This window comes from Prionailurus bengalensis, chromosome B2, assembly GCF_016509475.1.
Source record: "Prionailurus bengalensis isolate Pbe53 chromosome B2, Fcat_Pben_1.1_paternal_pri, whole genome shotgun sequence".
In the NCBI taxonomy this organism is placed as follows: Eukaryota; Metazoa; Chordata; class Mammalia; order Carnivora; family Felidae; genus Prionailurus; species Prionailurus bengalensis.
The window spans coordinates 1,632,366-1,747,964 of record NC_057349.1 but is presented as its reverse complement, the minus strand read 5'-3'; the positions used below and the strand labels follow the sequence as shown (position 1 = coordinate 1,747,964).

Here is a 115,599-nt window from a genome sequence, read left to right as displayed (position 1 = left end):
CTCCCCCAGGAAGCCTTCCTAATTTCGCGGTCCACGGCTACCGGGTTCCGGGGTCCCAAGGTCTCGGAGTCGGGGTTTCCCGGATCTCTGCTAGATTTTCAGTCCGGGGAGCTTCTCAGTAGTAAATCTTTCTGTGCGGCCCCGCGGGGCTACGACTCTCGGTGGCCTAAGGCAGAGAGCGTCCCCCGGGCGCCCGCGGGTCCGGCTGTGGCCGCGCCGCCCGCACGGGCCCTCACGTCAACCCCGCGCCCTGGACCCCGCTCCCCGCGCCTGGCTCCCCGAGCCCCGCGCCGTGCTCCCGGTTCCCCGCGCCCCGGCCCCACGCCCCGCTCCCCCGCGCCCTCTCCCTGCGCCCCGCGCCCGGCTCCCCGATGGAACGGAAACGCTTTCTCGACGGATCAGTGGGACCCGGCGCCAGCCGACCGCCGCAGAAAGACCCTTGAAGCAGGAACAGCGAACCCCAGGCTCCAAAACCAGCTTCAAGCAGCCGTTCTTGTTTTCCAGAAATTCCTAACCCCCCGGTCCAGCGCTCAGGGCTCCGTCACTTCAGCGTCACCATTCTGCCTTCCCCTTACAGGTGGAAACCCGGTTCGTGACGCCAGCTCTCCGCGGACGCGGCCATCGCCCGCAGGTGGTGTTTCTTACCCGGTTCAAGTCCATCGCGTTCCAGGACTGCCAGAAACGTAGTCGTCCCCCCCCCCCCGCCCCGTTTCCGTTAGTGGATGAAGATTTTCGGTCTTCTCTTCCCATCTGGACCCAGACTTCCAGAGACAACTGAGTTTTTCCCTTTGTACCCTTTCTTGCGCGTTTTCTAGCAGGCCTGTGGGGGCCGGGAGCAGTGGGGCGTCAGGGACCCCGCTATGACGGCGTGGAAACACGCGGAACCACGGAGGTTGAGCCCGCGGGGACTGACAGACCTGGAGGGCCATCTGCGTCTCGTGGCCTGGCCGTGTGGGCGGGGGCCCCAGCTGTCAGCCATTTCCCCAAAAGCGCGCCCAGCACGTGGATTCCCTCGGAGACGACACTGGCGGGGTCCCAGCGCTGCAGGCGCTCTCGCGGCTCTGCCCCGGTGCCCAGCCTGAGGCCCTATAGAGCCTTCCTACTTCACCCCGGGAGGTTACGAAGAGTCACGGGAAGCACCTAGGTGCTCCCGGAAGGGAAAACACCGAGTGGCAGCTCTCGTCTCTGCCAAGAATCACCAGAAGGAAAATTGAAGACAACAGCCAGGTCACTTGAAAAGGAATCTGAGAGCAGCCCTCGCGCCCTGACACAGACGCGGCGTCCGAAGAGTGTTTCTGAGCTGGGAGGGTCTGGGCGCCTGGGACGCCTGTGCTCTAGGCGGTGCCAGCTGCTGGACACACAACAGGGCCCCCTGAGCCCGTGTCTGTTCCATTTGCCTGGGAGCGGCCCAGCCTCACCCCTCCTGGCCCCGTAGCCTGGGAGAGGGGAGATTTTGTTTGTACTCAGGGGACAGCAAAGCTTGTTTTGAGACTCGGGTTTTGCAGAATTCCTACCCTGTGATACACCGACTAGCACCCGAAAGAAAATGAAAATGTAACGCATTGTGATACATCCACCCAACGTAGAATCATGTTTAGAAATGAAGGAGTTCTGTAATTGTTACCCACGCCCTGTTTGTTTCAGGAAACACGGGGAACTTACACATCTATCTATTCCCACCCTTCCCTCCGTGTGCCCACAACCACTCTTACACACACACACACACACACACACACACACACACTGCCCCTCTGGGCTTCATCTCTCTCTCCGATCCTTGCTGGGACCTTAACACGTGTGTTCCCTTTTATGACTTTCCTTAGCGTTCTAGAAACAAGTGCCAGAAACGGTTGAAGAAGCCGGTTGAGGTGATGCAAACTTACTGAATCCGTCACGAGTGCGCGGTGACCTTCCAGAAGACCGCCAAGTGGGGCAGAAGGCAGGAGACTTCCAGGACAGCAACAGGCGGAAACTCTCGGATGGGCTGGGGACGCGGGGACTTGGTTTGGGGCGGGAGGACAGGGACCGCGGTTCGGGTCAAGCAGGTCACCCCGACAGGGACTCGCACCCGAGGAGCGAGAACCCCGTGCGCGGGTGGAGGCGGCGTGGAAGGGCTGCTCGTGGACACGCGAGGATTTTATGCCAGCTGCGCGCGTGCGCAGTTCGGGGGTTTCCGGCGCGAGGCCCAAGGAACCCCCCGCCCGGGGCCGAGACCCGAGGGAACCCCACCCCCCGGACGAGGCCTGAGGAAATCCGCCCCCCATTCCTAAGTGGGGCTTCTCCCGAGTCCGCGGCCCCCAGCGCAGCGGTTGGGTCGCGGGGTGTTTTCCGGGTCGCCCCCCAGCAGATTTGGGCTCCGGCCCCCGCACCCCAGCCATGCGGTGACGGGCGGTGGTCGCGCGGGGCACGCAGAGGCCTGGGGTCGCGGTGTGGGGTCAGACCCCCTGCTGTCACAGAACAGGACCTGAACGCGGGTTCAGGTTTCGTCTTCCCTGTCCTGTGCGCGTCCTGCCCTTTCCGGACGCCGTCCGTAATTAGACCGCGGAGGAGGTCGCGTGGTGGGCGGGGTTCCTTCTTTCACCTGCTGCGGCGCGGGGCGGGCGTGGTGCGTGACAATAAAAACAAGCCTGCAGATTCCCTGATCCCGGAGAAAACTCGGGCTGGAGGTGCCGGGGATTGAACCCGGGGCCTCGTACATGCGAAGCACGCGCTCTACCGCTGAGCTACACCCCCCGGCCTGCGCCCCTGTCTCCTGCTTCATAAAATAGCACTTTTATTTTTCCTTTTTTTTTTTTTACCATCTAAGAACCGGCCGGCAGAGTCTACTGGGCTAAACTTCGCTGCTTCCAAACTCGCCAAACTGGAGAGCATTTAGCGGCTTGGTCGGAATAGCGCCCCTGCCGACCCGAGAGCCGCCCACCCCCACCCGGGTACCTGCTCCGGGCCCGCTCCTCAGGGCAGGGTCTGCGTGGCCTCCGCCGGGAAAGCTCGCGTCTCCCACCCGGACCGCAGCGCAGACGTTCAGACGGACGCGCCCCGCGCCGCTGTCCCTGTGGGTCCCCCTCCCGAGGGTCAGGTCCACAAGGGGTTGTACGAACAACAGCCTCAGAACTGCCTCCACTTTAACTGAAGTGACTTCGTCCCGCACTGGAGGGAAGAACCGGGGCGCAGGGCAGGCAGGGGGCAGCCGAGCAAAGTTGGGGCACCGAGCGAAGCCGGCAAAGTCCTTCCCTGGGACACCCGCTGACCCAGCGGAAAGCCTGCTGTGGGTGCAGATATTCGAAAGAACAAAATCAAGGAACGCGGGGAGACCTCCAAGTGGTGCCCTGGGTTCTTGGGGGTGGGGGTGGGATCCTGGACCCCGAAGAGCAAGCGGGAGTGGTCTGTCCGCGAAAGACCGAGGAAGAGGCTGTTCGCTCGGAGGCCTGCTTACCGACTTGAGCCCCGTGGAGTGCTGACGGATGTCCTTCGGGTGGATCTGCGTTTAAAGACCCGAGGACGTTAAGTGTAATTGAAGGGCCCCGCCCCCCCCCCCCCCCCCTTGATTCTCTGCAAGATTTACCGGAGACACGAGCGCGTCTGGATGTTTGCAATCAGGTGACACGTAAGGAGACACCTGGCCTTCCAAATGGGAGATCTCGGACTTTTAGACCTTCATTCCCGGGCTCTCCCGGGGTATTTCGGCCACACCTCCACCTTCATGGACACTGATAGTTTCCGTGTTCAGAACAGTTCAGCAAGCACTGCGTTCCTCGAGAAATCCTTCCCTTGCTCCCTCTCTCAGAAGTTGGAGTCCATACCCTGTCACGTTTGGTGATTGATCTGGACTAAGGAAAAGGAGGGGACGATCGATCAGTGGGCACGTCTTCTGCGCCTCAACCTTCACACAAGTGCAACTGAGAACCCAGAAGGAAATTTAACAAACATTGTGCGAGGGCCGTCCTCTTCTTTGGTCTTTGTTTTTCTCTCCGGTTCGTTGGTGAGCTGCGCCATGGGCAGGGGCATGAGCCTCTTTGTGGGGGCGATGGCATCCTTATTCCTCTCCTTTCCAGAGACCCCCGAGTGAGCGTGGTCTTTCTTCCTGCTCACTCCTTCTGGCCTTCCTTGTGCTGATGCTGCTTGGACGTGCACAACCTTGAAGGGGAAAGAGGGAAGCTGTGTTGAAGGAATCCAGGAACACACCCAGCCTCTCCTGCAGGTGAGCCTGAGCTGGGCACCTGGGTACACCCCACACTCCAGCAAACCCTCTACAATGGATGGTTGCCCTGCCTACCAGGTTATCCTAGGATCTCACAGTTGGTAGAACAAGGTTTGCTGTATTTAGCTTCACTAGTTCACAAAATCTTGGCCTGAATCTTTTTTGCGCCTCTGCAGTGAGAAGGGTATCTGAATGCTAGACCAAAGATCCCGCGGCTAAGATCCCCTGAGTGCAACCGACTCCAAGGTCAGCTCAAGTACCAGGGGGAGTCCCAGGTGGAATATTCACCTCTGTCTCCAGTTCCCTTTTCTTTCAACTTCTGTTGTGACTTCTAAGCAAGGAAGACCCTGTTAAAATTAAATACAAAATAGAGACCAGACTTGAAAATTGCCTGAGCAGACAGGACCACATAAGCCACATAAGCCAAGGTAAATGCAGCCTATCTCATGAACACAAGCGTAATGTGGGTTGTCCCTTGTAAATGCCTGAAAAGAACCAAGTCATCTGCTTAAAAATGGTGTAATATAATCACTTCTAACCAATCCCTGCCATCTGGAAATCACTGCAATACCCAATCCCTATAAAAATTAAACAGCTTCATCGGGGCACCTGAGCGGCTCAGTCGGCTAAGCGTCAGTCTTCGGCTCAGGTCATGATCTCACCATTAGTGAGTTCAAGCCCTGCTCAGGCTCTGTGCTGACAGCTTGGAGCCTGGAGCCTGCTTCGGATTCTGTGTCTGCCCCTCCCTCTGTCTCTCTTTCTCAAGAATAAATAAGCATTTTAAAAAATTAAAGGGCTGGGGCGCCTGGATGGCGCAGTCAGTTAAGCGTCCGACTTCAGCCAGGTCACGATCTCGCGGTCCGTGAGTTCAAGCCCCGCGTCAGGCTCTGGGCTGATGGCTCAGAGCCTGGAGCCTGTTTCCGATTCTGTGTCTCCCTCTCTCTCTGCCCCTCCCCTATTCATGCTCTGTCTCTCTCTGTCCCAAAAATAAATAAATGTTGAAAAAAAATTTAAAAAAAAATTAAAGGGCTTCCCCACTTTCACGTTATAAGCCGTCCTGTGATGTCATGCCTTGAGCTTTGTATCAGCTTTACATCTGAAAGCTCCCAGTTCACGAGCTGTTATGTATGTACAATAAACTCGTACTAAATGTGATTTTATCGATTTGGTGGTTTTTAATTTAATTTTAATTTTCTGGTTTTTGATAACCGGGAAGATAGTGCAGAGGGGCAGATAGAAGATCAGCAGTGTGTCACCTCGGGGAAATTACATCCAGGTTGGAGAAAAGATACAAGTGGAATAAAGTACGAACCTTGGAGAGAGACAAAGCATGGCGAGATGCGTGAGGTAAACACAGATCTCAAAATCTAGGCTACTGTGGGGGAGATGAGACAGAAGAGGACTGAATTGGTCACAAAACTTGGTCCTAGGTGGAGAACAGTGTGTTTCACAGTCACTGCTCTAGTAATCCCTGGTGTAGACCCAGTTAGTGGATGCTTCAGCTCTAGTTCAGGAGACCCCCATACAAAGACGAAGGAAGAGGAAAGGAAGAAAAGGCTACAATTTATCGCAGAGCCTTGTTTGGACAGATTCTCGCCTAAATAAAGAAAGCACAGAGAGGCAAATACGTGAGCTGGGACACTAGGTTTTACAAAACCTTCGCAAAATCTAAGACCTTGGAAAACCTCCAGAGGCCTAGAGAAGTCTTCAGCTTCATCACATAGGACGCAGAGCCCTGGGTTGTGGAAGAAGTGCTGGACACCGTTGAGGAAACCCATCAGTAGTTTCCGTGACTTTGAAGTCTCCCCAGTGATTCTGGTAATCGGCCAGTTCGGGAACCATTAGCCTGGAAGGTCAAGCACCCAGAAATTGCATTCAGTTAACTTACTGGAAAAGCGCCATCATCCAAAAGGAGACGTATCTACAGGTGGCCCACCGCATCCTTCTCCCCATCTTCTGAATACAAAACAATGGGCGATGTCTCCGGGAAAGAGAAGGTGATGACGACATTTGTCCCACAGGAAGACCTGACTTGTAGAGTCCAGAGCTGTCGTGGCTTGGGCAGTGCCAGGCTGCTCGTGCTGCTGCTGGAGAACACTGTGAGCATGCGCGGGCTGGTGGGGGGGACCTCCTTGCAGGAGCCTCTGCTACTGGTAGCTCCTGCAAGAACCACATGAAGCCAGCTTTCCTGAAACCCCATGTGTCCCTGCGTGGGGAGCGTGTTGACTGCGGCATTCAGGCTTGAACGTCTCTGGTATAAGTGGGGCAAAATCCACATGAAAACCTGGAATAAAGAAAAAGTACAAGGCAAAAATCCACTTGACTAGACATCAATGATCTCTTTGCCTAGGGAGTGGTATGGCTCTGTTGGTGAAGGTTTAGTCTTTGGTGCGAGACTTCAGGATTTCAGGCCCTGGTCAAGCTACTCTTTCCTTTCCCCTACACATTTCTAAGTCTTAGAAGAAGCTAATTGAAACCTGGCTTTCTCTTAGGAAACTCACTATGGTGTTGATAGTGTGGGCATCTCTGTGCATACAGCCTCATCTCTTCTCAACTGGTTTCTGAAGTCAAGACTTTGAGGGGGCAAAGCCAGAGTTGCAATAGAATGAGAACACCATTGTTCCAATGTAGGCAACCCACTAATCCTCTTTAGAGACTTACAAGATTTAGATGGGTGAACAAAAGAGTGGATGTAGGCATGAAAATGGAAAGACAGATTTGAGAACAAGGAAGAGTGTAGACTGACACAGGATTTGCAGCCATGTTGGATTTGGGGAGTGAGGGATTCACTTAAAAGACCTCTAGGTGGCTTGACCAGACTTACAGTAAAACCTGGGTTTCTGAGCATAGGTCGTCCTGGAAACATGCTTGTAATCCAAAGCACTTGTATATCAAAGCGCATTTCCCCATAAGAAATAATGGAAACTCAGATGATTCGTTCCACAACCCAAAGATATTCATATAAAAATGATTACGGTGTTTAATGACAATACTGTAATATAATACAAAATAATAAAGAAAATACAAAATATAAAGAAAAACAAATTGACCTGCACTTACCTTTGAAAATCTTGGTGGCTGGTGTGAGGGAGACAAGAGAGGAGGATTATTGCATAGGACGACTTTCACTATCAGTAATGGAATCACTGCTATCTTTTGGTTCAACGGAACCTTTTCCTGCACGGGGGCCATTGTATATGCTTGCACGGATGTTGACTACAGCACAGTATTAATAATATAATACTTAAATTTAAATAATTAAAATACTCGTCACAGACTGTATTTAATGTAACTGGCGACGAGGCAGCAGAGGAAAGGGTCTACATCTGCAAGCAGCCTGACCTAGAATGAAGCAAAGGATTCCTAAGCTCACTTTTCTGGAAAAGCAAAGGACTGTCCACAGGTGCTTGGAAGTAACAAAAAATACACTAGTGCCAGTTACGGGCACCTTCCAACGTGCTGAAAAATCACTGATTTCTGCCAAACACAGCAGCCCGAGACCCAGCATCTGAGCATGGGAGATGATCACCCACAATCCCAGAGAGAGAGAGAGAGAGAGAGAGAGAGAGAGCCATTGGCTCAGTTGTGATCACGTGATATTTGGTGTCACAGACGACTCATACTCTGGGACATCGCTTGTTTATCAAGTTAAAACATATTAGAAATGTTTGCTTACCTTGCAGAACATTCACAGAACAAGTTACTCGCAATCCAAGGTTTTACTCTGTATTATGCTAGTAAGTACAGAGGCATGAACAGGATTTCTTCCAGGTTTTTGTTGTTTTTAGGGTAATTTGTTTCTGCATTAGAAGCAAGAAACAGAAAATTCTTGACACCGTTATGTGGCTTTGGGCTTTGTGTTAGCATCGAGAAACTTGGGCATGAATTAACAATGTAGCTTAATGGATAAAATGTTTAATTCCAACTAGAAAATTAAGAGCTCACAATTGAAATTGGATCAATACCCTTATCTTCTGATACCAATGGATAATTTTGAGCCCTTCTTACCACCTAGTCTCCAAGGGCCCTCCTTTTCATGGAGGGCCTTAGGATCCTTAGGATCCTCATCCTTAGGATAAGAGATATCTACAGAGTTCCCGACTCAGAGATTAGAGCCTTCTGAAACCTCTATAAATTGTTACTTAGATGTAGTAGGCTCTACAGTGAAAAGAAGCGTCATGCTTCCTGCCAGTAATGCCCACCTAAGTCACTAATATGGATGACCAACTCAGGGTCGAGATGTCTGACCCCAGCGATCAAGTCTGCAATGAAGTTTGTATAGATTAAAATAGTAACAGCAAGGGGGCACCTGGGTGGCTCAGTCGGCTTCAGCCCCACGTCAGGCTCCGTGCTGACAGCTTGGAGCCTGGAGCCTGCTTCAGATTCTGTGTCTCCCTCTCTCTTTCCCCCCCTCACTCGTGCCCTGTCTCTCTCTCAAAAATAAATAAAAATGTAAAAAAAAAAATTTAAATAGTAACAGCAAGGACCCGCAGGGAGTTCAGAAGTTCTTTTTCCTCTCTCAGGAAAGTTCTATGTTCCTTTCTCTTCAGCAATATTGCAAAATGGTAGCTCTGATTGGAAAAGCTGATTAATCTGGTGGCTACTTGTGGCTTTACACTCATTTCTTTCTTATGTTGTGCCTATCACCCTGTGTAGGAACAACCCACTGGATCTTGTGACAAGACAGGGGGAGGAAGGAGACAATTCCCCATTTCCAGAGTCAGGCGAAGACAGAGCCGCCCTAGATCCATCAGGAACCGAAGCCAGAACTTTCACAGATGCCAGAAACACAGCCTCCCATTGAACCATCTTTGACAGTGGCAGGTTTTTTTGTAGCATCCTGCAAAATATATGTATATTTCACTTATTTTCTGTGGTTCTTCGAAACCCTCACTTTTTAAACCAAAAGCCCATTCCGTTGGGGCATCTGGCTGGCTCGGCTGGTAGAGCATGTGACTCTTGATCTTGGGGTCATGAGTTCAAGCCCCGTGTTTGGATATAGAGCTTACTTAAAAAAAAATAAAAAATCAACTGGATTTAGTAAGACTTTAACAAAAAGATGTTATTTTTTTAAGTCCGTTGTGTTAAACCCACTATATCTATAACCTCAACCTAGATCCATAAAGAAAGGATAATAAATTCTAGACTGTATGATACCATTCTGCTCTTACAACCTTACGTAAGGTTGTAAGTCACTGGCTTACAGGTCACTGGCCTAAAACCTCTTTTTATATTATTTTCAAGCCACACCCACGAAACTCCCAAGATGGAACTTTCTCTTCCTCTCCGCAGTTTCTTTCTCTCGTGCTACAAACCAGTTCCAATCCAGTCTCTCTTGACCATCTTGTCCACACCCATGTTCAAGTGTCATCTGTCTACAGTTGACTTGTGGCTTTATTTTCTATACCATGCCTGCCTTCTCCACCTGCAATCAATAAAGCCCAGGAAATACCTCCTGGGAAAGAAGAACTTCAGCACCACCATATACGAAACAAAAATGTCTCCTATTTCCAGTGGTCTCTTCTCTCAACTTTGTAGTTATGAAATGGCTTCACACTACAGCTGGTAAGACTGGAGAGTAGGTTACCAAGGATTCTTGTGGGTTTTGATGTAATTGCCTTGTAATCTTTTGTACTCCCAACCCCTTGAGGTCAGAGACTACTTCATTCACACTTTACGTCAAGTGATTAACCCAATAATTGTTTCAATATAAGTAGCAGATACAAGACTTTGATTGAATTGTTGCGGCGTGTACTGGGGAGCCCCCTGGTCCTGGGGCCTCCAGCCAGCCCAACCTGAAGGAGTCCTCAAAGGTTCCGAGCCTTGTCAGGGGAATGAATTCAAGGACAGACATGCATCATGGTCAACAAGCCACACAGATGGGAAAGTTTATTAAAGCAAAAGGTACACTCTGGAGATAGGTGAGCTAGTGAGAGCCCAAGCACCCCGGGGTTGGAGTTTCTATCTGTTATTGACAGTTGTTAACAAGCAGGAGGAATATTCATTACCTGGGGGTGGGGATTTCTTGGAAGCAGGATTGTGTGCCTTCTCCTCCATACTTGCTCAGGGGCTTCCTGTCCTGGCTCCGCCATCTGGGGCCCGTCTGGTGTGCTGGGGCTTCTGGGGAGTGTGGCAGGACAGGCCTCTGACCCTCCCCATGACTGGGCACAGCCTCCTCCGTGCTGGCCTCCAGGCTTCCTCTTAGAACCTAATTAACTGCCCACTCTAACACAATGAGTGGAAGTTAATGGGTGCACAGCTGCTGTTTTTTGTTCTTCTTGGAGGGACACAATGAGTGCATAATATATTTTTTTCAAAATTCCACTAATCACCAATTTCTCTGGTCTGGGTTTATAATTCTCCTTTAGGGGCTGAGGAATGATGGCTTCAGACCTCGAACGTGCTGCGATAATTTAAGTACTGTCGAAGCCTCCACCACTAGAGCTTAAGCAGCACAATGCGGCTTCTTCTAAATCTAGTGTTGCCATTCCTTCTCTCGGTGCTAAAAAATCACCATTTGGATTAGAAGTTCTCCCTTTCCTTCCTCTTCCATTTGCTTCTCCTTTTCCTCTTTCTTCTCTCTTTTTTAACTCCTGCTCCTCGTGAAGCCGCCTCAGCTCCTCCAGCCAACCAAATCGTCTTTAACTTTGAGCAAGTAGCCTTAGCCCATGTCATTGATGAACTTAAACCTTTCCTTGTATCTTGATCAAGATCATGAATTCTTTCCTAAAAAGAACGGAGCCTCCTACCCATCACCAGGCTCTCCTGCACCACCCTGGGCACCAAGGAAGCAAACCCTCTTGCACAACCTTGAGCCCTGAGATAATGTCTGTAGCTGTCGCCATCAAAACTGTGCACAATCAAGAATTGCCACAGATCACTGCATCCCTTAACTGATTAACTAAGTCTCCTTAAAAACCCCATCCCTGGGCCAGGCAGAAACCTTGGAGGTGGCTTTTGGACAAGAGTCCGCCTTCTCCCCAGGTTGCTGGGCTCCTGAATAAAGGTCATATTCCTTTCCAGTCAAATCTTGTCTCTTAAGTATTAGCTTTTCAAACCAGGGGCAGATGAACTTGGGGTTCAGTGACACATTCTCTCCAAACTAAAAAAGGTTTCTTTGTTTGGGTTTTGTTTTGTTTCGTTTTAATATTGGGTGAGTTTTGATGAAGGGAAGCCCTGTTTCTTAAACAATGTCGAAGCTTACCTGGCACCCTCACACACCTCTTTAAACCATATTTAACTTCCACATGAAGAAAACACAAAATCCCAGTCAGCCATCTTTTGGTGATGTTTCTATGTGTCCTAACAAATACTCCCTGATATCCTGTTACTCAAATTCTGGGTCATAAAGATAACTACAGTGACTAGTCTTATGTTATGGGGTAGTTGTACTCAGTTGAAAGTTCCTCTTCCTCCAAATTCATGGGCGTCCTGGGACCTCAGAATGTCACTTCATTTGGAAATAGGGTCTTTGCAGATGTAATCAGGTGCAGATGAGGCCATTAGGTGGGTGCTAACCCAATAGGACTGGTGTCCTCATAGGAAGAGGGAAATTTGAACACGGAACCCCAGAGACAGAGACTTGGACGGATAAGGCTGCAAATCCAGGAAGGCCAGGAGAGAGGGGTGCTTCTGGCCCTTCTAGTCCTTGTGTCTGCCGAGTATTGGTCATCATAGCCGTCCGCTCCACCTCTATTCCATATTTCCTTCCCATCAACAAGCACTCCAGCTGGCCGAGTGAGGCTCATCCACACTGCCAAAAGTTTGGCCACATTAGCAGTGCTCCCTATATCAGGTTATTACAGTTTTCGTTGACTTTTTAATCACAGTGCATGAGGTCATTGACAGGTACCCCTGGGAAATCTCCTTGAGCTCTACACACATTCCCTATGTAACCCCATTGTATAGAAGTGCAACCTCTCCTCTCTAGTGCGTCTGAAACAGCAGGGTTGTATGCAGTAGGTCCGGAATTGTCAGCTTAAATCTTGGCGCAACTGCAGATAATATGTGCCACCAGTATGGTGAACACCATAGCACTATACCAGGAGGGGGTGTAGCTCAGTGGTAGAGCGCGCGCTTAGCATGCGCGAAGCCCTGGGTTCAATCCCCAGCACCTCCACATCCCCATCCGGGAGGGTAAGCTTTTTGAACGAACTCCATGGGTTTGACTCCGGAAGGAGTTCCAACCTGACATCTCACTCTTTCTTTCCCTGGTGGCATTTTCATGCCGGGCACAGTGTGGAAGGATAGGGAAGAGCAGGGAATAGGAAAAAAGGGAAAGTTTCTTCTCTGTGTATTCACTTGAGGATAGTGAGAAAAAGAGAAGAAATTTGGTGCAATTTGTCCCCGGACTCTTACTCTTTTCTATCTTTCCTTTGCATGGTTGATAATTTAATACTTAGTCATTTCAATTCCTAAGGGCTTGATTCCTCCAAACTGACTGCTTCAACACTGCAGTAATTATACCTGCACTAGGTAAATACAACACGGCTGAATCTTATGTCAGTGGTATGCCTGTCCTGGCATTCAGATCAGTGTGGAGTTCGGTCAAAAGTGAACCTGCAGGAAGGAAGCATGGAGGTGCTGGGGATCGAACCCAGGGCCTCGTGCATGCTAAGCACGCGCTCTACCACTGAGCTACACCCCCTCCTGGTGGAATCCTGTGGTGTCCACCATACTGGTGGCCCCTATTATCTGCAGGTGCACCAAGATTTAAGCTGACAACTCAGGACCCACTGCATACAACCCTGCTGTTTCAGACGCACTCGAGAGAGGACACATTGCATTCCAACCTGCACAGCCCTTAACACAATTAGCCTCATAACTGTCCGACCCTCAGAGGACTGCGGGCAGCCGTCTTCCTGAGTGAAAGTTCCTTTCCACCACCAAGGAGAGTTTCAGGATGGAACATTCTCTTGGTTCTTCAGTTTCCTTCCCTCCTATCTGCAGAGCTCTCAGAAGAAAAGTGGTGCGGGGGATATACAAAAACAGTACCTGTATAGGATCAAGCGCTAAAAACAAACAAAACACAACAGAACAGAACAGAACAAAAGAAAAGAAAAAAAGGACAAACCAGTAAGGTGAGGCCACTCAGGAAAGTGAGGTCCAGGTCGGGAGACAAGGTGGAGTAAGTACGTCACAATATTGGTGTGAAATGAGGAGAAAAGTGTGTCTGTCACTTCTTCCCTAAACTGCTGTGCCAAACATCTGTGTCTAGGGAGGTGGGGTCCTCACTCTGTCTAGACGCTGCATCTCGTTCTGAGAGCCGGAAGGACAGAAGACAGGAAAGTAGACTAGAAAACACACTCCTGTGTACACAGAGCCTCTTTCAGAAGAAAATGCTCTCCAGGGGAACTTGAAGGAAGGAAAGAAATGAATTTGCTCTTTATAAGCCCCTTCTTACAGAACACACCAAAACTCATAGTGAAGTTGTTCAAGCCCAGAGTGTAGGTGGGTCGTCACTTGAACTCAGGGCCACGTCCATTGAAGACACATGAGGATCCGCGGTTCCACACGTAGGAACGCACAAACCATTATAAAGAAAGCTTTCTCTTATCTCTCTTTCTTACCAGTATGGACTCAGGTTTTCTTATTGTATCCATTAGATTACATTCCTTCATTGTTCATTTTCCATTTTAATACTCAGGGTTTCCAACATTTCTCTAGAGGCCCCGTGTCCTTTTGAGCCTACCGTCATCTTTTGAGCACTTTCTTACATTCTGGCACAGAGACACGGTCTAGGGTCCTCTTGTGATTCCCCTGCCCCAGCCCTGGGGTGACAGCAACTTCCTCCAGCAGCCTTGGCTCCTGCTAGTGGGGATCTGTATCAAGAAATTAAGATAGAGCCAAATTATGGAAAGAGCCTGAATGTCCATGGACTGATGAATGGATAAAGACACGCATAAAGATGATATGTATACATATAAATAAGTCAGAGAAAGACAAATATCATATGATTTCACCCGTGGAATTGAAGAAATACAACAGACGAACATAGGGAAAGGGAAGGAAAAATAAGATAAAAACAGAGAAGGAGACAAACCATAAGACTCTTAAAGATAGAGAACAAACTGAGGGATGAGGGAGGGAGGTGGGTGGGGGATGGGCCAGATGGAGATGGGCATTGAGGAGGGCGCTTGTTGGGACCAGCACTGGGTGCTGTGTGTGAGTGATGAATTCTTGGGTTCCATTCCTGAAGCCAAGACTACACCGTATGTTAACTTACTTGAATTCAAATAAATAAATCTTCAAAAAAGAGAAATTAAGAGAGGAGACTAGCCCTCCTCGTTGTCACTAGGGCAGCACTGTTTCTGTGCTTCTGTGCTGGCAGACCTATGACCCGGCTCCTCATTGCCGTCTTCTCATGAAGCTTTGAGGGGCCCCAAGGTCAGGGCGGGCTGAGGAGCATGAGCGGGTCTCGGGAAGCACCATCACCTTCATCCTCACGCGGCTGCACAAGAGACGCCGTCTAGGCGGTTCCGAAATAAGGAGTCGTGTGTAAGGATGTCGGCGCTCAAAGCTTCGTGTCCTTAGGATGCCCAGCGGGTAGATGGCTGTGACGAAAATGCTTCTGAAAAAGTGTGCCCACACTGGGGGTGTAGCTCAGCGGTAGAGCGCGTGCTTAGCATGCACGAGGCCCCGGGTTCAATCCCCGGCACCTCCATTCCCCAGGCTCCTACATCTCCTCGAGGAGGGATCTTTTGCTCCTGGAGTGAAAAAAATCCAGGTTTCTGTCTGCAAGTCTCCATCCTCCCAGGAGGAGGATGCTATCTTGGCGACCTTCTAGCCACTTTGGAACACAAGCTAGAAATTCGTGCTCGTTCAAAGTCAGCCTTTTCATCCTCCACCCACCCTCGGCAACCAGCGCTGCACTCTCCAAGGTCTTCACTCCGCCATCACTAAGCTGGGAAAGTCAGAGTTCCAAAAGCAGGAAACCCTCTGACCGGAAAGGGCATCTGCTAAGACAGTGAAACCATACCCACCTAGTCTTTCCTGCACCTCGAACATCAGGAGCCAAGTCAACAGGGTTTTCCTGGATTTGAGGGAAAGTTTAAAATTAAAGGCCTAGAAAATCTGAAAAAGTCAACCTGCTTCGGTACCTTCAGAGGAAGGTTTCTGCTCTGCAACAGCGAACACGGGATTGCCCAGTGATGGAAGGTGGCCCGGCTGGCTGCATAAGCTGCTGGGCCCTGGTCAGGGACTGCGGCTGGCCCTGATGACATGTCGGGTGACAGACCGGGGGGAGGCCAGCCTAGGCCGCTCCTTCCCTGAAAGACCGAGAGCGAGATGTTCAAGGACACCGAAGGTAGCCACTCATGGCAAGCACTTGGTGCTCTCCCTGCCCTGTTTGGTTTCCAAAACAAGAGAAGGGGGCATAGGGGGGGAAACATCCCCCGCGCACTGGTCCTGAGCTCAGACTCCGCGTAGCTGGCAGAGCACGGCCTCCTGGGAAGGCTGTAAGAGAAGACGGACGGCAGGTGCCATGAGCACTTACAGGAGAATCAGAGAAGCCACTCACCTTCTCCCCCGATTTAGGGCAATTGCTTTTGCTTGTGGGGCGACGGGACCTTTCTCCACAATTTTTCAATCCACGGTCCTGATGACATAGTAACTTTGGTGAATCCATATGAATTCAATCATACAACCCAGTTTATAAAGTAGAATAGTCTTTATGCCTGACCTAAACCAGGAGAAAATATTGCACGGAGAGACTTGAATGCGAAGCAAGAGATTTGAGGGAAAGAGCAGCTAACTTAGTTTTGAAGTTATCTCTACGCCCAAGGTGGGGATTCAACTTACGACCTGGGGATCAAGCAGCCCAGGCTGTACCGACTGAGCCAGGCAGGTGGCCCAAGAGCTTCTATCGTTGATCACGAAAGAGGTGATTGGTTTGCTGTGCGCCAATTCAGTGTTTGTCGCAGATAATGAGCCACTCTCAGGAAACCAAACCACTGTATGAATCGAGAGGTGCTATGAAGGCTCTTCTTCAAGACTGTGGGAACCTTGTATCTCTTGCCCCGCCCCCCGGGGCCCCGTAAGTTCGGGTGACATTGGAGAGTCACGCAAAATCACCAGTTTTCTGTGTACTAACTCACATCGGCTCTAGTGGACATGTTCCACCCAAAGTAAACGCTCCTTTTCTGCAAGAAGGGCCCCCAAGCAATCCCATGCCTCCGGGTTGCACACAACATCCTCAACATCCAAGCCGCAGAAGACGTGCTGTCCACTCTTCCTGAGACCTGAGGCCCGCTGAGTCCACCCATCCCGCACACCCGGCGATTCAGCCAAACATAGGTCTTAAGATCACGTGCATTTATTGTTTCCTCCAAATGTCTTCATTAATTTTAATTCTGTACATATTATAAATGTGTAGTTATTCATAAGACAGAAATGTTTTTATGCCACACTACAGTCTGTAAATGCTGTGGGTTTCTCAAATTGTTATAAATAATCGAAGGAATACTAAAGAAAATTCTAAATGACCTATATGTTTGTATCTATTGTGGAGTCCTGAGAAGATAATTTCCTTATGACAATGATTCTTAAACTTTAGCAAGACCACGTTCTTGAAATCTACAGTATAAATGAATTGTATGAAAGACTTTGTTTTCTTCTGATGGAGACGTCAGTTGCCGCTTGCACATTCTTCCTGGAACATTCCTCCTGTGATCCTCACGTCTTCCTAATATCCTATCCCTGTCTCTCTCCCCTGTTCCTCTCATCTCTCAGGTCATTGTCTCCACCTTCATGGCAGAAGTTGGTCTCTGGCTCAGGTTTCTCCACTCCAGATGCTTGAATACACACACACACACAATCATGAGAGTGCCATCAAAATCGGCTTGTCTCCCAGACTTTGTGATACATCCCCCTTTCTAATAAAGAGCTTGTTACCAAAACTTGGTGATCCAAATGGGACCATCATACATCCTTGCACTGTGCCATGTTGCCTGATCTATTCTGATTGTGATTTCATTTAGAAATTAAAAAATAAAAATCTAAAGTGTAATTGGAAAAATCTCAAGAAGTGTGTGTGGGGGGATTCCAGTATGCTACTCAGCAACACCCTTTTTCATTCATTCCTACCTTGAATGTTATGTGCGTGTGCATGTGGGGTGATGGCCAATCATAGGCACAGTGAAAAGACCCAGAAGAATCTCTATAGTGTGTGTGTGTGTGTGTGTGTGTGTGTGTGTGTGTGTATGTGTCACTGTGGTGTGCATGTTGTTATGAGAAACTGCTTGGCATTAGGCCATCTTGGTTTCACTGGTGACATGGGGAAAATTGTTGAACATCACTGGCCATTTGCACAATGAACTGAGCCTTTTAATTCTTCCTCCTGCCAAACAGTCTTGCAGCGAACCTACCATTACTGGTAGAGTTTTGTCCCTGTCTGGAATGTCTACCTTTTCAGGGCTCCAGGAAAAGAACAGTATGAAGCATTCTTAAATGAAGGATACGTTCACTACTGAGATTAGAATACTAAAAACGTTGACTAGAATTTAAATAAAAATTTGAGGAAATAATCAATAACTTAAAAATAAAAATGGAAAGCAGATGACAACCAAGGTCATAAAGATTCAGATCTGAAAACCAATTTCATTCACTGACATCAATAACTTCCTTCTTGGTATTCCTTATTATGGATACTAAATCAGTTTATTTTATTTTGCCATGTATTCATTCGACATTTCTAGGTCAATATCTTTGATGCAACATTTCGCTAATGTCTTGGCAATTACAGTTTTTAATAAGGTAGCATTTTATAAAAGTAGCCTGGATCACTAACGTTCTTATGTAAAATATTGAACATCTGCTCCCATAGCTTTTTAATTCAGTCTTCTTTTCAAAGAGCTCTTTTTATTTTGAATTTATTTTATGTTTTGGTGTTAACATAACTTAAGTTCTAATGGCTTTGTTCCTTGATTAGCCAACACGTTTCTGCAAATAACCCCATTAGAACCTCACCATCAATGAAAACTACAAAACCAAACTTAACCTATGAAAGATCACATGTCCACCTAAAACCAGAAGGACCAATTTTGGTCTGCATTTTTTGCAATCATTTCTATCCTCATCATATTGAGATACTACCACTTTTTTGACAAAAAAAAAAAAGAAAAAGAAAAAGAAAACCATCAAATGAACCTAATTTAGTCTTCAATAAATTAAATTTTAAAAAATATATAATTTGGAGCCTGCTTCGAATTCTGTGTCTCCCTCTCTCTCTGCCCCTCCCCCATTCACACACTGTCTCTCTCTCCCTCAAAAGTAAACATTAAAAAATTTTAAACGTATGTACGTATAATTTTAAAATTCCAATTAGCTACTAATGTTAAACTGTAAAATTTTTAAAGTTTTTAAAAAATGTTTAATTATGGGGCGCCTGGGTGGCTTGGTCGGTTAAGCGTCCGACTTCGGCTCAGGTCATGATCTCACGGTCCGTGGGTTCGGGCCCCGCGTCGGGCTCTGTGCTGAGAGCTCAGAGCCTGGAGCCTGTTTCAGATTCTGTGTCTCCCTCTCTCTGTGACCCTCCCCCATTCATGCTCTGTCTCTCTCTGTCTCAAAAATAAATAAACGTTAAAAAAATGTTTAATTATTATTTTTGAGAGAGAGGGGGAGAGAAAACCCAAGCGAGGGAGGGGGCAGAGAATCCCAAGCAGGTGCTGCACTGTCAGTGCAGAGCTCAATGTGGGGCTCAAACCATGAACCGTGAGATCATGACCTGAGCCAAAGTCAGATGCTCAACCAACTGAGCCACCCAGACTGCCCTAAACTATAAATTTTTTAAAATAGACCTAAACACTTAAATATAACAAGATATGAAAAAAACATAATTTCTCAGGTTTTCATATGCTTTTGGGTTAGTTGACAGGTTAACCCTAAAATATCATGTGCCACAATATGGTCCCACTACACGTGACTAGTGAAGTAAACCAAAATATATCACCTAAAATATGCCACTTTGACATAAAAATTACTTTGACCAGAAGGCAGTTAAGAAGCAGCAAACACAAGAAAATCTCTCTCTACCCTTCCCCTTCCTGCCTGAAGTCAGGATCTAAAGTCTCTGTTTACAGGAGACGGACATGTACCAGCCTGGAGAGGCACCAGACGAAGCTGCAAACAGACCTTTTCCCCATTAGTTTCCTGCCATGTCTTTACTTTCCGCCTTGCTGCCCTTATCGCCTAAAACTGTCTTCCTCAGTCCCGTTGGTCCTGTTGTTTCTCTGAAAATTTCCTGCTCTTTGTAGAAGATGCTAAGAAGTTCTAAGCTGATGTTTTCAGCAACTGTTTGTTGAGGTTAATCCCACACGATATATACTTCACACGTTAATAAACTCTGTTTTTCTCTTATTCATCTACCTTTTGGTTAGAGTCCCAGTTGAGAACCTCGGATGGGTAGAGGTGAAGTTTTGCTCCCCTGTACTAGTCTGTTTCCCTCTCTTTGTTCTATTCACTGAGCAGGCGGACAGCCCCCATTAGACCCACACACTGTTAGGTGAGCCAGGTCCTCTGGGTATGCACGTGGGGGTCAAAGCCATCAAAAGATTCCCCAACATTTTTAAGTCCTTATTTCCACATCTACACTCATTTCACGGGGAACCAGTAACAACTAATGGAAGTCAGCGGAGACAGGTATGTCTCTGAACTTCTCGGATTATGAGGCAGTGTAGTTCAGCGGTCGAGTGCATTCCTGCCCTTCCCCTTCCGTCTCTTAAACCACACACGGACAGCCTTTCCTCACTTTCCTCTCATTGAATTAATTTACTCACTTTGCCCTGTTTACATCAGAGTTCGGTTCATACCCTGCATGGGCTGCCTTTGCTCCTGACCCATCTCAACGCCACGGGCCTCGTCGTTACTGATGATGTCTGTCTTCCCAAGGAACATTTGATTGAAGGAAACAAAAGAGAAAGATCTGGAACTGGGGACGACAGAGTCACATCAAGCCTGAGGACTCGATTCCACTGGCAAGATCTTGCAGAGGCATGAAAGAGAAAACAGAAAGAGAAAGAAAATGTAACAGATGAGATTCTCAGTCAGTTATCTCTTAAAGGGCATTATTTTTTCAACTGTGCCTGGGTCAATGTACTAGCTGCAGGCCAAGGAGAAACAAACCTTCCCGGTGACAGTCCCTTCCCCCTCCGTCCCCACCCTTCTGTCTTCAGCTAGAAATTATCCTGTACAGTCACCAGGAGGAGCAAGCAACGGGTCGTGACGCTTTCTAAACAAGTAAAGTGGGGTCCTCCACAGAAGAGAACTAATCACTCAGTGCTTCCAAAGGTGAGAAACGTGGGGGTGGGAGTCAGGGGGTTGGTGAATCCACAGTGTTCTGGTGCAACCGAAATAGGTCTCTCCTCCTTACTAGATGCAGGAAAAGTACTGTTTTTGTCCGAAAACATTCTCATCCCTCCTCTCTTTGTACACAACTTAACAGACCACGTCCTCCTTCACCGGTTCCTGAGGTGAATTCTTCACAGCTCTGACACAGGGAACTTAGCGATTTCATGCCGTCAGGTTCTCCTCTGCATCCCTCACTAACCGCCCACCCCCACTGTTTTTAACTCTCTAAATAAGGTCATGCCTGTTATACAGAAGTTCCGATCACATAGAGAGCACTGGAAAAACACGTAAAGGCTCTGGACTCAGAATGAAGGTCGTCAATGGCATAGACAGGAAGCAAAATGGTCCCTTGGCCATTAGCCATAAGAGCAAACGGACTGAGTCCCCATCTCCTCTCCCTGACTCCTGCAACCACGAATCCCGATGAGAGAGAGAGACAGTGCTACGTACTGGTTCAGAGCACCTAGCATGTCCTGGATGTCATTACCTCAGCTCTCAGAAAACTGTTGTCTCCTAGCCCGCACCATAACCAAGTACTTGGGAGGGCAGTCCACCACTCCGGTAGGCCAGCTGCTTCAGAGAGATGGCGAGCTCCACGTTAGCCCACCGCCATACTCCATCTGCTCCTGGTTTCTTATCTCAGAAGGAATGCTTTGCAATCACAGGACACTCAGCAAATTCGTGGATGGTGGTTTGGCCAGAGCATTGTGAGAGGCAAAGGCAAATCTCCACCCAGGGGCAGTTTCTATTCCGGTGACAACATACGCCGACCCTGTAGTGTGAACTTGGTCAGGTGTAACGAACCCGACGCGAGGTGGGTAACTGGTTCCTCCGTGGAATGATAACATGTGAAGACTCAGGGTTTGTGATGTTGTGAGTTTGGTCACTCAGAAGAGGCTCGAAGCAGATCTATTTTGCTGAGCCCGTAGTGACCTCCCAGCTCCTTGAACAAGGACAGTGGTGGCAAGGACAGGAGAAGCTTACAGACTTAGCAGAATGGGTCATCTTGTCCACCTGCCCATTCAGATTCCCCTCTGAGGACAGTGCTCTTTGGAGAGCATTCACTTGGGGAAGAAATGCCCTTAGACTTTGTACTTTTGGAGAAATCTAACCCTCGGCCTCCTCCCCAGACCTCTTTGTCACCACGTCCCCAATAATTTTCCCTCCAAGCCTCTCTGTAATCATCCAGCCAAACTGTGAGCTGCTCTCAGTAATTAGCGCGGACTCTATATCACCTCTGTCCTTGCAGGCAGAGCCGGCAGGTGCCTGGGTGAAGCAACGCTCCCTGGGAAGATCCGCCTTCCCCACTGGCCATCAAGTACGCTGGAACCTGCTGGCTTTCGTGTGGTGCAGCAGAACCACCTGGAAGCCCGGCCGGTCTCTTCCCTTCTTCAGTTGTGGGAAACACCCCATGAGGCTGAGGGTGTGGGCTGAAAACGTAGAGAAAATGTCCCAAGTGTAAGAGCCAAGGGAACATAGCTGCTTTCTCTGCCTGTGGTCCGTGGTTGTCGACCCTGCTCAGATACTCTGCTTCTACTTGTGATGAACTGATGCTGTCCATGCCCAGTGTTACGGCTGTGTGGACTAGAGAGACCTCCGTCATGACTGGAAGCCCCCCGGTCCCACTGTAACTTGGTGACTTGTGCTCGAGAATCCAAGCTCTCCTGGACCCAGTAGCAAGCTACAAACTATTTTATTAAAGAGGATAACAATTTTCAGAGGATGCCATAGTCTTTCCTCTAAATCCCAAAGGTGTGTCCTGTGACTCACTTGTAGAAAAATGCATAAACTCCAAATACCATCTGCGTCTTCCACAGACACTCTGCTTTGCTGGGTCACAGAGGTCAGCTGTCACTGTGGCCTTCATACAGCCTGGAGCTGCTACAGACTTCCTTTGTTCCGGGCTTCACACAAAATAGGTAGCTTTTCTAGACACAGAGAGGGGGCTGGTAGTTGCCAGAAGCAGGGGTGGGGGGCGAAATGGGTGAAAGGTGTGATTCCCATTCATAAAATAAATACGTCCTAGGGATGTAAGGCACAGCACGGTGACTATGGTTGGTAATACCTTACTGCATATTTGAAAGTTGCTAAGAGGTTACATCTTCTCATCATAAGAAAAAAAAAAAAACATTTTGTAACAGTATACAACATGAGCAACTGTGCTGGTCATTTTACAAAGCATACAGTACCCATTATGCTGTACATCTGAAACTGATAGAATGTCATATGCCAATTATACCTCAATTTAAAAACAACTGGTTTAAAAAAAAAACAAACAAATCTGGTAGCTTTTCAAGTACAAATGACTGTATTGTCTCCGAAATTTAAGGAGGCTCACTGGACATATTACTTCTTTTCTAGTGGGACGAGCCAGAAGCAACAGCTTGTTGGTCACCCCTGAAGGGTTATGTCAACATGGTCGATAGATAGGTCACAGAGATGACAGGCTCCTGAACTCTTGTGGGCTGGGCTTTCACACTGCAGCCTGCACATATTAACCAAGGAGTCTACACTGGCGGCTGCTTGTAATCAAAGACTCAAAACCAGGTCCAATAAGCATGTTATTATCAATATAACGGACCAGCGCGATACCCTGCACAATGGAGAGGTGAGCGGTGTCCCAGGACTCGATCGTTAAAGGCTAGGCCTGCCCTGTGCTTCTAGGCGAGACTGGAAATATCTCACCGGCCCTGCCCGTCGGAGGCGAACCATGCCTGATGGCTGTGTTACTCTGCCAGGGCTGCCGAAGCAAAACACCAGAGATTCAGTGGCTTCCACAACAGAAATTCATTTCCTCACAGTTCTGGAGGCTACATGTCCAATGTCAGGGCGTCAGCAGGTTTGGTTTCTTCTGACGCCTCTCTCCTGGAAGCAGCCCTCTCACCACGTCCTCACGTCTCTCCTCGGTGTGCATGCTGTCTGCGTCCTCGTCTCCTCTTCTTGGAAGGACACGGTCCTTACCTGAGTCATACCGGATTAGCCCGCACTCATATGACCTATCTTACCTTAATTGTCTCTAAGTACAGTCACAGTCTGAGGTTGGGACTCAGTGGGTTGGGGCTTCAACACAGAATTTTGGAGAGACAGAAGTCAGCGCGGAGCAGTGGTCAGTTTCCATCGACGCGAAGAGTGAAATATTTTCTGCGGCAGCAGGTGCACACGAAGTACGAGTGGCCGCGACATTTGCTCCAGGAGGGAAATCCTACCGGACGTGGAAGCGACCACTTCATTCGGCTCACGATACTATGCTGCCACTTCTCACCATGACTCTGCTCTCTGCGCAGGCCAGACAGGCAGCGGGACGGCCAAGTGCTAAGAATCACCGCCCTCTGCATCTTTCAAGTCCTTGCCGGTGGTTCTCGTATTTGGAATTCTTCCAGGACCGCAGTATCCTTCGCAAATATTATTTCCGCAAGTGGAGAGAACTCTGATGGCTCCCGACTGGCGTTTCCTAACTTAACATCTCACACGTCCGGAACCCGACCCAGATCTCCTCGAACCGAGAGGAGGCTGGCCCCACTTGAGCAGGGAACTTGGCACACAGCTAAAAATGTACACGATAAGTATTACTTTTCTAGTCTTCCCCAAAGGAAGTCCACTCACCGAGGCAATTGTAAGAATGTTTGCAGATGACTGAACATGATTCTGAGCTGACATTAGGTATTGGAACACATTAAAATGTCGCTGTGGTCTATGGTTGGGGGGGGGTGCTTATAGAGGTCATGTGGACAGTAGAATCAGGTCTATTTTACTGCAGGCCTATATGGATCCCTGAGTCTGCCCCATAGGTATTTCCAGACCCAGGATGCCTTGCTGCAGTAGACACAGCCACTCCTGTATCCCATCATCACAACTGGGTCCGGGAGCCATTGCAATTGTAGCGTCCATCTGTCCCTCCGGGCCTGCAGAGAGTAGCCCCTGCAGACACTTTTACGAAGGATGCTGTTTTTCTCCTCACCAACACATTCCTCAAGGACTCAGAGAAGAGAGTCCTCTAGACCAGGAGTTGGCAAACTTTGTGTAGATGGCCAAAAAGTAGATATTGTAGAATTTGCAGGTCACGTGGCAAAATCAAGGCTATAGATACGTATATAATGACTTTTAAGCATGACACTAAAGTGTAGTAATATTTGAGTACAGTTATTATTACTACCAACAAAGAATGGAATTATCTTTGGGGGTGACATTCTGTTTAACTGGAGTTCCAAGTTAGTGTTCCTGATCACAGAAATTTCTCAGCGTTCTTGGAGATAATGAAACAACGGAAAGAAGAGAAAAATGAGAGACAAGATGTATTTCCCTCGGTTTCGTTTATTCTCTGAGTGGTGCCTGGGACACTTCACAGGGCACGGGGGGGGGGGGAGGCCTCCAGGGTTTCCCTCATCCCCACCCCGTCCTGTCCCCTCCTCACTGACCACCCCGCCGGGACAAAGATAGTGGGCAACTGGACAGTCGCACTTAGGGAATCCAAAAACACCCAAAGACACCCAAAAACTTGAAAACAGTCCAAGTACTGGCGAAAAAAAAGACAAGAAAACACTCCCAATAAGGAGCCGAAGTAGCTCAGCTGGGAGAGCGTTAGACTGAAGATCTAAAGGTCCCTGGTTCGATCCCGGGTTTCGGCAGGTGCTGTTTTGGTTCCCGTGAGTGGGCCACGTGGGTGTGTTCTGGTAACACGTCACACGTGGACGCGGGGATCCGAATTTCTCACACGTGCCACGTGTCACCAAGCGCTGTTTTACCTTTCCGCCTCTTACGACAGTAGCGGGTGCTCGCTGGGGTCGCACCTGCCCGCGGTGCGCGTTGTCCACTGCGTGAGCCGGGCTGGGGAGCCCTCCCTTCGCTCCCCTCTGCTCCCCTCGGCTGGGTTCTCATCCCCTCCGTTCCCCTCCCCTCTGCTCGCCTCCGCTCCCTCCTCTCTGCTCCCAGCCGCTCTCCTCCCCTCCCCTCCCCTCCTTACATCACAGTGACAGCAACACGTCTTCCCCAACTTTGTCAGGGTCCCGCGTCCCTGTTCCTTCCTGCAACCAAGGTTCGCACAGCTGTGGGAACAACAAAAGTGGGCTGCGATCGCGACCCTGTTCCTGAGTGACAGCACAGCCTCTGTGCAATCGGCCCTTTTCAGTAGCTCAGTCGTCTGCATGAACACCTTGTGCAATCGGCCCTTTCAAGTAGCTCAGTCGTCTGCATGAACACCTTGTTCACGGGAACCAAAACAGCACCTGCCGAAACCCAGGATCGAACCAGGGACCTCCAGATCTTCAGCCTAACGCTCTCCCAGCTGAGCTATTCCGGCTCCTTAAGAGAGGCCTTTCCCCCCGCCCCCCCCCCATACTTAGACTGTTGAACTTTCGGTTTTGGGGGGCTGTTTTTAGATTCCTTAAGTGCGACTGTGCAGTTGCCCAATATCTTTGTCCACCCAGAAAGGCTCGGAGTCTGCGGTCTTCCTCCGTGCACGGTGCTCGGACTCTTGGCAGGGTGGTCGGTGAGGAGGGAACAGGAGGAGGGGAGCCCCAGCCCGGCTCACGCAGTGGACAACGCGCACCGCGTGCAGGTGCGACCCCAGCGAGCACCCGCTACTGTCGTAAGAGGCGGAAAGGCAAAAGGACAACAGCGCTTGGTGACACGTGGCACGTGTGAGAAATTCGGATCCCCGCGTCCACGTGTGACGTGTTACCAGAACACACCCACGTGGCTCACTCACGGGAACCAAAACCACACCTGCCGAAACCCGGGATCGAACCAGGGACCTTTAGATCTTCAGTCTAACGCTCTCCCAGCTGAGCTACTTCGGCTCCTTATTGGGAGTGTTTTCTTGTCTTTTTTTTCGCCAGTACTTGGACTGTTTTCAAGTTTTGGGGTGTCTTTGGGTGTTTTTGGTTCCCCAAGTGCGACTGTCCAGTTGCCCACTATCTTTGTCCCGGCGGGGTGGTCAGTGAGGAGGGGACAGGAGGGGCGTGGAGGCCGAGGAGGAGGCCGAGGAGGACAAGCCGGCGCCCACCTCCCCGCGCTCCTCACTTGGTGACAGCCCCTGCTCACAGACTGCCGAGTCGGAGGGGAGGGTCTGCCCTGGGGTGGAGGCCCCGCTTCCGGCATCCTCCCGCCTCGCCCCCGCCCAGCCGGGCTCCGTGCCTGGGTGCCTGGAGGTCCCCGCCTCCCCCACGTGCCTGATCCCGGGGCCTCTCCGCGCACCGGGTCCCTGCAGCCCCGCCGAGCGCAGGTCAGGTGGCCGCGGCCGGGATCCCAGGAGCAGAGCAGGGATCCGCGGCCTGGGGGACGCCTGGTGCGCAGGCACGCGGGGGGCCTGGGGACTGGGCGCCCACTCCCCCGAGGGGCTGAGACACCCCCGGGGCAGAGGCAGAGGGACAGGGAGAGGGTGTGAGGCCCCGATGCGGCGTCGCGGGCCTGGTCCCCTGATAAAACGGGCGCACTGGGACCCGCGCCCCCCCCCACGGCCTCCCCTCCAGGGTCCCCGTGCTGCGAGAGGACATCCACGCGGAGCCCCTCCCGCCCCCTGCCCCAGTCCCTTGCTGACCTTCAGCGCTGAGCTGACCGCAGGCCCCTGCCCCAGTCCCCTGCTGACCCTCAGCGGTGAGCTGACCAGCACAAGGCAGCAGGAAGACCGACGAGCCCGTGTGCGGGTTCAGGTGGTCCGGGTGGCTCTGAGTGGGTCAAAGGCCGAGGGGACGCAAGCCCAGGAAGGGGTGAGGCCCGCCCTGGACACCTGCTGGGCAAAACCCTATTGGTGAGAGACCCAGGCTGGCCGGCAGCGGGGCCCCGTGGCTTAGCTGGTCAAAGCGCCTGTCTAGTAAACAGGAGATCCTGGGTTCGAGTCCCAGCGGGGCCTGGAGTGTCTGTGGGTTTGCCCCTTCCGCTGAGGGGTGCTGGCCCTTTCCCTTACACTGCGATTTCTGCAGCTTTTTTTTTCTACCATAGGCCCCCCCGCCCCCCACACTTCCCGACCGTCTCCCCGCCGCCCCAGACTTTGGACAAGGAGAATCCCAAGACTTCGGAAACAAAATGGAACAGACTTCAGAAACAGCCACACAACGCAGGCGTGTAAGAAAGCAAAGAGCTGTGTGACGATCTTAGCCTGTTTTCTCGGGGTGCCTTTTCGTGAATGCAAGCACCATGCAGTGTATTCCAACCCTGATTTCCTATAAAGAGCTGTGCACGGATTAGCCGAAATCCGGGGAGGGAATGCAGACTGCGGGCATGAGTCTTAATGTGGTGGTGGCCAGTGCCCTTGAGGTTATAATTCAACTGTGCTATAATTATAACATATTTATAGTCTACTATATAACTATGTTATAATTATATTTATAGTCTATTATATAACCATGTCATAATTATAACTATAACTGTATTATAATTCAACCCCTGGGGACCCTGGGGTGGCCCTGGAGGTGGGTGTACTGAGTCCAAGACGTGTGTGAAAGCGTGCTGTGAGTGTCGATTGAATGTCGGGCCCAGTGCAAGGTGACAACGGACAGGAAGCCCATCCTCGCTGCCAGCCTGGCCCTGAGCGTCTCTTCTCCACCTGCTGTCCTCCAGCCATCAGAATTGCCCCCAACCTCGGCGGGCATCAAATCAGGGCTCGTATCTGCTGTGCTCTAACAGAACTCCAGAATCTCTTCTGCTGTGCAGAGGCCGCGCCTTCGTGCTTTTGAGATAAGAGTCTGGAGTATAATATGTGGTCATCCCAGGGGCAATAGTTTGTGGCTTTCTCCCCGACATGGATTCTTCCTCTTGACTGTACCCATCGTTCAGAAAATAAATAGATAAATAAATAAATACATTTTTTTAAGGAGAGGGAAAATACCATTAAAAGTGGTAATAAAGTATAAACTTTTTTCCTTTCTTCCTTCTCTCTCCACCTGTCAATGTATTTTTCCCTTGCTTTCTTAATGTCATTCTAATTAAGTAGAATTAACATTGTGAATTATCAGCATGAATTTTGTTGTTCAACTTTCTTTCCTACATCAGTTAACAAAATATAAGTTTTAAGGTGTCATTATTATGGAGTTTCAAGATGGCCAAGGTGGATCTCGGGGTCACCGGAGTCGTCTGTGTTAGGATCAACAAAAGGCTCCACCTGCCGAAACCCGGGGTCGAACCAGGGACCTTTAGATCTTCAGTCTAACGCTCTCCCAGCTGAGCTATTTCGGCTGCCTAGAGGAGGGCTTCCTAATAATTGGTTTTGCAATACTTAGATTGTCTTCTACTTCCAATTTAGGAGATTTAAGATTCTTCAAGTGTTGCAAACTAATCGTCCAATACATGTACCTATCCAGAAATCTGGGGGATCTCTTGTCTTCCGCCTGTATTAATATTGCATCCAATTCCTGGCAGGTGGGAAGGTGGGTGCAGGAGGAAGACAGAAAAGAGGCGTAGGGTTTCCTCCGAAAACCTTTCTGCTCTTCTGCAACTTGGCTAATCCAGACACATCTCAGAAAATTAAGGAAACCAAAGAAAACATTTCGTGAGGTCCCTTACATAGGAGAAAGTCTTTGTGACCCTGGGTCAGACAAATATTTTGTAGATACAGCAGCAAAAGCATAAAAGTTTGATAAATTTAACCTCATCAAAAAACTTTAAATCCTGCTCTGTGCAAAACTGTTTAAGAGAACAGCAAGGCCAGTCACAGACTGGGAGACAACCTTTGCAAACCACGTTTGCACCTTTATATCTTATAAAGGATTTGCATCTAGAATGTGTAAAGCGCTCTAAACAGCCAGCAAAAAGAAAACACGATTTTAAAACAGACAAATATTTAAGCAGATGCTTCTCCAAAGGAGCAATAAGGATTGCAAATAAACAAAAGGTGTTCCACATCGGTCATTAAGCAAAACATGAATTAAAACCATAATGATATACCATTGCACTTATGACTTGCTAAAATTTAAAAATGCCAAGCATACCGAATGTTTGCAAGAATGCGGAGGAAATGAAACTCTCGTATCCTGTTAGTGGCAAAGGAAAACAGCACTACTTTGAGACACTCTGTCAGTTTCTTAAAAAGTCGAAGATATACCTTCCCCGGAATGCAGCCACTCACATCCTAAGTATGTATCCAAAAGAAAAAAATAAAACTATTATGTCCATACAAATTCTGGGACACAAGTATTCATATGCTTGTAAGAGCCAATAATGGGAGAGAACCCAAATGCCTTTCCATGGGTGAACTGATAAACAAACTGTGGTCTATTCATACCATGGAATATTCCTCGGCATAAAGTGGAATAAACTATTGATATGTACAACATGGATGAATCTCAGAATAATTATGATGAGTGAAAGAAAATCAAAAAAGTAAATATGTGATTCAATTTGTGTAAACCTTTAGAAGCAAACTAATGTATAGTGACAGGATTAGATGACCGGTTTCTTGGGGTTGGAGAGGCAGGCAGGAGTGTGACAGAAGGTGAACCCATAAACGTTTTCTTCCTCTCTCTCTCCCCTTCCCAGCCTCCCTCTCTCCTCCCTCCCTCCCTCTTTCCTTCTCTTTTCTGGACTTGCCAGACAGCCGTGGGGTTAAGACCATTTCTCAAGATACGGAATGGAGGGAAGCAGCAGGATTGGAAATAAGTGATAATGATTTTCATTTTGCACGTAGGGTGTCAAAGTGCTTCCTTGATTTTGCAGAGCATGAAATCCCGGTCTTGAAAATGGCTGGTGAGAAAGGTAAGGTTCCATGTAGAGGGTGAGGGAGGAGAATGAGTACAGACCCTTGAAGAGGTGGGTGGGTGCAGACAAGATGGTCAGTGAAGATTAGGTACAATGATCTATGGAGGAGGAAAAAAACGTGGAGAAAAAGAGAATGAAGTCAAGTGAAACTTCCAACTGGAGACTTTCTGTGGCAGTGGTTCTCAAAAACAAAACAAAATACAGGCATTAGGACGGTAAGATCTTAGAGAAGACTGACCCTGACAGGGAAGAACTTAGGAGCAGGAATAGTATCAATTTGGATTTAGAATTTACTATTCTTGAGTCTAGACAAAAAAAAAAATTCCGATTTAGAAATACAATTAGTGGAGTTAACAGAATGCATTTTCTGGTGTGCGCGCGCGCATACACACACACACACACACACACACACACACACACACACAGCCTTGCCCAAGAATACAGAAAATAGCTGTATTTCCTAATATATCACAAAACAAGCAGCTCCTGCCTGGGGGTGTAGCTCAGCGGTAGAGCGCATGCTTTGCATGTATGAGGTCCTGGGTTCGATGCCCAGCACCTCCAGGGGCACCTCCCTTTTTCCTATCCCCAGTCGCCAACCAAATCTGCTTTTCTGCCTTTTGTTACTTTCTTTTCTTCTGCTCTCACGGAAAGTAAACATGATTGGCGCAACATCAGAAGGAAGAAAGGGGGAATAAGGAGACTTATTCAACAACCCCGAATGCAGCCAACATAACCAGCTTTGTCACACAGAGTATCATTTTACAAAAGGAGGTAAGAAAGAGGAAGAGAGGGGGAGAGAGAAGGGAAGAGAGGAGGAGAGAAGGGGAGAGAGTGGGGGGGGTGAGGAAGAGGAGAGGGAGAGGGAGAGAGAGAGGAACCCAATTTCGTTAGCCTGAACAGCTAATCCTAAAGACCGGGGCATGGGAAAAATTAGGGTGACGCAAGCAGGATTCCAACTGTCTCTGGAAAAGTACTTTGGCCGGCAAACCAAAGCCTTGGACAAACCACTATTGGTGAACCTTCATCACATACCAGGAATAGAACACATGAATCCCAACAAGGACTTTTGTTTGTTTCTTCAGTAAGAGCCTGAAAAATGACAGAGTAAGGAAAATCCCAACTCGACCTGCGTTCATTTTGGAGACAAAGTAATGTTCATCCTCTGCAGCAGAGAATGCTTCGCTTTCCGATAAATCCGGGGAATGGAGAGCTCTCGTCTTCTAAGAAGTCAACCATGCCCTTGGGTCCTTTCCATCTTCCCATCCCACTGCGTCCAAAGAAGGTGGAGGAGCCCTAGGTGTGCTGTGGAGGCAGGAGACCCTCCCTGTCAATAAACCGGCCCTGTGGACAGTATTTCTACTCAAAGAGTGTCCTTTGGGGACTGGTGGAACTGATGGCCTAAGTGACCTACACGTTCTGTGATTGCTTCTCTCAAAGTGGCCACTCCGGGAAGCCGACCTGCGAGGCGTCCACGAAGGATCACCGTGCTATGAGGGAGCCCAAGCTAGAACCGTAAAGAGAGAAGGGAACAGAAAACCGCACAGGGTGGTGCCCCCTGGCACCTGTGAGGCCAGCCTTGCTACAAGCTCTGTGAAGAGCAGAGAATACCCCAGCTGGCTATTCCTCTGGGCCAGAGGAAGGCCCAGCCAAAATTTCTGACCCAGGGAATTGTGAGCAAATGTGATAGATAGGTGTTTAAAGTCACTCTATTTTGAGGAGTTTGATACACAACATTGTATAACTAAAATCGTCCCAGACTGGCAATGATAGGCAAAGAAGACATCACCACCTTATCCGGAAGCTGATAGCAGGAGTGGGACTTTTACTGGTGTTCTCAGGAAAATGTAAGGCCATGATGAGAAGTATAAATGTTTTACAGATGAGATCAGTCTAGGAGCAATCTCTTTTTTTTTTCCACAAATACCAGTAAGTTCTTTACTAGTCTTTTTAAAACGTTTTAAGTTTATTTATTTATTTATTTTTAATTTTTTTTTCAACGTTTTATTTATTTTTGGGACAGAGAGAGACAGAGCATGAACAGGGGAGGGGCAGAGAGAGAGGGAGACACAGAATCGGAAACAGGCTCCAGGCTCTGAGCCATCAGCCCAGAGCCTGACGCGGGGCTCGAACTCCCGGACCGCGAGATCGTGACCTGGCTGAAGTCGGACGCTTAACCGACTGTGCCACCCAGGCGCCCCAAGTTTATTTATTTAGAGAGGGGGCAGAGGGAGAGAGAGAGAGAGACAGAGAGAGAGAGAGAGAGAGAGAGAGAGAGAGGGAGGGAGGATTCCAAGCAGGCCCTGTGCTATCAGTGCAGAACTCAACTTGGGACTTGATTCCACGACCCTGATCATGGCTCGAGCTGAAATCAAGAGTCGATGCTCAACCCACTGAGCCACCCAGGTGCCCAGGTGCCCCCTTTATCTTCTGGTCTTAATGGACAACTTTAAGTCCTTGCTCTACCCACTCCTAACCGGCACTCTCCTCCCAGACACATGAATGTCCGAAATTCAGGGTCAGAGATGTCTCGAGAATTCCAGACTCCGCTTGTAATGTGTTTAAGAGACAGCCTCAAGGGGCTATCCTGTAGATACTTGAAATATGCCTATCCAAACTCAAACTATTCGTTTCCCCCTTACTGCTCCACATACGCGCCCAAAGCAAAAGCAAATCAACAGACCAGTCACAACAAGGACAAAAAGAACAGAACTGTCTCCCCTCCTTCTATAGTTACTATTTTGTGCAGAAGGCGTCACTATCTGCACAATTCAAGCTGCAGGTCTCCCTAGGTGTAAGTATTTGCTCTAGGAAGAGCCCGAGCCCTGTGATTGGACCTGGTTCCTCGTTCCAGATTTCTCCCTTGCCTTTCATCCTTAAATTCTTGTTCAACTCGTCTGGATCCTCGAAGGAACCTCGGAAGTTGCGTGCCTAGATGAGGACAGAGTAGAAGTCCCTGGATTGTACACGTCAGGGCTGTATCTTGCTCTCGCCCCCTCAGCGCCCTGCTTCTCAGAAGCCAGCTGAGCCCTCAGGCGGTGACAAGAGGAGGGACACGCTGGCGGGCGTTAGGCGGCGCCCTTTCCGCACAGAAGCTGGAAATAATGCATTGGAAACAAGAAACAACTCCAGAGGCCGGAACTCCGACCCTCATTGAGAAGCGGAGACCCCACTGAGCTGCAGACCTCGTTACAGCAGGTGCAGCCTGAACTCGCCGAGCTGGGCGCGTCTACTTTCTCCGACGGAAATACAACGTGAGCCGCGGACGCGGTTTTCACTTTACAGGTGATACCGCCCCCTGCGGCGGGGGGTGTAGCTCAGTGGTAGAGCGCGTGCTTCGCATGTACGAGGCCCCGGGTTCGACCCCCGGCTCCTCCACCCGTGCTTTTTTCCTCCACTATTACGTCGTTCCCGCTTCGTGGGATTTGGTGCCGCCCGGGTCGCGGGCGTTCTCAAAGAAACGCGGGAGAAGGAGGCACGGCCGCAAGGCCGCCTGAAGCCCCACGGGGCAGCCACATCCACGGGGACGTCTGCCGCGGGTCTCACCCGGCAGAACCCCTGAAGAGCAGGGCAGGAAAGGGAAAGAATGCATCTGTGACGTTTCCTAGGTTTGAGGAGCACCTTGCGGTCCAAGGCGGGGGGGGCGGGGCCGGGCTCCTCTGCTTCCCCCCCGCGCCCAGGGTGCCCCCCACCGCGCCCCCGCTTCCGGGGACGCCAGGACCGCGCTGGTGCGAACCCCGCCAGGCTCCCGCGGGGTGGGCAGTGGGTGCCTACCAGCCCTGCGGGAGTTTAAGCCGTAATTTGGGAGCCGGGGCGGGACGGTAAGGGACAGGCCCTGGGGTTGGCGGCTCGGTTATTTTATGTTTTATTCCGAATCGGCGCGACTCTCGCAAGTGTACCCAGAACACACCCTCGAAGACCCCAACTAACCCCACCACCCCCTCAACCAAAGCGCCGCCGGGAGCTAAGTCTCGGGAACCCGGACATTTTGCTCTTAAATCTTTAGGTGGATTAACACCTCTCGGAGCACCACACCCAGAGTCCCGCGGAGACGGGGCCGCCGGGGTCTTGGTGGGATGGGGCGGGTGTACCAAGGTCCTGTGTTCACACAGACCAACACTTGTTGCAGAGACGGCGCGGACAGCGCAACCGGGAGCATCTCTGCGAGGCGCCCGTTTCCCGCGCGAGCCCCGTGGGTGAGCGCACCAGCCTTCGCCTGCTCCTTTTGTGTTTTCGACCGGGGCGTCGAGAAATCTGAAAGACGGTGCCTAAATCCCCTCCTTTGGAAGAATTAAAAGCACGTTCCTCATCGCTCCTCCAGGATCACGAGAGGGAGCAGGGACCCATCCCCCCCCCCCCCCAGCTGGGTTTCCTCCTGGGCTCGCGCCGCAGACGGACCCTGTACCAGCGAGGCCACAGAACTTCCTGCCAGGGCCATCGCTGGGCTGCGGCCATCCAGGCGTGTTGGCGACACGCTGCTGGTGGAATTACCTGAGCAAAGGCTGAGCGAGCGAGCGTCCCTTGTGATTCTTCCTCCTGACTCCCGACTGGGCGCAGGAACCAGCAAGGGAAACCGCTGGGACCACCTTCCTCCACTTTGCCTCGCGCGGGTTCTCCGGGCACGATCCTGCTCCTGCTCTTTATGGCCTTGGCCTCGCTGTGATTGGTGTGGAGCCCTGGAACGGCCTCAGGGAAGCTCTCCAGCAGCTGCTAAATAAAAGGCAAGACAGACAGTAAGTCCCCCTCGGGCCATGTAATTCTGGAGGGCATCCCTATTTGGGATACACTTTTTCCAGGGGGAGGGAGTAGCTGACCCCAGAACCTAGAAGCCGCAGACCCGGACATGCATGGCCCACCTCAACTCAGGTTGGAACCCCAAACGTGCAGCTCCTCCTCGGGGCAGCCTGGCTGTATCACAGATTTCCCGCATCAGTACCCCAGGGCCTTTGCACCGCCAAAGCTTCTCGCTGTCACCCGGGCAGGAAATGCTACAAGAAGGGCACAAAAGGGCAGAACCCGAATCGTTGCCTCAGGGAACTTAGACCCAGATGGAAAGAGGGTACAGATCCCACATAAAAACCAGTATGTGTATGCTGTCACATCGGGTCAGAACCCGGGCCTGGGCCTCACCTTCCGGAGACCCACAGCGAGGCACCAGGGAGGCGCTCTGGACGCAGAGCAAGGACCTCTTCTCGGCAGGTTCACAGTCACAACAGTCCCCCCCGCCCCCGGGGGTTGTGGACAAATATTCCAACCTCGATCACCACAGCGGCTTCCCTGCTGTTGTTGGAAGGGATCCCGGATGGTCGGTTCTCCTGTCACTTTCCATCGGGCTCTCTTGTCCCCGTGCGGAAACTGTACCTTCCTGACTCTCTCCTTTGACCGCGTGTCGCTCTCCGGTTCACCCCTGCGCTCCTCTGCCCGGAATCGCCCGGCGAGGCTCCGTCGTCGCTGGGAAGTGGCCGGAGCGCGCGCCCAGAGGGAGACGACCTTGAGGAGGAAGGCGGTGAATAACCCCGTCGCCCCGAGGTGACCTGTGGATCGGAGACAAGATGTTGGAGCAGGACTCAGCGGCTGCCAACCCCCTGGGGACCGTGCGGGGGGACTTGGCGAAGGCGCGCGTCCCTTTGTCCCCGGACGGCTCCGGCGCGCTCTGAGCCCCCACCCCCCACCCCCACGGGCGGCGGGTGTAGGGAGGCGTCCATAGTATCGAAGCGCCTCCCCAGACCTCTTTGTCCACCGCGAAGGTTCCAGAACCGCCAGCCGGGAAAGCGCGGCCGCGGGAGCTGAAGGGAGCGGAGCTGCCCGAGGAGGCAGCACCGGGGCGAGTGCGGAAAGGAGGAGGGGGCGGCGGCGGAGGACTCGGAGAGGAAACAAGGGGCAGAGGGGCCGCGGGGTGGGTCTCTGCACCCGCATCTCCACCAGAGCGCAGGCTGCGGTGCGGGGGGGGGGGGGGGGGGCGGGGGCGCCTCGTCTCTGTTCCCACCCGCAGGTTCCCGTCCTCCTGCGAGAAGTGGGCTCAACCCCGGGTGCCCCACGGGAACGCGTAGCCCCATTTGCCCCTGCTGTCAGGGCTCTGGGGGCGGCTCGCTACCTCTGGGGGTAACGTTCCCGCTGCGGGTTCAGGGCGCCTCCCAGGCACCCGAGGCGCCCTCCCCTGGACGCAAGCCTAAACACAGGAACGAGCTGGGGTCCCAGCGCCCGGGGCTGCTGACCGGCCGACCTTTTGCTGCCCAATCAAGATTCTGGGGGGTGGGCGGGGGTGCAGGGGCGAGTGGGGACCGGACGACCGGCAGGACAGGTGTCTCCTGGGCCAGCAGTGTGTCCACTGAGGCAAGCACAGCTGAGGGAAACGGGGGGGGGGGGGGGGGTGTCTGAGATAGTTTCTCCAAAGGCCTCCTCGTCTTTCTTCTTCCCACTTCTTAGTAATAATTACGAATAAATCTTACTAATAACGAAAGCGGTCCCGTGCTCTCCCTTCGGGTGGATTCTGTACTGTGCGAAGCAGTCTGGTCGGGAGATCAAGGGACAACTGAAGTGCGCACTTTGCGGAGATGGAAAAGTACCGGGCCGAGCTACCCGGCTCCGAACGCTTGGAGGTGCCGGGGATCGAACCCGGGGCCTCGTGCACGCTAAGCACGCGCTCTCCCGCTGAGCTACACCCCCTCGGGGGCAAGGGTTTCGGGAATGGCCACTGCACCGTCTGGATCGGTTGGCAGGTCCTTCCACCTCCGAAATCTTCGGACTGAATCCTGCCTCGCAGCTGCGCCCGGGGAGAAACGCGTCCGGAACCGAAGGCCCCCACCTTCCTCCCAAGGCGGCCTGCTGAACCTTCAGATCCCCCTTCTCAGAAAACGTCCTTCTCTGCCCACGAAGCCACCAGACAGACAAAAGGTAGCGCGGGGACACAAGGACGCGCCCCGTGGGCACCCTGGAGACGATCGGCTCCGGTGTGGACTTGGGACAAGAGGGAATTCATTCACAGCACGCGACCCGCCACACGCGACAAGGGTGTGTGTTGGCCACGTTCAGCACCGCCTTTGGAGACGCGACAGCGCCTCTGTTCGGGCGCCGCGGTGGCTCTGGTTTTGAGGACAACACACGAGAGGACACGGCCCTGCCCCGACCGTGTCCGCTGCACAAGCTTTCTGCGCACCGAGGGGAGCCTGGGGACGCTGGGAGCAAACTGCGACACAAACGCGCCCTCTGTGACCCCTCCCGAGGCCCGCGCGTCCCCGACTGTCCTCAGTCCCCGAGGCGCGGAGTCGTCACTTCCCACCTTTACGCAAAATTCGGTGCAAATGTTAACGCAGATGCGAGTTTTGGAGAAAATCCTAAACCCTCTGGCCGGAGAGGGGACGGGGAGGAGCGGACAGGTGCCCGCAGAGGTCACGTTGTTACCGCCCTGGAGAGGCCCAGGGCTTCGACCTGGACCGAGCTGAGGAGCGGACCCGCGGAGGGCTGGAGCAGGGCGAGCGCAGGGGAGATGATGGAGGAGAGAAGAGGCCGCGAAGAGGAGGAGGAGGAAGAGGGGGAGGAGGGAGAGGAGGGGGAGGAGGAGGAGGAGGAGGGAGGAGGAAGGAGAGGAGGAAGGGGAGGCTGGGAGAGGAGGGGGAGGGGAGCGGGAGGAAGAGGAGGGGAGGAGGAGGGGAAGGAGGAAGATGGGGGGAGGAGGGGGAGGAGAAGGGGGAAGACTGAGGAGGGGTGGTTGGGGGATAGGCCTGGGGGTGGAGGGAGACCGGGAGCATGTGCAGGTAGAAAGTGACCGAGGCCCGGTCCCGCCACGCGGTCTCCAGGCCCCGAGGAGGGAGGTTCGGAGAAGGGAAGTCCCTTCGCTGGTTTTGCGGAAGGTCCTGGGACCCTGAGAGTGTCCCGCGGCCTGTGTCGCAGCGCACGGAGGCCGCGCATTTCCAGGGCGCAGCGGGTCGAGGATCCGCTCCAGGAGCCGGGGTCCTGGGATTTGGGGGCGCCACGATGTACGCACCCTACGTGGAAGCAGCGCCGAGTCTAGCAACGCGTTGTAACCCGGTTTTCTGCTCGCGCATCTCACTGGCAGCGACGGGTTTTTAGCGCGTTTGGGTTTCAAGCACAAGGACGAACGGGGGTGGGGGCGGGGTTCAGCAGTGAGTAAACGGTACGGTTGGAACGAAGACTAGACACCGCCGCGCTCCCGAGCGTTGCCAGGTGCGCGCAGGCCCTGAGCTGATCCACTGCTAGCCTTGTGCGCATTCTTTCACTTCCCACGACCTCTCGACCCCCGGAACTCGTGTAGGCCGCGGGCTGAGCCCAGGGGCGGGGCGTTCTGGCACTTCCCCCCCCCCCCCCACAATTGCCGTTTTGTTTTACCCCGCGCTGGATGGAAGGACACCTGCACAGAAATCAGGGGCACCCGCGCCCCAAGTCACCCTCGTGTCAGTGTGGGCGCCGAGGGGGACACAGCTCGGTTACGCGCGAGCATTCACCCTGCGGAGGAATCTTTGCTCTAAACCCTTTTAAACACTCTCTTCTCTTGTATGTCCCGACAGAAGTCATTTTTATTTTGTAAATGGCGTTTAATTTTAGAACAGTAATAGATTTTCAAGAAAAAACCCTTGAGAATGTTAGAGATTTCTTCTATCCCAGCATCCAGTGTCTCTTATGATTCTCTAACATTAAGATGATATATTTGCTAAATTAATAAACCAATTGATACATTTTATTAAATGAATTCCGTAGTCTATTCAGATTTCCTTAGTTTTTAGCCTAATAGCCTTTGTCCGATCCACAATACACATTACATTTACTTGTATGTGTCTTCAGGGTTGTTGTTGTTGTTGTTGTTTTTCTGCGACAGTTTCTTAGATTTTTCTTGGTTTTGATGACTGTATTAATCAGGGCTTTCCAGAGAAACAAAGCCAGTAGGATACATAGAGATTGTCAAAAATCCAGAAACAGTAAAAATCAAAGCCAAGCAGTGAAATCGTGTTTAGTAAGGGTTTACTGTGCACCAGAAACAGTTCCGGAACTCAGTCTTCAGTTCCAACACTGATAAGAAGCTCAGGGGCATGGCATCACAAGATGGCTTATAGAGTGAAAATGAGGACGCTGTTTAACCTTTAAAATGACCGGTTATTACATTGGGGGGGGGGGCCAAGACAGCAGGAGATGGTTAAAAGTGATGATCTTACACCATTTTAGGAAGATGACAAGCTTCTTTTACGATTATTAGAGACATTTACAGCAAATAACCTCCATTAAGTTTTACTTGTATTCATGAAATAAGCTAGATTTGGGTTCACTTATGTGGTTTGCAGGGTTTTGTTTGCTTGGGGGATTTTTGAGGGTATTCTCATTTTATTTTACTGTAACAAGACATATGTCAGAAGAGATTTCGTGTGGGAATTGACTCATGTAGTTGTGGAGGCTGAGAAGTCCTATAATCTGCCATCTACATGCTGGAGAGTCAGAAAACCCAGTGGCATCATCAGTCCCAGTTGGAAAGCCTTCCAACCAGGAGCTCAGGATGTCTGAAAATGTAGATTTTCAACATGTAGATTGAAATGTAGATTTCCCAGCTCAAGCGAGAGACAGTCTCCTCTCCTTTGCCCTTTTGTTCCTCTTGGGCCCTCATTGGTGGGGGCAGGTCTGTTCACTCAGTCTACTGAATCAAATGCTAACCTCTCCCGGAAACACTCTCAGACACACCCAGAAATAATGTTTTAGCACTTCTCCCCGAATCCCTTAGCCGGTTCAAGTGGACACACAAGATTGGCCATCACAATGACTTTGATACTTTAGAGGAACTCTGGTGAGGTATTCGGTAAGATGCTCTCTGCTGGAATTGTCTGCTCTTTTGGTCATGATTAGGCTGGGGCGCTGAGTTCTGGGGAGGAAGACCACAAAGTATAAATATTCATGTATTCATAGATCTATCTATATATATTTTTCATCACATATTAAGGGTATGTATGACCAGCATGACTTATCATTGTTGATGTTAAAGGAGAACTTTTAAGGGTGGCTCAGGTCATGATCTCACTGTTCACGAGTTCAAGCCCTGCCTCGGGGTCTGTGCTGACAGCTGGGCTCCTAGAGCCTGTTTCGGATTCTGTGTCTCCCTCTCTCTCTGCCCCTCTCCTGTTCTTGCTCTCTCTGTCTCTCAAAAATAAATATGTTTAAAAAGAGAGAACTTTTAAAAAATATTGTCTTTGGCATCTTCGAAGCAACTGCTGGACTACACCAAATATTTTTCCAACACTTTGTAGAGAAAAATCCCAAAAGTAATGAGGTGTATTTGTTGTGTCCCACATCACTAGTTAGCAGAAAAATAATTGTGATGCTTTCTGTTACAAATTCCTTAGTTCAAAAGAGAACAAAAACCCAACTAAGTTAATTATATAAATAATTGTATATAATTATTACATATAATGGGTAAATGCTTTTTAATTTAAATACACTTTTTCTCGTAGGCTCCATGCCCAATGCAGGGCTTGAACTCACAACCCCAAGATCGTGAGTTGCATTCCCCACCCACTGGGCGAGCCAGCCCTCCCTAGGTGTTTTAATGTAAATATATTTGAGCTACTGTGTACAAATCTCAGATTGGAGTGGGAAGTTTCTTGAATCAGAAATGCCAGAGAGGCTCTAGCTTAATGATTTCAAAATTAGTGAACTTTCTCTTGCCAATTGTTAGGTTTTTCAAAACTGCCCCCAAACGACACTGATGCTTTATGAAGGATGTCTGGCACAGGCTGATTTCTCTGGGCTTCAGTACCGACATACGACCCCAGTATCTCCATATGTGTTCTCTGCCATGTAACCAAACCTTTCTTGTACTTTTTCACTCATGTTCTCATGACTCCCCTGCTCACCTCACAAGAAAAGCAATGATCTAATGTTCCTTGTCTTTGCAGCCGCCTGGTCCCAGGTCCTACTCTGTAGTCTTTGCTACCACACAGACGGCTGTTTTGCTAAAAGGAAGACAAGATAAGACAGAAAAAAGGGGCGGGGGGAGAACTCACCGTATTTCCATCAAGAAGCAAACACCTACCCAACACTTACAAGTTCACCTTGAGTTCTATTTTTCAGTAACATTGAAGAACGGAACAGAGAGGGAAAGATGAAAGGAGAGGAAAAATAAAGCACCTAACAGACATAGTTATTGAGTCTAATTTTGAGTCACGAAACAGACACTAAGCAGAGAAGCAGAGATGTTCCAACGGAGCTCCCCTACCTCTCTCTTTTCTTCTGGCTCCCTCCCCCACCCTTCCATTCAGCACCACCAAAACCTGGATCCCAAATCTTTCTGGGTGAGTGGTAAGTGCGTGAGTGGGTGGTGGAAAACGACAATGCTTAAGGGATAGGAAGTCGTCCAAAAGTGAAAGTTACAAATCATGTGAACAGTTGAAGAAGCAGTTGAAATATTGATCCCTCTGAGATTAGATCAGAAGGGACAGCCTGGGGCTGACTTGATCCCTGGTTCAGAACCAAGTTTTGGTAAGATGACGCTGGTTTGGGTCAACATCAAGTCCGGTCCTTCACACCTTTTCCCACAAATCACGTGATGGAACATACCAACACTGTGCGCTTGTAATAAAGACAAATAATGGAAAGATTAGAGAATAATTGACTTACTGGCTTTGACTAAATTCTCAGGGAAAGTTGGATCCCTGAGCCCGGATAGTTCAGTCTGAGAAGTAACAGACAGACACTCACTATGAGTGTTCAGATTTCAAGGGCCTCTTCTGGGCTCGGTATCCCCGGCCCCTGGTATTTCTTACTCTTGCATAGAAGCCCTTTGAAACCCGGCTTTCCAGAGAAGCATTAACAGTTGGCTTTTCCACCCCTCGCCTCCTTTTCTGGGCCATTATCAGCCAGTTCTAGGGAGGGGCTTTAAGCCGGGAGATCCAGGGCGCGACAATGTTGGTGACTATTCACTCACTAGTGCTTTACTGCTATCTTTGCTGATTAGAGGCCACTAGCAAAATGCAGGCTGTTGGTGACTCACTGGCACACAGGCTTGCCAGTTTCCAAAAGACTTCTTTAGGTTTCCGAAGACTTTACAAAAAGCTTATAAAGACTAACTTTAGGTTTCTGAAGAAACTTTAGGTTTCTGAAGACTTTACAAAAAGCTTATAAAGACTAACTTTAACTTCTCAGGGGTCCGTTCCATTGCGAGTCAAATGAAAGAGTTACCGTTTCTTGTCCAGCAAGAAAGCAGCGACCACGAAGGGACTCGAACCCTCAATCTTCTGATCCGGAATCAGACGCCTTATCCATTAGGCCACGCGGCCAGCCCATGGGGGGAGGGTTTCCAAATCCACAAGCTGAGATATCTCCCTTCTAAGATTTAATTTTATAGCTGAAGGAGGATTTAATTATCAGCCTTCAACCCCCCCCCCAAAAGGAACAAAACCCCATTCGGGATCCCTAACAACCATTACTTAGAACAGGTGCAGGAGGGGGACAGAGTGACGTGATTCCTCCAAGGTCTCTGCCTCAGTCGCTGGCAAAGACCACGCGTGGGGAGGGGGGATTTGCGGGGGGAGAAATAAGAGCCCCAGGGTCGCTGACCCCAGGGTGGGGGAGCGCCCGGGTTTGGTCGGCCCTGCCCTTCGGGCTTCCTCCGGGGAAAGGCGGCCGCCGCGTCCTGCTTTCGCGCGCTGGAGACACTTTACCACAACTCATTCGGCAGCGGCGGCGGCGTTAACAACCTGACCCTGCACCCTCAAGGGCAGGGGTCGCCCCCAGTGGGGAGGGGTGCTGGTCCCTGATCTTCGTCGGAGGCTGGCTCAGGTGCCTTGTGCTGACTCCCGAAGTGCTCCAAGGTGGGGAGGGGGTAGGGCGCAAACCGCGTGCACGGGCGTCGGCCTCCTGGACTCTAACGGCCCAAGGGCTGCCCCGTTCCCGGCACCCCCGCGCATCGACCCCCCGGAACCACCGGGGGCCACCTCGTGTGAAATGTGCGCGGCCCAGTTGTCGGGGTAGGACGGGTCAGAACCCCCCACAGCCACCACCACCCCCCAAAGTAAAGCACTGACAGATCCTCCCCGTCCCTTATCCTCTGGGTTTCTGGAAGAGTCCAGACAGGCCACACTGCTCTTTCTTTTCCTGTGCCCAGCACCGTCTTTCCTCCACTAGTCCTCTCGCCTCTGCACCTGCCGGTCAGTTGCTGGATCCCCTGGGCAGGCAGGGTTAGGTCACGCTGAAGAACCCCTTTAGGCCATGCTCGGGATGGGATGTTCTGTCTTACCGAACTTGCCAGGATGAGTCGCCATTTCTGAGACCAGAGGAGGCTAAGCGTTAAGGCCTGGCCCCGGTGGGTCTGGTTGGACCAAGGAGATGCTTCCAGATGTTTCCTATGCATCTGACTCAGTTGAACGCCTTTCTTTCTGGAGATGGGTTCAGTGAGAAGACTGCATGACGGTCCCTTGGATCCCCTTTTGGGGAGGCTCCGGGCACCGGCAGAAGGAACGGAACCACGCACCTGTCAGAAGGAGGCCCGCACCAAAGTTCCTGAACTCAAGCTCCTTCACAGGCTGGGAAGGGTCTCGGCTGCTGTTCCTCTAATTCTTCCTTGTGGATTTTGTGCTCAAGGAATAGCAGACAGACAGAGACCTCAAAACGCCACCAAACTTTTAAAAACTGGAATTTTTTGTTGTTCAGTTTGGGGGAGGAACAAATTCACGGTCCGCATAAGCAGCAGAGTAAGGCTGGTGCACTGGGCAAAACCGTCCACATTTCTTTCTTGCGGAGAAGGCGGCGACGTCAGGACACGAAGTCTGGCACAGATGTTTTAAAAATGACACTAAACAGCACGTAGGTAGCGTTTGAAAAACATAAACTTTTCTTTCTAGGGATGATACAATTTCCCCCCAAAGCCATTCAGTGCTTCTTTCTCTGAGAGTTTTATCCGATGTGCTCCAGGCAGCATTTCTCTAAAAATCTTAAATATTTTCCATGAACCATTTTGTGAGGAATCCAAGGAGGCCTGGAGAGTGTGGAAGTCCTATTCTTGCTGCATCTGTCTGGATATTTTACTCGAGGACGTGGGTGGGAGAGGGTGTCCCTAGTCAGAAGAGGCTTCTGTAGTTTTGGAAAAGGGTTCTTCCTTCCTCTTTATTTTTATTTTTACTAAATCAGAGGGCCTGCCAAACCCTGGATCAAATATGAATTCACACCTTTAGAGCAAGAGTCTCCCAATTTGGTCATGTCAGCCACTTAATTTAGGGCCTATTCTTAAGTTCTGAATTCGGAAAGCGCAGCATGTCCCGTGAGTTGTGATTCGAACCATACGTTTGCTCGCTCCCGCAGGAATAACGTCTGTAGCCCTGGAGATCTGGGCACTGACCCCACGTGCTGTGTGCGCAGCGGCCGACCATGAAGGAAAAGGTAAAGAAATGTCAGGTTTTCTATGCTACCTGCCACCTGCTTGCTCGCTGGTGCAGACACAGCTGGGGAAACAGGGAGAGGAAGTCGCCTGTGGCTACCTTTTCTGAACCTTTCTCTTTTCTCTTTCTCTTTTTCTGATGCCTTTTCTCTTTCCGCCTTGCTCTTTAATAAGGCTGAGACTGGAACCAAAGGTACAAGTGCTGGTTTACGTGGAGCTGGCTTGTTATTGCCTCCTGCTGGAGGGATCCTGAGTAAGCTGTATCTCTGTCCTCTCCTCAATCCAGTACTCCCTGTGCTGGCTTCACCACAGTCCAGGGGTCCCAAGGCCCTTGGATACACCTTTACTTTCAATAGGAGCAGCAGACAGTGAGAGAAGACTGAAGCAGGAAGAGATGGTGAATTTGGAGGGAGGAGAGGAGGAGGAGGAGGAAGAAGAGGGGGAGGAGTGAGGAGGAGGGGGAGGGAGGGAGAAGGAGAGGAGGGAGGAGGACAGAGGGGGAGGAGGAGGAGAGGGAGGAGGGGGAGGAAAGAGGAAGGAGAGGAGGGGAGGACAGGAGGGAGGAGGAGAGGAGGAAAAGGGCAGGAGGAGGGGGAGGGAGGAGGGGGAGGGGGAGGGGGAGGGGAAGGGAGGAGAAGGGGGAGGGAGGGAGAAGGAGGAGGAGGGGGAGGGAGGAGGAGGAGGGGGAGGGAGGAGGAGGAGGGGGAGGGAGGAGGGGGAGGGAGGAGGGGGAGGGGAGGGGGAGGGGAAAGGAGGAGAAGGGGGAGGGAGGGAGAAGGAGGAGGGGGAGGGAGGAGGAGGAGGGGGAGGGAGGAGGAGGAGGGGGAGGGAGGAGGGGGAGGGAGGAGGGGGAGGGGAGGGGGAGGGAGGGAGAAGGAGGAGGAGGGGGAGGGGGGAGGAGGAGGGAGGAGGGGGAGGGGAGGAGGGGGAGGGAGGAGGGGGAGGGGAGGGAGGGAGAAGGAGGAAGAAGGGGGAGGGAGGAAGAAGGAGGAAGAGGGGGAGGGAGGAGGAGGAGGGGGAGGGAGGAGGGGGAGGGGAAGGGAGGAGGAGGAGGGAGGGGGAGGGAGGAGGGGGAGGGGGAAGGGGGGAGGGAGGAGGGGGAGGGAGGGAGAAGGAGGAGGAGGGGGAGGGAGGGAGAAGGAGGAGGAGGGGGAGGGAGGGGGAAGAGGAGGGGGAGGAGAGAGGAAGGGGAGGAGGGGGAGGACCGGAGGGAGGAGGAGACAGGGAAAAGTGGACGAGGAGGAGGGGGAGGGAAGGAGGGGGAGGAGGAGGAAGGGGAAAATCACAGGAACGACAGGAAGGAGGACTTTGGTCCTGAAGGAAGGCCCCAGGTGCAGAGGATGACGCCCAGGCCCCCTGCTTGCTGAGACCCCCCCCCGCCCCCACTCAGGTGCACCGTCGCAGACACTCGGCGTCTGAGCGCGTGTCGGGACTGATTACCGCCCTTGTCTGTGGGTGTTTGGGGGAGGAACGAGGCAGGACGAGGTCGCTCTGTCAGCACTACTATTTCTGAAATCTTTGGGCCGCGAGCACCCCAGGGAGGAGGCGCTGCCTTCAGGGCGACCCCGACAGCGCTCCGCGGCTGTCCCCGCTCTCTCAGCCCTGGGACTGCTCGCGCTGCCCGGGGACGGCGGTCCCGCCCAACAGCAGAGGGAGGGGTCCCTTGTGGAACATTGTCGTGCGCCTTCAAGCTCTTCCTCCTTCATGGTCGGCCCCTCCGACGTGTAAGGGGGCAAACATGGGCCGTGTGAGCAGCGTGCGTGCAAATGGGAAACATTCAGGTGCCGGTGCTTGGCTAGAACCCAGAGCCTCCGTTCTGAAAACCTGTCGGCTTCCTGGAGGAGAGGGTGCATCTTTGGTTCTGAACAACTGGGGGGTGGGGGACAGAGAGGAGAGAAAAAGAGGAAAGGGTCCCGGAGACTGTAACGTGTCTCTAAGGGCACTTTTTCCCAGTGAGGAGAATTCAAAGGATGTTATTTGAGAACCAGGACACGAAACGATAGGAAGTGCCCCAATGTGCAAACCAATATTAGATACGCACAGTGAGGGAGCAGTGTGTGAGCCTGGATAGCTCAGCTGGCAGAGCATCAGACTTTTAATCTGAGGGTCCAGGGTTCAAGTCCCTGTTCAGGCGTAATCACTCTTGTTTTGTGCTGAGCACCCAAAGGGTGTAAGAGAGAAGGGTTCCGCTTGCACATTGACTGGAACTTTGTCTACTCTTTGATTTGTAGGCGCCACCTCTATGGAGATTGCTGGCCTGGAGATTCACACTTTTATGGGGTTTTTGGAGAAGAGTCATCAGGTGACTGGAAAGAAGAGCAACCAACACTTCTGAACTCTAAAAACAAGAAAAAAAAAATGGAAACAAAAATAATTTGAATGACAGTGGCAATTTCATCAGAAACCATAGAGGCCAGAAAGAGTGGCATATATATATTTTTTAATTTTAGAGACAGAGTATGCAACGGAGTGTGCAAGCAGGGGAGGGTCAGAGAGAGAGGAGAGAGAGAGTGTCCAGCAGGCTCCCCGCTTAGTGCAGATCTTGATGTGGGGCTTGATCCCACAACCCTGGGATCATGACCTGAGCTGAAAAAAAAAGAGTTAGACACACTCAACCGACAGGCCACAGGCATCCCAAGATGGCACTTTTTCTTTTTTTTAATTTTTTTTTTCAACGTTAATTTATTTTTGGGACAGAGAGAGACAGAGCATGAACGGGGGAGGGGCAGAGAGAGAGGGAGACACAGAATCGGAAACAGGCTCCAGGCTCCGAGCCATCAGCCCAGAGCCCGACGCGGGCTCGAACTCACGCGAGATCACTCGAGATCTCGCGAGATCGTGAACTCCCGGACCGCGAGATGGTGACCTGGCTGAAGTCGGACGCTTCACCGACTGCGCCACCCAGGTGCCCCCCAAGATGGCACTTTTTCAAGCGCTGAAAGAAAAGGAGTGTCAAACCGAAATACTATATCCAGAGAAAATATCCTTCAGGAATGAAGGGGAAACAAGATACTCCAGATCAAGGAAAACTAAGATGATTGCTCGCAGCAGAACTACCCTAAAACAGTGGCTCCGGTAAGCTCTCCAAGCAGACAGAAAATGATAAAGAAAGCAATGTTGGGCATCAGGAAGGAAGAAAATACATTGTAAGCAAGAAACAAGGCAAATATAATAAATTTTCATCATCAGCTTTCTAAGTTAGTGTTTGACAGTTTGAAGGAACAGGTGTAACATTGCCTGGCATGGTTCTAATGTACATAAAAGAAATTGCTAAGACAAGGACATTGCAAATGAGGAAGGGTAGAGTGACAAGAAGGGAGGGGACGGTTACTACGGTTTAGGCAAAACGGTGACACGAGGTGTCTGTGGGAAGGCAAATCCACATGATGTACGTCCTGGAGCAGCTGCTGAGAATCTATGTGAAGGCAGACAGTCCAAAATGCTATACAAAAAGGAATATGGAATCTGAAAGATGTACAAGTAGTCCATAAAAAAGCACCAAAAAAAGGAACAAAAAGCGAAAATCACAGAACCAAGCAGAAGCAAAAAAATAAAATGCCAGACTTAAGCCCTAATGTATCAATAATTGCATTAGATATAAACAGTCTAGGTACACCAGTCAAAATACAGATATTAAGAGGGTGGATTAGAAAACATGACCCTGCTGTCTGCAGGAAGCTCACGACAAATATAAATACAGAGGCAGGCTGAAATTACGAGGGGAAAACAGATATGTCACGAGGGACAGCCGGAGTAACTATGTCATCAGTAAAGTAAGCCTCAGGACAAAGATCATTAACAGAGACAAAAAAGGACACGATATAACGGTAAAAATTGTACATTTCCAAGATGGCAGAGTCATCCCTGATACGCACGCACCAAACCACAGAGCTGTGAAATATGCGAAGAAAAAACTAAGAACTGCTAGAATTGAAAAGAAAAATAGAGGGGCGCCTGCGTGGCTCAGTCTGTTGAGCTTCCGACTTCCGCTCAGGTCATGATCTAATGGACTGTGAGTTCGAGCCCCGCATCGGGATCTGTGCTGACAGCTCAGAGCCTGGAGCCTGCTTCAGATTCTGTGTCTCCCTCTCTCTCTGACCCTCCCCTGTTCATGCCCTGTCTCTCTCTGTATCAAAAATAAATAAACATTAAAAAAAATTTTTTAAAGAAAAGAAAAATAGACAAATCCACAATTATAGTTGAAAACTTCAAAACCTCTCTCGGAATAATTGATACAACTGAACAGGAAATGATCAAGCATAAAGAAGAACGCAAAAATACTATTGGCCAACAGAATCCAGTTTTCTTTTTTCTCATTTTTTTAAATGCTTATTTATTTTTAAGAGACAGAGCGTGAGTGGGGGAGGAGCAGAGAGAGAGGGAGACACAGAATCCAAAGCAGGCTCCGGTTCCGAGCTGTCGGCACAGAGACCAATGCAGGGCCTGAACCCAGGAACTGTGAGATCAGGACCTGAGCCGAAGTCAGACACACAACCAACTGAGCCACCCAGGCACTCCCAAAACCCAGTTTTCTTATCCAGTTTTATTGAGATGTACGTGACATAGAGCACTGTATACGTTTAACGCATACAGCGTAACAACTTGAGTTACATGTATTGTGAAACGATTATCACAATGACTTTAGTTAACATTCATCATGTCATAGATACAAAAAAAATATGTGTTTCTCTTTGTGATAAGAACTCTTAGGATTTATACTCTTAATGACTTTTTTAAATATGAAATTTATAGTCAAATTGATTTCCAAACAACACCCAGTGCTCATCCCAACAGGTGCCCTCCTCAATACCCATCACCTCTTAATGACTTTCGAAAATACCATACAGCAGAGTTGACTATAAATGACTTATTATATCCCAGTACTTATTTTTTAGTAACTGGAAGTTTTTACCTTTTTTTAAAAAAAGGGTTTTTTTTAAAATATTTATTGGTTTTTGAGAGAGATAGAGAGCCTGTGAGGTGGAGGAGTAAAGAGGGAGCGAGACAGAATCTGAAGCAGGCTCCAGGCTCCGAGCTGTCAGCACAGAGCCCAACATGGGGCTCGGGCCCAGGAACTGTGACATCATGTCCTGAGCCTAAGTTGGCTGCTCAACTGACTGAGCCACCTAGGCACTGAAGAAGATTTTACCTCTTGACCACATTCATCAAATTCCCCCATTCTCCACCCCCCACTCCCTGCCTCGGGTGCCATAAGTCTGATCTCTTTCTGTTAGTGTCTTGGGTGCTTTACTTTTTATTCCACATATAAGTAACACCATACAGTATATGTCTTTCTCTGACTTATTTAATTTAACACAATGCCTGCAAGGTCCATCCATGTTATCACAAATGGCAGGATTTCCTTTTTTATGGCCGAATAATATTCCTGTGTGTGTACCACAGATATATATATATATATATATATATATATATATATATATATATATAATTTGAGGGGGGAGGGGCAGGAGAGAGAGAATCTTAAGCAGGCTCCATGCTCAGTGCAGAGCCTGACACCGGGCTCCGCCCCACGACCCCGGGATCATGACCTGAGCTGAAATCAAGAGTTGGAGGCTCAGCTTACTGAGCATATTTGTAAAAATACTATTGAGTCTATTTTGAAAATGACAGAAACTGATTCGTCTGGCAGAAATTCCCTTATCTGACTTACAGAGCTGGTAGAACAGGATGATAAGAAAGAAGGGATGGACTTCACTGAGGAAGAATCTAGAAAAGTATCAAACACAAAGATCTTCGAGTTCTGACGTGTGAGTGTGTGTGCATGTGTGTAAAATGCTGGTGGTGGCAGGACAAGAAATGTACTGAGCTCTCTGGTCACATAAAAGCACAGTTAGGAAAGTCTCCAGAATTACTGAATGATGTTTCTTTGCATTACACCAGGAAGAATCTGGATATTGGTTGGATTCACGATATTTATATTAAGGACGTGGGCTTTGTTTTTCCCATTTGCCCCATGAACACCATAGGAACTGTTTATTGAATATCTATTACAGTAGCTGGACTGTGTACGCACAGTGCTATTGGAATGCCCGTGTTTGTAGAGGTATTGGACAGTTTCTCAATGGAGGATCTTTTAAAGATCTAAACATTGTGTTCAAGACAAACAGCACACTCATGCCCTGTTATATGTAATTCAGGAAGCCTACAGGTAACAAGACTGTATTGCACATATGAAACTTACTAACAGTAGATCCTAAAAATCCTCACCACAAGAAAAAAACTGTAACTATGTGTGGCGAGGGATATAATAACTAGACTTCCTGCGATGATCATTTTGCAGTGCATACCAATATCAGATCATTATGTTGTGCACCTGAAACTAATATAGTTTTATAGGTCAATTATATATCAATTTAAAAAGAAATAAATGTGAAAGAATAGATTTAAACAATAGGTCTAAAGCGTCACCATTGTGCCACCATCATGGTAATGATTGATTACCATAGAAAATTTATCCATCTATTTTTTTAACATTTATTTATTTTTGAGACAGAGAGAGACAGAGCATGAACAGGAGAGGGGCAGCGAGAGAGGGAGACACAGAATCCGAGGCAGGCTCCAGGCTCTGAGCTGTCAGCACAGAGCCCGACGTGGGGCTCGAACTCACGGACCGTGAGATCATGACCTGAGCCGAAGTTGGACACTTAACCGGCTGAGCCACCCAGGCGCCCCTATCCATCTATTTTGAAACTGTGGGTAAAAGGGGGCACCTGGGTGGCTCAGTGGGTTCAGTGTCTGACTTCACCTCAGGTCACGATCTCACAGCTCTTGGTTCAAGCCCTGTGTTGGGCTCTGTGCTGACAGCTCAGAGCCTGGAGCTGCTTCGGATTCTGTGTCTCCCTCTCTCTCTGCCTCTCTCCCGCTCACACTCTGTCTCTCTCTTTCTTTCTCTCTCTCTCAAAAATAAGTAAATATTTTTTTAAAGTGATGGATAAAATTTTGGTGAGGAATGAAGTACTTGTTTGACCTCAAATATTTCTGTCCATTTTACAAACTAACTGAATGAAGGGAAACATTACATTCAGTTAACCCCACTAATAAATGAAAAACCCTTATGTGATACACTGAGAAAGAACGTCGTTCGTATTTTTGCCAAAGTGTGTAACCCGAACCCAATCATGAAGAAACACCAGATAAGCCCAAACTGAAGGGTCGACTCGACGACTGGCTTGAGTTCCTCACAACCGCCAGCGTCAGGAAAGGAAGGAAGGGTTGAGGAGCCATCCCAGATTGGAGGGCGCAGAGAACAAGAAAGCCACCTGCCGCGCATGATCCTGAACCGGGCGGGGAAAGTCGCTCGGAAGGACCTTTTTTTAATGATCGGTGGAATTCAAGTACAGCTGGGTGTTACGTCGTAGTACGCTATTAATGCTAACATTTCAGAATTTCAACTGTTAGAAACAAGACCTGACAATATGCAAGTTATTCTGAAATCAGAAAAAAATAGTAATTTGTGTGTTTCCATTTGGGGGGAAGAGAAAAAACAAATGTGCAAAACGATTGAAGTGGAGAAATCCGGGTTCGGTGGTGGTCGCTCCTGGCCCAGGAAGCCGCGTCTGTGTCTGCAAAGCCCCGACCCACCGACCACGGAGGTCGCGACCCGCGGGAGCGCTCCGCACGAGGGGCCCCGCGGGAAGTGGGAAGAAGGGAGTCACCGCTCCCGGCGCTGCCCGCGGACCGCAGGGGGGTCACCGGCCGTCCGGCCGCCGTCGCGGGTCGGGTCCCGGGTTCGCGCCGTCGCGGGTCCCGCCCGGGTTCGGGTTCGTGTAGGGGGCGCGACTCCGAGACGCGCGGAGGGCGAGACGGAGGGAGGGCGCCGGAGGGGGGCGGGGGGAGACCCGGGCGGCCGCACCTGCTTCGCGAACCCGAGCCAAGGGCGCGCGCCCTTCCCGCCTCGCCCACAATGCGGTGCGACAGTCACTGGGTTTGTGGGGATCCCGGGTCCTGTGGGGTCGGGGGGTCGGGGACCCACACTGTTTAAAAGCCGCAGCTGATTCTGAGAACCAGAGGGTGTGTCAGGCCGAGGCCTGGAGACGCCGCCGCGGACTGAGGCCGGGCTGGGGGGGCGGGGAAGTAGGCGGGCGGGGCGGGGGTGACAAAGGCGAGCGGAGGGTCGCGTGAGTGGGCGCGAGAGGCCGGGGGGGGGGGTGCGGGGGGAGAAGATCGGTTCCCGGTCCCGAAGGGAGCTGAGCGCGCGTTTTCCCCGGACGGTCGCGGCGTCGCACCGGAGCGGAGGCGCGCGGCGGAGTCGGCGGGGTCAGTCGCCCGGTGCGGTCGGCGGGTCCGCGCAGTCGGCGCGGTGGGTGCGCCCGGCGGGGTCCGCGGGGTCGGTGGGGTCGGCGCGGTCGGTGCGCCCGGCGGGGTCAGCGGGGTCGGCGCGGTCGGTGCGCCCGGCCGGGCGGGCGGGTCGGCCGGGTCTGATGCCTGCGCGGTGACGGCCCGAGAGGAGCTGCAGGTGGGAGCGGGGTCTGCCGGCGTCCGCACGTCGGGCAGCTGGAGGAAAGAGTGTTTCCTGGACGTTGAGTGTTGAGGTAGAAGCCGTGGCACGGTCCCTAAGGCAGTAACTGGTGCCAGGACGGCGGGCACCTTGTGTGAACAGGTGCAGGGTGTCGGCTGGGTCCAAGGGCCGACGGCTCGGGACTGTACGTGAGCGGTGACATCTGTCATGTAAGCAAGCCTCCGGAATCCAGGTGTCTGTCTCAGAATCTCACCCCCGCTTCTGCAGGGGCCCCGGCGTTGCCCGTGTCCGATTCTTGGGGGCACAGGGAGAGGGACCTGTCACGGCCCCCTCGTAATAGAAGCCCTTGTACGAGTTAAGGGCGACAAGCAGAGACTTAGGCTTAGTGGACAAGGTACCGACGTGAGGGCAGCAGGGGGAGGAGGAGGCGCGGGATTTCTTCCATGGAGGGAGGAGTGGCCTGCGAGCCAACAAGTCTCACCCGCTGCAGAAGCAGCCATACCGGAAGGAGATATTTTAATCACTATTCACTCATAGTATCGTTTTTAGCAATTTGATCCCAGACGAGAGAACTGGCCAAATTAGTTGGGACGCAGAGGACATTTCGGTGTTTGCCATAGGGCTAGAAGTCCTCCAAGTTTGGCTTTCTGAGACCCCCAAATAGTTTGATGGAACCCCTGGCATTTTGGTAGATCAGGTCTCCCCGCGCCCACTGGAGCTCATCCACAGAAAACTCAGGGGCTGTGGGATGGGACCCACAAAGTCACCTAAATTATTGTCCGGGGGATTGGACCTGGAATCTGGAAGTCTGCTCAACAGCACCCTAATTCCACATGCCCTCTCCAGGTCCTTTCTCACTAACACCCCACACTCCATGTGCTTAAATGCTAGAGAAAGCACTCAGATTAAAGAGAATGCATGGAATGACCACATTACCCCCCTCAAAAACAGCATCCTGGAACAAGTAATTGGCCCCAGGGAGCACCACCAATCAGCAGCCAGGCAGACTCCAGGCAGTCCCCCTCGGGAGTGCCCGCTGTAGATTTTGTCACTGGAGAAGGGAATCTGGAAATAAGGACATCCCAGCCTGGCGGAAAGTTAGACTTACAGACTGGAAACAAATTTAATTCCCTCCCAAAGACAAATGATCCAGCAGGAAATAAATCCACAGAGAGCAGCAGTTTTGAAACCATCCTGCATCGGAATTCTTGAAAAGGTGCCGTTAGGGACTGAATTGTGTGTCCCCCCTCCCCGTCTCCAAATCCATATGATGTCCTAACCGCACAGTGCAACTGTATCTGAAGATGAGTCTTTAGGGAGGTAATAAAGGTTCAGTGAGATAAGGGTGCCTCTCATAGGAAGAGGAAGAGACACAAGGCGTGTGCACACGAAGGAAAAGCCACACGATGGGACAGCAAATGGAGAGGGCCGCTGTCTGCTGCCTCCTGAAAAGGGCTCACCAGAGACCAGCCCTGCAGCACCTTGATCTTGGCCCCCAGAACTGTGAGAAAAGAAATTTCTGTTGCTCGAGTCTGTGGTATTCTGTTACGGTGACCCTAGCGACTAATGCAGGTGCCACCAGTGGGTCAGGAACTCCTAGGTGTTCCCTGGCCACACAGAGCAGAGGCGAAAGTTCAGAGGAAGTGGCTGCCCTTCACCCGCAGAAGCGGCCGACACCCCTGTGTTCTTGTCACCTTTGCATCTCTTTCCCATTGTGACAGAAAAGCCTTTCCTACTTCCTCACGTGAGGGCCTTCTTTTGATGTTAACGGAGGCCTCCAGGCAATGTTTTGTTTCAAGATTTAAAACAACGGTGAAAACGGGGTGAGTGAAGAAATGTAGGGAAGCAGATATTATGGAATATCGATTGAGAATGCGTTGATCCACGTTTATTTCTTTCATGTTTGGAAGGCCCCTATTGAGGTCCCTGGCCATCTCCCCCCCCCCCCAGTCGTCCAGCATCCTTCGGCTTGCTCACCCCGGAGGGCTTGGGGTCCTCAAGTGCTGCGGGTCTGTAGAGCAGCCAGAGGAGTAATGCTGCTCTCATTCTGCGTTTGGCCCAGAAAACAGAAAGAGCCAAAGAAAATGTAGGTAGGGCGATGCTGTTTCTTCTCCGTTGTTGTATTTCCCTCTCTTTAATAATAGTACATGGTGGGAACCACGGTGAACCGCTACCTCGTGTGCACGCTTTTGTTCGGGTTCAAGGGATGTTGTTAGGGTCCCGTCCCCCTGGGTGGTGTGGGGGCTCACAGCAAGAGATGAGGGAGAATTCAAGACAACCCATTAGGTTTTTCCCTCCATATGTGCAGGAACGGAACAAAAAGTTAGGAGTGCTAGATCAGCATTTCTTGAAGAATTAAAAAAAAAAAAAAAAAAAAAAGGCTGTAGCTTGGAGGTGCCGGGGATCGAACCCGGGGCCTCATACATGCAAAGCATGCGCTCTACCACTGAGCTACACCCCCCTCCGGGAAGCCTCGTTGCTAACGGTTATCTGGAGATAAGTTTTGTTTTCTGAGGCCCTTGATTCCTGCCTGTTGTGGTGGTTCAGTGTTAATGGGGCTCCCGCGGCTGCTTTGAGCAGGAGACCTTCAGGAACCAAAGAGAGGCACTGATTCTTCAGAGTGTAGAACTTGAGATGGAAAGGAAGACACTGGAAACGTGTCCGGTGATAGCCAAGAAGTGTCTCCTGTGGCTTCAACACGTGTTTACAGTTTCCTTCTCCCATTCCTGCCAAGGAAGTAATCAAGCCCCAGTTTTCAGCTCTTTCGCTTTCCTTCAGATATGTCTTACCCTGAGACACAAGGCTTTGGAAAGTCAGCATTTTCCGGCCTAAAATGGTTCATAATATTTCTTGTTTGCTCCATTGGAATATTAAGTATCAGATTTAATAGGGAAAAGGCATCACGACCCTAAAAGGAAACCCTAGAGTGATGCATTCAGCATTTCACTTAAAGGGTCGTTTCTCTTCAAACTTAGGAGGCCCTGCCAATTGTCCAAAATCTCTTTTTCAAAAGGCAGTCATTAGGCATGAAGGAAACAGCTTTGGGGATGGAGAGAAATGTTGGATTGTGAGAGTGAGACCAAAGGTAAAGAGACACAAGATTTAAGGGTCAAGGGAAAAATCATCTATTTATTTATAGGAAACATCATGCCATTATCAAACAGAAGAAGTGCAGAAAACAGGTTATAAAAATTCTTTTGGAGATGGAGGGAGGGGGGAGGATGGGAACATGAGGAACATGAGCTAGCTTTGCACACATTAAATTCGAGATACATGCAGCGCACTTGTGAGGATGCTACACGGCCAACTCAGGATCACCGGGGCTTCAAGCCTTGGGTTTGTGAGTCACTGGGAGACCCAAGAATGAAAAGCCAGATAAAGACCAAAGAGTGTGCTCATTAGCGTTCACTCCTGGACATTTCTTGAACCCTGGGACTTATCCTGGTTAAGACTGTGTTCTTTGAACTACATGAGAAGATGCTGAGAAAACCCATTTCCTGGTACCGGATTTCTAGTGGTTAAGTGTTTCGCATTCTGGTTTCCTCATATATGAGCTTTTGCCAATATTCCTAAAATGACAGTGAGTCCTTTCTGAAATTGGAGGAATAAGATTTGTCTGGCAGGCTAGTTCTCCCACTTGGCTCATGGAACTTTTATTTCCTTTATTTTCTTTTATTTCCAGTATGGTTGATAATGCAGTGTTAAATCAGTTTCGGGGGTACAATATAGGGATATGGCAGTTCTATGCATTACTCACTGCTCATCAGGACAGCGGTGCTCTTAATCCCCTTCACCTATTCTACCCGGCCCCCCACCCACCTCCCCTCTGGTGACCATCAAGTTCTTCTCTGTAGTTAAGAGTCTGTTTCTTGGTTTGTCTTCCCCCCCCCCCCACTTTGTTCATTTGTTTTGTTTTCTTATATTCCACACTTGCGTGAAATCATATGGTATTTGTCTCTCTCCAACTGACTTTGCCGTGCAATTCCTGGGTCGTAGGGTAGTTTTATTTTTGATTTTTTGAGGAGTCTCCATACTGTTTTCCGGAGTGGCCGCACCAGTTTGCTCTCCCACCAGCAGTGCGAGAGGGTTCCTCTTTCTCCACATCCTCGCCGCATCTGTTGTTGCCTGAGTTGTTAATGTTAGCCATTCTCATAGGGGTAAGGGGGTATCTCATTGTGGTTTTGATTTGCATTTCCCTGATGACGAGTGATGTTGAGCATTTTTTCATGTGTCGGTTGGCCATCTGGATGTCTTCCTTGGAGAAGTGTCTCTTCATGTCTTCTGCCCATTTTTTAATTGGATTATTTGGTTTTTCGGTGTTGCGTTGTATAAGTTCTTTATGCACACATATATCCACATAATAATGGATACTCTCGTTTTCTGGTTGCAGAATTGTCCTTGCACGTACACGAGCACACACCACACACATTCTACTACAACACTGCAGTGGTTCTTTCTCTGCAGATTCCCCCCTGCAATTGTTGTGTGGATTAAAAACATCACACACACACCCATCAAGACAGAAATGAGTTGTAAGGGTAATGGCATGTAACATATTGGAATTTCTTAGGTTGTAAAACTTTAAATGAAATATTCGCTATGTCGGTTAACGTTTCATCCAAGACCTCAGTGAATAGGAACCAAGAGAGTGTGACAAAAACGCGCCCCCGCCCTCCCCCACGTGCCTGGGCAAAAGCCAAGCTGCCGAAACCGGGGTCGAACCAGGGACCTTTAGATCTTCAGTCTAACGCTCTCCCAGCTGAGCTATTTCGGCTGCTGGAAGGCTTCTTCTTTGGTCATTCTCCAATTGGTAAAGTCTGCATCGTGGGGCCAGAGTACCCCCCCACACCCAACGTGTCCGCTCCCACTTTGCTCGCAGGCATCCGCTTCCCCGAGAGTTGGGGGCGGGGGGGGGGGGGAAGGGCTCCCAGAAACCCTGCGCGAGGAGAAGGCCTTCGGAGGTAGCGGGTGAGCTGGAGGAGGAGGGGCGGGTAGAAACGGGTCAGCAGGTGCTCCCTGCGTGGTCGCCTGGGGTTCCCCACGACGCGAACGCCGCTCGGGGATGCAGGGAATTCAACACGGAATTACCGAGTCTTCTCCGGTCCTTTCTCTGTCTTGCTCCTCAGGGGCCGAGCAGCAGGAACAGGGCTAGTGGGCACGTGGGGGTGGTGACTGGCTTCTTGCTCGGGGTTCAGGAAATCCGGACGAGCCGGTGTTTCCTCCCTGGCTTCCCGGAGCGGACACTGCGGGCGGCCGAGGGGAGACCCCAGGCGGGGACTCAGGTAGAGACGTTGGGCGGGGACCCAAGGGGAGACCTTGGGCAGACACCTTGGGGGGAGACCCAGGGAGAGACCCTGGGCGGAGACCCCGGGCGGAAACCCGGGGCAGAGACCCAGGGAGAGACCCCGGGCGCGTACCCAGGGCGCAGGCTGAGGCTGATGAGGCCCTCCCTTTCCCCACAGCCTGCAAGACGAGTTGTTCAAAGGAGACCGAGTACTGGATTGCGGGAGACAGACAGGTAGAGGTGAGAGCGTGGGTACGAACCCGCTCACTAGGAAAGGGCGGAGCCCCCCTGAGCCACACCTCTCACCGCAGAAATGCCCTCACCCTCCGGAAACATGAGCCACATTTCTGAGGAGTCTTCAAGGACAGAAAATCCACCGTGTCACACGCCGCCGTGCCCTAAACCTCTGGACCCCGTGCTGGAAGTGTAAGAGGAAGACAGGCCAGATAACGGCGCTTCTGCTCGAGGACCACTCTCCCCATCAGTCCCTCCCAAGGCCCCCGCCCCGCCAAAGGCCCAGGGCATTTTTCCTGCACGGAAAAACCACAGAGATCTCCGGATGGAACTCTCTCCTGTGTCCTCAACCTCTCTCCCCTTCGTTTCTTCTTTCCCCTTCTTCGAAAGTTTGTCAAGCCCTCTCCGCGTTAGGAAGAGATGAGCCACAGTCTCAGAAGGCATTTCAGTACTTACGAATTACAAATACTCGTACCTGGCATGTGTGAAGCACTTCTACAAAACGCTAAGAAAAAGACTAAAATCTCGAAAAGAAAGAGCAAATTCAGACGCACTTCACAAAAGAGGATCCCCATATAGCCAGTAGGCGATTTAAAAGGTGCTCAACGTCTTTTGCTAGCAGGGAGATTCAAATTTAAAAACAGTGAAATACTCCTCCTCACCAGCATCAGGTTCTGCTGAGGGTGCGAAGCAGCTACAAGTCTCAGGCATCTCTGACCAGGCTTTCCAGCCACCCGCACACCTGCGCTGGGATTTTATTTCTTATCTCTACACCCAAAGTGGGGCCCAAGGTCACAACCCTGAGATCAAGAGTCGTGTGCTTCACCAACTGAGCCAGCCAGGCGCCCCCAGAAATATTGGCTGGAACTAAATATGCATATGACCTGTGGCCCCGAGACCACACCTGTGCGTGTGCCCAAGAGAAATGCATGAGTATTTCCCTTGTGGAGGGGTGCAGAACTGCCACCCCGAAATCTGTCACATTGGCATCTTGATTACTTTGAACTAAAGGGACTTGAGAAACAGCTGGTGTGAGGACACTCTGATTCTCCTTGGTCCCTGAAAGCAGATGAGTGTCCCCTGTACCAAGAGGGCACAAAGCATCTCAGCACCAGAGACAGGGGATTTAGGGCAGAGAAAGTCAGATAAATGAACCTCGTTACTTCTCCACTGTTTACTACCCCAAGCCCAAACCCCTTTGTCTTGTCACTCCTTCGAGTTTCATGTTTCTATGGGGCTCTCATATATAAAGAATTAAATTTGTTTTTCCCTGTAATTTGTCTTACATTAATTTATGTTGTTAAGTGCTGTTGCGTTTGCTCATGAACGCTAAAACTACATTTTTCTGTCATTTTCTGTCAGTGCACGACTCACATGTCCCACACCTGTTTTAAATCACAGAACATTAGCATAAACCCAGTTATTTGAGAAACTGAGACAAAAACTTGAATTAAGAGTACAAATGTAGAATTTAGAAGCATTCCTAATTAGCTTAGAAGTCTTACGTTAATTACTGGACCAGCAAAGAATCCAGAAGGGGAAAAGGGACAATTTTTCACCTACACTAGAATGACAGGAACATGGACAGGAGTGCTTGTGGCCACATTAGACGTTCAGCCAACACCCGGCGCCCTCCAAATGTGCTCCAGCAGTGAAGGGAATCAATACCTTGTGGTGTTATCTCGTGATGTACAGTTTCCATCCGAAGGAACGCCTAGGGGGCAACGAAAACTTCCACAACCATCACTATGGATGAATCTAATTGTTTTAAAACTGGAGTGAAATACTCAAATGAGTACATATCATATGATTCTGTTTCTATTTCAGAACAGGAGAAAAACACATCTCTGGTGGTGGAGGTCAGAAAACAGAGCGGATCATGGTAAGAGGGGGAAGCTCCGGGAGCCTAAGAGTCTTGGGTCTTTGCCGGGGTGCTGGTTACTGTGGTGCTGGTTACCACGGTGCTGGTTACCGGGGGTGCTGGTTACCGGAGCGCTGGTTATCGGGGTGCTGGTTACCGGGGGTGCTGGTTACCGGGACGTCTGCATAGTCGCAGCCCATCAAGCTCGTTCATTAAGGTTTATGCATCTTACTTTATAATTAAGCCTCGATTTATGTAACAAGAGAAGAAGAAAGAAGGAAAGATGTCCTTGCGAACCTCCTTGCCTCCATTACCTCCTGTCTCCCCAGTGCTTTTCAACCTGCGGGCTCCGGGCTGCTGCCCTCTGTAAGCACTAGAAGCTCCCGCAACAACTCACAGAGCCAGAACCCGCACTCCTGTCAACAGTCTCCGCGGTTTTCAGAATTTCGGGAACAGTTTTCTCTGGAACCAGGAAATACAGTGAAGGAGTGAATTTCAATAAAACCCTACATGTCTGCATGGGTCCTCAAACCCCAGTCTCCACGTCCAGGCTTTTTTTTTTTTTTTTTTTTTTTTTTTTTGTCTTTAGCCAAGAGTTGGTAGGAGTGTAAAATTTGGATGTAAGGTTTGGGATGATAATCTCCCAAACTATTTTGGTTCTTTTACCAAACCTGGGATTGCTTCTCCCCAGCACAGAAAACATGACCTACTCAGGGTTTACCCGCAGCCCCACACGTCGCCCCAACCAGTCCCGGGCTCGGTCTGAACTGGGAGCACAGGGAAGGAAGAAAAGTACAAAGTGATGTGGACGGGAGTCAGCACAGAGACTGAAGAGGGCGGGTAGGGACGCGGGGATGCGCTGGACTGCAGGGAAGGCTTGGAGTGCACACCGCCGGGGCGGAGGGTTGAGGCAGGGAGGGGCCGGGCGCTGGGCAGGGCCGAAGGGGAGGAGCGCAGGGAAAAGCATCCTGGGAAGGAACAGCATCTGCGGGCAGGTGCAGCGGCTAGTGGACTCCCGCATCTCTCCGCAGCTTCCTGCCGGTGTGAGGCCGCAGAGGCGCGCCTTCTCTCTCAAGGGACGCGGGCTTGTCCCAGAGGGGATGTGGCCCATTTTGCCTCGGACCTTGGTGGCTTCGGAGCCTCACCTCTCCTTGGGCCTCTGGCCGGACAGGTTGCGCGCTCTGAGGCCGCGCGAGGCTGACGTGTGCTCGCAGTTCGGGAGCTGCGGGGAGTCCGGGAGTACGTGGACGCGGTGGGGGCAGGTCCTGCCCGCGCCCCTGGGATCGGCACAGCCAAGACGCTGCAAACGTGGTGCTTTGTAAGGTTTTGCCTGACATGCAAAAGGTAAGAATGTTCTCGTTTGCTGGCCCGCTTATTTCCAACTCTCAGAAGCGTATTGGAACCCGACTTTCTCCTGAAGTCCCGGGGCCCCAACAGGGCTGATGCTCGCGGCCGCCACCCCGTCCTTGGGCCAGCACGCGGGCAGTGCGGGTGAGTCAGCTGAAGGTTGGTGACCACCCCGTGTAGACAGGTAGGAAAAGGTGAGGGAATTTTCTGGAAGATCCCTGGTCTCTTGGCTTCTCTAGAGGGAGAAGGAGGCTGCCTTTCTGCTCTCTGGATGCTTGGAACCTCGACTGCTTTTCCCTTCGGTGACTGATTTTCTTTCTTTCTTTCTTTTTTAAAATTTTTTAACATTTATTTATTTTTGAGAGAGGGAGAGACAGAGCATGAACAGGGGAGGGTCAGAGAGAGAGGGAGACACAGAATCTGAAGCAGGCTCCAACCTGTCAGCACAGAGCCCGACGCGGGGCTCGAACTCACGGACCGCAAGATCATGACCTGAGCCGAAGTTGGATGCTTAACCGAATGAGCCACCCAGGCGCCCCAGGTGACTGATTTTCTAAGACGGGATGGCGTGTCCTCCTGTGGGCTTCTGTTGAGGCGCCTTGACATCAGAATCCGGAACTCTGGAAAGTTCCAGAGACAGAGGGTGGCCCTGGAGACTCAGGAGATTGAGGCCGAAAAAGATGTATGGTGTTGCGGTGGGGAGAAGAGCTCCTAACTTCTGGGGGAACAAAGAACTGAGCGTCCCCTGACTGGTCCTGGCCCCAGGACCTCGGTGTCTGCCTTTTCAGACGGAAACGCCCCGGGGCGCCCCGATTTCAGCACAGGGGACCACTGTCGTGTCCACACTTATCATCCTTTGCAGTTTAACGGCTTTTCTGTCACTAAGCCCCAGACTGTGAGAGTCTCTGACAGAAGCGGTGGCCACCTGCACATCAGCCATCAACCGCTGGCCGTGAACCTAGGAAGGTTTGCGTGCAAGTTTCCAAGCCGTGTAGACTTGGCTTGAATAAGTCATCCGGGTTGGGGAGGAGGTAGGACTGTAAACCCACAGGACAGCGTGAGTGCTTAACTCTGATCCAGACCCACATGGCTCTTCCCTTGGGCCTCACAGACCCCATGCCGAGTGCTTCCAGGTCCCACAACCAGACGCCGTGCAGTTGGAAGGACTGCTGTTGTTAGACGAGGTTATTTAGGCCCTAAGAAGCCTGGAGGCCAGCCTGGAGGAGGACATGGCTAGCCGTGGGGAGGGTCAGAGGCCTGTCCGGCCTCACTCCAGAGAAGCCCCATCACAGGTGGCAGAGCCAGGACAGAAAGGCCCTGGTCAAATAAGGAAGGGAGCCCCCAAACCCTACTTCTAAGAATCCCCGCCCCAACTAGTGGGTTCTCCACCCCCTTGTTAACAACTGTCAGTAACAGAAACCCCGACCCCTTGGGCTCACACGCTCTCACATCTCAAGACTGTACTCACCTCAATAAACGTTCCTGCTCGTGCCCCTCATCTACTGTGGTGTCTCCCCTTGAATGCGACATCTTTTCCATGGCTGGGTCAGGGCTCAGGGCCTGGGGTCTCCCAGGCTCACCTGACAACACTACCCTCTGGCTCCTGTAGCGCATTGATGGGGCCCGGGTGCTGGTGATCGCTGAGAGTGCTTGCAGATTGGGTAATAACAGAATCAACAACAAATAACCTCAGTGAATGAGCTCGGCCACCTCCCTGCTTCCCAAAGGGGTTAAAAATGAGCGGCGGCCGCAAGTCGAGTTTCACGGAGATATTTGGAGCAGCGGAAGAGGTTAGAAGTACGGGTGGAACAAAACTGGAGGTGCTGGGGATTGAACCCAGGACCTCGTGCATGCTAAGCACGCGCTCTACCACTGAGCTACACCCCCTTGCTCCTGCTTAGGCCCTGAAGCCCTTTCATGACCCCACTGTAACTGCAGTTGCCTGAGTCTCAGGGTTAATCATCCAAGCCTTTGTGTTTAGTTCCGTCCTTTCTATACTCCATACACTACATCCCCTCTGAGGGGTTGGCTGCCCCGGAAAAAAGGCGTTTCAGTTCCTTGTTCACGGTCAGCTCATGAGCAGCCCTTCCCAGAGTCCACTCCCCCTGGGATCCCACTGCCCGCAGGCTCTTCCAGTCCACCACCTGGGTGCATCCTGGGACACGACGTTCTCTTGCGGGGTTTCCCAGTATTACTTTCGGTGGCCTTTGACTCTTGGATACATCAATGCCTTATACAGTAAAAAAAAAAAAAAAAAAAAAAAAAAAAAAAATTAAACTCTCTCAAGTGTGTGTTCGAAGACTCTAAAGCTGAATACAAACAGAAACAAATTGAACATAGCATAACCACATAGAGGAAGAACAGATCCAAGTAAATGTTTTACACAGTATTTTGTTTTAATTGTAAAGACAGAAAAAGCGAATCTTAACTGTTCTGTAGCAGGGTTATCATTATTATTTTTTGTAGTGTGTAAGAGTATAGCAATTGTGATATTTTTGTGTGAATTTTATTTATTTTTATTTGTGTGTGTGAATTTGTGTGATTGGAAAAGTGAATACATATTTGGTGTTGGAAATCAAGGCTCTCTCGTTAGAGAAGGAAGAAAGGAAGGCATAGTCCTGTTGACTCTGGACAGGAATTAGAGCCATCAGTATGAAACTGTATATAAATCTGTCATTTCCCCCCAGATCTGTCTGCTAACAGGGCCTAGAAGACATGATACTTCTGTAACAAAAAGCAATGCTAGCCCACTATCTTGCTTTTTAAATACCATTCCCCACTCAAAGGAACCAGATACTTTTAGAAATCACTGACTCTAGGACTGGACCAGGGAAAGTACAAGATGAACCTGAGATATCTTTCTGTGCTATAATGTAGGTGCTTAAAAATGAAGGGGGCAGTTCAAAAGGATCCAGAGGCCAACTTGAAGGGCCTCTCACTGGTCAAATCAGAGACACTTCCAGCATGAATAATGACAAGTGATTATAATTCTTGGATGCTTAAATCAATATGGAAGAAGGGAAAGTTTTCCTTACAGTGGGGTGTGAGCTAATAATAGAAGTAATAACAAAATCACCACTTTGCCACCATCAGAACAATAATAGAGTCAGGCAAAATTCATAAGTCAGTTAAAAGCATAGGTAAATTTTTGATGATGATCAGAATATTTATATAGTCTCAGAGTATTTCCTTACAGGTTTATTAATTATAAGGGGGGGCGGGGAATGATCATCTTAAGGGGAAGAAACCTGGTAAACACAACCTTAACAAAGTGATCAAAGCAAACATGACTAATGAGCCTGGTGTGATGCAGGGAGACATCATTCCTGTGACATTCCCCCCAAATATTCACAACCCAAATCTAGTCTAATCACAACATTAACTGGGGAACATGTTGATCTCATGAAAAACAAGAAGTGTGAGAAACCATTCCAGATTTTAAAAAGACTAAAGGGTAAATTCATACATGATGCTGTAATGGACCCAATTTGGGGACAGAAATTTCTATAAAGGAATTTATTAGCAAAATTAAAGCTAATAAGACTGCATATTAGACAATACTATTTAACCAGTGTTAAATTTCCTGACTTCAAAATTTGTGCTGTGGTAAGGAAATGTCCTTGCTCTGAAGAAATACATGCTGAAGTGTACAATAAAAGGATTATGACGGAGGTTTACGATAAAAGGATTGTGGATAAAAAGACACAGTATCCAAAAATGGTTTTGAAATAGTTTAGAAAAGAATAATCTTTCTCCCTTTGTCTCTCAATAGGATGGATAGATGATAGATAGATAGTTAGATAGATAGATAGATAGATACATGATAGGTAGGTAGAAAGATAGATAGATACATGATAGGTAGGTAGAAAGATAGATAGATAGATAGATAGATAGATAGATAGATAGATAGGGATTTATTGGTTGTTGAGGGACAGGCAACACGGTGCTCTGAAATAATCCCAACATTTGGACAGTACGTGCTTCTCAGGTGGTTCCCATCGTATTGAAAAGACTGCTAAGCAGAGACAAAGTTGTGAATTTGCCAACTTAGAATGTTAGAATTTAGCAGGTGTTTTGCTCTGTTTCGCTTTCACACTTCTTGCTTGTGACTTACTCATCTAAGGACATCTGAAAGGGATGAATTTCTTTCTCCAGAGCTGGGAATCGAGCAGGGCCTGCCTGGCTGGGAAGAGAGAGTGAGGCTGTGAGACCCAACACTCCTCCCTCTATTATTCAGCGGCAGTGATGGGAGCGGGTAGTTTGGGGTTGAAACCATAACAGCCCTTTGGTGGGGCCATCAGTGGACTAGAAACTTTGAGCAGTGCCTGGGAAACGCAGAGAAGTTTGGACAAGAAGCAGTAGAAGAAATGGCTGCTCTTTCGCAGCAGCGAGAATGCCTTAGACACCTGCCAACTATGTGTTCTTGTTTTGGCTAATGATTTTGACACAAACAAAAAGTTTTTTTCTGCCACCTCTTCATAGTAGCATGGTGGGTGTTAACTGACATTTCTGGGTATACTTTTATGTAGAGATTTTACTTTATTATTTTTTATTTTATTTATTTTGAGAGAAACAGAGCGAGTGGGGGAGGGGCAGAGAGAGAGAGGGAGAGGGAGAAAACCCCAAGCAGGCTCCGTGCTGTCTGATGCGGGGCCTGAACCCATGAACCGTGAGATCATGACCTGAGCCCAAGCCAAAAGTCGAGCATTTAACCAACTAGGCCACCCAGGTGTCCATAAGCAGGGATTTTAAAAGAAGGGACTGAGTGGAGGGAAGGAAATCGGACGGTTTGAGCCAGCAGTCGGGCCCATGCAGGCTACTGAGTCATTTAAAGCAGATTTTTTTTTTTTTTTTAATGTTTGGCAGGACTCTGGCCTCTTTGTGCTGTCCTGTGGCGGCAGCGGCCACCCACTTAGCACCTGCGTCAAACTTCGGGTGATGGAGACAGAACAGAAGTGGAGGAGTGGGAGAGAAGACTTGTGGTTCCTCCTAAAAACTTCACACAAACAAAGGAACTACTTTGCCTCAGGCCTCTGGTTTTCTTCTCCTTTTTCCGTTTGCCCTGCTCTCAACAGTGGTGGGAATAGGGGCGAACTGACAACGTTGTTACTATGGGGGCAGGCTTCTTGGGTCGAGCGGAGGGGTCGTAGGCGGAACACCAGGTCCCAGCGAGCCCAGGCGTCATCCCCGCGGAGGGAAGCAAAGTCTTTGCCGGTGTGAGGACAGAAGGGTCTTGAAACGCGGAACTTGCCCGGGATTGTGCGGTAGGCCCAGCCGATCACAGGGGTCCTTACAGGAGGGAGGCGGAGGGGGGAGGCCAGCGGGACCTGGGGGCAGGGGTGGGGAGATGCGGCCGCAGGGTGAGCCGCGGGGCCGCTGCCACAGCCGGATGCGCCCCCCCACACACACACCCCTGCCCCGGGCCGCACACCTGTGCGTTCAGCCTGTGCGTGCGCAGTGACGCGTTACACCTGCCGGAGGGAACCGACTGCGCGCCTCTTCTGCCCGCAGCCTCTGGTGGCTTTGAGGCTCGTGGGGTCTAAACAGAGTAAAAATCAACGTCTTGGGTCACGTGTTGGTTTTCTGGTGAGCATTCTGCCAGGGAGTAAAGAAGCAGAAGGTAGGCTAGTGCAACCTGCACCTCCTAAGGATGGGGGGGGGGGGGCGGCTGGAGGTGCCGGGGGTCGAACCCGGGGCCTCGTGCATGCGAAACACGCGCTCTCCCACTGAGCTACACCCCCCGGCCGCCGCAGGCCCCCGCACCTGTCTGCATGGGGTGGAGGAGCCGCGGGTGTGGGGGGACGGGGGCGAGGGGGCTGGGGGCGGAGGGACTAGCCTTTTAGCAAACAGAGCTCGAAAGGGGGCACAGAATATTGGAAGCGCTTGTCAGAAAACTGGCCGGCTCTTCCCTGGCTTGAACACGTCTTGCTGTTTGCTGTCCGCTCCACGGGAAGGGCAGGGCAGGGCATGATTTTCTTGGGGAAACCCGGGTGGGAATCCATACCACAGGCCTCTCGGAGTTTCAGAGTCGGATTTATCACAGCCTGAGGGCAACTGAGCAGGCCGGAGGCGTCCAGGGTACTAACGCTTCGGTGGCCGCACAGGGATAGGGACCTACTGGGTTTACAGAGCGAGACCCAGATGGAGACGCGCGAAGGGACCCGTCTTTCAACCCAGAGATTTGTGGTCCTTGATCTTCCGGAGAATGGGGGGTGCGGCGTGGAGAGGAAGGGGTGGGTGTGGTTCGGGGCACGTGGAAGGTAAGGGATCCGTCTCTAAGGTCGGCCGGGGGGTGCAGCACGGCGAACCCCGCCCAGTGCCCAGACCTGACTGTGGGGGTGGGTGGGCGTGAGCAGAACAAGTATAATGGCAGAACGAGAGCTGAGTGTCCTGGGAGATGTGGACTCAGGACCTCGTTTACTGATGGTTCTGGGGGCGGGATTCTGAGGGGGAGACTTCTTCCCAGACTGACCCTGAACCCTACAATTCACACTGGTTAGCCCTGCGACTTTGAAACTTCCATGGGAGACCCAGAAAGACTCATTTCCTGGCACCAGGCTCCTAGTTGGTATTCTCTCTTCTTCGTTTTAGATCTTTTTAAGTGAGTGTGTCACTGAGCCTCTTGAAATTGAAAGGACATTATTGGTTTGGCAGAATTTCTCTCTTGGCTGGCTCATGGGGCTGCTAGAATAGACAGAAGGAAACACAAGTGGCAGGTTGCACTGGACTCGAGTGCTTGAGAAGTGCCCCCCACCGAACTCTGCAAGCTCTGGAACGTGGTTGTATGTGCGTGTGTGTGTGTGTGTGTGTGTGTGTGTGTGTGTAAGAGGATGGCTGGAATATTATCTAGGCTGTTCGATGCTGTGGAAACACAATTGTGAAAACTCCCAGGATCATCCAGTAATTATCCCTTAAATCGCTCCTGGAGAAATCTACATATCAGCAGGAGTACTACAAGTGATTCACAAAGAGGTTGGGGTTCTTTTTTCTGTTTGCCCCAAGGTACCCTGAACAGCAGAATTGTTAATCAATGTTCTTTGACAACATTCAGACTCTCCATCCACCGCATGATTGAAAATATCTATTCCCGGGGAGGTAGTAGGATGAGTTTCAAACATGATTCTTCTAGTGAAATAACCATTTATCTCATAAAGTAGAACTCAGACCCTGAAGACACATGAAGCCTATTTCCAGTGCATCTAGGACAGGTGGAAACATTGTAACTGGTTGGGTGCCATTTTTAAAAAGGTGGCAGGCCAGCAGGAGTGGGATTTTTATGTGGGGAGCTTTTGTGCTCCAGAATTCCAATCCACACTTAGGATCCCTGTGTGTTTACAATGTCTCACCTTGGTAACATGGACAAGGAAGATTAGTTATACTGCTCTAATAAGTCTCCTACCTTGACTGAATGCGAAGAAACTTTCTACACTAGGCAGTAAATGATTAACTCATCCTTTTTCTCCAATTAAATGTGCCTGTGAAAAAAATAAAGCACTGCCTTTTCAGTTAGAGTGTCTACATGGCCTAAGGGATCATGTCTGCTCCCACATTCCTGTGCAGCCCATGGTCCTACCCAACTGCTGCCTCCTGCACATTCACAGATGGTCCCACACATGGCCACGTCGCCTTTCCTCTAAGAGTTTCTGAATCTGTAATTTCTCCCTGAGAAAGCTAAACAAAAGATAAGTTTGTTGAGATAGAACACCCAAATAAAACAAGGTTGAAGTTCCAAAATTCATCTACAGTGTACTTTAAAATGAGTCAGTCTTATTCTGAGTCAAAGTTAGACACAACTTGCTCTCAAAGAAGTACCTCAGACAGCTCAGGCAGCACGTTATTTGTTTTTATTGTTTTATTTTTATAATGTTTTATTATTTTATTTATTTTTATAATTTAAAAATTTTCCATCCAATATTTTCTAAAGCGTTCTCATACTAAGCTCTTGACCTTTTCACTATATTCTCTTCTCCTTTAAATCACAGAGGTGGGTTTCCGTGGAGAAGTCTATGGTTGCATTATTTTCCCTTTTCCTTTTTTCCCCCCCTTCCCCCCGCCCCCACATTTGGGCTGAGCCCTAACATAATACAGAAAGGCAGTCGTGATAATTCAAGATATTCTTTCTCATGTTTTGTCTTGTTTCTTTTTGTGACTCCATGAATTCCTATAGTCTCCTGACATGGTGGGTACAAGTGGCAGAAAGACACTGTAAAATTGTACCTTGAAAACAAGAGGAGGGAAAACATGACAGCAGAACAGAAAGAGAATGATCGTTCGCTTCAAGAAAGTCTGGCTCCTGAGCACTACTTCGGAATCTTTTATGGAGACGTAAATCCCAAAGCCAAGACATCTTAACTTGAGAAAGAATTGTCCTTGGAACTTATTTCTCCTTTGAAAATTCCCTAATCGCAAAAATTAAAGTAATGAAACAGAAAAAGAAAAAATTTCCTCGTCACTTCACAGGGAAACTTTTGACATTATGTTTGTTCGGGGAACCAGGATTCCCAATACCTGAGCAGTCCCTCAGCCGGCACTTCCATTGTGGTAGCTAAGGGTTAGGATCTTCAAAATCTATCACAGGGCTTAGTACACGAAAGGGGACTTTGGTATTAGCCAAATTATTGATTTTGGTATTAATACCAAAGCACTTAAAGATTTGATGAGGACGAGGCAGCGCTGAGTATGGAAATGATTACAAGATACTATGCTATTTTAAATGTTGCTGAGCACAAAGACAGACACAAAGTTCCCAGTACATATTGGAAGTTAGCACAGTGTTGATTGCAAAACTTGCGAATGTTTATTAAAAGGAATTCAGTTATGTATGTTGATTCAGAAAATATTAATATTATATTACCATGGGAGAGAACAAGGTCCATTATCAGGCCGCACAAATGGTTCGACAATAGAAGTACATTTTTGCAACTGTATCTCCTACATTGGAATGGGAAATTGGGAAAAGATTAGAATACAGGCATGCACTTAAAATGTATACCCTCCTGAGCCACGTCCCAGCACCCAACCCGGCGCTTCCCAAAGCTTCCCAAATCACCCAACCCGGCGATTCCCAAAGGAATCGGGTTGGGGATCCAGGTCGTGGTTGAGCGGGTCTGCGCGGGGGCGGACGTTCTGCGTTTCTCATCAGCTCGCAGGGGCCACCACGGTGGGTGCGAGGACCGCACTGATGGGGGCGCACCTGCCTCTGGCCGGGTCGCTAGGGGTGCAGACGGAACTCGGCTGGCACCCGTGTTGGGGCGCGGGGACCCTGCGCGGACGCCTGCGGGCGGCGCTGCACCCGCGCCGAGGGCTGTGGGCGCGGCCACTGCGGCCGGAAGCAGGGGAGCTAGGAAGACCGTGTGAGAGCCCGCGTCCTTCCCCCAGTCGGCTTCTCCGTCCTCGCCTCTCCTTTCCCGCGCGGTTAATACAGCTGCAAAATGGAGGCGGGACCCCCGCGCCCACCGTATCGGTGAGGAGGGACCCGGAGCAAAAGTGGAGGTGCCGGGGATTGAACCCGGGGCCTCGTGCATGCTAAGCACGCGCTCTACCACTGAGCTACACCCCCGCAGGAAAGGTGTTCTCCCGGGAGGCTATTCAAGGGCAGCGCAGGCGCCGGCGACGGGCTACCGGAAGCTGCCTGGGCCGGGTCCGCGGCGCCTGATGCGGCGGCTCGGCAACCTCGCGGCCGGGTCGGAGGCTCGCTCCGCGGAGAGACGAGCGAAGCGCGCTGCGGGCCAGAGCCCGTGGGAGCCCCGGATCCGCCCCGCGAGGCCGCGGCGAAGGCGTTCTCTCGGGCCTCCGCGCTCTCGTTTTCCCGCTCTCCCGGCTGCCGGAAGTCGTGCGCAGGGAGGCGACCGAGGAGGACAGGTGCAAAAGGCGGGGGGCGCGCAGACGCCGCCCCGGGGCCGGTCCTCCCGGGAGACCGCGCGGGCGGTGCACCTGCCGCCCTCCCCCGCCTCACCACCACCCCGGGCCCGGGCGGCAGGCGCCGCGCCCCTCCCTCCAGCCCCAGGAGTGCACCTGCGAGGCTGACGGTGCGGACGTGGCTCTTTGGGTAGAGACGGTGTGGTTCTCCAGCCTCTCCGATTAGAGGCTAGAAGGACGCTGGCAACAGTGAAAAGGCCACCCAAGTCTCGGCTCAAGACGTTAGAAGACGAACAGCGTGATAAACCAGAAGACTCGGAATAAACTGAAAGAAGGGAGCGCTGAGAAAGACGAATGCAGAAAATAACGAGTTTTAAAAAGTGGAACTAATAAAGAACCTAGATAGTTGAAGAGGCAACAGAAGAGTCAACCTTCCAGCTCACCTAATTAGGAAAAGAGAAAATCAGGACCGCAGCCAAGTCCCCACCGTAACAAGAGGGTTTTTAAAGGCGTGAGAAGCATCGTAGCACAGTTCAGCGAATGATTTAAAAACTTAGATGAAGTGGATTTTGTAAATATCATATCCAAGTCAATCTTTGTACAGACGGGAGGCAAGCAGGCTATTACTCTAGAAAAACAGAGAAAGTAGTTGAACAGGCACGCCCCCAAAAGGGCTTCAGGCGAAAATACATTCACAAGCGAATTCTACCAAACTGTTAAAAATATCAGAAAGTCATGATGCTACTTAGATTATTCAAAGCATAGAAAAAGAAGAAAAACTTCCTATTCGGTGCATAAAGTGAGTAGACTATTAACCACGTTTTTCAGTTTGCACCAAAGATTAAAACTATAAGCCTATTTCACATAATGCAGGATGTCCAACTGGGGGCTATTCCAGAAATGCACAGAGCACTCATTATTAAGAAAGACACCGGCAAAGATTCCCTTCTCCACACAAGTCTATGCAGGGCCCCCTGTGCTCCTTTTCAACTAGGCTTTGGCTTTGGGTCTTTGATTTTCATCTCTGTGTTGTCCAGTTTCTGTGAGAGTCCTTAGTTGGGTTAGCTAGGTGTCCCCCATCCTCCGTATCCGATCACCTTCCATGTCTAATTGGGCCCCTTATCCTCCGCCATCCCCCAGGTGACATAGGGTCACCGTGCCCCACTTCCAGCAAGAATCCTGTTAGGGCCATTCATTCTTAATCCCTCCTTACCCCTGATGTTTCCTCTTGGGAACTTCCTAACCACTGATGAACCCCCACCCCACTCTTGGCTATAAATTCCCACTTGCCAAACACTGTATTTGGAATTGATAGTTCTATACTGAGGCCTCTTCCCCCCTGTTACAATATTCCTGAATAAAGTCTGTTTTTCCTGCTATTATAGCTACTAATCAGCTCTGGCTTATCTTTAACAACATTAATACAGACCATCATGTTGATAGAGAAAAGGAGGGAAAAAACATACATGATTATCTCTATAGGTTCAGAAAAAAGCATTTGACAAAAGACAACGTATGTTTAATAATTTACTGGAGGATTTAGTGTCCTCCAAAAGTTCGTGTCCATTTGGAACCTGAAAATGTGACCTTATTTAGAAATAGCGTCTTTGTAGATGCATTTAGTTAGGAGGAGATCATATTGAAATATGATGAGCCCTAAATCCGGTGACTCATGTCCTTCTAGGAAGAGGAAAACATGTCAGAGACAGAGACACACAGAGAAAAGGAGGCCGTGCCACGATGCAGGCAGAGATTGGAAGTGGAGGGGTACCGGGAGCTGCCGGAAAGGAAGATGAGGCAAAGAAGGAGGCTCAGAGGGAGCATAACCCAGCTGACACTTGATTTTGTACTTCCAGCCTAGATAACTGTGAGAGAATAAATTCCTGTTGTTTTAAGCTACCAAGTTTGTGGTAATTTGTTACAGCAGCCCTAATAGACTAATACAAATAGGGTGCCTGGGTGGCTCAGTTGGTTAAGTGTCTGACTTTGGCTCAGGTCACGATCTCTCAGCGAGTGGGTTCAAGTCCCGTGTCAGGCTCTGTACTGACAGCTCAGAGCCTGGAGCCTGCTTTAGATTCTGTGCCTCTGTCTCCCTATCAGCCCCTCCCCAACTCATGCTCTGGCTCTCTCTCTCTCTCAAAAATAAATAAGCTTTAAGAAAAAAACTAATACAAATATACTAAAAGCACTCAGTAAGAGAAGAATTGACAGACACTTCTCAGCATAATATTTCTTGTCCCATTTTTTGGTGTCACAATCCTCCTGTATTCTAAAGCGCCCCTCCCATTCCGCTTTACTTTGATTCTCTTGGCTGTAGGGGACTCTGGAGTTATGAGAAATGAAGTCGTGATATGGAACAAGTAAGACTTTGATAATATGGAGGACAGAAATCCGGGGCCTGTTTCTCTGGGCATTTACTGAAAATCAGGAATGAGAGTAGAGGGTGAAATAGTTTGAGAAAGAGCAAATCATTGATTCTATATAGTTTACTTGGTTCTATGCAGCTGTTTTAACCAAAAAGTCAAAAAAAAAATCACAGATGACAAGAGTTCTGTTGCCTTTCAATTTTCCTGTAAACCAGTACGAGCAGATTCTGATTTAAATCCCAGCTGGTCCTCTAGGCTTGTGGCCTGAGGCATGGTTCAAAGGAGGCAAGGAATGGCCTTGCTGCACAAGGTTCAGTTGGTGGGGCAGAAGACTCTTGGTCTCGGGGTGGTGAGCTTGAGTCCCACGTTAGGGGAAAGCTAATTGTTGGTCTCCCGCTGGTGCATTTGCTGGTCTCCTCAGTTGTCCTCTGGGCTGCAGCCCCCGGGCTCCATGGCGAGGATGGTGTACTTGGTGGCTGTCCCAGGGGAAAGCTTAGAACTAAACACAGTTCAGAGGAGAGGGGGAAGGACGCACTGAGAGAAAAAACCTTCCTCTGATTCACCAGTGTCTGTAAGCTACGAAAACGTGGATCGTATGAGCAAGAATATACAAAAGTGGAAGTTCTGACATAGAATCCTATTAGGACCCATGCCAAGGGGGCTGTCGACGGTGCTGACGGCCAAAGCTTTTCAGAGGCGAAAGGTCTAGTGAGGTCAGGCATGAGTGTATTTACAAGCTGGTGAAGGAGACTGAGGTGACCAGAATTATCTAATAGGAGTCTACTAAGGAGCCTCACTGATCTCTTTGCCAGACAGAGAAAGGGGGATATGTCCTGACCGCCGTGTGCTGATAGCCCCCGTGCACAACTGTGATTCATATCCTTAAAGGTTCAAGGTGTACTTTGTGCTGGATGTGCTGTAACTTTTTCAACCTGGGTAAAAGAAGCTACCTACCCCTTTGCCCAACATCCACTCAGATGACTGGACTAATGTTCTAACCTGCTAAAGGTTTAAGAGTTCACATCTATCCTGACAGTACATGTGACTTCAGACTGTGATTTTGAAATACTATGATATGGAAACATATGTTTTTTTTTTTAGGTTGATGTATGCTTTGCACACACTGTTATGTTAGTTTCAGGTGCACAACAAATAATTCGACAACTCTGTACATTATGCTATGCTCACCACTATAGAAACACAGAGATTTTTAACTGTCTTGGGAAACTTAATTAAAAATTGGAAAATGTTAATGATTTATTAGAGGAAAATGCACATCTGAAAAAAAGCTCAATTATGATTGTTGAAGCATATTGGGGAGTTAGACTTTTGAAGCTAGAGGAAATGCCCTAGAAAACTACTATCCAGGGGCCCCTGGGTGGCTCAGTCGGGTAAGCTTCCAACTTCGGCTCAGGTCATGATCTCACGGTTTGTGAATTCAAGTCCCGCGTCGGGCTCTGTGCTGACAGCTCAGAGCCTGGAGCCTGTTTCAGATTCTGTGTCTCCTTCTCTCTCTGACCCTCCCCCGTTCATGCTCTGTCTCTCTCTGTCTCAAAAATAAACGTTAAAAAAAAAGAAAACTACTATCCACATTGTAAAAACGGTTTCTTGATGTGATTTTGAGAATCCAGAAGGACATAATCAAAAACCACAATCTACCATTAAAGAAAGCTATTGCCATCTGAGAACTCTCATGCACAGCAAAGGACTCTGATGTTCCCAAGATGGCCATTTGGTGGTGCCCACGCCATTCTCCAGAACATGGATGTGCACATTACCTGAAAGTGCTCACAAGGTCAAGGACAGATTCCTCCAAGCTCTTCACTTTATTTTTAGAAAAGTACACCCAAGAAGCTCCTTGGGTGGCCGAATCTTTTCTATGTCTATTTATCATAAGCTCCTTCCCCAAACAACAACAATGCTAAAGCTCTGATGAATCTTAAGTCTCTCCCATTAAAACGTACATTTCATTGTCCTCATTCTCCAGCCTAAGAAAGCAGTACAAATGAAATTCATGTTTTTTTTTAAATCAACATTTTCAGAAGAGCTTTCTTTACCCTAAAATTCTACCTATTAAAAGATAAACTGAGGCATATGAAAATTTTTTAGTTTATTTGAGCAAAAATCAACTCGGATCTGCTAGGGGCAAGCTTGTGGTGGTTAGAGATGCCCATCTGACAGGACAGCAGGTATAAACACAGAGCAGAAGACAAGAAAGGAAGTCATTCGACTGGCTAGAGCTTAAAGCCTCGTTGGCTGTTTGTGATTTGTTGTCCTTATTGTTTCTATTTCTGAACCTTCGAGCATATACAGGCTTAGTTTTAATCTGCTTAAGCAGGCATTAGAGCCCCCTCGTCTACTGGCCTCTCTGTTTAATTGATTTAACGGTCCTAAGGTAATACAACCTATGCCACAAAATCCTCACAAACCTTTACTGTATAACATCACTGGAGAACTCTATAAAGTTTAGATTATTTCTTCCCTGACAAATTCTATCCTATTACCGATGGAGTTCAGGACATGCTACTCCAACATATGGCACTTCGGCATATTACATATTTTAAGCTGAAGGGATCTGAGAAAACATCAAAAGGTCACTCTGGCCTCCCTCTATTGCCATTCTTCCCTGAAACAGGTCATAAAAGGTGACCTGTGAGAGATGCCCGCCCTGTGACTGAAAGAAGCATCCTTATTTCCAAAGACAAAGGGACACCCCTGAAAAACAACCTTGCTAAGTTTCCCCCAATTTGCCAGATTACCTCAGCCTCCTTAACCTATCACATCCCTCCACGGGTGACCACTGTGCACCCAACCCAACCCAAACATACTCACATCTGTTTCCTTGGGTCATCCTTTCCTTAGGAAGGCTCTCGTGTCACGGTGTCATGTAAAACTTATGTTAAGTAAATTTGTATGTTTTTCTCCTGTTAATCTGCCTTTGTCTTTTTAATGTTCAGACCCAGCCAGGGACCCTGAGAGGGTTGAGGAAATCTTTTGCGTCCCCTACATAACCTTCTAATCTTGCAGGTATTATCACAATCTAATGTTAAGCACACGGTTCTGTGGTTCAGGTACAAGTTGTATTTTCAAAAGAGACGCTACAGGACACACACATACATGAGTCAGGAAACTGGTTAATTTGGAAAAGATAGCCTGTAACGTTAACCTTAGACCTACATTGGAAAAGTCTGATTAAACACAAATATCCCCTTAAACTCTGGGGCATCCACTCGGTTTCATGTTTAACCATGGGCAAGAGATGAGTATGTCCTGGGGCCCCTCCTGGCCATGTCTCTTCCTGTGGATATTGGGTCCACACTCTATGTATGGGGGCTCCCAGAATTCTCTATCAAAACAGCCCAGACCCTCCCCTCTTCCAGGGCCTGAGCAGACGTCACCCACCCCCCCACCCCCCCTTTCGGAGGCCATCCTTCTGAGGGCAGACCATGCCATTAGCATGCATGCTTCTAGGCCTAGGAGGTGGCCCTGGACTGGCTCTTTGCCAAGTGGAGTGTTTGAAGCTTAGAAGTGTGTGCTGAGGTGTTCACACGTTGAATGTACAAAGCCCTTCAGAATGTGGGATGGAACCGGGGGTGCTAAGAAAGGGGATGGGGCTGTCTCTTTATTTTCTGATTCCCCTCTTAACTCATCTATCAGTATTAGCCAAGCAGGTGCTTCTTCAAGTCAGTCAGATAAGAAGGATAGAGTTTATTTAACACAATAAAGAATTTCTGTCTAGATGATAAGTTTACGTAATATTTGAGAAGTTTCTTCAAAGTCAGGAACGACTTTAAAGGTGTAACAGCAGAGAGAGGGGATGGGAGGAGAGGGCGGAAGGAGGAAGGAGGGCTGTGACCGGGAGCGGGTGCTGGGAATGCACAATTTCGTCCGCCCCGCCCCAGCAGCTCGGCGAAGGAGGGCATCGAAGGACAGGGTCCAGTGCGCTGCGCCTCCGTGCGTCTTGCTCTCCGACGGTACCGCGAGGTGAAGCCGCTGCAGGTGCGCCGGGTCGTCGCTGCTGCGGTGGTTCTCGGGTGGAGAACCCGCCAGCAGGTGGCTGCGGACTCGGCCACGCCCAGTCCCAGAGCAGAGACGCGCGCGCACCGCAAACAGAGTGGGGTTGGGTGATTCTCGTTGTTTTTCATGTGAGTTCGGAGGACTGCAAGAAAACAAAGAGACAAGAGAGAGGCGCAGACACGTTTTAGTAAACGGTGAGGCGGCCAGAGAGCTGTTGGAGTAAAACCTGCGTCTTCAAAAGTGGAGGTGCCGGGGATTGAACCCGGGGCCTCGTGCATGCTAAGCACGCGCTCTACCACTGAGCTACACCCCCTCGCACACAGAGAGGCCCGGAAATGCGCCTATGAATGTTCGCTGCGGGTTTCGGTGGCGGCTCACAACCCTTCGCGGCGCTGAGGCGAGTGCACCGGCCCAGTACCAGACTGCCCCGAGGACGCGCTGGGAGGAGAACCCGGGCCGCACCGCGGTCCCGTGTGGGACCTCACTGCGCGCCCAGGCGGAGGTCCGGGAGGAGCCGTGTGTCCGGAGAGGCGGCCGAGGGCCGAGGGGGAGGAGCAATGAGGGGACCAGGACCCCCCAGGACCCGAGGGGCCCGGAGATGCGCCGGGGACGCGGGCAGAGCGGGCGGAGCGCAGCGCCCTGTCGGGCCGAGCCGCACCGACTGCGAGGAGCGCGGGGCCGGCGTGTCCAGGTGGCTCGGTCTGCAAACCCGGCTCCCTGAATCGGCCCTTGGACCGGCGGTGTGCACGCTCCCGCCGTGTGGGTCCCGGTGCGCCGCCCCGCGGGTGGATTATTTCCCGCTGGGGACGCTCGAGGCGCTGCCGACTCTGGGGGCTCTTGACCTTCCCGGTCACGAGCTGCACGAAGGGTTTGGACGGGGGCCCCTACCGCGAAGAGCGCTGCCACTCTTGGTAAGAAAGACGTCTCTGCACAGCCCGGCGAACGTGTTCGCCGAGCGTGCCTGTCCCTATGTTTGGTGAATTTGCTTCCCCTCCAAGTCCTCTAAGTCTGCGCTTCCGGAGAACGGCTCCTCCCCACCTCCCCTGCACTTGCTTGCTCGGTCACCACACGTGGGCGTCTTTCCCGAGAGAGGCAGGGAAGCCAACCGTGTGTCTGCGCTGCCGCGCTGTGGGTCCTGGGGTGGGGGTGCACCTGCCTCGGCCCGGGCCGCTGGGGCAGCGGGGAATACCGACCCCGGGAGCTCGCGTGTCTTCAGCGTGTTGAGCTGGGGACCTGGGGCAGAGGATGAGGAGAGACAAGTGTAGATAAGTGCGTATGCTTTACAGGGTTCTCAGGAAACAAAACAAAACAAAACAAAACAAAACAAAACACGAAGTTTCTGAATGTAAGCATCTAAGCATATTTTATTGCAGGAGCCGAGATTCAGGTTCTATCCGTGGACATGCAAATTATCTTTCTCCTCCAGGCGTAAAGCTACGAAATCGGGCTTGGCCCTGGAGACTCTACATTGGTGGCTGGCCCGGGGTACTCGCACCTGCCGGCTAACAACAGATCCGAACAGCAGAACTGGGGGGACGAGGGAGAGCCACGGTTGCCGTTCAACCCTGCTCTGGCCTGCTGTGCAGAAGGAGGTTGTCCGGCGGTTATCGGGCGGAGCAGTGTTCAAGGCCTAAACCAGCAGAGGCGAGGGATGGGAAGGATGGGACCTTTTGACAAGGAGAGTGAATGGACAGGAATTAGAACCTTGGTGGGCTTGAGAAGATAGCGTGCACTTAGAAACACACACACATAGCTTGACTGATGTGGGCGTCTTTGTCCACATCAAAAGAAAAAGAATTCTGTCCAAAGAAAAAAATATTTCTTTGATAATTTTCTCCCTTTTGTTCTTCCTTCTTCTTTTCTTCTTTTTTCTCATTCCCTTTCTTCTCTTGTTTAGAATTCCTATTAGTTGGCTGTTGAACTACCTGGAATCATCTCTGAATTTATTCGCTTTCCATTTCTGTGTCTTTTTGTTTTACTGTAAGAGAAATTTCCTCAGCTTGAGAGAGCCAACCCCACGTAGACGTTGCTCATGGAAAGGTCCTTGCAAAGGCTGGAAGGAGGAAACTAGGCTGAAATGATTACCCATACCTGTGCCTCCATTACTCCAGCTCCATGTTAAGGGAAGAGAGAAGGGAATTCTTACCAATCCCTGTCCAGACAATTAGGTATTTTTAGTTCTTTTTAAAAATTTATTTATTTATTTTTTAAATTTACATCCAAGTTAGTTAGCATGTAGTGCAATTCTGATTTCAGGAGTAGAACCCAGTGATTCATCCCCTGCATGTAATACCCGGTGCTCATCCCAACAAGTGTCCTTCTTAATGCCCCTTGCCCATTTAGCCCATCCCCCCACAGGTATTTTTATTCCTGATTTTATTTATTTGGACTCTTTTTCTGCATCTCTACAAGTATCAGCAATTATTGAAGGTACTGAGGGGATTCAGGTCATCCTGGAATTCTTCCAAGTAACTTCTCTATTATTTCCTTCTTACATAAACACTTGTTGAAATAGTTTTCCAGGCCCATGTTGGAGCCACTCCTGCTGGTGGGGGGCTGGGGGGAGGTACATCTGTAAACGTCTGCAAAATATAGGTAACTTCCGTGTCCCTGTGAATGATCTGCTTGACCAGAACCGCAGAGTATCCAGTCTGCCACTCCCCAGCGCCCAGTCAACTGGGCCTTCTCTCTCCAGACAAGGTCCATGCGGCCCCAGCCAATCAGAAATGTTTTGTTTTCTCTTCCTTGTTCTTTATTCTTTATGCTATAAAAGCTTCCTCTACCTTTAACCCCATTTTGCAGTTCTCTGAAAGGAGACTGTCCACTTCATGAAGCACTGAAGTTTGTTTGTATCACCTAACTCGTCTTCTTTAATCATTTTTTAAACACCAGAAAAGCCAGGATGAGCCATGACCTCGAAGCAGCAAGAGTTGGAGGTCTTGGCTGACAGGCTCCTGGGAGCTTCTGGTACCCCAGCCCTAACTCACCAAGGACTTCCCTCTCTTCCCATGCTGCGTGGGAGAGTGGGAAGGGCAGTTCATTGTGAAAAAGCTTCAAGGACTTCCCAATGTGAACAACAATTCAACAAATAAGTATGCTTGGCCTTGCTAACAATCAGTTGTGAGGCTGAAAACATCCTTTTCCAAATTATGTCTTACAAAATAATCCAGCCATGTTAGAGGAAAGGCTGAGTTATCTACTTCCACCTATAGAAAATAATATGACACAATTGTTGTTATATGAAAGGTAATAAAAATAATGCAGCGAAGCCGTGTAGGAGAAACATATTATAGAGGTATATCAGTAAGCTATCTCTGTGATTGTGGAATCCATCAGTTTTTTAAAGTTTGTAATCTGCTTCTGTTTATGCTCTTATTCTAAATAAATATTTACTTTCACCGTTGACTTTGTATTCGTCGTTTTGAATACAAATTTTTTTTTCTTAAAGGTGATCCCTGATATTATATATGAGCTTTAGGTCTCATAACACATGGATCTGCCCCTACCAATGAATTTTAAAAATCACACCTGTTTACCTAAAACATTGTGATGTTGAAGCAAAATGTTATGATTGATACAGATACATAAGGAATTGAGACATCGGATGCTGTGATGACCACATGGCTAAGGTGTTGGGCTCGGACCCGGCTGGGGCTTCCTTCTACAAGCTCCAGTCCTGCTCACAACACCTTTGCCTTCTAACCTAGCCTGCTATTAAGAGTTATTTGTGGCCGAGATACACTAATTGTTAGACTGTGTTAGAGAAGACAGTATTAGGACCACACCCCTTCCTGGTGCCCAGTACTGCTTAGCAAGATAAGGTCCTGAGGCCAGTTTGAATGTCAGCATCCTGACCTCAGTTGTGACTTTCTTTTCCTGCTAGAGATGGACTTTCTCAAAGCTGAGGTAGTCCAACATGAAACAATTTCTTATTGGACAATTCTGTAACCCAGAAAGAAAATAAGTTTGAAATTGCGTGTTTTCAGGGAAACTGAGCTGATCCTAAATATCCCCAGCTCATTCTGGCAGGAGCCTCAGACAGCTCCAAATCCTGCACAGAACCCCAGACATATTCAGGACATACTAACAGTTTTCAGAAATCCTTGAGGAGCTGGTGAAGGAAAAGCAATGTGGTCACCTAAAACGAGGGCAGGCTTTGGAACAATGTTATGCACACTTCTAATACCGTTTAAGCTTTTTTGCAGTGTACTAAAAAAAATGCAAGAAAAAGAAATGTAAGGTTTTCAATTCATTTACGGTAGCTAGGGTAACCCTTGCTCCAAAACTTTCCAAAGCTGAATGAAAAGGAAATCAAAGACCAATCTCATTCATGTGTATTGTTGCAAAAATTATGAATAAAATACAGGCATGTTAACACAAACACCATGTTGACCCAAACAAATTATTTTTCCAGGAACACAAGAATGATTTATCATCAGGGGAAAAAGAAAACAATTACTAAGGTGAATTAATAGCTTGAAGGAGAAAAAAAATGACATGATCTCAATAGGTAACAAAAGGAATTTGGAAAAATTCAAAACCCACATTAGTGCAGCTACTCTGGAAAGCCGTATGGAGGTTCCTCAAAATATTAAAAATAGAACTACCCTGTGATCCAGCAATTCCACTTCTGGGTATGTGTCCAAGAAAGCACAAACACTAATAGAAAAGATATCTGCGCCCCCTAAGTTTACTGCAGCAATATTTACAATAATACAAGATATGGAAAAAACCTATGTGTCCATCAATGGATGAATGGATAAAGAAAATGTGATACACACACACACACACACACACACACAGAATGCAGTATTGCTCAGCCATAAAGAGAGAATAAAATCCTGCCATTGTGACAACACGGATGGACCTCGAGGGCATTATGCTACGTAGAGTAAGTCAGACACAGCGACACAAATACCGTATGATCTCATCTACATGTAGAATCTAAAACAAAACAAAACAAATGAAAAACCTCATACATGCAGAGAACAGATCAGTAGTTGCCAGAATGGGAGCCAAATGGGTGAAGGGAGAGAAAGATATAAACTTCCAGTTATAAGATCAGTAAGTCCTGGCATGTGATGTGCAGCACTGTGACTAAAATGGAAAAAAAAAAAAATCAGAAATCTAAAGCTATCCCAGGCAGGTTGGAGAAGATTGCTTCTATGCTTCTACTGTATCCTGAAACTAAACAGCAAATGTTTTCTTAATGGAAACAAGATCATCCATATGCATCCAAAGCCAACATCATATTTAAGGAAAACTGTGGTCAGTCTAGTCTAACCAAGTACAAGAATAATGGAAGGAAGAAGGAAATAAAAAATACAAAATTGGGGAAGGGATGATGTATGTCATGATGTCTAGATAAAAATCCAGACGAATCCCCTGAAGAGTTTAGACTTCTGAAATGTAATGTTATCTCCTCTGGACGGCGACCACCTGTTTCCAAAGAGTGCTACCTAATTGTCATGCAAAACTTATTTCCAGCTGGGATCTGCAGTCCACCTTCAAATTTGTAAATTTGTTTGCCAGGGATGGTAAGATTCCTTCGGTCTGTATTCTCACTCTTTGACCCAAACATTTTTACTAGAATCATGAATTCTAGCACGTCCTTGGTCATAGAATATTGTGTCAGATGGCTTCGTCTCTGCCATTTGGGCCATAACAGAACTGGCAGGGCTATAGTCTGTCCCCAACCTGCCCCCCCACCATCACCCCTTCAGACTAAAGCTCTGACTTGAAACCAGGTTTCTGTTTTGGTGGAAAGCAGCATTCCCCTGCCTACCTAAGGACTAATGGGTACGTCATGGCCAAAAAAAAGCCGGAAATTTGTGCAGCCATGTGACTTATCAAATTGGGATCAGACAGAAAGAAAGATACTATAGATGTAAATACTATTATGTAGGAATGTTTTCCCTTTTTTTTTTTCTCTTTTCGTTCCTCCTTTTCCCCCTCTGTAGAGTGTAAACACCAAGGCCCTGCAAATACGTTGATTTCTAATTATGGATGGGGGATGAGAAATTTGTTAACGAGGCAAAGGAGGGGAAAGGAAGAGAGACAGAAGTTAGGGTCCAGTAGATTTAGAGAGAACGTGTGAAGATTTTTTTCAGGGAGGTTTGTGGCAAATGGGCCCAACTACTACTTCGGCCTATGAAAACAAAGGATGCATTCATTCTTCTCGGTCTATGCGGCCTTCCCCAGGGCTCGGCCAGCTTTCCCTGATCATGACTAGCCCACTCGGAAGCCCATCGACACAAAGATCACCTTACTTGCGCAAAGCGTCCACACGATGTTCTTAGTAACTGAAGCAGTTCAGTTGGCAGAGCACTGGACTGGTTTGGAGTTCTGTGGTTAGGTCTTGAGAGTCGCGGAAATTATTTTCTTGTGGCCCTGCTCCCAGAGTAACTGGCTGAGGGCCCCCACCCCTTGCGGAAATACATACTTTCGAGTGACAATGCTTGGTGAACAGGAACTATAACTCTTTCACACCATGGGGTTCAGGGCCTTACCCCAAAACGAGGCATCCTGGCATGTTGGGTATCTTCAGCTGAAGGAGTTTGAGAAAATGGCAGAAGCAGGAAGGTCACTCTGACCCCCACCCTCCAAGCAGGTAAAGACCCCATCAAGTGAGAGGCGCCTTCTCTGTGCTGACAGGAGCGCCCTCACCCGAGGAGACAGAGGGACTCAGGAAGGAGGCGAACCAGCGGGCCTGGCTGAGTTTCCCCAACTTGCCGCTCTGACCTCCTGCCTTCTGCCTGTCCCAGCCCACCTCGCCCCCTTCTCGTCGAACCCGGCATAGAGACACTCAGGTTTCGCGGTTTCCTCCTCTCCCTGGGAAGGCTCCCAGGTGACCCCAAACTGACACGAAAGACATGTGTGTCCCTCCTGTCCACCTACTGGTCCGGTCCGTGTCCAGACTGAGGCCCGAAGGGGGTCACGTTTCCGTCCCCTCACCCCCTTCCTGAAATGAACGAGGTGTGGTGTCTGCGTTTCTACAGCGCCGCGTGCTAGTGACAGCGAGGGGCCCGAGCCCCCTCGGGCCATCGCCCCCCCCCACCTCCGCCCCGCCGCGCACCTGCCGCGGGTCGCGTCCCCAGGTCCGGCCCCCACAGTGGGCGCGCCGAAGATGGAGACTGAAGGCCTGGGCGACCAGGGGCACCGCGCCCACCTGCAGGGGAGACGCGGCGGAGAAACCGGAGACCCGGGAGACGCCGGCGGGAGACCCTCCCCCCCTTCCCTCCCGGTGACCGCGAGCTTCCTCCCGAGCCCTGACCGTGGATGAGGCCGCAGACGGAGCGGGGACATCGCGCGTCCAGGACCAGCCACACGCGCCAGTCCCCGAGGCCCGCTCCTTTCTCCGGAGCGCGCGGAAACCCAGCGGCCGGCCTTCCTGGGGGCCCCCAGGCCGCGCCCCCGGCGAGTCCCGGCAGGTGACGGCCGCACCCTTCTGCGCCATCAAGCCGCCCGCATCCCCGCGGTCCCCGCGGTCAGGTGTGCGCCCTGGGGTCGTACGCTCCCCGCCCCCCCCCGCAGCATCCTCAGAGCTCGCGTCCGCAAGGACCCCTCCCCACCGCGCCACTTACTCTTTGTGTCGAACGTGGCGGGGGCGACCTGTCAGCTGGCCGCGTGGCCTAATGGATAAGGCGTCTGATTCCGGATCAGAAGATTGAGGGTTCGAGTCCCTTCGTGGTCGCTGTTTTCCTCCGCGGGTGATGCTTCAAGCCCGGCGGGCAGACTTTTCCTCCTCATTTAACCGGCGGGTGTCCGCGGGGTGACAGGGCAGTGCCCTCTGGGGTGACAGTTGCAGATGTTTGCTGGGTGACAGGTGCCTCAGAAAGAACCTGGCGGAGGTAGCAGGTGCGTCCTCGGAGCTTTCTTTCCAGTAGACCCGACACGTGGCATCAGGTGAACAGAAACACAGTGACCACAACTACTTGCAAGCCCTGGGAAGGGATGAGCGTCAGGCTGAGATAAGAGTAGGGACGGGGCTTCCTCAGGCGGGATGTTCCTGGAGGGACCTGGTCTTCCCCAAGCTGACATTACTGGACACTTTTGTTGGGGGAGGAGGAGGGGTTCACTAAAGTATCAATGAAAAGGGGTAAGGTTGAGTTGCACTTCTGGGAACAAGATCTCTGACTAGGGTTCCCTATGACCGTGGCTCCAAACGTGGTTTGAAATCGGGGTTCTCCAGATTGTCATTAGCTGCCAGGCACATAACTCCACCATCTCCCAAACAATGATCTCAGAGAGAAGCCACCAAAGGCTTTTATCCCAGACCCAACTGTCCTCCAGATCAACTCCTGCTAGTGTAGCCGAGATAATTTCAGTTTCAACAGGTGAACAAATGCCACAAATGGGTCTGAACAGCCCGGAGTTTCCTCAAAACACTTAAAAACAGAAGCATTAAAAATATGATCCAGCAATTCCAGTCCTGGGTATATATCCAGGAGGAGTGAACGCAGGGTGTCAAAGAGATGTTTGCACTATTCACAACAGCCAAGAGGTGAAAGAAACCCAAGTGTCCTTGGAAGGATAAATGAATAAACAGAACGTGATACTTACAGTGGAGTATCACCTAGTCTTAGGAAGGGAATCCTGTCACAGGCTAGACATACATCAGCCTTGAGGATGCTTTGTTAAGCGAAATAAGCTAGTCACCAAAAAAAGACAAATGTGGTATCATTCCACTTACATAAAGTATTTAAAATAGTCAAATTCAGGGGGCACCTGGGTGGCTCAGTCGATTGAGCGTCTGACTCTTGATTTTGGCTCAGGTCATGAGATTGGTGAGTTTGAGCCCCAGGTTGGGCTCAGCGCTGACAGCATGGAGCCTGCTTGGGATTCTCTCTCTCTGCCTCTTTATTTGTCTGCCCCTCCTATGCTCTCTCTGTCTCTCTCAAAATAAATAAATAAACGTAAAAAAATAAATAAGATAGTCAAATTCATAGAAACAGAAACTAGAATGGCAGTTACCATTCTGTGGTGGAAAGAGGAGTTGTTTAATGGTTGTAGAATTTCAATTTTGCAAGATAAAAAGAGTTCCGGTGATCTGTTCCACAACAATATGGGAATACTTAACTCTACTGAACAGCAGTAACGGTTAAGATGGTAAATTTTATGGGCTTTAAATTCACAATTGAAAAAATAATGGGTGCCTGGGTGGCTCAGTAGGTTAAGTGTCAGACTTCGGCTCACGGTTCATGAGTTTGAGCCCTGCGTTGGGCTATGTGCTGAGAGCTCAGAGCCCGGGGCCTGCTTTGGATTTTGTGTCTCCCTCTCTCTCTGCTCCTCCCCACTCACATTCTCTCTCTCAAAACTAAATAAACATTTAAATATATACATATGTAAGTATTCATCCTAAAAAAATCATTTGGCCATAAACCTAGAGGTTGGATCCTGGACTCTCAGTTCTTTTTTTTTTTTTTTAATGTTTATTTTTGAGAGAGAGGCGGGGTGGGGGGTGAAGCACAAGCGGGGAGGGGCAGAGCAGGGGAGGCGCAAACCGTGAGATCATGACCTGAGCCGAAGTCGGACGCTCAACCGACTGAGCCACCTAGGTGCCCCTAGACTCTCAGTTCTTTTTCAATTAACATTTTTATTTTAATTGCAGCATAGTTAACATGTAGTGTTACATTAGTTTCAGGTCTACAGCTTAGCGATTCAACAATTCTATATATACTCAGTGCCCATCATAAGTGTACTCTTGATCGCCATCACCCACGTCCCCTCTGGTAACCATCAGTTTGTTCTCTATATTAAGAGTCTGTTTCTTGGTTTCTCTCTCTCTCTCCCTCTTTTTTGCCTTTGTTCATTTGTTTTATTTCTTAAATTCCACATATGAGTAAAATCATATGCTATTTTTCACTTAGTGTAATACATTGTAGCTCCATCCAGGTCCTTGCAAATGGCAAGATTTCATTGTTTTTGATGGCTGAGTAATATTCCATTGTACATACATATGACATATCCTCTATCCATTCATCTATCGGCAAACACTTGGGCTGCTTCCATACTTTGGCTATAATAATGCTGCAACAAATATAGGGGTGCAAATATCCCTTTGATTTAGGGGTTTTGTATTTTTTTGGTAGATACCCAATAGTGTGATTACTGGATCCTAGGGTAGTTCTATTTCTAACTTTTTGAGGAACCTCCATACTGTTTTCCAGAGTGGCTGCACCAGCTTTCATTCCCACCAACAATGCAAAAGAGATCCTGTTTCTCCACATCCTCGCCAACATCTGTTGTTGCCTGAGTTGTTAATGTCAGCCATTCTGATAGGTATAAGGTGGTGTTTCATTGTGGCTTTGATTTGTATTTCCCTGATGATGAGTGGTGTTGAGCATCTTTTCATGTGTCTGTTAGCCATCTGGATGTCTCTGGAGAAGTGTCTGTTCATGTCTTCTGCCCATTTCTTACTTGGATTATTTGGTTTTTAGTCTGGATTCTCAATCCCGTTCCATTGGTCTGTATGTCTGTCCCTATGCCAGTACCACATACTGGTAATGTATTGGTTGCCTTAGCCTTTACTGAGTCTTGAAATCAGGAAGTGTGAGTCCTCCACCTTTGTTCTTCTTTTTCAAGATTGCTTCAGCAATTCACGTTGAAGTTTAATATGAATTTGAGGAATAGCTTTCTCTTTTCTGTAAAAAAAAAAGCTGTTGGAACTTTGATAGAGATTATATTGATCTGTAGATCACTTTGGGTAGTATTAACATCTTAACAATATTGTCTTCCTATTTAGGAACACAGGACATCCTCTTTGGATCCTAATTTCAGGAATGTTTTATAGAATTCAATGTGCATATCTTTCACCTCCTTGGTTGAATTCATTCCCAGGTATTTTATTCTTTAATGCTATTATAACTGGGATTTCTTTCTTAGTTTTCTTTATGGAATCCTGTTCAATGCTAGTATACAGAAACAGAACTGATTTTTGTGTGTTGATCTTGTACTCTTCAACTTTTCTGAGTTCACTTATTACCTCCTGTTGATTCTTTGTGATCATGTCACCTGTGAATAGAGGCAGTATTATTTTTTCCTTTCCAATTTGGACACCTTAGATTGATTTTTCTTGTCTAATTGCTCTGGCTAGAACATTCAGTACAATGTTGGATAGCATAGTGTTGAGGAAGGCATCCTTGTCTCATCCCTGATCTTAGGGAGAACGCTTTTTCAGTCTTTCAACATTGAGGATGATGTTCACAGTGGGTTTTTTATAGATGCTCTTTATCATATTGAGGAAGAGCATGCTGTTTGAAGTGGTGAACCAATCTCTTTCTCATCTCATGTTCCATGAAAGGGGGATGTCCATAATAAAATTGGGTGAAATGGAGTTAAAATAGGAGTACTGTCCCATTTCAATAAATTCCACGTCAAATTTATTTAAAAAATTGAATGATCCCAGCACAAAGGACTTAGCTGAATTCTCTACTAAAGAAGCCTGGCCTAGGGGCACCTGGGTGGCTCAGTCGTTTCAGCATCCCAATTCTTGATTTCGGCTCAGGTCATGATCTCTCAGCTCATGAGTTCAAGCCCCATGTCAGGCTCTGTACTGATGGTGTGGAGCCTGCTTGGGATTCTGTCTCTCTCCCTCGCTCTCTGCCTGTCCCTGGTTTGCACTCTCACCCTCAAAATAAATAAACAAGAAGGAAGGGAGGAAGGGAAGAAGGGAAGGAGGGAAAGAAGGAAGGAAGGAAGGAAGGAAGGAAGGAACAAAGAAACAAAGAAAGAAAGCAAGAAAAAGAGAAAGAGAGAGAGAAAGAAAGAAATCTGGCCTAATGACCCAGAGAGAGATCAAGTTTGGACACTTGTACTGTGGTTTTCCCAGGAGTCTTCCACTGCCTGAGCTCACCTACTTTGTTTACGCTCACTCAACAACCACGTGGCTTTGCCCAAGTCCACTGGATTAATTTACAGGCAAGTTGCTCTGTGTAAAGACCCAAGGAAATATAGAGAACTGATCTGGGGTTGAATGCTGGGAACGCTGATGGCCTCCAGAGAGAATGACTACTATTTCTTTCAAAATCCATGGGTTGTTCTAAAGCCCTGTCCACCCCAATTCATAGTTTTTCTAAATTTTCATTCTGCCAAGAGGTCTATTCTTCTAAAGGATAAAGAGGGGCCCCTGGCTGGCTCAGTGGGAAAGTGTGTGACTCTTGATCTTGGGATTGTGGGTTTAAGTGCCATGTTGGGTGCCAGAGGCTGCTAAGTAGGTAGGTAGGTAGGTAGGTAGGTAGATACATACATACATAAAGAGAATGAGGAAGGGGCGAGACAGAAGAAAGCTGAAAGGCTCTATCAGCAGAGGACACTGGTTTTTCTTTTTTCTTTTTTTTTTTTTTTTAATGTTTATTTACTTTGGAGACAGAGAGAGACAGAGCATGAACAGGGGAGGGGCAGAGAGAGAGGGAGACACAGAATCTGAAACAGGCTTCAGGCTCTGAGCTGTCAGCACAGAGCCCGACACGGGGCTCAAACCCACGGACTGTGATATCATGACCTGAGTCGAAGTCGGATGCTTAACCGACCGAGCCACCCAGGTGCCCCAGGACACTGGTTTTTCAATATAAACACCAAAATTGCATGTGATGATGTTTTCATGCATCTGTAAGGAAAGGAGAAAAAAGCAGACCATGCGACAAGTTTCCACAAAATTAGATATACTTAGTTTAAGGGTTTTTATTCTTGGTCACGTGCTTTTCAGTTCTGATATTTAAAATGCTTTTTCTTTTGCTTTGATACTTTAGATGTTAATGGTTGTAATAAAAAAAGGTGTACTTCCGACCAACAGCTTTATATTTAACTAAAACATATCAAATCCTATTCAAAATAACCGGTTGCAAAGTAGGCTCAGATTACACAGAACAAAAAGCATTCGAAACAAAGGTCCCTTGGGGTAAAAACTAAGGGCCCAGCCTTCTGCCCTTTTGGAGATTTTCATCATGTAAGATGACTTCAAGTACTGTCCAATATTTGTCTTTCCAATGTCCACACAGAGTATTGTAAATAAAATATTACACGTAACTGCATTTTGCTACTTAGACAACACTGAGTCTACCCTGAGTGAACTAGACTGAGCTTTGCTGTGGGAGGGGAAGTTTTATTTGTAATAAGTTTGCACTGAATGAAATTATAGTTAAGCTGGAAGGGTCGTATTTCAAACAAGCAGGTTAGAATAAATTTCCAAAGATTTAGAACAGGTGTCTAAGGGGACGACAGCTCAGTGTGCCAATGAGCTGGGGACAATGAGGTACAGGAGCTGAGAGGAATCGACATTGAAATTGGAGCTAAACAGGGATCTTGTGACCCCCCCTGCCGGGGGTGGGGGGCGGTGCGGGGAGGAGACAGATCCAAGCACCAGGAGAGAGTAAACCTCAGGACCAGTTAGACACAGGGCAGGAAACGTGAACGTGTATCGGTACCATTTTCTGGGTCATAGGGTCAGCGCTGAGAATTTGCAGATGAATGAAAGACATGATTCCTTCTTCAGGACGTTAACCTACAGAGGAACAGAGCCCAGGGAACTTATGACGGTAACATCCACAGGGTGCTATGGGGGACACCGGAGGGTGCAGAAGGGGCTTGCGGGTCAGGGTGTGTGTGAGAGCCTGACAGCGGCATCTTGCACCCTCGTGCACAGACACGCACAACAGGTGGGGAGTGCAGGAGGGCTATTTCTGCATCGGTCTCCCGGAGGACTTGCACACGGTCCCCACACGCCAGCAGGCAGAGCGAAGAGACTCACCCTCCCCCATTTGTCCGTGTCCACATGCTTCTGTGTCCCCAGGCCAGCGGAGCGCGGGGCCTGGCCGTAGGGGGCCCCAGGAAAGGCTCACAGGGGTGACAGGACGATGGGCTCTGAGCAAAGCTGCGTGTGGTGTATGAGTTTGGAGGGTATCCAGACCATCTTTAGTTTCACCGCTGCGGGGGGCACGTGCAGCCGAAGTCTAACACCAGGAGTTGTGCCGTCCGAAAACGCGGGGGTGAAACAAGGAGGCGGCTTTGCCTGGAAAACGAGTGAAAAGCTGCCTCAGTAAATTCATTTCAGCTTGAGTTTCATCGAAGAGAAAACCAGCGTCAGTGACGGCTGACTGACAACGCTCCCACGATGGACAACAACCAGCACCGAGGCTGTGACTTTCCACACTTATTGCAAGCCGTGATCTCTCTGCAGACACAACGGGTCTGCATTTCAGGTGCAGAACACAAGTGATCTTCTCCTCGCGCCGGACAACAGACAAACGGAGGCATATCAAACATTTTAAGACTTTATTGAAGCACAACTGGATTGACTCAGGCGGCGCGAGGCCGGAGACAGCCAGGAAGGCCCCCAGCAGCTGAGGAGGGCCGCGGACCAGAGCAGCAGCAAAGTGAGGAGGCACCGACGGGCTTACGCTCGGGTTCACTTACACGGCCGCCACGGCATCGGAGCCACGTCAGCCTCGTGGTGTGTGTCGTGTCCGTCTCTAATGGATTCGTCCCACTATGTGGCATTAAAAGCACTGCGTCACTTTTGGTAAAGAAGAGAGCACAGTTAAGCTTGCTTGTAACTTGACCTTAGTTTAAGGAACAAACCTTTGTCTCCCTGCGTTGGAAAGACGCCCCGTTCTTTACTTCAGTGTTTTCCAAAGGGACCAGAGGTGTAGCCTTTTGGGTGGAAAAATTCTTCCTCTGGACAACTGCCGGTACAACACACAATATGTGGCAGATAAGATACCGTAACGTGAAGAATTTCTGGACCCCCCCCCCACAAAACCTAAGTGGCACAGCCCAGTCACTGTGACAACCAAAACATGCCCTAAATAAACTTCCAAACAGACAAGAAGGTGGCAATGCTCTGAATGTTAGCACAGAGGCAGCCGATTTACTGTTTGAAGAAACAAAGTGTTTTGTTTCATGTGACTTGCTCTGCAGTTTCCTTTTAATTAAAAGTTGATTCCCTTTTGGAAGCGAGATTCATATTTCTTAGCTTCTTTAAAAATTTTTTTAAACGTTTATTCATTTTTTGAGACACAGAGAGAGACAGAGCATGAATGGGGGAAGGTCAGAGAGACAGGGAGGCACAGAATCTGAAACAGGCTCCAGGCTCAGAGCTGTCAGCACAGAGCCCGACGCGGGGCTCGAACTCACAGACTGCGAGATCATGACCTGAGCCAAAGTCAGCGCCCAACCGACTGAGCCACCCAGGAGCCCCTCTTAGCTTCTTTTAAAAGCAGCAGCCCGGGGAGCCTGGGTGGCTCAGTCACTGGAGCGTCCGTCCGACTTCAGCCCAGGTCATTTCTCACGGTGTGTGGGTTTGAGCCCCGTGGCAGGCTCTGTGCTGACAGCATGCAGCCTGCATGGGATTCTGTTTCTCCCTGTCCCTCTGCCCCTCCCCCACTCCCACTCTCTCAAAAATAAACATTAAAAAATAAATAAATAAAAGAAGCGCAGTAAAGTGAAAAAAGTGAAAAAAGGCCATTTCACAAAGAAGTTGAGCACATTGACTGTATCTCCTGGAGAGAGGTAACCTTGAGAAATTCAACACCGTATCATAGTTTTATATAGAACAGAATAGTTACATTAACAAGTACTTTGCGCTTAATAAATCTGTTACTGTGGTAACAAATCGCCCGTGTGGGCAGGGTCATGATGCCCCCCCCGCCCCGGGGGCCGGTACTGTGACGACTGTGAGGACGGAATGGCGCTCTCCAGACACCAGCTCACGAGGCACATGCATGCTCCTGTGTGTTTCACATGAGCAAATCCACGCCGCGGAGAGGCCGCTGTGAACACGAGGAGAGTGGTAAAGCTTCCATGATTGTGCAAACCTTCTTAGACATGAGAACATGTCAGGGAGAGGAAAGGACGCAATTGAGGACATCGTATAAAACCTCAAGGGTCCCCTGTGACCGGCCTTCAGAGGCACGGAGGGCGAACACCAGGAACAGGGTCCCCTGTGACCGGCCTTCAGAGGCACCGAGGGCGAACACCAGGAACAGGGTCCCCTGTGACCGGCCTTCAGAGCCACGGAGGGCGAACACCAGGAACAGGGTCCCCTGTGACCGGCCTTCAGAGCCACGGAGGGCGAACACCAGGAACAGGGTCCCCTGTGACCGGCCTTCAGAGGCACGGAGGGCGAACACCAGGAACAGGGTCCCCTGTGACCGGCCTTCAGAGGCACCGAGGGCGAACACCAGGAACAGGGTCCCCTGTGACCGGCCTTCAGAGCCACGGAGGGCGAACACCAGGAACAGGGTCCCCTGTGACCGGCCTTCAGAGGCACCGAGGGCGAACACCAGGAACAGGGTCCCCTGTGACCGGCCTTCAGAGGCACGGAGGGCGAACACCAGGAACAGGGTCCCCTGTGACCGGCCTTCAGAGGCACGGAGGGCGAACACCAGGAACAGGGTCCCCTGTGACCGGCCTTCAGAGGCACCGAGGGCGAACACCAGGAACAGGGTCCCCTGTGACCGGCCTTCAGAGGCACGGAGGGCGAACACCAGGAACAGGGTCCCCTGTGACCGGCCTTCAGAGGCACCGAGGGCGAACACCAGGAACAGGGTCCCCTGTGACCGGCCTTCAGAGCCACGGAGGGCGAACACCAGGAACAGGGTCCCCTGTGACCGGCCTTCAGAGGCACCGAGGGCGAACACCAGGAACAGGGTCCCCTGTGACCGGCCTTCAGAGGCACCGAGGGCGAACACCAGGAACAGGGTCCCCTGTGACCGGCCTTCAGAGCCACGGAGGGCGAACACCAGGAACAGGGTCCCCTGTGACCGGCCTTCAGAGGCACCGAGGGCGAACACCAGGAACAGGGTCCCCTGTGACCGGCCTTCAGAGGCACCGAGGGCGAACACCAGGAACAGGGTCCCCTGTGACCGGCCTTCAGAGGCACGGAGGGCGAACACCAGGAACAGGGTCCCCTGTGACCGGCCTTCAGAGGCACCGAGGGCGAACACCAGGAACAGGGTCCCCTGTGACCGGCCTTCAGAGGCACGGAGGGCGAACACCAGGAACAGGGTCCCCTGTGACCGGCCTTCAGAGGCACCGAGGGCGAACACCAGGAACAGGGTCCCCTGTGACCGGCCTTCAGAGGCACCGAGGGCGAACACTAGGAACGTAATTGTGGAAGGCTTCAGGGAAGCTCTGGCCCCCACGCCAGTGGGTGCTTTTTCTTTCTCTGTTTGTCTTTTTTTGGGGGGTTGACGTTGATCGTGAATGGAGCATGTCCTTTTGTGTTTGCCACAAGCCCTACCTGTCACTACCAAGTCAGACACAGAACATCAATTGCCATCCTATCTCCAGCCTGCTTTGCTGGCTGACAAGACTCTAGCTTTTAATCATCTGACAAGACTCTAGGTTGGCCCTTACAATGCAATTCTTCTTTCAGGAAGCTCTGGGCCCAACGTGGGGCCTGAACTCACACCTGCAGATCAAGAGTCGCATGCTCTCCCGACTGAGCAGCGGGGCGCCCCCAGCTCAGCCCTTACTCAGCCTCTCTGGTGCTTCATCTCTGACTCTCCCCCCTCTTTCTAGTCACATTCAGAGACTTCAGGTTCAGGAAAGCATCGCAACCCCCTTGACCGTACCTTTCCATATTTGTTTTCTCTGCTTTCTCAACTCTCATTCATCCTTCAGAAATTCAACTCATATCAGGATCAGAGCAGGGGTGAGGCAAGTGAGGCACTTAGGGTACACAATTTAAGGAGGGATTCACTCTCTGGTGCCCTGGTGTGTGTTTGTCCAACACCACCCAGCAGTTAGCTGAATCCTCACACGACCCGCCTGGTGGTGTAAGCAAAACATTAGAAAAGATTAAGAAATGTTACTCGATATTTCTAGAAACTCTCTTGGATTTTAGGATGCCACAATTATTTGTATTACACCTGAATAGTGGCTTGCACCAAGCCTGCACTGTTCCTTGCTGTGTACCTGAGCAAACAAGAAGATGCTCTGGGAGGGACGAGACACACAGGTAAGTATGCAGGTACAATGCAATATGGCGGGTGCTCTGACGAAGGGGAGGGTTAGAGCCCTTGAGGGATCTAACTCTGAGACAATCGACCGCAAAGCTCCATGAAGCACCGTCTGATTGGGCTGTCTTAAAACATGAGTACGGATGGTTAGACATGGGACGTAAGAACCTTCCAGATGGAACGTATGCGCAGAGTTACCAGGGCATTCTGGAAATGGTCCTTTGGGACAACAGATGTACAGACTGAGTAGGAAAGGGAAAGGCAACGAGGCTGGAAGAGGAGGCTGGACATGAAGAGTCTTGAGCCGTCGGCAGATGCTGAGGTGGTACAGGATATTGGCTCTGGGTTTTACGACCGTCGCTGTGGTGATGGTGTGGAAGATGGACCCCCACACAACAGGTGGATGGGGGTAGGGCTGGAGACAGGGAGACTGGTTCCAAGGCCACATGAACAATGTAGGAGGGCTCCAAGGAGGTGGTGATTCGAGATCGAAGGAGGAAGAGATGAGTGTAAACATTTGAAGGGAGTCAGGTAGAACTTACTGACCCACTGGCTACAAGGACCAGATGAGATTTACAAGCTCCCAGGAAGTGACTGTCCTGCTTCTAACCAGAGGACTGTTTTCCCTTTTATGTCTCTTGTCTCTTGCTGTGTTCTGGCAGCCCGTACCCCACTACCCTTCTCTTTACGTTGACTTGACTGGCTTGCAAATCTTACAGCTTAATCTTTCTTGCCTATATATTCACAAATAGCCCTAATGTTGCTTAAGCTCAAGTTTTGTACTTTGGCAGAGGTCAAAAGCTCAGTTTCACTAGGACGTTCCATTTCCTTCTCCCTGTTCAAAACCCAGTGATCATATTTTCCCAAATCAGCCTCTTTTCTCAACTTTTCCTTTGGAGATGGAACTACCCCTTCCTGCACCTTATGGCTGGAAATCCTTGCTTTCAGTCTTTCCTAGGTTCAAACTCTTGGACATACACAAATCACAAAATGAGTAGGGTCAAAAGTAGACTTGTTTCTGTAACATGGGGAAGATGAGACAGCTGTTGAGGAAGCTTGGGTCCCTGGGGCATCTCATCTCTGACAGCAACATGTACAGGAATCATGTTCAGAGACAAAGCTAGAGTGATCTCTGAGAACAGGAAGGGTGATTAAAGAGTAGGATAGTGATTTTGTGCTGTTATTACACTTGCCACTCTCCCAAAGCCTTGGTTAGCTACAGTGCATTTTCTTCAAAAATCTATCTTCCTTCAAGACGTCCCTGGCTCTAAGGGCTTTTTATCTACTTTTCTACACTAACAACCAATGTTCCCTGCCTCTAGTTCACATGCCAGAGTCTTCAGATAGCAGTGACCCCTACGAAGATGGCAACACTCTCTCTTCTCTACAGGAGCAAGTACCCTCACGCCTCTTCCCCCGCCAAGCCCTGAGGTCACTGTGCTGAACACAGCTCTTGTACAGGCATTTCTTGGGACTTTCCTGAGAGCCCAGAAGACTCAGAACATAAAACTCTCTCCTTTGACCTGGCTACTGTCAAAACAGGTTTAGAAACTGGAAATCTTACTCTTGGAAAAAATAATAAGACAGACTAATAAAAACTTATCAGCCCTTACAGTTTTCAGAGACAAACAAAAGAGTTAAATGATGTATATGACACTTAAAAAAGCTGTGGACAAATAATCTAACAGAAAAAATGGGCAAAAGAGCCAGATACACATGCTACAAGAAGAGACATCCAAAGGGCCAGTAGATACATGAAAATGTGCTCATCCTCATTAGTCATCAAGAAAACATGTATGATAACTATAAAGAGATAATACTAGATACCCATGGGAGTGGCTAAAGGTAAAAAGATTGACAAAACCGAGTAGTGATAAGGCTGTAGAGAAAGTGGAACCATCTGCTGGTAATAGAACCATTTTGGAAGATTGTTCAACAAGTACTACTATAATCAGGGACCAGCCCTCCCACCATCAGGTGCACAGCCAGAGCCGCATATACATGCACACCAAACGGATATTCCTAGTGGTAGTCTTTGCAATAGCTCCAAACTTGAAGCCACTGAAGATCTTAGATTCTTAACCCACTATTTGTTGACATATTTTTGCCACTCAACCATTTTGCTGATCTGTGACGAAAATTCATAGCTGGCATCCCATGCCAGTCTAACTGCAAATCAGGGCTAGGAGGGCAGGGACTCAGGCATGATCACCCTCTCCCGAAGCACAGGGTCTCAAACATTCAACAAAGTTGAACAGACATCTGTTGGACTGAACTGAGTTAAGGAAAGCCTCTGGGTTGGGAGCCTGGAGGACCAAGAACATCACTGACAGAAATAGAGAATTTGGAAAAAGGAGCTGGTTTAGATTAAAAGAGAGCTATTCTCTTGAATTGTGAGAAAATTAGGCAACTTTGCTTTCAACTGTCTTCCCCTGAAGCTTGTGCTTGGTTGTCAGGTTGGAAAAGGGTAAAGAAAGTAGCAATGTCAACAAACAGCAGAATGAAAGAGAGGGAGTACGTGAGCACGTAGTCAGCAAGAACATCAAAGCAGGATTCGTGATAATGCAAATAATTTGCCTGGACAAGAGACTGACTTGTTGATGTTTACACTGAGATTTTTTAAAATGTATTTTTATTTACTACATGGTTATTGTAAGAACAATCGAGTGCATTTTTTAAAGTAGATTCTACACCGACATGGCGTGCAAACTCATGACCTCGAGATCAAGAGTCATGTGTTCTACCACCTGAGGGAGCCAGGCACCCCCACACTGGGATTATTTGTAATGTTTTTGGCTTTTGAGAGAGCTCAAGCGGGGGAGGGGGCAGAGGGAATGAGAGAATCTTAAGCAGGCTCCACACTCAGCACAGAGCCTGATGAGGGGCTCGATTCCATGACCCTGGGATCATAACCTGAGCCGAAATCAAGAGTCGGACGCTCAGCAGGGAATTGTTAATACACGACTTAACCCATTAAACTCTGCATTGTATGCCGCAGCTCTACTGAACAAAGATGAGGAACAGAACCAGTTGGAGCCCTGCAGCTGGCACATGCTTGCAGCCGAGGACACTCTCACTGCCCTCAGCTTGCTCCGCAGGTACCCCCCACCCCGGCCCCCCGTTGCTGCCTCGTGTGGAGGAGCTCCTGGGTTGCATCTCAAAGGACTGGACTTGAACAGTGGAACCTGAAAGCAGTTAGGTATATGGGCTGCAGAGGGATCCCGTGGCCAAAACACAGGAAGGAGATCGCAGGGAATGAACTCCCAGGATGGGAGGCACCAGAAGCCTGATCCAATCCCAGGACACAATCCACCTAACCTCACACGAGGAGAAAGATCACCTGAACAGGCCTATAACTATTAAAGAAAGTGAATTGGGGCGCCTGGGTGGCTCAGTCGGTTAAGCGGCCAACTTCGGCTCAGGTTACGATCTTGCGGTCCGTGGGTTCGAGCCCCGCGTCGGGCTCTGTGCTGACCGCTCAGAGCCTGGAGCCTGTTTCGGATTCTGTGTCTCCCTCTCTCTGACCCTCCCCCGTTCATGCTCTGTCTCTCTCTGTCTCAAAAATAAATAAACGGGGGCGCCTGGGTGGCGCAGTCGGTTAAGCGTCCGACTTCAGCCAGGTCACGATCTCGCTATCCGGGAGTTCGAGCCCCGCGTCAGGCTCTGGGCTGATGGCTCAGAGCCTGGAGCCTGTTTTCCGATTCTGTGTCTCCCTCTCTCTCTGCCCCTCCCCCATTCATGCTCTGTCTCTCTCTGTCCCAAAAATAAATAAACGTTGAAAAAAAAAATTTAAAAAAAAAATAAATAAACGTTTAAAAAAAAATTAAAAAAAAAAAGAAAGTGAATCAATAATTAATAACCTTCCAAAAAGAAAGCACTAGGCCCAGACAGTTTCACTGGTGAATTCTAGCAAAAGTTTTAGGAATAAATGGTACCAATTCCCCATACTCTCCTCCAGAAGACAGAAGCAGAGGGGATACTTCCTAATTCATTCCAAGAGGCTAGCATCACCCTAATACCACAATCGGATGAAGACATTATAGAAAGGAAAACTACAATGTCTTTCGTGAACACAAATGCAAAAATTCTCAACAAAATACCAGCAAACCAAACCCATTAGCGTATAAAAAGAATTGTACACCATCACCAAATAGGCTTCCTTCCAGGCATACAAGGCTGGTCTAACATTTGAAGATGAATCAGTATAATTGATCACACCAACAGGCTAGAGAAGATGAACAGAAAAAGCATTTGAAAAAACCCAACACTCTTCCATGATAACCACTCTCAGCAAACTAGGAAGAGAAGGGAACTTTCTCAGGATGATAACTAATATTTTTAAACACCCTAGAGCTTCCATCTGCCTAATGGTGAGAAGCTAGGAGCTTTCCCACTAAGATCGGGAAGAAGGCAAGGACGTCCCCTGGTAACACTCCCATTCGATGCCGTCCTAACTAATGCAACAAGACAAGAAAAGGACATTAAAGGTATAGAGGTTGGGAAGAAAGGAATAAAACTGTCTTTGTTCACAGAGGACATGCTAATCTATACACAAAGTCTCAGAAAGTCAAGAAAAAGAAATCTACTCCAGGAACTAAAAGGTGACTACAGATAGCAAGGTCGACAGATCGAGGTCCATAAACGAAGGTCACTTGCTTTCCTGTATATCAGCAACGAACCACTGGAATTTGAAATTAAAAACACAATACCGTTTACATTGATGCCAAAATAATGAAATACTTCAGTATAAATCTAATACACTATGTGCAACATCTATATGAAGAAAACTACAAAACTTAGATTAAAAAAAAATTACATGGGGCGTCTGGGTGGCTCAGTCCATTAAGCATCCCACTCTTGACTTCAGCTCAGGTCATGATCTCATAGTTCGTGGGCTCAAGGCCCACATCAGGCTCAGCACTGACAGTGGGAGGAGACTGCTTGGGATCCTCTCTCCCTCTCTCTCTGCCCTTCCCCCACTGGCACATGCGCTCTCGCTCGCTCTCTCTCTCTCTCTCTCTCTTTCTCAAAATAAATAAATAAACCTTAAAAAAATAAAATAAAAATAGGGGCACCTGGGTGGCTCAGTGGCTTAAGCATCTGACTTCAGCTCAGTCCATGATCTCATAGTTCATGGGTTCGAGCCCCACATGGGCTCTGTGCTGACAGCGTGGGGCTTGGAGCCTGCTTAGGATTCTCTCTCTCTCTCTCTCTCTCTCTCTCTCTCTCTCTCTCTCTCTCTCTCTTTCTGCCCCTCCGCTGCTCTCTCTTTCAAAAAAAAAAAACCCAACAACAGCAAGAAACGCAAGCCACCATCCATGGCTGGTTTCTCTGTGTAGAAGTCCTAGTGAGGGTTTGTGTGACTGATCTTCTGGCTCCACACTCTGTCCCTCCTAACTGCACCAGATCTGAGCCTCTGTCCCTGCACACATTCTAGGCATTACTGGGCACCAGAACCCTCTATTCAGAAAGCTGAACTTGCAACGGAAAGGTTCATTTCTAGGCTGAAAAGGTCACTTTCTGTATTCCTTTTGGCAGCTAGGTATTTGCCCAAGCAACGCTGCACTCTGCGCCTATCTTCGGAGGGCTTTGGTTAGAGTGAAGAATCTTGGGAGGTTAGAGAAAAATCCCAGAAAACACTGGCAAGACAAGAACAAAACCTGAAGCTAGCAGCCCTGCATTTGTCTAGAGAAAACTGAAACCTGTTCACCCTGCAACTGCTGGGTAGATGCCTCCCTCAGAGCAGAGACGTGCCCCCCCTGCCCCCCTCTCCCCCCCCCCCCCCCCCCCGCGGGATAGCTCACATCTTCCCCCACCTGTTGGCCGGCCTCATGCAGTCCAGCTCCCCTCCAGACCTTACAGTACAGTCACCGCCTCCTCTCCGCTCTCCGGGTGCTGTCCCCGCACCCAGGCCTGGAGCTCGGCGGGCAGGATGGTCAGGAACTGCTCCAGCACCAGCAGCCCCAGGATCTGCTCCTTCGTGTGTGTGTTTCTGGGCTCAGCCACTGGCGGCTCAGCTCGCGGAGCCGGCGCAGCGCCTCCCGGGGCCCAGGCGCCTCTTGGTAGCAAAACTGCCTGAATGAGGTTCCTTCCTTCCGATGCTGGATTCTCGTTTCCACACATGTTCATCCTTCACCTTCAGGGTCACAAGCCCCACGGGCTCCTCTGGAACTTGGGGTCAAAGCGCCAGCCCCGCTTGGCTTCATTTCATGCTCTGCTGCACTGAGACACCCCCACACAGGGCCCGTTACACTCTCCTTGAGAGATTTCCCTCGAGGTTCTTTCCAGCTGCGAGGAAGCAGGAAACGCTCCTAACGGGACGAGCTCGATGCCAGCCAGATACATGCTAACTCAGGAAACACCGCGGAAATAGTTAGAAAATAAATGCTAAAATTACTTGCATGCTACCAGAAACATTTCCAGAGGAGCTGTCCTAAGCAAAGAAAGCTTGTCAGAGACGAGGGACCACACGCTGGAGCTCCCCACACTGAGATTCTTGCTGTTCCTGCCCCCGGTGAACTAGCTGCCCTCCCTCGGTGACCCCCCAGGGATTTGCTCACCTGCGCTTTGGGACTGACCCTCTGCACGCCTACCTCCGTGTAGGGGCTGAGCTCCCCGTCTACGCAACAACAGCACAGGTACACCCTCAGGTTCTGACGCGCTCCTGCTGCCCAGCAGGGCCCTAGGCTCGCCCCGCAGCAGGAGCTGACCCGCGCGGCCCACCAGGAGCGTCGGGCTCGGCTGAGTTGGGGCTGCTGGCCTGCATCCCGGAGGCCGCGGGACGGATGGTGGGCTCAAGTGGACGCCCCAGGACAGGTGGGCGGGAGAGGGGTGAAGAGTGAGCGCGCGGAGGAGGGGGCCCTGGCTGTGATCGCCACCCCGGGTGTGACATTTACTGTTACAATGAGGGGAGAGGGGGGAGGTCAGCGCTGGGGCCCCTCCGGGTGCAGACGGCTTTGGTCCGGGGTCGGCCAGCCTGTGGCCACACCCGCGTCCGCGTTCCTGCAGGGTGTGCTGGAGGCGGGCAGTTCTCTTCCCCGACGGGGACCGTGTGGGGAGGGTCGAGGGGACCCGGGCCCAGGCCCTCCCCCTCCCCCCACGTCCGTGACGTCACAGCCCCACAGGCTGGGAGCTCAGAAGACAGATGATCAGTAATTCCAAGTAACTCCGGGCCTCGACACGGGGGAAACAGGAAGGTCTCGGGTTCACGCGTCTTCCGTGCGATACAACCGATACACTCGGGAGCCCCATGGAGGGGGTGGCCTGCCTGGAGCGGGGGGAGGAGGGGGGCGGGCAGACGGCGGCCCGCCTGGAGGAGGAGGGGGTGGCCTGCCTGGAGCAGCGGGGAGCGGCCCGCCTGGAGGACGGAGTGTGGCCTGCCTGGAAGGTAGGGGGGCAGCCTGCCTGGAGGAGGAGAGGATGGCCTGCCTAGAGCAGGGGGAGAGCAGCTCGCCTGGAAGAGGAGGGGGTGCCTGCCTGGAGGAGGGGGAAAGACGGCCTGGAGCAGGGCGGAGGGGCCAACGGGAGGGATGGGGGAGATGGCCTGGAGAAGTGGGGGGAAAGGTCTTCCTGGAGGGTAGGGGGGGCGGCCTGCCTGGAGGAGGGGGCGGTGGCCCGCCTGGACGCGACTTTCGGAGCGGAAGGGCGCGCCGGCGAGGCCCCAATCCCGCCTCTGCACGGCTCCGGCCGCCCCCTCCCCGCAGGCTCCCCTCCCCTCCAGCCGGCAGAGCCCCCCCCACCGGAAGCCGGGCCTCGCGCCGCGGAGCCGGAAGTAAATATCAGCGGCCCCCGGGTCTGGCCGAGGTGGGTCCTAGAGCAGCCGGCAAGGGGAAACCTAGAGGTTCGGAGGCCTCTCTAGGACGCGGGCGGCCTCCCGCTCTCGGTGGTGCCGTAGTCTGCGTTTGCTGCACCCAGAGCGCCCCCAGGCCTCGCAGCTGTCAACCGTGCGCCCGTCCTTCCAGGGTTGTTTGCTTCTCCCACCAACACGGCCCAGAGCGCCTGCATACCCCCTTCTTTGTGCTGGGAAGAGGCATGCACCCTGATGCTGGAAATAAGGCAGGAAGCTGGGAGAACCTTAGCTTGTTGCCAGAAATCTCCAGTTGTGCCCAGACGCCGTGCTGTCCCAGCCCCACGATGGGCGGGTTCTGCAGCCTGACACCTTGATGGTCTATCTCGTATTCCACACCCTCTCCAGGCTCGCGTGGGCTCTGAAACCTGAACAAATGTTCATTGCTTCCCCTAGCGTCCAGTACATGAATCAATGGATGACACGCCCAGAAAACGCTCGTGTAGAATTTTGACGCTTGTAAGGGAGGAAAACACAATTTTCCCTCGACCCTTCTAACTTCTTGGCTGGCGTCCCGGTAACAAAAGACAGATTAAGGAGGGGGAAACACAAGTTTATTAATGTGTGTATCTCACGTACACGTGGGAGAGACCTAGGGAAAAATGAGTGACTCTCAGAGGTGGCTGAGAATTCAGGCAGCTAAAGACAGAACAAAGGGCGTGCAAGGGAGACCAGGTGTGGGAGCTAACCAGGAAAAGTATGAACAGGAGTAAGGTTTGTTAGTGCCTTCTTGTTTCTTGTGACTCGGGGTCGACCTTCTCTTCCTCACAGAGAGCAAGACATCCTTACAAAAGGTTAACTTGTACTCTTTTCTGGGCTTCTCCTGTGTCTATTTCTCAAAGAAATCCTTAAGCCAAAAAAAGTATATTTTGCTGCCGTTCAAACTCATGCTTTATTCTGATCCCTTTCCTGATGATAATCTCTTGATCTGAAAGGAAGGAATACCCATCTTATACCCATTCCTTTCATAACATGTAAGGACATCTTCCTTGAGCTGTCCAGATCAAACTCTGCTAACACGTTTCTCCAGCTCAGGAACTACATATTTATTTTATTTCTAATTCCACTCTCAGATTCTTTCAACTGATAACAGACTATAGACATAGATGACCCCACTCAGCCCCAGCATGGAGACTGAGCTCCTCAGTATTGCAAAGTCCAGACTACAAAATTAAGCTTTCTGGGGGCACCTGGCTGGCTTGGTAAGTAGAGAGTGGGACTCTTGATCTCGGGGTTGTGAGTTTGAGCCCCACAGTGGGTGTAGGGTCCCTGCTAATCTCCCCAACTTTTTCCCCCACCACATCCTTGCAGCAAACACTTCACAAATACCATTTTGAAGTACTTTGGGTCCCTCTGGGCCTTTGTACATGTTGTTCCCTCTGCTAAAATCGGACTCCCCGAGATCATTTTCAGGCTTTCCCTGCCTTATACTGAGGTCTTCACTTAGCACTTCAAGAAAGCTTTCTCTTCGAGCTCCTCCATCACTCATCACACTGTAGTACAACTGCATCCTGGGTTCCCTGTCTCAAGGAGTTTATCTTATGTTTTCTCAAGGAGTCACATTAACATTGGGAGGAGGGGGCTCTTTGGAGGTTTCTGAAGAAAAGACATTTAACAGGCATTCCCTGTGTCCTACCTCGTAGATTAAATGCCATTTTACCTTGCAAATGGAGGGGTATGACAAGTGGGAGATTCTTTAAGTTTTGTGAAAGCTTTTCTGAGAATAATTCTCATTCCGTGCAAGAATCAGAAACTGGAACATCACAGGGAGTAGAGTAGACCCAGGCATGTAAGACGGATTCTGGATAAGAAACCACATCCTCCTCCATACCCATTCCTTTGCAAGGAATTTTGAATCTCCTTTCTTTTATTTAATCTGCTCTTTGTTTTTCTTGTTGGGGAAGATAGTTTTGAGGAGGTGAAGTGTGCAAGAGGACATCCAGGATTCCAGAGTTAACAGGGGTCTGGCAGAAAAAGGAAGGGGACAGGAGGGAAGGAGTCGAGAAACAGAAGTTTCATGGAGGAAATTGTTAGCTCAAGTTCATCTAGTGTGGAGTTAATACTTCAAGCGCCTGGGTGGCTCTGTCAGTTGAGCTTCCTACTTAGGCTTAGTCATGATTTCATGGTTTGTGGGTTCGAGCCCTGAGTTGGGCTCTGCTCTGACAGTGCGGGGCCTGCTCGGGATTCTCTCTCTCCCTCTGCCCCTCCCTGATTCATGCTTTCTCTCTCTCAAAAATTAACTAAGTAATTAAAAAAGACTTCAAACCTTGAATGATTGAATTAGATGAAAGTCCTAGGCATTTCGTCTCCTGTTCTTTTCTTTCTTGTTTTCACGGTTAGAGTAGGCAGTAGGTTAGGCTCTAACAGGGTGCCTGGAGGCCAGCCAAGGGGTAGTGGTGCCCGGCTGTGGGGAAGTCCAAGACTGGTCTGGCAGCACCCCACAACAAATCCACAAGAAGCCAGATCAAACCAGACGCACCCAAGACAAAGGAGGCTACAAACCCTGACCAACTAAGGGAGAACAGGTGGGGAAAGCTGCCCCCAAACCCCCTCCCCCAGTAATAAATACTCCACCCCCCAGCCAACAACTGTCAGTAAGAGATCAAAACCCCAACCTGAGGCATATGGCTTTCCTTGAGCTCACCCACTCTGACATCTTGAGGGTGTGCTCAGTTTAATAAACATTCCTACTTGCATCGTTCAACCATTGTGTCTGGTCTGTCCTTAAATTATTTGTTGCGACAAGACTCGGATCCTCCAGCAACATCCCTGGGACCAGCTGGGCAGAGGCCTCTGGGCTTGGGGTCTCCCTAGGGCACCTGACAACATGGCTACCTTGTGTAAATGGAAACAAAGCTACCTGAAAAACATATATAAAGCACTTGCATGTAACATAATGTAAATTTTGTAGAATTGCTCAGTAAACATCTATTACTGCATACAAAAAAGAAGGACATTGGGGTGCCTGGCTGGCTCGGTTGGTAGAACATGAGATTCTTGATCTTGGGGTTGTAAAATTCAAGCCCCAAAATGGATATAGAGATTCCTTAAACATAAAATCTTAAAAATAATTACATTGGTTGTCTACAGAATTATTGCAGATTGGAGGTGCTTGCTGAGATGTGGTGAATAAATGCCTATTTCCACTTTAATAAATGCAGCTGTAAAACCCAATTCCACGTGAGTGTACTAGCCAGCTAAGGAAGGATGTGTTCTATTTTGAAAGGAGTTTGAAATGGACGAGACAAAGTTTCCAAGATACTTGAGTAGAACTCCTGTCTTAGCAAGGCTCCTGTAGCAAAATGTCACAAACCAGGTGGTCTGTCTAACCAAAGTTTGTATCTTCTGGTTCCAGAAGGTGTAAAGTCCCACATCAGGGTGGTCCGAGAGGCTGGGTTCTGGTGAGGGCCCCTTCCTGTGTTTGGAAGGCCGTCTTTCCATTGTGTCCACACATGGCTGAAGAGCACAGTGAGGAAGCAGGTTTCTCAGGATTCTTTACCAAGACCCTAATCCCATTCTGGAGGGTTCTACCCTTATGACATCTTAATCCTAATTACTTCCACAGATCCCACCTCCTAATGCCAGGAGGTAGGGTTTCAACATATGGATTTTGGAGGGGCACAAACATTCAGTCCATAACAGAGATTGTCATATATTTGCAGCTACCTTACAACTCTTCCAGTTGTAGCAAACTGCTAACAGTGAAAATGATTTTCATTCACAGAAATGCAAATGAATCGTGTCCAGTGGAATGCAGGAGATCATTGCCCTAGAAATTGACAGGTAAAAAAAAGTAAATCTATTCATAAATTTACTTCAGCATTCCAGATTGCTTATAAATAATGTAGTACTTCAAATTTTCTTACTGGTTGTTACACTGACACATACTCATTTTTATTTGTATGAGAGTTGCAATTTTACCTTCTTTTAAGTACACAATCTTTTAACAATTTGGAAACAGGGGGTATACACCAAAGGCAGAAACAAAATACCAACTTGTGGCTGGCAAATGTAGACTAAAGAGCATGGTTTAGATCTGAAACTAGAAGGGCTTTCTCTACTCCTTCTTCTCATGTCTACACCTGGAACCCAGTAGACACACTCACCCAGCAGCTCTGTGAAGGTGCACGTAATCATACTAAAATCAAACTTAAGATCCAATATACTAGGCATATAAAAAGTCATTTATGAGAACAGCATCATTTTTTTTCCTTCTAGAGATTTCCAGCTACTATCTCCTCCCCCTCACATTATCTTCCCGTTCTTTTCTAAGTCACCCAGTTTTCTATCAGAAATTACAAATTCTTCCAAAGTCTTTAGAAATCCATTTGTCTCCTCCTGCAAAAAATAATTTTATGAGGGCAGTGGTTATACGTGCGTAAGATACATGATGTGCTGTATGTGTACGTATTTAATCAGGAGACACCTTGCCAGAATTAGTTTCATCCCCCCCCCCCTTAAGCTTTTATGTTTCATTACCTATTTCTCTTGACCACAGTTAATTTCATACTGCAGGGAGTGAGCCTGTCTTGTAGTACTTGAACCATGTGGTTCCCGCTATCTGCATTCAGAACATGGCCCTCCAAATGGGAACGCTGGATCCCGTCCATGATGAACATGTCCTGGGAATCCTATTGTTGCACAAAAACAGCTTTCTTTACACCTGCACCGCCTCTCGCATTTTGACTGATGAGCATAAAATCAATAATGTGATGAGTCATGAGTGGTCACAATGACAGGAACACACATGGCCATTCAGACATGAATCCTCTAGACCTGGCATTAAACATTTAACCTCAACATTCAGGACTTACTTCTTATCCTGAGTGATATGGCCAGGCTGGAATGTGTTCCCGAGGCAAAACCAAAAGTCATTTAACTGTAATAGAAGCACAAGGGCAGAAATTAATTTTATTATTTCTAAATTATCTTCTGTCCTACCCCACCCTACTCTACCCTATCCTATCGCACTCTACCTAACCCTACCCTACCAACCCTACCCTATGCTAGCCTATCCTAGCCCCACCCATCCTATCCCACCCTGTCCCATCCTATGTTGTATTTTCACTGGCCCAACCAGGGCTGCATCCCCTGGCACACAGTAGGCATTCATTAAACACTTGTTGGATGGACGGTAGAGGCAGCAGGACGGGTCGTGTCACGCAGAGACCCGCAGCACCGCGATCGTGAGCGGGCGGACTTCACACGCAGTCCGTGAAGTGGGACTCGGGAGTGTGCGCGGTGACCGCGTTTCCGCGGGAACACAGGTGCAGGCACGCGTGCAAGTACGGACAGAGTGGGGATGCAGGAGCGCGGTGTGGCTGCCGCGGCGCCCAGGGCACCTAGGGCACACAGCCCTGACCGCGGGCGCACGCGTCGTCCACCCGTGAGACTAGCTCCACGACTGGAAAGCGCAGGGCAGCACGAAGCACCCGTGTACGGCTGCACGGGCGGCAGTCCGCGGGCCTCGCGCGCCGGGCAGCGCCGGGTGTGGACCGGGTAAGAGGACACACAACCACCATCACGGCCCTCCTCCCCGCGCCGCAGCGCCGGCAGCTAAGCAGACCAAATCTCGCGGTTTCCCAATCTATCGCGATGTCTCAGCGGCTCCAACGTCTGGCGATCTCCGCTCCCAAATCACTCGGCTTTCAAGAAGTATCGCGATACTTTCGCCTTCGCTATTTTCGGTGTTTTAACGGCCTCTGTGAGAAAATTTTAAGTCCATTTTTAATACTAAAGGTCTCTGAGAGCTCCATGCATAATTCTCAAGTCGATGCCGTTGCGTAGAAAATTGCAGGAGGAGAAAAAGGATGTGTCAGAAGTGGGATTCGAACCCACGCCTCCATTCGGAGACCAGAATCCCCAGCGCGGGGAAGCGAAGCTTGAGTCTGGCGCCTTAGACCACTCGGCCATCCTGACACCCTGCGGAAGGGGAGAGATTTTCTACTGAAGTAGATGTCCAGGCCGGGCGCTTCTGTGACGCACACGCTTGTGCCGGAGGCGGCGCTGACGTCAGAGGTGCCCGCAGCAGCTGGAAGAGCAGAGAGCTACCTGTGGCCGGGAGAGGAAGCCGGCGGGAGGAGAGGAGCTGTTCTTGTAAACGCGGCTGGGGCGCCGGCCGGCCGGAGCGCGGGCGTCCCGAGCCCCGGCCCGGTCCCAGCCTCCGGGCGCGCTGCTGGTTTTCTTTTCAGGAGAGGGAGGAACAACAACCAACGTACAAAACACCTCAGTTCCGTGGCGCGGCCTCTTCCTCCCCAATAGTGCTCGCACGCGCCGGGGAGTTTGTTGGGCTCCGAAAGTGCCTGCGCCCACCTGCGCAGGTGCGGGTGCCTGTGCGGGTGTAGGTGTAAGTACCTGTGAGGGTGCAGGTGCGGGTGCGGGTGCCTGTGTGGGTGCAGGTGTAAGTAACAGTGCGGATGTCTGTGCAGGTGAGAGTGTTGGTGCGGATGCCTGTGCGGGTGCAGGTGCGGGTGCCTGTACGGGTGCAGATGAGAGTGTTGGTTCGGGAGCCGGTGCAGGTGTGGGTGACAGTGTGGGTGCAGGAGCCCCTCCCCGCCCTCGGGCTGCTCCCGGATGCTGGGATCTGAGCCCCACGCGTCTGCTGCCAGGTGGGGGACAACAGCGCCACGCCTCCGCACGCAGGCTTTCCCGCTTTCTCCGCTTTGCTCGGAGTAATCTGAGCTCCGGGCCTGGACCACAAGCTCGAAAACCCTTTCCAGCAGCTGGACTGAGAGACCCTGGGGGTGTGGTAAACTGTGCGGAGAAACCCTGGCAGGCCCGATGAGGGTCCAGGACGGTGCCCGAGTGCAAAGTAGGGGCCCAATAAATGGATCTGACCCTTGTTTCTGCAGCTCCGCTTCGGGCTAAGCTCAGGGAGTAGGGACAGATTTGAGAGTGTTCAGTACATTTTGTCCCGATGGGTTATTTTCTGTATTAACCCACAAACGTTTTCTTTCTGGGAGGCACAGGTTACTCTTTCTTCACGAAGAAGAACTAATTTGAGGTTTAATAGGCCCTGTTTTAGATTCCCAGACTCTCTTGGTTTCACACCTGTTTTTGACAGTGAAAGAGAACATGGGAGTGAGAAGCACATGGTTTCCTAATTTCCCTCTCTGCAAGGTGTGAGGTTTGCTGTACTTTAAGAAGCTGTAGTTCCGTGGGAAGGAAGTCATCCCACAAGTGATTCTAGACGTGCTAGGCGTGGCAGTTGTAACCTCTTAAAAAGCTGGGATTGTTACTGGTTTCCTAATTGCAAGGTACTGCAGATACCCCACGTCAAACCGGTGCTGTCCAACGTTGGGTTATTTCTAATTTTTCACTCTCGTCAGCAAACGCTTCAAGGAACATTCCTGTGTAGATGAATATTTTCAAATATCCATAATTATTTCCTTACATTTCTAGAAGTGGAGTCCCTAGATTAAAGTTTATCCAGTCTTAAAAAGTTTTTGATACATGCTGTCCAGCCGCCACCAGAAAATTTGAAGCCATCTGGATACCGCAAACCTGGCCAACAAAGGGTTGATTAAACAACAAAACATTTTAACGGGTGAAAGGTGACAGGACATCATTCTGCAACTCTTAGTGAGGTTCAAGGTTCATGTTTGAAGGGTTCTCACATTGCTTAACAAACTGAAGTGTTCATCTCTCCGTATTGATTTGCAAAACTCACTATAAGAAACATAAACCCTTGTGACAGTTTCTATTTATCAAGAGCCCAGGCAGAAATTCCTATCTTTCACTATATTTTACCTTTTAATCTCATTAAGTCCCTTAAACATTCAGCCAATTTTCATAGAAACTATGAGTCATACAATTAACAGGGTTCCCTTATCAATCTTTAAAAATCGAACTCTGGTCCATATTTAAGGTCCTTTTTAATCATGCTATACATTTACTTTTATTTCTGGTCACTTTTGTCCCATCCTTATCTCTCTTCCTTTTATGGCATGTTAAACTGCTACCTTGATTTTGGTTTTTAAATGGCTTGAAGTCCTTTCTGGAATAAGGTAAGGTATAATTAAACATGTAACTATTTTTACTATTTACTAATAATTATCATGCAATAGGACTCCCCCATCCTAAATATTTATTTTTTATTTTTAAAATCTTTTTTAATGTTTATTTATTATTGAGAGACAGACACAGAGCATGAGCAGCTGAGGGGCGGAGAGATGCAGAGATGCAGAATCTGAAGCAGGCTCCAGGCTCCGAGCTGTCAGCACAGAGCCTGATGTGGGGCTAGAACTCACAAACCAGGGGATCATGACCTGAGCGGAAGTGGGATGCTTAACTGACTGAGCCACCCAGGTGCCCCCTTAAATTTTAATGGAAACATCTTCCACAAGAGGGACTTTGAAAGACCTGAAAATTTTAAAGGGTGGAGGGAACTAAAAAGAAAAGCTGATGGTGGTGGTCTACACCAATTTGAAAAACGGAATTTAATCCCCATCCTCAAAATGAGTGTTTTATGTGACGCTGGTAAACACATCTGATTCTCGGATTATCATGTCCGAGAATTACTTTAAAGTAACAGGCATGGGAGTAGGAATGCAGAAGAGGCTATATTGGAAATGGGATTGGCCGTAAATTGATAGTTGTTGAAGCTAGGAGGTACCATGGGGAGTTCAGTGTGTATTTTCCTCACTTTTTGTGTGTGCTTAAAGGTTTCCATAGTGAAGAGTTCAATATGGGGGGTGGGGATGAGAATCACCTATAACCTCATTAAAAGCATCTGTTAATACTTTGGCATATTTTGCTCCAGTTTTGGTTTTTTTTTTTTTAATGTGTAGGTTGAAAAATGTGAAATCTCTACCCTAAAATAAATTATCTTCTTTTTCTATTACATTCTTGTTGTGCATCCCAAACCCCAAAGTGGGTTTGGCTGTTGTTCCCCCACTATTATCCAGACAAATCCTGTGTGTTCTGAATGAGGAATCAGGGAGAGAGGAGTATACCTCAAAAAGTTACCTTCACATGCCTTGGCTACACTTCAGACTTCCAATGTAAAATTAAGCCAGCAAATAAGCCGCTTTTCTCTTCAATGGAGAACAAGGAAATGTAACTGGGCCAATACCATTATAGTTTGCGGTTTGAAATCCAGCTACTCCATGAACACCCTAGCAAAGGTCCCCAGTAACCTACACTGGCTTGGCTTCCTTGCTGTTCCTCACCGAGGCCGCGTGGAGGGGGGACTCCTGGGCTGAAGGAGGCGCACAGGTTTAGTGATCTGATTGCATGGTCAGGTAGAATTGTATTGCAGCCCTCAGCTAGTGAATACCAGCCTGTCCACCTCCAGAAAAGGGGCCACTAGGAAGTGGAGCCCTAGGATTTCAGCCACCTCGGACCCCACGGCTGCACAGGGAGGTCTGCAGCGCTCGGTCCCCTCGCCCACAAATCAGCTTTTGTTGCTTTCTACTTCTTTCTCGTGTTATTTTTTCTCCTCTTAACTGACTTTATTACAGAAGCCACGTTCTCTTGTATCTTCCTGGGGAGTCCAGTTCAGCCGGGGTACCCAACACTGGGTGATTGTGCCCTTTGAATCAAAGAATCTTTGTCCTTCATTTGTGAAGAGGCAATGCACCCACCATTAGTACACGAAGAAAGAACCTTTTCAGGTTTTTTCTTTGCTGGGAAGAGATGTGTGATTTCCGTCGCGTCTTGGGTTTGGACCACAGATAACTGCCCTGACAAGTGGCTCATTTACTGTGAGGACAGAGATTTGCTTTCAATTTCATGGCTCCTTTAAGTGTTAGGCAGTAATCACCCCAAGTATTTCTCATCTTCTCAACTGCACATCCTGGAGGGCAGGGGGCCAGGCACACTTTCCTTTTATTCTCCAAACTGGGCTCTTGCAGGACCGTCTGCTCTTGGGGAAGATGCTCTTCTCGGCCTGCCAGGCCAGGATCACAGAACCTTAGAGGAGCACCTGGGGGGCTCGGCTGGTAGAGCGACTGACACTTGATTTCTGATGGGGTCATGATCCCAGGGTCGTGGGATCAAGCCCCATGTTGGGCTCTGTGCGGAGTGCGGAGCCTGCTTGACTCTCTCCCTCTGCCCCCTCTCCTGCTCGCATGCTCTCTCCCTCATTCTCGCTCAAATAAATATACAGTAAATATATATATATATATATATATATATATTTTTTTTTTTTTTTTTTTTTTTTTTTTTTAAAGAAAAAAGCAGCAGCTGAAGGCAGACACAGTAACACCCTGGAGCAGCAAAAGCTCTAAAGACTGGGCTGTTGGAATCCTAATGTGTAGTTAACTTGGGATGTTCTGAGGAAAGAACCAGATAGGAGCCAAAAGGATGCTACCGGGCCCCAAATCCTGATTCACTGAATTGAAGCTTTGCTCACCTTTCTGCAGATGAGTACATTTAGACTCATCTGCAGATTCATTCAACCTTATCCAAAATGGCAGGATTGTTGTTGTTGTTTAAGTAAAAATTTAAGTAATTTTTAAATACGTATGAACCCACCACAAGGAACGGAAGGTAACCAATAACACATATCAACCTAAGCCTCCACCTCTGTGGCATCCTCCCATGGTCCTTTTGTTCACATTACAAGATGGGAATCAATCGTAAGGTATCTGGTCTTCAGACACTCCTCACCCAGCATGGTTAGGATCGTTGACTCTTGGGACACATCTACATTCACATGGGAAGTAGCTTTGTTGAATCTGACAGACTTAGCACTGCTCTGGCTGCTGCTGCTAACAAAAACGCATCACGACGCTGCTCCTGGAGCTCTGGGTCTACTGGGGACCAATGAGACCCACTGCGAGCCCCTCAGACGGCCCCAGCACTGGCTGTGAGGACCACAGTCCACCCCAGATACACTCTTTCTTGGATACCCACAAGGTGCCCTCTTTGCGGGCCTGTATTCCTCCTCCCTGCCCCAGTGGACTAAATTAAGTGACACTGGAATGCAATTTTGATGGGGACCCCACCCAGCTTCCCAGCTGCAGACCCTTCCTGCTGAAGGCAGGTGCCCCGGGTCAACGGACCAGCGCCATTAAGGCCTCTGTTCATCGCTCTGTTTCCCACGCGGGAAAGCAGAATCCACATGTGTGGAGGGCTGCGATCAGGTGTGTGCGGTCGAGCACTCCATCTTAGTGTGAGTCCCGGTTCCACGGCTTCCCAGCTGTGTCTGGGGTAAGCCATTCACCCCGTGCCTCGGTTTCTGCATCTGTACAGTAAGGGCAATAGTACCCACTTTGTAGGGTTGTTAGGAACATTCAAGAACTATCTGTGCATTGGTCTGTCTAGTTCGTGGTGCTCCACATACATACCCTACACCCTCATCGAAGCCCCTCTCTGTAGGCCCTAGTTATATGATTTCCCAAACAACGCTGGGAACAGGACTGAGTACAGACCATAAGATCTTGTCTTCTCGAGGCCGTGTCCAGAAGCAGAAATGACCCAAATCCCTGGAACAAAGCTATTCTCTCAGCCAGATCTTTCCTCCTCAGTACGTGGTGACCTTTGTACCCCCAAGGGCTTAGGTTGGTGGTTCTGGGCCGGGAAGCAAGTTCTGGGCCCTCTGATCTATGCCAAGCATTGCTGCATTATCCCACCGCCAGCTATAAAAAGGACTTGGGAAGGACACCTGGGTGGCTCAGTCAGTTAAGCGTCCGACTCTTGGTATTGGCTTGGGTCATGATCTCATGGTTCGTGAACTCAAGCCCCGCATTGGGCTCTGCACTGACAGTGCAGAGCCCGCTTGAGAGTGTCTCTCCTCTCTGCCCCTC

General features: G+C 49.8%; 3 long non-coding RNA genes and 22 other non-coding genes across 26 annotated transcripts; 8 read left to right on the top strand and 17 right to left on the bottom strand.

Moving 5' to 3' along the window:
- Nucleotides 1–2,661: 2,661 nt before the first annotated feature.
- Nucleotides 2,662–2,733, bottom strand: TRNAA-CGC. Its single transcript has one exon. It is a non-coding gene; the product is annotated as a tRNA-Ala (tRNA).
- A 9,512-nt stretch (nucleotides 2,734–12,245) lies between these two features.
- Nucleotides 12,246–12,317, top strand: TRNAA-AGC. The gene has a single exon. It is a non-coding gene; the product is annotated as a tRNA-Ala (tRNA).
- Nucleotides 12,318–12,773: 456 nt separating this feature from the next.
- On the bottom strand, nucleotides 12,774–12,845 carry TRNAA-AGC. Its single transcript has one exon. It is a non-coding gene; the product is annotated as a tRNA-Ala (tRNA).
- A 1,944-nt stretch (nucleotides 12,846–14,789) lies between these two features.
- Nucleotides 14,790–14,861, top strand: TRNAA-AGC. Its single transcript has one exon. It is a non-coding gene; the product is annotated as a tRNA-Ala (tRNA).
- Nucleotides 14,862–25,094: 10,233 nt separating this feature from the next.
- Nucleotides 25,095–25,167, top strand: TRNAF-GAA. Its single transcript has one exon. It is a non-coding gene; the product is annotated as a tRNA-Phe (tRNA).
- A 598-nt stretch (nucleotides 25,168–25,765) lies between these two features.
- Nucleotides 25,766–25,838, bottom strand: TRNAF-GAA. The gene has a single exon. It is a non-coding gene; the product is annotated as a tRNA-Phe (tRNA).
- A 426-nt stretch (nucleotides 25,839–26,264) lies between these two features.
- Nucleotides 26,265–26,337, bottom strand: TRNAF-GAA. Its single transcript has one exon. It is a non-coding gene; the product is annotated as a tRNA-Phe (tRNA).
- Nucleotides 26,338–27,315: 978 nt separating this feature from the next.
- On the top strand, nucleotides 27,316–27,389 carry TRNAT-AGU. Its single transcript has one exon. It is a non-coding gene; the product is annotated as a tRNA-Thr (tRNA).
- A 1,249-nt stretch (nucleotides 27,390–28,638) lies between these two features.
- On the bottom strand, nucleotides 28,639–28,711 carry TRNAF-GAA. The gene has a single exon. It is a non-coding gene; the product is annotated as a tRNA-Phe (tRNA).
- Nucleotides 28,712–30,721: 2,010 nt separating this feature from the next.
- TRNAA-UGC lies at nucleotides 30,722–30,793 on the top strand. Its single transcript has one exon. It is a non-coding gene; the product is annotated as a tRNA-Ala (tRNA).
- Nucleotides 30,794–33,535: 2,742 nt separating this feature from the next.
- Nucleotides 33,536–33,607, top strand: TRNAA-CGC. Its single transcript has one exon. It is a non-coding gene; the product is annotated as a tRNA-Ala (tRNA).
- Nucleotides 33,608–36,823: 3,216 nt separating this feature from the next.
- Nucleotides 36,824–36,895, bottom strand: TRNAA-AGC. The gene has a single exon. It is a non-coding gene; the product is annotated as a tRNA-Ala (tRNA).
- Nucleotides 36,896–42,428: 5,533 nt separating this feature from the next.
- On the bottom strand, nucleotides 42,429–42,501 carry TRNAR-CCG. Its single transcript has one exon. It is a non-coding gene; the product is annotated as a tRNA-Arg (tRNA).
- A 4,157-nt stretch (nucleotides 42,502–46,658) lies between these two features.
- TRNAK-UUU lies at nucleotides 46,659–46,731 on the top strand. Its single transcript has one exon. It is a non-coding gene; the product is annotated as a tRNA-Lys (tRNA).
- Nucleotides 46,732–55,465: 8,734 nt separating this feature from the next.
- TRNAA-UGC lies at nucleotides 55,466–55,537 on the bottom strand. The gene has a single exon. It is a non-coding gene; the product is annotated as a tRNA-Ala (tRNA).
- Nucleotides 55,538–57,778: 2,241 nt separating this feature from the next.
- Nucleotides 57,779–57,850, bottom strand: TRNAF-GAA. Its single transcript has one exon. It is a non-coding gene; the product is annotated as a tRNA-Phe (tRNA).
- Nucleotides 57,851–63,617: 5,767 nt separating this feature from the next.
- Nucleotides 63,618–63,689, bottom strand: TRNAA-AGC. Its single transcript has one exon. It is a non-coding gene; the product is annotated as a tRNA-Ala (tRNA).
- Nucleotides 63,690–67,471: 3,782 nt separating this feature from the next.
- Nucleotides 67,472–67,543, bottom strand: TRNAA-CGC. The gene has a single exon. It is a non-coding gene; the product is annotated as a tRNA-Ala (tRNA).
- A 3,746-nt stretch (nucleotides 67,544–71,289) lies between these two features.
- Nucleotides 71,290–71,361, bottom strand: TRNAA-AGC. Its single transcript has one exon. It is a non-coding gene; the product is annotated as a tRNA-Ala (tRNA).
- A 6,349-nt stretch (nucleotides 71,362–77,710) lies between these two features.
- Nucleotides 77,711–79,081, bottom strand: LOC122489091. The gene is made up of 2 exons (XR_006298830.1): nucleotides 78,932–79,081; nucleotides 77,711–78,185 (listed from the first exon to the last, which is right to left on the bottom strand). It is a non-coding gene; the product is annotated as an uncharacterized LOC122489091 (long non-coding RNA).
- On the bottom strand, nucleotides 78,285–78,356 carry TRNAA-AGC. The gene has a single exon. It is a non-coding gene; the product is annotated as a tRNA-Ala (tRNA).
- A 6,582-nt stretch (nucleotides 79,082–85,663) lies between the features above and the next one.
- On the top strand, nucleotides 85,664–85,736 carry TRNAR-CCG. The gene has a single exon. It is a non-coding gene; the product is annotated as a tRNA-Arg (tRNA).
- Nucleotides 85,737–92,299: 6,563 nt separating this feature from the next.
- On the bottom strand, nucleotides 92,300–92,734 carry LOC122489086. The gene is made up of 2 exons (XR_006298822.1): nucleotides 92,621–92,734; nucleotides 92,300–92,528 (listed from the first exon to the last, which is right to left on the bottom strand). It is a non-coding gene; the product is annotated as an uncharacterized LOC122489086 (long non-coding RNA).
- Nucleotides 92,735–106,762: 14,028 nt separating this feature from the next.
- LOC122489088 lies at nucleotides 106,763–108,844 on the bottom strand. 2 transcript variants are annotated; one of them, XR_006298827.1, is made up of 4 exons: nucleotides 108,664–108,844; nucleotides 108,329–108,480; nucleotides 107,516–107,618; nucleotides 106,763–107,305 (listed from the first exon to the last, which is right to left on the bottom strand). It is a non-coding gene; the product is annotated as an uncharacterized LOC122489088 (long non-coding RNA). The 2 variants fall into 2 exon arrangements; XR_006298826.1 differs by having other exon boundaries at nucleotides 106,763–107,618.
- An 818-nt stretch (nucleotides 108,845–109,662) lies between these two features.
- Nucleotides 109,663–109,768, bottom strand: TRNAL-CAA. Its single transcript has 2 exons — nucleotides 109,731–109,768; nucleotides 109,663–109,708 (listed from the first exon to the last, which is right to left on the bottom strand). It is a non-coding gene; the product is annotated as a tRNA-Leu (tRNA).
- Nucleotides 109,769–115,599: the final 5,831 nt, after the last annotated feature.